This window comes from Cupressus sempervirens, chromosome 5 (genome assembly GCF_028749045.1).
Source record: "Cupressus sempervirens isolate cs-2001-9-10 chromosome 5, ASM2874904v1, whole genome shotgun sequence".
NCBI classification, from domain to species: domain Eukaryota; kingdom Viridiplantae; phylum Streptophyta; class Pinopsida; order Cupressales; family Cupressaceae; genus Cupressus; species Cupressus sempervirens.
Genome location: NC_143122.1, coordinates 196,690,982 through 196,835,160, shown reverse-complemented (window position 1 = coordinate 196,835,160; position 144,179 = coordinate 196,690,982). Strand labels below are relative to the sequence as shown.

General features: G+C 35.2%; 1 protein-coding gene across 2 annotated transcripts; it reads right to left on the bottom strand.

Moving 5' to 3' along the window:
- Positions 1–38,261: 38,261 nt before the first annotated feature.
- LOC149555062 (ABC transporter B family member 13-like) lies at positions 38,262–85,450 on the bottom strand. 2 transcript variants are annotated; one of them, XM_089829093.1, is made up of 11 exons: positions 85,004–85,450; positions 72,952–73,006; positions 72,486–72,661; positions 62,404–62,604; positions 42,168–42,427; positions 41,737–42,050; positions 41,240–41,463; positions 40,767–41,146; positions 40,238–40,668; positions 39,833–40,074; positions 38,262–39,743 (listed from the first exon to the last, which is right to left on the bottom strand). In XM_089829093.1, exons 1-11 carry the CDS (start codon positions 85,322–85,324, stop codon positions 38,526–38,528), a joined length of 3,822 nt encoding a protein of 1,273 aa, XP_089685219.1. In that variant the 5' UTR covers positions 85,325–85,450; the 3' UTR covers positions 38,262–38,525. The 2 variants fall into 2 exon arrangements, with proteins under 2 accessions (XP_089685219.1, XP_089685220.1); XM_089829094.1 differs by lacking the exon at positions 85,004–85,450 and adding an exon at positions 84,662–84,735.
- Positions 85,451–144,179: the final 58,729 nt, after the last annotated feature.

Below are 144,179 nucleotides of genomic sequence, written 5' to 3'. Positions count from 1 at the left end.
GATTGGAATGGTGAGCCCTCACAGTCATTTCAAGATATTAAGACTGTCATAAAAAATGCCCCAGTCCTCAGAACCCCAGATTATACAAAGCCTATGGACATTTTTTCTTTTGCATCCTTTCACACTGTAGCCGCAGTCTTGTTGCAAAAAAAAAGGAAGGATATGAACAACCCATTGCCTTTTTCAGTAAGTCACTAGAACCTACTAAATTGAAACATGAGATGAATGAAAAATAGGCATATTCTTTGGGAAAGGTTGTTAAGGCTTTTAGATGCTACTTGATAGGTGCTACTATCATTGCATTTGTGCCTAGTGCTACTGTCAAATACATATTTTCTTAGCCATAAGTGTTAGGAAGATGTTGTAGATGGATCAATAGGATCCAAGAATTCAATATTGAAATATAGATAACTAAGTTGGTAAGAGGTCAAGGTTTGGCTAAACTCATGGCTGAATCTAATTTGGATGTTAATCAGATGAATGTGGTAGTTGATGACCTCAGATCTGACTTATGTGACATGGATCATTGTGATTGGTATATAAATGTTATCTATTATCTTCAACACATGGAAGCTCCTTCCCATTTGACAGAAAATGAAAAAAGGAATACTAAATTGCAAGCCATCAGATACATAATTGTCAAAGGTAGTCTATGGTGGAGAAATTTTGAGGAAGTGTTACTAAAATGTATTGATCAAGAAAAGGCAAAAGAAGTTTTAAACAAAATGCATGTTGAATTTTTTGAAGGACACTATATGGCTAAGACCATTGCACATAAGGTGATGAGAGCTGGATTTTGGTGGCCCTCCTTTTTCAAGGATTCTCAAATCATGATTAGAAAATATGATGTCTGCCAAAGATTTGCTAGAAAACTAAAATTCTTAGGTAATACTCCACTAAAGCTCGTTGAGGTCCAAGCACCTTTTCAACAATGGGGTATGGATTTCATAGGTGAAATTTCTCCCAAATCTAGCACTGGCTATTCCTAGATCTTAGTTGCTACTAACTATTTTACAAAGTGGGTAGAGGCTATCCCCACAAGGAATGCAACAAGTAAAGTTGTCAACAATTTCTTGCTGAATAACATTATTTCTAGATTTGGTTTTCCTCAAAAAATTGTAACAGATAATGCAATGTGCTTTAGGTATAAAGAATTCAAGAAATTCTGTAACAAATATGGAATCACTAGATCAACATCTTCCCCATATCATCCACAAGGAAATGGACAAGCTGAGTCAACAAATAAAAGTTTGTTGAAAATAATAAAAAGGACATTGGATTATAATAAGAAATCTTGGGATTCTAAATTGCAATTAGCCATATGGGTTGATAGGGTAACTGTGAAGAAAGCTATTGGTGTGGCACCATTTGATTTGGTATATGGAAATTAGGCCAGAATGCCTCAGAACAACTTGATAGGACTCTACAATTACATTTAGTTATATGATGAAGATACTACAGATGAAATGCAAGAAACAATGGATGAACTGGTAGGATTGACAGAAACTAGAAAAGAAGCATCTCTTAAGAACCAAAAGTTGCAACTGCAAGTTAAGACACTCTATGATAAAAGAATGGTAAGCAAGAAGTTTGAAGATGGAGATCTAATCTTAATGTAGAATGCCAGAATGGAGGATAAAGGAAAACATGGTAAATTTGATCCTATCTGGTTAGGCCCTTATTTGATTGAAAATACTTGGGGTGAGGATTCTTATGTTCTTAAAGATCTATCAGACAATATTCTTGAACTACTAGTTCATGGACAGTTCTTGAAGAGGTATTTTTCTTGAAAAATACTTATTTTCTCCATAAACAGTAGCCTAGGTTTCCTTGTACATTCTGTATAATCTTTGTGTCTTCTATAGAGTCCCTATATATTCTTATGTTCTACGTTTTTGCTCTCTCTAAGTTGTCATAGTTTTTAAAGCTTAGGTGTGTGGTATGCTTCTTCTAAAAATTCTAAGCCCTCATTTGAACCTAGAGGATTCAATGTCCCCAGATAGAGTCATTGTTGGTTTGATTTTTGTAAGATATTTTTCTCCATTTTCTAAAAAATTAGAATTGAATTTGTCAAGTGGAGACTAGGGTTTTTGTTTTAATCTTGCAAAATTTTGGTAGCATTTGAATTTTCTTGTCAAAGCCCTAGGTCTTGTTTCCTTTTCAATTTTTTGAGCATGAAAACTTTTTAAATTTGTGAATATTCTCCATCCTTTTCAAAGTTTCCACACCCCAAAGTCTCCCCATTTCTTTTATGTTTCTCACTGCCTGATCCCTAAAAGATCTATGGCAATCACTATCTCACTATGGTGAGTTGCAAGTGTTTTACCCTTAGTGACATAGTGACTACTGCTATGTTGAAGATCGGTTCCATCAAATGAAGGTATGGTGATCAAAGATTATATTACTTTAGAAATATTTGATCACATTTTTATGACAGACCTATCAGAACCTGAAAAGGGGGTTAGAACATTGAAGTACAAAAGGCATCAATAGAAATCTCAACTTTTTCAATCAGTTGCTTTGTCACTATCAAAAAAATTGAGCACTTCACCATTAGTGACATGGCACCTTCACCAAAAGTAATGGTCGGCAGTCACTTTTTAGTTTTCTAATGACCATAAGTTTTCCAAGCTGCGTGATGGACATGCAATTTTATTGTTATGTCAGAAGCATTAATCGGGGTGGTTATGACTTCACTTGTCTTTATGTTTCTGGCCTCAAATTTTGAAAAGTCCCCAGAAGTTGCTATGTCGCTATAGAGAAATTTGCGTTTCTCGTCGTTAGCGACATAGTGCCCATACGAAAAGTAATACTGCGGCAACATTTTAGAGAAAGTGGGTACCAGACAATGCCCCATCAGATATCAGTTATAAATTCTTGGCACATGATGGCATCTAGTGGGATACACATATACACTGAGAAAAGTGATGGCATAGGAGTTCACTATGTCACTATCGGGAAACTTGTTCTTCTCGCCGTTAGCGACATAATGCCTAACTGGGAAATAAACACACTGTGGGACCCAAGCAGTGTGGTGATATGGCCAATTTTTTATAAATATGAATTTATATGCTAGCGGGGCAGGTTTTTCTCATGTCATCAGTAACTAGACCCACAACCTAATTCATGAAACATATGAAAGATTTTGATCGTCAAATCGATCTCAAATCTACGATCGTCATTATCTCACTATGGTGAGTTCCATGAAGGTTATGAATAGTGACATAGCAATGAGGGGCCCTCCATATTTTTGTTAAGTAATGCATCAAATGTCTCCCACGTGATCAATCCAGAATCAATGATGGTCGCTATCTCACTATGGCAAGGTGCTCACTTTTTATGTATAGCGAGATAGCGATTCAACGACATGTGTCCTCAAAATTTTGTGGGTCCAATTCGAAAGTGCCAAAAATGAAGGAAAGGTACACATGGTGAATTATCATTGGGTTGACTACCACCTTTTCAAGAGGAACATGAGTCATCTTTGCTTACATCCCTAGATTGTAGGATTTTTTGAATATCTACGGTGTAAATTTGAATGTAGAAGGTGATGCCACCTTGTGCATTTATAAGAAATGAAAGCTTCATGTGTGAGAAAAAAATAGAGTATAACATAGATGATTTTCTTAATTCCACCTTATACGAATAAAGATCCCAAGCTTCTCTAAGAAAAAGCAGTTATTGAGAAGACCGTACTGAATTTGGTAAGACTATGAAGCAGTTTGTTCACAAAAAGATTGCAGAAATATTGAGAAGAACTAGAGTGGAATTCAAAGTAAGTATTTTCACTATAATCCTTGCACTATTTTAGTTTCTTCAAGAGTTAATCAATTATGGCTCCAAAGCAGAAGGTGTTTTCTGGTCAAGAGAACTATTTGGATAGGAATGTCCACAATGATATGCTTGAACTGCTCCCTCATTCCACCATTGAAACTATAGAAGTTAAAAAGCTAACTTCATTAAACCCTAGGTTGAGAATAATAGATGGGCTGTATGAAAAGGGAAACTGGGTTAGGGATGCAACAACTTCACAAAATGGTCTTGTTTTGTTCAAAAAATGGTTTTTAGAGAGGAACCTTTTTGCCCCCATTGCCAATATTTGGAATTTTGATCTAGGGAAACTAGTGGTTCCCATTGTTTTCATGGACTATGATCTTTTGGAAACTATAGCTAAGAACTATGATCAAGCCCTTAGAGTAGTGAGGAGAGTTGATGGTGAAAACTTGATTACAATCAGCCCAGAGGAAATTAGGGAGGTTTTGAGTTTAGGGCCTGTCACTGATTATCATGTGCCCATTGATTTGAAAGGATTAGAGTGTGAATATATGTCTAAGAAATATGCAGTAGGCAAGGCGTGCTAAGGGCACACATAGGTAAAATTGGAACCCTGCCAGCAATAACAGCATCCTCTAGGGAACCTTTCAAAAGGGAATATTTTAATTCCAAGGCTATAGAAATATATAGATCCTTGTGCAAAGTTTTTGGGAGAGATGAAGAGGAGTTTATGCCTGTGGATTTTATGTATATGATTACTCATATTTCCTCTTTTGGTGTGGATATAATTTTTGGTTTTGCTTCCTACTTAGCTGAGGAGATTCACATTGGACTGATTGCAATTGCTAAGGGCAAGGTGGAACAAACTTTTGGCCATTATTCTCTATTGATGCAAATGTTCTTGTTTAAGGGAGTTACATATTTTGGTAAAGAAATGGAATTAAAAAGAGAAGAGAATGGGGAAGCACTACTAGTTCAATTGTGGACTGCAAATATGACTTGGGATGCAGAGAATGCCAGTTTTGTCAGGTTTGATAGGTATTTCGCTTCAAAGCTGAGATGCCTCTTATTAAGAGATAATCCCAGAATCCCCAAAGCACTAATGGATCTCATTAGGCCTATGCACAATCCAAGTGGTTTGAAAGTTTCACATAATTGGGGAGATGTTATTCCATACTCTATTTCTACTCTATTTAGAGTATATGATTTTAAAGGAAACCCTCATGTACTACCTTACCAAGTTCCTTTGAAGATAGGGGTAGGTGAAATATTGTGGCAGCTAGGAGGAGTGGAGGAAACCCTTCTACTGAAGAGACAACCATACAAGATAAAGATAAAGATGGTGAAAACCCACAAGTGGAGATTAATGTGCAATCATTAAAACAAACTTCATCATTGGCTAATTTGATAGTTACATACATGGAGGATCCAGAATAGTGGCCAAATCAACAACACTAGAGGATGTAATAGAAGTGAACCCACCAAAAGGAATGTTTGATGTATAAGTCTTTCTGTTACTCACAATTTTTTCATTTTATGATAGGTGTATGTAAATATTTCTTGTAAAGGACACCGGTAAATTTCTCTTAGCGTGAAGCTTGTTGCATCTCACACTATATAATTGAGATTCCAAGGCTAGAGAAGGGTCTAATTTTCTAATGCTTAAGTGATATACTTAGTTTTCTTTTGATCCAATGTTTGGAACAAGTTTTATGGTGTATTTTCTTAGTTAGTTCCTGAGAATACATGAATATAGAATGATCTCTATGTTTCTTCCTAAATTCATTCTAAGTTTACTGCAAATGTATACAATTTTCAAAGAAAATGAATACAAATTATGAGTTATCCCCATATCAGTTCTTTCTGAATTTTGTCTCCTTTTAGTTACTTGGTCATCTTTATATTGTATGAGCAAAGGCTTGTGCAATTGAATGCAATCCAGTTAGGTTGTATATTTGTTCACCACTGCTATTAATTCAATGGATTAAGTAAAGGCTTTTGATGAATTTGATAAGGTTGCTACAATAGTAGGAAGGATTTTTGAATGATGAATTCTAATAAGAATTACTAATAATATTTTTTGTAAGGAAAAAAAATAGATATATGGATTTGTGGTAGACTCTGAACCCTAATGGATTAGGCACTGGTCAAATTGATTCAACTTGAAGAGAAATATGTCATAAATGGTCTTCAAATGCAGAATTATAATCAATTTTACTTTTATTTCCTGAAGATCTTCAAAGTTGGCCTGTACTTGTTTGCATGGAATGTTTTAGCTTCAGTTAGCCACTATTGCTGAGAACAAGTGCAAATCTATAGAAAATTTTTGGCCAAATCTATTATATGGGATGTGTTTATAAAATTGTCAAGAATTATGCATGTATTTGAGGACATGAGATGAGAATCAGAATGAAAATAAAATGATTCTCATACAGTGTTTTCCAGTCTTGAATCATCCCTAGGTATACCCACCCTAATTTTGTAGAGCCTAAAGAGTAGAAAACCACCCATGGTTTTGTTGAAGTTGGGTCCAAATGAGTTGTACATATAATTGTTAATAGGAATTGGCTAATCCTTAGATTGTGTGAGTGATATCATTTTGGTATTGAGCATTTTTTTGATTCAATAGTTTTAAAACACCAACACACCTCACAACTACCACACTTAGAAAGGATAGATGACTAGATTGCTTATGGAAAAAGGGTTATGGTCACGCCTCGATGAGGCTCTGCCAATTCTACAAAGGCCTTATGAGGCTCTTATGTAGAGAAATAAGATGGATGAGGCAATGGCCCTCATTGCACTAAATGTTTCAGATGGGTTGTTGTTCTACCTGGATGGTTTGACCACACCTAGGGCTATGTGGAACAAGTTTTCCACCTTTTTTGGCTTAATGAATCAATTAAGGGTTCTATATATAGATCTAGAGTTCACCTCCTTCGTACCTGAATCATTCACTAGCATTGAAGACTTCTTGATCAAGTTTAATTCTCTTCAATCTATTTTAAAAGTTGTTGGAAAGATGAAGTTAGATGATAAGTCTATCTTTTTGATACTCTCAAAGCTTTGAGGTCCTTATCAGATTTTTTCTTCTACCTTCTACTCCTCTATGGATGCACTAGGTGTATGGCATGTTATGTCCTCTTTTGAGATATTTTATGATAGGTTGACTCATGAGTAGTCCAAGCTCACTCAGATGGATTCACTTACAACTTCATAGTCATAGGCATTACTTGACAAGGCACTCTACTAGCCCATGATCTTCTTCTAAGAAGGAGAGCAGAAGACTAAAATCCCTAAATGTTCATATTGTCAAAAGGGACCTCATGATGAGTCACATTATTTTTAGAAGAGATTTGATGGCTATGAGAAAAAAATCTCAGATTTGTAAGCTCTTCTTTAGAAGAGCACTATTTCCTCTCCATCCTCTTCTACCTCACATGGGTTTTCTTTTTAGTATTCTTCCATATCTTTAACATCTAGATAAGATTTCAGATAGGATCATGCATTATGGTCATCCATTGCATCCCCTTCACAAGTCCCTTGGATTCTGGATTCAAGTGCTTCTCACCATGTGGCATCTTCTCAAGGGGTCTTCTCTACTATTGAGGCTTCTCACATTCCTCATATTCTCATGGGGAATAACACTACCCTAATAGTCTTTAGTAGGCATTCAAGAAGGCACATTCAATGATGTATTGTATGTTTTATCTCTGTCTATAAACCTTCTCTTGATTTATCAGATTACACACAGTGGATCAGGGAAGATAGTTGATTTCACTACAGATTTAGTCTTCATTTGGGATAGTGCAATAGGAGACCTTATTTCTAAAGTGATAGTTGATCATACCACCTATCTCTACACCTTCTCACACTTTGGTCCACCATCTCCATTATTGAAGCACAGCTCTTCTCTTTTGTGAGAGTATCATGTGGTGCAATCAGGATGCTTAAACCTTTGTATTGTTCTTGAGATCAGTGTTTTGACTACAACACCACATCCTATTGAGCTCTTTTCTCTTTAGCAAGATTCTTCTTTAGCACTTCGTGACCCTCTAGCTCCATTTATCAAGCCACCAAGTGCACTTTTTGAGGATTTTATAGAGGACATTCATCTCCTCTTTCATGATAGTGTCAACACACCTATCATACCACCTACAATGGGGATTCCCTCTCAAGATCCTCATGTTTTCTCCTTTGAGAATCAGCTAGGCCTTCCAGTTTCACCTCTCATTCAGGGTTTCCTTATTCTATGGGGTTCCCTTGTTCGATCATTTCTATAGGGGTTCCATCATTTTGGGGGGGTATTGGTGTCTCTTCCCTCTCTCATGGGGGGGGCTAGTTATACTTATGGTTTTGAGAGAGTCTCTTGAGCCATTTCTTTTTTTTCTTTTTTCTATCTCATTTTGGAGAGGAGTTTTTTCTACTGGGTTTTCTCCTTTGTCTTCAGTTTACAGAGATTTCCTTATATTGGGTACTTGATCAGGCCTTGTTGTCAGGACCCATTTCCTACTTTCATAGTTGTGCTAGGTTAGCTTACCCCCTACACTTAGCTTAAGCTTTATCTTAGGTGCATTAATAATTAATTCTTTTATTACTTATTACTTTTTCATGCTTAAGCTTTCTCTTAGGTGCATTAATAATTAATTCTTTTATTAATTATTAATGTGCAACCTAGCTTTTTTAGGCTTTAGGGTTTTCTTCAGCTTTATAGGTTGAACCTTGTGATTCTTTTTTTCAAATAACTTGGATCATAATTTTGCTCTCACTTTTTGAGTAATTAATGAGTTATGCCTTTTTCTTCATTCTACCTCTCTTGTAACATGTTATTTGCATGTAGGTATTCTTGGTGTTTTGTGGATTTTTATCTCACAAATCCTACAATTAAAGCTAATACCAAGTTGAAATGGAATGGTAGAGGGATGACAATCACAAAAATTGAAGGCCATGTGATTGAGTTTGTTGTTTAAGTCATTGCTCATAAATTCTACTAGGTGAGCTGACTAGATAGTGTGTTGTGTGTCAATTTAGATTTGGGACACAAAATTGTGAAGAAGGACCATAGCTATGATATGGTTGATCTTCAACTCACCTAATTGGTTGAGAACCTAAAAGAAATAAGGAAAGAAAGAATAGTTCATGTAAGTTTTGCTATCTTACCATTTGCATTTTCTTTTATGTGAAAAATTTATTCCTTTCCATAGGAGATGTTATGTGGGATAAAAGAAGGCCAATAACACAAAAAATTAGTGAATATATCAATCAAATGGGTGAAATTTTTAAAAATATAATGCATGGTTATTTTGAGGATTTTCCAACAGAAGATGAGAAATTGATTTAGAATCCCTAAGTCAGTTGTTGATCAATATTATGATCAAGTGTATTTTTGTTTTGACATAGATTATACTTATGATCAATATGTTATACCAAGAGTCACATGCTTAAGACCTTTTCAATATGAGGTGAAAATTGATGAGGTCTTAGCCGCTATAACTACATTATTGGTTGAAGAGATTGATAAGAATGTTGAAGCATTTAGAACTTATGAGATAGCCAAGGTGAAAATTCTTATGCAAAAAAAGGTTCCAAAATTAGAGAGGAAAAGATTGAAGATGATGAAGAACCTAGAAGGTACATTTGGTGAAACATCATTGATGATCTTAGAAGGGAAAGGAGAGGATATGAGTAGTGAAGAAGATGAAGAAGAAGAATAACAAGAAGATAAATGTAAAGAATTGGTAGTTGTTGATTCCAATGCAACCAAGAATAAAAAAAATTGTTATGGTAGACCCAAAGGTGAAGTAAATTTTGAAAAAGGTTGCTACCAAGCCTACTCCCACACCACCAAGGGTAACAAGATAGAGATCTAGGAAAGCTAACACCCCAATTGCTGAGCCACCAAATATAGGTATAGTAAAGGTCACCGGGCCCATTCAAAGGAAAAGTCCTAAGAAAATGATAATGAATATTGCGGAAGCCAAGGAGAACAAGCCAAAGAAGAAACCAAGAAGAAAGTTGATAGTAGAGCTTGATGATGATGAAGATGAGGCAGAGAAGATAGAATCTGATAATTTGTGCCAATTTAGAGTGGTTACAAACAAGAAGCCTTAAGATATTGATAAAATATTTGAAAATTTGAGGAGTTCAATAGGATTATCATGATTCAATTATATAAAGTAGGATACCTTGAGCATGGTTGGTAAGGAAAAGGTAGAACAGGTTATTGTTGACATGATGGTGAATTTCAAGTACACACCACTTGAACTAGGCCTAAAATTACTTGACGAATTGTATAATAAGATTGATGCTAAATGGGCATTAACAATAGAGATACAAATGAAAGAGGCTACATTAGCCCAAGTAATGCCTTATTTAGGCAAGGAACATGTGTCTATAGCATTAAATATTATTCTAAAAAGTTTGTACCAAAAAGAACCTATATGATTCCAAAAAATAAAATTGAAGAAGTTGTATAGGATAGAAGAAAAACATGGAAGAAATTTTTTGGTCTAATGCCTATTGATGAGGAGAAAATTGATAAAAAAGAGAAGGAAACTAGAGAAATAGAACTTGATAATAAAGAAGACATGTATGATGATGCCAAGCAATTAGTAGAGAATATACATCAAATGGCACAAGAAAGTGAGAAGCAAATTGACACAATCACAATAGAGGATGAACTGATAGAAAATATATCGATAGATGTGACTGAGGCCGAAGAAAAGCTAGAAAAGATTGGAAAGAATGAGAAAGAAATGAAGGAGAAATCTCCTAATCTAAATCCATAAGAAAAGCATTATTGGATCCCAATCCTACCATTGTGCAAATCAAGGAAAACCCAAAGATCAGAGATCAAGAGACATCTCAATAGGTAACTATTAATATCATTGATAAATATACAATTCATGTTGATACAAATAATCAATTACAAACAAAGATAAAAGATGATGTTACTATTGCCAAGCAGTAGAATGTGCTAGAAAAAGAAGGAAAACATGCACAAGAGAGAAGTACAAATGTAAATATTGAAGAAGAGAAGGTAGAAAGGGACCAAGATGATCAAGCAAAGAAATATGCTACTAGTGATGTAAGACTAATAGCCTCAAGACCTCTCATTGAGTGAACAAAGGAGGTAGGATAGTCGAGTAATACTAGTGAACTCAAACCAACAAGGACCTGTGATCCTAAGGAGGCTAGGGCTATACAATCAGTGACTCATAGACTAAGCCTAGAGCTTCAAACACAAGGCTTGTAGCTATCACTATCAAGATCTAGTACCACTAACTCCAAAGGGAAGAGGATCAAGAAGAAGAAGGTGAACTCACCTAGCAAACCTATGACAATTGATGAAGTTATTATGATTCCAAATTGAAACACATATAACTTAACCTATAAAAGATGATAACTCTACATGAGTTATTAGCTAGAAAAACAAAGAAAGAAGAACTAAAGAGAGAGAAATAAGAAAAGCAAGTATTGCATGAGATCAAAGATATTTTACTAGAGACTGTTGATGTGGAAAATCTCAATGCACAAGAACCTATTAAGGAGAAGTTGGTTCAAATTGTTAAAAAGCTAAATGACCCTGACATATATGCTAATTAGAAATTGATGCAATGGTCAGAAAGGAAATTTGAAAGGAAGTGTTTGGAGAAAGTCTCCATAGAAATTATAGTAAGGAAAGTTAATCTTTCAAACCTTGTAAATATTTTGGAAGAAGTTGTTAAGAATGTCCATTCTTTGTATAATAAATTATGTGATGTTACATATTTTACTAAGGAAAATTAGGAGTAAATAGATAAGCTACAAGCTGATTTAAAATTTTAGGAAGTACATTGAGCATAAATGCAAGTTCAAGCTCATTTTATTTTAATAAGTTGACATTTTCCCAAGAAAGGTTGTCCAAGTTGATGGTTGTGGATGGAAAAATAAGGGATAATCTTATCTTAATTCTAAAAATGTTGTTGCCTCACTTGGAGGTTATATGGAGAGAGATATAATCAACTAAGGAGTTAGTACAAAGAGATCCAAATCTTGCTACTATTGATAGCTTGGTAGATCTAGCAGCTATGCTAGAAATTAAGATTCAAGTTTTGAGTTTGTATGAAATAGTTAGGACAATGCTCTAGCAATGATATTTAGATTCACAAACCATTTTTGGACAAGTATGGTTTGACCCCTACCCCCAGTAGCCATAAGTGACAAAGACAAGGGTGGATATAATAGAAGTTTTGATTGACAGAGAGTACATGGCTATACCAAGATCATTTTGATGGACAGAGAGTACATTTATATATTGAGAGAAAAGTCAGTGTGTATTTAATGAATGTCAAGTGTAAGGTATGAAGTCAATTCATAGGGGGAGTAGTTTTGAAATTTGAAGGTTTATAGTTTTGAAGTTTTCTATAGTGATTATATCGATCATGACCAAGTTTTTTTTTCTACTAATGACAAAGGGGAGATTTTCTACTCCCTAAGGCATATTTTCTATTAGTGTCAAACACTTAGTCATTGTCCAGGCAGAGTTGGTTGGTCATCACTATGATCAAGCCATCTTAATATGTTTACTAAATGAATAGAGTGGTGTACTTATTTAGCTAAGACCAAGTAACAATATATGTTGAGTACACACCATTGTCGCTGAGTAAAATAGTTCAAGCTGAGCAATGAAGAATCTGAGTCAAATAGAAGTATAAGCCAAGAAATACAAAAAAAGGTTGAGCCCAGTATGATAAAAGGGAAAGCATATGAAATTAGTTAAGATCAAGCACCAGAACACTATAGAAGTCAAGTAAGATAGTTTTGTATAATTGTTTGTAATGGCACAAAATTGTATGTAAATCATTTTTATCAAGTTGGAAGTATGTTTAGAGGATTAAGGAGAGATTCAAGGAGTTGATTACACATTCATTAAAGAATCATCAATCCCTATCTAATATAATTAACCAATCAAAAAATTGGAAGGACTAAGTGACAAAAGTGATAGATCTAGATCATTCATTTAGACCTAGAAACTATGTGAGATGATAATAAAGGAAGGGTAAACCCTAATTTAATCATGAGAGATGAATTTTCTCAAAGGTACTAAGTAAAGGTAAATCATTGAGATGAGGTAGAGGCAACTAAGAAGTGAATTGCTAAGGAAAGAGATACATTTGATCATAGGAAGTGGTCAAGGAATAGGATAGAGGAGATCTATTATTAGTGTTGTAGTGAATACTGATGGATCAAGTACTAAACATTCTAATAGGTATTTCAAGGTTTAAATCTCTTACAAAGGTAGCTTTAACAGGATTTTCTGAATCTCCTAATAGAATAGTCACTTAGCTATGACGTAAAATCCTTTAACCAAGGTAGGACTTAACATTTTTGTAAGCCTTTCACAAGGAAGACCCCTCATGGGGTAGATCATCATAAGTGATCAAACATCATAGCCTTAATAGGAACAACTTTATTGTTGCAGTAGTGAAGATTTTGTGGGTGTCATCCTCATCATAGTTTTACCTTCACCTTGGAGGGTTTATATGTAACCAATTAATTGTGTCATGTGATATGATTTATTTATGTATTGTGAATGTTATTCATATTAGATCTGATAATTTATTGCAGTAAGCAGTTGATGTGATTTATGGTAATATTGAGATAAGGGTTAATGGTGAAATCTATTAAATATGATTCATTTTTAAAGTGTTAATGTCTTAATAGATCTTAATTCCCTCACCTCCTCTCATTATCTCACTTTCCCTATTATATTCATAGTTTAATAACCTTATCCAACATTACACAATTTGTGTGCAATGTGCAAGTGTCCTTCTTCCTCTTCAAGCTTTTACCTTTGGCTTCCTTGATGCTTGCACTTAGTAAATCTCAAAGAGTAACTTGAGCTATAGAATCTTTCACTATTTTCTTAGCTTCAAGTTATGCATCTTCTAATATTCTTGTTTTCCTTTATCAATACTTTGAATAGTTCCAACTTGCATGGGCAGCACATGAGGCTTCTCTTTAGATTGACTTGGTTTAGTAGCATGTTGTTCTTTTGCCTTCTTTTGTTCTTCTATTTGTTTGGCAGATAGTAGATATAGCAATAAATAATCATACACATAGTTAGGTGTACATGTAGAAAGTGATAGGTCTTCACTTTCTCTTATCTTTGTATATTCCATGTGGCCTTCCCCAATATTTCCCTCACTCTGAGGTCTATGGGTTGGTGCTTCATCACCTATTGTAGATTTAACTTCTTGAGATTTGGTAGAATCTCCTTATATTTGTGTGTTATAATCAACTTCAACATCATTTATTTGTTCATTGACTTGGTCTTTCTCTATATCCCACTATGCATTTTGAGTCTAATGCTAGGTGTCAGTGTCCTTTTTTTCTACATTTGTAACCATTGGTATACTCTTTGCTAGAGAATATAATAAGCCAATAGTTGTGTCTTCTTCCTTCTGTGGTTTTTCTTTAGTCTCTATTGAGGGATATGGTTTGATCTATTCAATTTCTAGTGCATACCCTAGTCTATGAGAAAATATTGGCTTGGTTAATGTAGGCCCTTCATCTTTCATCTCATTTTTAGCCAATACATCTAAATTCTTTGTAGGGTCTTCTTCATGTGCATCTTTTATTGTTATAGTATCATGTACTTCAAATTCTATTTTATGACCAATTTTATTCTTTTTCTTGATTGACTCCACATTTTTATGTAACTCAATATTGGTGATAGTTTTATTAGCCTTCTTGATCTAGAAATTTTTCCTCTGAATGGTTTGAACTTCAGTTTCAATGTCTTACATTCCTCCAAATAGAAGTTTCAAGGCTTTGTGTTTTGGAATGAATATTTTATCATGTACTTTCAATGCTTCTTTTATTTTGAAAATGTGAAAATTGGACATTATTGTGAAAAAAATCTCCCTCATTTTTTTTAATAATCATAGTATATTTCCATATATGTTTGACTTTTCTATATAGATCTCTGGGAAACATGTTTCCAATTTCAATTGGAGCATACTTGAATTTTCCTATCATATCTATAACAAAATCTTCTATTTTTATTTGATCATCTTCATTCATTTTCTCATACTTCATGAAAAAAAAGTTACATGTTCAATGAGAAACAGGATAAGGGAAATAAATCCCATAGAAAAATAGAGGAAGACCTCTTTGAATAATTACTTAACAACTTGGGATATTTTATTCAAGCGACATGATATAGACACATTCTTTCTCTATACTCACCTTGAGTGAGTTCTAGAATGACCTAATGACCGATGTTTACCAAAAACCTCCAAGTATTGATCTAGGCCAATTTATTTCTATATGTTCTAAACCAAATATTGTTGGAAATTTTTGAAGAGTCAAAGACTCAAGATTCTGAATACATTTACCCAATTAGGGTACTCAACTAAGTGATTTTTATAGCATTCATCAATATATGATTTCATGGAAAAAGTATCCTTTGTGTGACTACTCCTTGACTAGTTCCATCACATTTTGTGAGATAATAGTATGATATATCTACTCTTTCTTCTAGAAAATTAGTGTCTAATGTTTTTAAGCTATCTTCCTTTCTACTTGTGAGGTCATGTATCACGAACAATGACCACCTAAAAAGTTTAAATTCTTCAATCATAGGATCAAACTTAGCTTAAGGGATTTCCTCTCCTAAAGAAAAGAGAGAGAGATGTTTTATTGGGGCATTGTCAATCTTGTAATTTTGTTTACATGTGAACATCCCCCCCCACCCCCCACCCCATCTTTGTTGATGAGTTTCGATAGTGATATTCTCTTATTATTTTCTCAACCTATCAAGATTTTTGGCAGGGTTTCTAACTAAAACTTTGTGAGAGCAATAGGATTTGATTATGGCCTCAATTACAAAGATATTACCATGTGTCTGAATTCAAAAATCAAAAGTGTTGACCAAAATTTGAGAACTATTGGGGTTGATCATTGGCACTAAAGAAATGGGTCCACTAATAGCAAGAAGATTTTGGATGACCATATTTTTAATCATGACTCCATCTGAAGAGATTTCAACTTCACCAATGACTAAAAAAAATTTCATTCAATATTTTTGAATATGTGAAATATTTGTGTTAATATTTTCATTCAAAATAAGGATTTATGATTATTAGTAGGTTGGATCTTCAATATTTATTCTTCATAGGCCTTATCCTTATATCATTACCATAATACATACAACACCACATATTTTGATGTTAGTATTTATTGAATGGTTAATTCCAATGTATGAGATCTCTAAATTACACTAGCATGAAGCCACTTTTTGGAGTTTGAGGAGTTGATTGAGTCAGAAATCCTAGATTCAACAAACTAAGGCTTTGATCAATTTCTTCATTATTAGAGTTTAAGATCTTATTAGAAGGTGTATTTGGATGATATTTTCTCTAGATTAATATGTATGGAATGAGGTTGATCAATATTTTATGTATTGTTATAAGATATTGTGAAAAGTCTTCTCCTTTTTCCAATGTCATATTTCAATTTATTCTCAATCTCATATCACATTATAAAAGAGATTAGAATAGAAACTTAAAGATCTTGGTTTCATTATTAATGATTCAACATTTATACACAAATAAATAATTTTCTATAAAATGAAATTGATTAATTCAACTTTCTCCAAAGAAAATTAAAATAGTGGTCATTCAATGACATTGAGAGAATGAAATTACATCCATAATAGCACATAATTGACGATTTCAAGAATCACTATATATAATTACTATTTCCAAAATAAAATTTAAATTGATTAGAAAATAAACATTGAAATCTTTTCTACCCTTCACAAAAAATGGTTTGCATGAGAGAAAACAACATTAATCATTTTCAATTATTCTTTAAACATAAACATGTAACTTATAATGACATTTTAGTTACTAAATAAAAACTATTTAGAGACAAACATTCTATAGAATATATATGAGACTAAGCATTGACAACACGTGGCCCACATGGACCAAAATTAGAAAGCCAAAAATAATTATCAGAGTCTAAAGAATAATTAAACTATAAAGGAAAAAGAAAATTATATTTCAGATTCATTTTTTTTTCTTCTAGTACAAAAATAACTCTCATATATTTTAAATAACTTCTCTTGCATTCTCCAACCAAATACATCAAACCAAAAAGGATATTCTCCTAAGAATAATTAAAATTTAGGCCTAATTAAAGTATAGGTGCATAATCACTTTGTAGAACCATTATGGAAATTGAATCCAATCTCTCTAAATTCTAGTTGTAATGAACTTCCCTTCTCTGCAATAATGATGCTCAAAAAAATCCATTTCCACCTCCCTCAATATAGTAATTGGTTGTGTTGGATACAATTGTTCAATTGTGTGTTGTCTTTGATGTTACACAAATGTCATATTAGTTATCAAAAAAATTCTATAGAGCTCAGTTGGTCAGCAAAGAAAATGACAGTCTACCAAGCTCAGTTGGTCAGCAAAGCAAATTCTAGAGTCTACTAAGCGTTCTTGACAGTTACTCTGTGGAAATAGTTTCTACCGAGCTAACTTAGGAATTGAAGGTTTCTATGGAAAAAGTTAGTATCTACTGCGCTCACAAGGTCAGCAAAGGAAATTCAGTATTTATCGAGTTCACTCGATCACCAAAGGATTTTGTAGAGTTTGCAATGTTCACCGAACTTCAGTTGGTTAACACTAGAAATCATTTCTAGAGCAATGTTTATCGAGTAGGGTTGGTCAATGAAGGATTTCATTGTTTTGGGAAATAAAGTTTAATTATTTCATGTAATGATTGTAGCCAACTGATGTAATGATTATTGGAAATCGTAACTTGTAAATGAGTCTTGACAATTTGTAAGGTATAAATAAAAGGTCAAGTTGTGAATTCTAAAGTATGGATGAGTGTAATGAGCGAGCATGCAAGTGTACTGATTGTGAGAAGAAGAAAGTGTGAGCAAATTTTGAAGAAGGATCAGATATCCTTGAGGAGCTGCAAAATTGTATTCAATCAAAAGAGGATCTGGTAAAGCAGAACAGAGATCTGTATCAGAAAACTCAGTTGCATCTCATTCAGGTCAAGTCATTGTTTCTTTCTCACCATTGTAGTAGTGATTTCTAAATCTCTTAACAAAGTTGGTTTAATAGCCATTTTGTAAATCCTCTAACAAGGTGACAGTTCTATTGAATTGTTCTAAAGTCCTCTAGCAAGGCCACTCCTAGCAAGGTGATTAAATCATTTAACAAGGTCACACCTAATAGTGTGTTTTGTAACCTTTAACAGGGTTGGCTCCTAATAGGGCTCACTTCAAAAGAGTGAAAATTAGTAGCTAGTTACTTGGTGGTTTTTCCCATATTGGGTTTCCACATTAAATCTAGTGTCTTGTGTGTTCATGTTATTTCTTTATGCATGCATGTCAATCACTATGAATGTTTAAGTTCTATTAAAGATAACACACATTGCATCTACTGAGTTACAACATTTTCCTGTGTGGCTTCTGAGTGACAAGAGTAACTCAATTTATAAGACATCTAAGGGATCTATGGATTTGTTTTTGTAGTAACTGATTCACCCCCCCACCCCTCCCCCCCAGTTACTCCATCTATATTTCCAACAATTGGTATCAAAGCATTTGGTGCTTGCAGGAAGGATTTAAAGGATCTAAGCTAAAGATTAGGATGTCTTACAAGAGGGAAATTCCAAGGCTTAACAAGGATAACTTTTCAGCATGGCAAGGTCTCATGAGACTCCATCTGGCTTCCATTGGAGATACAGGATTGAAATACCTAGATCAAGAATATGTAACTCCTTTTGGTACATTATCTATCAATGACATTTCTAAGAAGAAGACTCATAACACCATGATGATAGACATTGCATTAGCCCTAAGCTATGAAGAATTTGATGATATCAAGGACTACAAAACTGCTTTTGAAATGTGGAACAAGCTGAAAGATATCTATGGAAGCGATGACAATGTGAGAAGAGCCAAAGAAAAAATTCTAAGAGGACAATTTGATTAGATGAAGATGAGAGAGGATGAGAACATTGCTAAATATGTTGAAAGAGTCAAAGCAAGTATCAGTGCAATCAAAGCTTCTGGAGGACATATCAAAGAAGAAATAGTTGTAAGTAAAGTTCTTAGAACATTGCTTCCCATTTATGCAATTAGAGTTTCTACAATTCAAGAAAGAAGATGTGAAGAAAATCATAAGATAAATTTAGAGGCCATAGCAAGAAGATTGATTGCATTTGAGCTAGATAACTATGACAACTATGTTCCAGCTTGTAAGAACATTGAATCGGCATTTAAAGCCAAGCTTTCACTCAAAGAAAAGGGAAAAAAGATAAAGGATTCTCAGTCAAAAAGTGAAGAAGAATCAAAACAGAGTTCTGACAGTGATCTTGAGATGGTTGAAGCTCTTCTTGCAAGGAAATATTCTAGAGGCAAAGGAAAATACAAAGGTAAAGTTCCTCTAACCTATTTTTCATGTGAGGAAATTGGTCATATTGCTGCTAGGTGCCCAAACAAGAAAAAAAAGGATGAGAAGAAAGGTCACAAGTGTAATGGCAAGAAAGACTTCAAATCATTCAAGGACAAAGGTAAGAAAACATGTTTCATGGCTAAGGATTCTAAAGATTCTGATAATAGTGAAGATGAAATTGTTTACATTGTTGTGAAAGATGAATCTAATAATGATGAGGAAGATAAGATGTCACTTATCTCTCATGTGAGCAAAAATGATACATAGATCATAGATAGTGGTTACTCTCATCATATGACTGGTGACAAAAAAATTTGAACATTTTGAAGACTATGGTGGTGGTAGTGTGAGGTTTGGTAATAATGAACGTTATTGCATAAAAGGAAGATGAAGAATATCACTAACCAAAGAGCTTGTATGTGATAATGCCTATTCAATTGAAGGACTAAAACATAATCTGTTGAGTGTGGCACAGCTAATCAATATTGGATTCAAGGTGGAATTCATGCATGGAAAGGAAAGACTACTAGATGACAAAGGAAGGCTGATTGGATCAGGCATACAAACAAAAGGTAACTTGTTTTATCTTGAACTTGGTGAATGTTCATGTTTTATTACTCAAGTTGAAGAAAGTTGGTTATGGCACAAAAGGTTATGTCATGTGAATTTTGATAACATGGTGAAGATAAGAAAATTCAAGAAAGTAAGAGCATTCCTAGTACAAAGAAACCTGATGATGATCTATGCAAAGAATTTTTAGAGAAAATGAACAAGGAATTTGAGATGTCAATGTTTGGTGAGATTAAATTCTTTGTTGGTCTTAAAATTCAATAGAGAAAGAATGGTATCTATATTACTCAGTCTAAATACATTAAGGAGATACTCAAGAGGTTTGGTATGGAAGATTGTAGACCAGTTGGAACTCCCAAGTGTACTAGACTAAAGCTTACCAAGGATGATGAATCAAAAGAGGTAGATTAGACCTTATATAGATCAATGATTGGAAAGTTGCAGTATGTAGTTCATACAAGGCCAGATATTGCTCTTGCAGTTGGTATTGTAGCAAGATTTTCAGCAAAACCAAGAGAAAATCACATGATGGCAATCAAGAGGATCTTGAGATACTTGAAAGGCACTGAAGATTATGGATTGTGGTACAAATTTGGAGGTAATCTAGACTTGAAAGCATTTACTGATGTTGATTGGGCAGGAATCATTGATGACAGAAAGAGCACAAGTGGTGGAGCATTCTTTCTTGGAAAGAGGTTGGTTTCTTGGACAAGTAAAAAGAAAAATTGTACATCCCAATCTATAGTAAAAGCGGAGTATGTTGCAGCAGCAATAAACTATTCTAATATTGTTTGGTTCAAACAATTATTGGAAGGCATGAAGGTGGAGATCAAAGAACCAGTTGTTATGTTTTGTGATAATACAAGTGCAATTAACATATCCAAAAATCCAGTGATGCATTCCAAAACCAAGCACATTGCAATAATGTATCACTTTGTCAGAGAATTGGTGTAGGATAAGGAGATCAAATTGGAATATGTCCATACAAAGGAATAGATTGTTGACATATTCACCAAGACATTACCTAAGGATGCATTCTTGTATCTAAGAGGTAAGCTAAGGGTCATTCCCCTATCTGAAGCTCACTAAAATGAAGTTTTAGTAATGCATCAATAGGAACCAAGTTGAATATCTTTTAGTTGATGTAGTATAGTCATGAGAACATTGCATATGAATCAGTACTCAAGGTACATTGTTACTCATTTGGTATGTGTTATCTTTGGCATGTATTGTCAAAGAGGGAGAATGTATTATCATATCTTTCTAAAATTTGAATTTGTTTATGGAAAGTTTTTTGTCTAGAAAATAAGCTATGTAATTCCTTCACAGAAGGAGATTACTACAATAGAGAAGTTTGTGGCAAAAAAAATCTAAGAGGGAGAAATGTTCTATCAGAAAAAGACTTTTTTTCAAATTCATCTACTATGACATGTTGTGTTGCCATCAATTCCAAAGAGGGAGATTGTTGGATACAATTGTTCAATTGTGTGTTGTCTTTGATGTTACACAAATGTCATATCAATTATCAGACAAAGTTTACCGAGCTCAGTTGGTCAGCAAAGCAAATGATAGAATCTACCGAGCTTAGTTGGTCAACAAAGCAAATTCTAGAGTCTACCAAGTGTTCTTGATAGTTACTCTGTGGAAACAGTTTCTACCGAGCTAACTTAGGCATTGAAGGTTTCTATGGAAAAAGTTAGTTTCTACCGAGCTCACAAGGTCAGCAAAGGAAAGTCAGTATTTACCAAGTTCACTCAGTCACCAAAGGATTTTATAGATTTCACAATGTTCACCGAGCTTTAGTTGGTTAACACTAGAAATCATTTCTGGAGAAGTGTTTACTGAGCAGGGTCAGCCAATGAAGGATTTCATTATTTTGGGAAATAAAGTGTAATTGTTTCATGTAATGATTGTAGCCAACTGATGTAATGATTATTGGCAATTGTAACTAGTAAATGAGCCGACTTGACAATTTGTAAGGTATAAATAAAAGGTCAAGTTGTGAATTCTAAGGTATGGATGAGTGTAATGAGCGAGCATGCAAGTGTGTTGATTGTGAGAAGAAAAAAGTGTGAACAAATTTTGAAGAAGGATTAGATATCCTTGAGGAGCTGCAAAGTTGTATTCGATTAGAAGAGGATCTAGTAAAGTAGAACAGAGATATGTATCAGCAAATTCAATTGCATCTCATTCAGGTCAAGTCATTGTTGCTTTCTCACCATTGTAGCAATGATTTCTAAATCTCTTAACAAAGTTGGTCTAACAGCCATTTTATAAATCCTCTAACAAGGTGACAGTTCTATTGAATTGTTCTAAAGTCCTCTAGCAAGGTCACTCCTAGCAGGGTGATTAACTTGTTTAACAAAGTCACACCTAACAATGTGTTTTTTAATCTTTAACAGGGTTGACCCCTAATAGGGCTCACTTTAGAAGAGTAAAAATTAGTAGCTAGTTACTTGGTGGTTTTTCCCATATTGGGTTTCCATGTTAAATTTGGTGTCTCATGTGTTCATGTTATTTCTTTATGCATGCATGTTAATCATTGTGAATGTTTAAGTTCTGCTAAAGATAACACACATTGCATCTACCAAGTTATAGCATTTTCCTGTGTGGCTACCGAGTGACAGTAGTAACTAGATTTATAAGGCATCTAAGGGATTTGTGGATTTTATTTTGTGGTAACTGATTCAACCCCCCCCCCACTCTCCCTCTTAGTTACTCCATCTATATTTCCAACAGGTTGTCTCTAAAATTCATGGATTTGGTATAATTATTACACACCAAACTACTTAACTGTGAAGTGATTTCATGTTATCTATTTTTTTGTCAATTTAATTTTGGTTGATCATGATGAGGAAGAACCATGAAAAAAGAAACAATCCATGTTGATTAAATTCCAGTGCATTACTTCAACATTTAAAAGGCCACAAGGGAATTTTAATAGGCTTCCACCTTTCATATTTCACCATGGTCACTAAATGTTGTTGTCAAAAAATGGCATTATTACCTCCCTTAATTTGTATTACCATATCTTAAAAAGTTCATTTTCTGTCTAATTACCACTAAGAAAGCACACATTAAGATCTTAGTAAGATTATGTTTATGGAGTATGTATAAATATAACAATTAGCAATGCACCACCACCTTGGATGCAAAAATGAGACCTTTAATGTCCTAACAACCTAATGTGACTGATTCACTAGGATCTTTTAATTCTCAAAGCATATCAACCAATTATAGATGATAAAATTTCCATGTATAATGAGAATTTGAGATGACTTCCTAAATTAGTTGATTGGGAAATTAGTTGATAGCCTTGGCCAGAGGGATGAGGGCAGAATTCTGATAGTGGAACTTTAGAGTGGAGTGGGGCTGTGGGATCCTTCAAGTTTCAAAAAATTTAATGAATCTAAAGGATAAGGTGGGTCTTTATGATTGGGTAATTAGAAAATGGGTGAAGTGGACTTGCATTACATGAGTTGCTCTAGTGTTACCAGGGGTTTATTCTACAATAAGACATGGTATGATAATAAAATAGTTTGAAGTTGACTAGGGTATGGAATTGGATAATAATATAAAGTTAAATAGGTAGTATTCATTAATAAAAAGGTATTTTGATCATTTTTATTTCTAAACCAAAGATCTAATCTTCTAATTATCTTGTTTCTAATTTGTCTCACTCTCAATTATATTAGGGGAGAGAACCTTGTAGTCATGAATATGAATTTCACACTTCTCAAAATCATATGTGACGATTTCAAATCGCTCTAAATTTTTAATCTTTTCCATTAAAGCAAGAGACTATAGTTTTTTATTTCTACTTTAGTATTAATTTTCTCTTTGGAAATTGTACAATATCCCTTAAACATATGGTCTTTGAAAATTTATGTATAAAAGTGATATTAAATTTTTTTTATTTCTTTTATCTTATTGGCTATTAATAATTTTACTAGTAGACTTTTTTCTTTCCTTCATCAAATTATTATGAAAAAATATGTCAAGGGCTTGGTGATTTCAGATTGGGCAAATGGCATTCTTCATATGGTACACGTAGCCAACATTTTTGTGTTTTCCTTTTAGATGTCCTTTGGATGAGCTTATAATTAGACAATGTTCAAGATGGCAGTTGACATATGAAGCAGAGCTTTTGCTATCATTTTACATAATTATTAGCTTTTATAATGAAACAATACATTACTTCATGGCAATTATACTTGAAATCTCACTACATCACCACTACAATAGTTATTTTGGTCTCCACTTTTTTCTATAAACTATGGAAAGAACCTTTAGGCCAAGTTTATGCTTGGTATTCTCATCAAGATGTCTAGCGTTTTGGGTTTTTAGTCTCTACCAAGTTTATATATTACCTATTGTCAATGTTTCAAACCAACTATTGTTTAGTGTTTACAAAGGTTATATTAATATCTTAAGTTTCATTATATATACTTTCTATTCTCTATATACTTGTGTATTATGTGTTCGCAAAAGAATTGAGTTTTCTAATCACTTATAACCTTGTGTTACAACTTCTGTTATCATTATCCAAGATATTACATCATTTATTAATCAAATAAACTTTTCTTGGTTAGAGTGTTACATGCTTAATATATAGTCTCATTTTCAATATTGAGGCATGCATATCCTTATGTTTTGGTACTTTTTGATCATTTCTCTCTGTACTTTCTCCATCTTTATTTTTCATAACAGAAGATCTATTAAAAATTCCAACATAGGTTTTTGGTTTACCCTTGGAATTTCAATTATCATTTTTACTAATATTTCCTCCCCTTTCCAGAACTTGTCAAATACCAATTTTGCTAATATTTTCCCTCCTTTTTTTAAGAAATTGTCAAAGAAATGATTCACTACAATTACAATGCTAGCCAAGTTAGGATTGAGGGAAGATTGTTTACCCAATCAGTTCAATTCACAAAGGGGAAATTCAACATTATAAGAAACAATGTCAAAACTAAAGGGATTGATCTATTTCTATTTTGAAATTCAACATAGACTAGTATATTTGAATGTTATATGCAATTAACAATTAAACTTAAAAAACTTCCCTATGTATTATCTTTCTTTATGTATTTTATTTTCTTACTTCTTTATATCTTGGATGTACTCTAGGTTTTCCACACTATCTCTGCATTTAGATTAGTTGATTTTTTTGAACAATTTTGGGTTCTTTGGTGTGTATTTGATCTCATTCAATTGTAGATATACCATGTATTGGGATGTTACTATTCTAGGGTCTTGGTTTACAATTGGAGCTTTACTTATTCTTTTGTGCAATGTTTTATTCTAGTTATTGGTATAATAGAAAAGATAGTGATTGTGGGGTCTCTATTTTTAGCCTAGTTGTTGGTATATGCCATGCATTTGAGAGTGAGAGTGTTCATTCTTGCATGCGTTAGAATGTACTTTTGTTGCTTGAAAATAGATTATTTCTATTTAAGATTCAATACCCATGTGTTGACCAAACCAAACACTTCTTCTTTATTGTGTGTCTAGTATTTAACCTATATTTTGTATCGAAAAAAACTATTAATTGTTATGTTATAGTTTTTCACTTGAGAATCATGATCTAGTTAAAATTTCAAGTCCATTATTATTCTTTATTTTGGAGATCTGATTGTCCTTTGTGCATAAGCCATGTATTTTTAACCCAATATTAGATATTTCTATTTGTAAATGTTTCATTTTCTTAGTTGATTAATTGAAACTTTACTTCTAGATGTTTATGTATACTTATGTCTCAAACTAGTTGTAATTATAGGTCATATATTTTGATCTAGGAAGTCTCTTTAAAAAAATTATTCAGTCAAAATCTAGAATTACTTTATGCAAATTTATTAGATTTTTAAAATTAGTAACAACTAGAAATATAAGAGTCTCAATCTTGAGTTAGTTCAGATTTTCATTTTTTGTTGAAGTGTTGGTATTGGTTGAAACAAGTGATAACTTATTAGTGTTCCAAACAATTGAAATCAATTATATTGCTAACAACAGATAATTGCATGATTGCTAACTTGTTTCAGCCTAGTTCTATATAAACTAAAATACAGGTGCCCCAACGACATTGTTGAATCCTTCTCTATATCCCTCATAGTAGTGATGATTTCAACAATAATACCATCAATTGAAACCAATGAGTCAAAAAATAAATTCCACTTAAACAATGATATTGGTACTATAGAATTGAACACTCAATCAAAATAGTTTTCTCTTTCACTAATAATTTATCAATACAAAACCTATTTTTCCTCCTATTCTATTACTTTAGGCAGGGATTTGAGCTACATGCAACCCATTTTCACAATAGCTTACTTGAAAAGTCTCTTGTTTATAAGTAAGGTTTCAAATCCATATAATCAAATATGTTGGTAGCATGTTTTGGTTGAGGTATCCTAAATGGCCTAAATATAACAAGACCAATAATTATGTACTTAATCAAGCTTTATTGGTGTATTGATGTGGCATGATGTAATTTGTTTCCTTTTATATCCAAGGAAGAAATTTCATTCAATTATCATTACTCATTATCAATACTAAAATCCTTGAAGTCATAACTACTAGTGTTATAATTTAAAAATATTAGGCATTAAAACAACAAAAGAACATGCTCAACTAAGGATAATATCCAATCTACAATCTCATCACATCTTGCACATGGAAACCAAACATCAATGGAAAATGTAGTAAAAAAATTTAAAGACAATGTGAATGATTTAATTATTCCAAGATATTTACAAGAAAAACACAGCTAAAAGAAACTTCATTTTTTATTTCCTTAAAAGGCCAAAAATTTAAGAGCTTGTGAATTGAACCATTCAAGGAAAAATAGATCAATTTTAAGTAATATTTAAATTATTTAAATAAGTTACAATGCTAGAACTTATTTTTCCTCTAAATGGGCAACAAAAGAATGCAAATTCTAAGGATACACTAAATTCTATTATGGGTTTATTACAACCCTCATTTTTTACATTCATTGTAAAAGGACATGTAACTAAAAAATATCATGTATATTATTTGTTAGACCTAAAACAAAAACAAAACAAAAAAAATCATGCAATTTATATATCATTTTTTGTTGAAAAAATTAACACAAGGAATACCAATAAATAATCTATAAAATATACACATATAAATTGTCTCTATTCAAATCTTCTACAAGTCCCAAACTAAAATAAGTCTAGATTTCTTAAACTAAAAAGACATTATCAATCTCCTACTATTTCACTATGAGATGTGTTTTCTATATACAAGATGAGTCACAAAATCATATAAAGCAAAACAAAAACTATTGCCTCAAGCACAAACATTAAAGAACATGTCACACTACGAGCTCTAAGGTATAAAACACATAACACACTAAATCAGCCAATTGAACTTTGAACATACTATGTTTAAACTACAATACATCTATGTTATAGATCCTTCTACATCAATTTGTGTTGATAAACAAACCCTGATTAGAGTCTATCATTTCATACTGGGTTACATGGACTCAATACTGATATGATGTTTAAAAAATAAAAATGAAACTTATATATGAAATAGTTATAAATCAGTATATTCATTCATACATACATACATATAGATCCATGACATGATATATTGTTTATATTTTGATGTATTACACATCTCTCTCTCTCTCTCTCTCTCTCTCTCTCTCTCTCTCTCTCTCTCTCTCTCTCTCTCTCTCTCTCTCTCTCTCTCTCACACACACACACACACACACACACAAATTTCATACTTCTTCACATATATTTATTTCATTTCCACACATGGCTCCACAATATTCCACTCTTATCTCTTATTTTTCCTCTTTATATAGCCTCATTAAACATTTTTCATAATGCATTTTCATCACATCCTTTCATAAAAATGCCTAGTTTCATCATATTCCTGAGAAATTTTATTTTATTCTATAACTTGTTACTCTTGTGTTGGCCTACTGAAGCATTTTAGAGGTTTTTTAAGGATTGTGTAATGGATATATGGGTCTAGAATTACCCAATGACATTTATGGCACCTCAAAACACTTTATGTCTTGCTAACACTATCCCCAGACCTAAAACATTGTCTTATTATCAAGACAACTTATAAAGGTTCTTGTACCCTTTAGAATGTATTTATTTATATGGTGCTTCCTCAATTGAAACTATGTTTATTTTTATGACATGTTTCCATTGTAGTTTCACTCTTATTGTTTACTTCTTTTCAATAGCATCCCCCTTGATGCACTTAGCAACACCCACCTTAGTACAAACTATCTCTAATAAAATATTTTAAAAATATTTTCTATCCATTTTTACATACACATGTATATTTTTATAGGCTTCTAAAAAAATGTGGTCTTTATCCAATTGAATAGACATCTAAAGATAATGAATTAATAAAAACTATGTGTATATTTGTATGGGCTTCCAAACTTCATTTGTATTTCATTTGTGAAGCCTACACAAATAAACATATTTGTATTTCATTGTGTGGTCTTATGTTTAGAAGAATACATATATGTATATTTGTATGGGATTCTAAACTAAGGAGAACATTATGTTTCTTGAATAGATTCAATACTTGTAACATCATCTTTTTTTTCATTTTCAAAAATTTTATTATTTGTCCTCACACTAGGTTCAATAAGTTTTATATAAACTTCTTGTCATCTTCTAAAAACCAATATTATTTCAAGAATATTTTGTTATTATCATCATGACTATTAAGACTTGTAGATTCAAATTATCATTATCTCAAAACTTGGACATTTTATAAAAAGAAGATTTACATCTCACATTTGTAAAATGATTCATAGAAAGAATAATACAAAATATCCCTAGCACATGAGTCATTTTATAATATAGGAATAGACCTTAGGCACTAATTCTCCTTTTGACATTTCACAAGAAATTGATTCAACTGCTTATTTTTTCGTTCCAATTTTAATACAATGTCCTTCTCTAAATATTTTCTTGTCTTCCATCATGCTCATCTTTTATCTCACCTCATTAAGCAAATTAAAATTTTCTTGTAGGTCTTCATTTTGTATTTTAACTTCCTCTAATTATGTTCAAGATTATCATTTTCACATGATAATTTGTATTATTTTTCTTTTTAACTCATTTAACCTTGCTATTGATTTTGAATTAAACACCTTTTAACTTCCATCAATTCTAGTTCAAAAATATCTCTTGCAGACATCAAATTCTAATTGAATATTTTCTATTAATTCATATTACTTAAAATAATTCCAAAAATTTCACTTCTCCATTGTCTACCAATAATTTCTTTTTAAGAGGAAAACCTAGATTGTAGTCTACGTTTGATATTTTGTTGTGTGTATTCTACCTTGGTATGATCAATAAAAAGGATAAAATATATATGCAATAAGTATAAACCAAGTAATAATAAATTAAATTTATTCATATATAAATGTGAGTTTGTTTAATGTATGACATGTATTATTCATCATGATTTATCTATATGTATATATGTGCATGTGTGTGTCTGTGTCTGTGTGTGTCTGTGTGTCTGTGTGTCTGTGTCTGTGTTTGTGTCTGTGTCTGTGTTTTCACACTCTTATCTCCCACTTTCCCCTTTTTATATAGTCTCTTTATGTTTTTTCATAATCCATATCCATTAATAATCACTCTTTATTATCTTAATTTGATGTAGGAGCATCCTAGGGAAGTTAGTGATCTTGTATACAGGGGCTTCAGGCTTGGATTTGTGGAGTTATGGTTTGCATGGTTGGGGTTATGTTCAAGACATATTGGACAATATTTAAATAAGTGCATAGCATGATTGGACTTTTCATCTTGGAGTTAGAGCCATTTTGGTGACTATTGGTCATGTGTTCCAGATTTACTGGCAGACTTTGGAGATTGCATTCGTGAGTTTCAAACCGAGGGAGTTGGCATGTGTGCTCTTGGATTTGGATAGTTGGTTGGCATGTGTTCCTATGTCTAAGTACACGTATTCTTATTTTTTCATATGAGTTAGTTAATCCTTGTAAACTTGGGGTTTGTCCTAAGTATTTAATTTATCTTATGTATTTAATGTTTGTAGCCAAGCCAACTTGTAGCTTGAGGGTGTAAAATTTAATGTGAGTATTTATTTAATGTCTATTATGCTAGGCCAACTTGTGGCTTGGTTTAGTATAAGTAGAGGGTCTTGTGGAGTCTAGAGTCATTGGCATTCATCATGGAGAAGAGGAGTAGCTGAGCTAGAAAAGTTTGAGCAGAGCTAGTAGCTAAGTGTGGGCTTGGAAAACAAGAAAGTTGCTTGGTGGCTTGCGAGCATGAGTTGAGATTCTTCTTGGAGATCTCTACCAAGTTGTGGATCTAGGCTAGTTAGTGGTTTGAATCTTACAAGATCTTGCTGAACTTTTATTGTAATTGTTGATGTATTTGGTCGTAACCTAGAAGGCCTTATAGTCGGGCATGTTGGATGAAAATCTTATTATGAGAATTTTCATTGTGTGGATCTAAATCATTATTTTATTATTTATATTTCATTGTGTGGTTGTTTTTTGGGGGGCTAGGACATCTCCTTTGGGGATTCTCCTTCCTTGCACTGTGTCAGCTGATATCAAAGTGAAGATTTGATCTAGGTGGAGATTATTAGAGTCGAGGTTGGATCTAGTTGATTTGATGCAGAGGGCTTGTGATGATCTTGGAAGATGCCTCCAAGATAATTGGACCCTAGGGCGATTGAAGATCACTATGATGTTGTGGAAGTGAGGATCTTAGAGAAGATTAAAGAAGAATTCATATTTGAGATGGCGTTGATGAAGAATGATATGACCACTAAGATCATAAGTGCTATAGGTGGTGGTGTACCTCGTCATATTTGTACCGAAGATGGTTATGAGGAAGTTGTTGAAGATTTTGAGGTTGCTAGATCGAGTGGTGAAGGTAGAATTGATCGAGTTGAGAGACCTATGGGAAATAGGGTTGGTTGGTTTGATAGATCTGGATCCTAGTTGAAGCTGAAGCATAAGATGAAGGTTTCTAATTTTTTAGGTACTTTGAATCTTGAAGACCTAATTGATTGGATTGGTGAATTGGAAGACTGCTTTAAGTTAGAGGATATTAAAGATCTTCTTAGAGTGAGGTTGGCATGAACTAAGTTGAAATGACATGTTGCTTTATGGTGGAAGGAATTACAATGAGATAGAGAAGAGGAAGGTGAAATGAAGATCACTAAATGGAGATTGATGGTGACTAAGTTGAAGGCTAAGTTCATTCATGTTGATTATGAACTTGAGTTGTTTAAGAAGTTGCAGAATATGAAGTAGAAAGATATGATTGTGAAAGATTATGTAGAGGAGTTTTACAAGTTGACTATACGATATGGGCATAGAGAGTTGTCTAAAGAAGAGGTGGCTAGATATATTAATGGTTTGAGATTCAATATTCAGGATGAGGTTGGTATGTTGAACTTTTCTTCAGATGAGGATGCTTATCAGTATGCTCTGAGGGCAGAAAAGAAGTTAAAGAGGAGGCATCAAAATAATCCTCAAGGGAAGGATAAGTTGGATCACTTGGTGAAGAACAAACAAATTGTTGAAGATGAACCGAAACTTGTTGAATAGAGGAAGAGGATAAACAAAGGTGCATTTAAGGGTACTTTCTACAGATGTGGTGAAGAAGGTCATAGATATTTTGAATGTCATAAGGCTAGTGATAGAAGAACTATTGTGGTGCAAGAGGTTAAGGACTTCATGAATGAACCTGAGCAGGATGGGAAGAATTTTTTGATTCAAAGAGTGTTGCTCGGAAAGAGGATGTTGGAAACTTGTCAAAGGGAAAGACTCATTGTAAGTATGGAGGTAAAATATGTAATGTGATTGTGGATGGTGTTAGTATTGATAACCTAGTTACTGAGGAGATGGTTTAGAAACTTGGTTTGGAGAGGGTAAGACATCCTTTTCCTTATAGGATTGGTTGGTTACAAGATGAACATGCTTTGAAAGTGAGGGAGCAATGTCTTATTGATTCCTAGATTAGGTAGTATAAGGATCAAGTGTTGAGTGATCTTATGGACATGAGAAGTTGTCACATATTACTTGGTAGACCTTGGCAGTATGATTACAAACTTGTGTATGACTGTGTCAAGAATGTGTTTACTGTTGAGAAGGGTGGTAGGAAGCATTCCATAATTCCTTTGCAAAATGAAGAATTTGGTAGGAGGAACCTAAGTTTTGGTAGCCAAGTTGAATTGAGGGGTTTCGGAAGGGTGAGAGATTAGCGTGGAAAGAAGATGTATTGTACATCAAAGACAATTGGAGAAAAAAAGTTGTAGAAGTGGAACAAAGGCAAGAGTGTACAAGTTGATGTGGTAGAGGACATGTATGTGAAGAACCAGTTCAGCGTTTATGTGTTGAACCCTAAAAGATGTTCTTCTATCTATTAATAACATATTTTCTTCACACCTAGGGTGTCTGATGCAAGAGCATCATAGGGATGTATATAGGGGCTTCAGGCTCAGATTTGAGGAGTTGTGGTTCACAAAGTTGGGGTTATGTTCGAGACATATTGGACGACCTTGTCCTAAGTGCGTAGGATGATTGGAGTTATCATCTTGGAGTTAGAGCCATTTTGGTGACTATTGGTTGTGTGTTCATGATTACTGGCAGACTTTGGAGATTGCATTTGTGGGTTTCGATCTGAGAGAGTTGGTGTGTGCACTCTTGGATTTGGATAGTTGGTTGGCATGTGGACCTATGTCTAAGTGTGTGTATTCTTATGTTGTCATATGAGTTAGTTATGCCTTGTAAACTTGGGGCTTGTCCTAAGTATTTAATTTATGTTATGTATTTAATGTTTTTAGCCAAGCCAACTTGTGGCTTGAGGGTGTATTTAATGTGAGTGTTTATTTAATGTCTATTATGCTAGGCTGACTTGTGGCTTGGTTTAGTATAAGTAAAGGGTCTTGTGGAGTCTAGAGTCATTGGCATTCGTCATGGAGAAGAGAAGTAGTTGAGATAGCGAAGCTTGAGAAAAGTTAGTAGCTACATGTGGGCTTGGGAAACAAAAAGGTTGCTTGGTGGCTCACGAGCACAAGTTGAGATTCTTCTTGGAGCTCTCTACCAGGTTGCGGATCTGGGCTAGCTAGTGGTTTGGATCTTATGAGATCTTGTTGAACTTTTATTGTAATTATTGACGTATTTGGCCATAATTCGAAAGGCCATACAGCCGGGCATGTTGGATGAAAATCTTATTATGAGAATTGGCATTGTGTGGATCTAAATCTCCCTATTTTTATTTATATTCCGTTGTGTGGTCGTTTGCTGGGGGCTAGGACATCTCCTTTGGGGATTCTCCTGCCTTGCACTACACCATAATTCCATGAATATGTCTTGTATTATATAACATTTTACCCTTGTATAGTGTATTTAAGCATATTAGAAGTGTTTTAAGGTCATTTTGGTGGTACATAATGGATGTATGGGTCTAGAAGTGACCAAAAAAAAATTGTGATGCATCACATTTCTTTACCTCCTACCAACAAATTGTGTGTGGTTTGGTCCTAATACCTATTCTTTAGTGGTTCATCCCTGAGTATGCCTAAGGTACTACCTAGGTGATTGAATTCCCTATGGGTTGACCAGGCAATACCCTGGGCATGTTCAAAAGTACCCAACATACACATAGCTAGTGGCCTCAGAACAATCATTTGTTAACATTAAAAAGAAGCATTGCTAATAATAAAAACTCTTGCCTAAAAAGATAGATATAGACAAGAAAAAGTATAAAATATCATAGAGGTTTCATGGGATATTTGAATTCTAAGTACAACACTTCATGATATCTCCCAAGTGCTACAAATTACGAGTGTTATAGTTTAAGTCTACAATTGATTAAACTCCTGAGGGTCTAGACAAGTTGAAGGTTTTATGGAAAACCTAATAATTATTTATGATATTCCAATGAGATTTCCAATAACTTCATGTAAGATCCATTTCACCATTTAACCACTCAAAAACATGCATTCAACCTCGACTGAGTTGTATACTCAATGATTATGTATTGGTCATTATATATAAAACAAATTACACAAAACATTTCATCCAAAATATTGTATTTTTCATGATTTTGATTCCCATATAATAGGGAAGTTTGTGGAAATCACAACAATTTACACTACTCAAATGTGCAATTTAGGGTTACCATTTACCTTACACTATTACTAATAATCGTGTCCTTGTAAGGATTGTAACCTTCACTTTTGGATCACAGATGCTTTTGAGACTTGGCTTTCATTTTTTTCATTGTAAATTATGAGTATCACTATTCTTATGGTTTTTATATCCCGTACGTGTATCCATGAAAATAATTAGTGTGGACATGTACCATAAACTTTATATGTAAAATTTGTCATCCATCTCACAAAACCTACAGTATCAAATAACATTGTGTTGGAAATATTGTCAATCATGCTTAAGAAAGATTTCATGAATGGAAAAAATTGACATAAATGGAGATATCATTCTCTTCCAAGTCAAACCTTAATTGTGTAGTAATAATTAATTCAACATGAATCAACTCTTGTCTTTTGATGCCCCTCCTTAATGGATTTTATTTGGGCCAATAAATATTATATTATTGAACCAACCTCTTTTAAAGATTTTATAGAGGCAAATAAATTTTATCTTGTTGTGCCAACCTCCTTGAAGCTAACACCCACCTTAGGAAATGAAATAGAAGAAATAAAAATGTATGCTTGCTTGCTTGGCCAACCTAGTTTGCAGGGGTGTATCCTTTGGTTATTTTATCAAGCAATTGAATGTTTTTTGAGATCTTAAAGCAAGTCTACCATGGATTAAGAGGAGAATTAAAGAACAAATATTGCATAATTGAAAGTGAATTATTGTATATTTGAAGGCAGAATTTAATGGAACATTTCCAGACATAAGAGCAAAATTCAAGAGTGAACTATTGTGTATCTATAAGCATAAGATATTGAAGATTATACACAAGTTTTAAGAAGTTATTTGAGTAGATTTTGGGAGGAGTACCGACTCTGATCTATGTTGTTGGTTCGGATTTAGGTTCTAGATTCAGATTTGAAATTCATTCATTTTTTTTTTGTTGGGGTGGGTTTGAATTCGTTTTGTGTTCGTCTATACAAAAACATATTTTTTAATGTATGTATGTGTATATCTATATCTATATCTATGTGTAGCAACATAAAGTTCATACACCACTATGTTTATAGTAAGGCAACATAGCAAAATACTCCACCATATATATTAATGTTTTAGTCCACATGACATATGTGTTGAGAGTAGAGGAGGATGTTGGCACTTTGAGAGATTGTTCAAGTAGCAGACATGTTGTATTAATTGACATATTTTGTTATTGATGTCAACATATGTTATGAGGTTACAAATAGACTTGAGTTCTGTGTGTTAGTTATTGATCAGTATAGTATGTGTTGTGATTGATGGTTTTGGATATGCAAGCATGATTTTGTGTTCTAGGATGAGTGTAGACATTATATCTATGGTTGTGGCATCTTATGTGATAGCTTGGTTGAGTTACAAAAGATTTAGTAAAGACTAGTAGTAGACCAAGGCGCAGAGAATTATGCCAGAAGTATTTGCAATGTTTTGGTTGTAACTTGATGGCGAGCAAGCATTAATGTTGGTTAGCATAGAAGATGATAGAAGACTTATTGTAGCACATATGTTTGGATTTGTGGATCATTTGGCTATTGTTGGAAGGTTCATTGGCATGTAGTGTGTGACATATTTCTATAACAACCAATTGGGCAGTGTAGTGTGTTGCTTATTATTGACAAGAGTTAAGTACCCATTGTAGCATGCAGGATACTTTATGTAATGATTATATAATTTCTTAAGGAGGCATGTATGTCATAGTGTGGTCTTATGTATTTAATTGTTCATTGGGAAAGTCCTAATAGGTCGACCTAATTGCTTATTTGTGATGGGTATAAAGGAAAGTTATTTTATGCATTTGTAATGTATGTATGGAATGCATAGATGTGAGCCTTCATGCTGGAATATTAGAGCAGAGCCAAAATATTGTGTGTGTGCGTGCGCACCCGTTCATCTTTTATTTTTTACTTACAACATAAAAAGTTGTCATTAGCCTTTCCTTATTTATTTTGTTAATTGCTTGCCTTCTTATCTTTTGTCTTGATTTTTTCTTTTTCAATTTTTAGTTCTTCATTTTATTTTTTATTGTCTTTTTTGTCTTTTTTGTGAATTTGTGTTTCTTTTAGTTTTTGGGGTTGTAATTGTTGTTTAACTTGTCTTTTTGTTTTCTTTCTTTTTCTCTCTTAATTATTAATTATTAACCTTCTTTCTTTTATTTATCATTTATTATAATTAGTCTTTTTTTGTGTGTGGTTTATTTCTTCTCATTCCGTGTGTCTTCTCTTTTCTTCTCTTTATCTTTTGAGTTAGTCCAAAGTTGCAACTCACTTTTTGTTATACATATCTTCCTATCGTTTATCCTGATGATGGATCATAGAGTGGGATCCGAAATGTTGATGCCACAAAATACATACACAATCGAATCCAAAAGCTTATGATAACAATTATGATGGATTGTGGAAACCTGATATCTGTAGTTGAAAGATTGACAAATGTTTTGAGAAGAGGTATGAGTGGAATCTATCATTCCTAGTGGACTTCATTTGGCAAGTAAGTTGCAGATCAGTTAGTTAATGTTTCTTGGATTTCTTATCCTGAAGTAAATAAAAGTGGTTTAAACTTTCATCTTTTGAACAAGTGTGCTAGAGTAGTGTGTTTTTTGCTCTCATTAGCTTCTAACATGGTTGAAACATTTTAACAAGGGTTCAAGGTCCTTGAACAAGGACAACTATACTAAATGCATTGTATTTGACTCGTAATAAGGTCACATCCTTTAGTAGGGAATTTATATATCAATACAATATCTAGTGGGTACCATCCCCATTGGGGTTTTCCCCTCTAATTCCTTGAGAACAAAAACCATTGTGTTATGGTGTTTGGTTTCTTGTTATTGTGCATTATTGCTTTGGTAGTTGGTGATCAGTTTAATAAGTTTGAAATTTATTGCATTTATACACAATTAATTCAGAACCTCCACTCCCCCTAGTTATGAGGTGTGAACTTTACTTCTTAACAATATGTTTAACCTTTTTGGCCTTTTTTGTAGCCTATTTTAGGGTTGGAGGGTTAGATTGACTAAAATAAACCAAACAATAAACAAGTCCAAAAAAAAAATCCAATTTTGGCCAAATTCAGTCCGGGTCCTGCTGCAGATTTGCAAATTCACTATAAAAATAGCAGAATTCATACCAAGTTTGTATGACATAATTTGGGCAGATTTTGAAGGTATGCAGCAGACTTTTGCAAGATAAAGACCAAACGTTTGCAAGAACCAAACCAAACTTTGGGGTTACCAAGGAAGAATTTGGTAATATAGGCTCTGATTTAAGAAGATCAAACAATTATCACTTTGTTCTTTTCGAGGTTGGTGTTCAATTTTAAAGAGATTGGTATCTCTTTTTGAGATGGTGCTCAATTGTGGAGATTTGTGTCTCTTTTTGAGTTGGTGCCCAGTTGTGGAGATTGGTTTCTCTATAGTGTGGTTGCCTATAAATCATCTAAAGGGGAATTGGTGTCTCTTATGGGTTGGTGCCTACAAAGGTTATAAGAAGTTTCTAATAAAAAACAATAATTTGTTGTGGTTTTCTCCTGCAAGAGTTCCCACACAAATAGTATGTTCTAGTGCCTCTACTTGTTCAATCTTGCATTTGTTGTTGACTAAGTTTTAAAATATAGATATTGTGATTACTTCAGTGTTCAAAAAGTAAAGATTAAGTTGTAGATTGGTGCCTACAAAGATTCTACGAGATTTCTAATACAAAAACAAATATTCTGTTGTGGTTTTCTCCTGCAAGAGTTTCCAATATTCTTGTATCTCTACTTGTTCAATCATGCATTTGTGGTTGATTAAAGTTTCGAAAAATTGCTATTGTGATTAATTAAGTGTTGAAAAAGTTATAAAAAATTGTAATTACACTGAATAAGGTAAATGTTGTTAGGTCTGTCATTAGTGAATTTAATTGTGGCATTTGTCTGACCACCATGATGAGGTGACCTCTAACTATACAAGCGAAAGAAGAGTTACATAATAAAATGAAATTATGTTCCCATTTGCAAAACCTGTATTGGTCTGGTCTAGGGGCAAGTGTACAAATTTGGGGCATGAAAAACAAAGTCAACATTTGTACTGAAATTGCTCATAATACAGGGTGCCTGTTTTCTTGTATGGATAATACGTGCATATAATAGAGAGATTCTTTGGTCAATCCTAATGGGGAATACTGCCCCAGTATTCATGTCACCATAGAGAATACATAATTATGGTTAAAAATGAGTGCATCAGACATCCAGGTCATCTTCTATGAAAAGGAATCTATAAGAAATGTTTTTATTTAATTCTTAGATTAGAGAATCTCCACAAAAAATATATGAACCTACAATTCTTGGAAATGGCTACACGGTCCCTTTACATTAAAAGCACTAATTCGAGGAAATGGTCATGATAAAAACCAGCAGAGCAACAACCTTTTAGGATTATTTACAATCTCCAATTTGGACATTCATGCAGCAAAATCTGAAGTGCTTTTTTGCATATCATATGAGGTGACAGTGGATATTAAGCACTAGTAGATCAGCTACTAGATTTCAGATTGTGTCCCTTGCTGTAATCTAACTAATTGAGCATATTCACCATCAGGATTATTAGTAAGCTGCCAATGGGTACCTTGTTCCTTTATCCGTCCACCATGAAGCACTGCAATCATGTTTGCATTTTGAACTGTTGAAAGCCTATGTGCTACTACAATGCTTGTCCGACTCTGCATTAATTGGTTCAATGCAGACTGGACTACACTCTCTGATGCTGTATCCAATGCACTGGTTGCCTCATCCAAAAGAAGTATGGCTGGATTCTTTAAGATTGCCCTTGCAATGGCAACTCTTTGCTTCTGCCCTCCAGATAGTTGCAACCCTCTCTCACCAACATTTGTCTGGTAACCTCCAGGTAGGCCACTGATAAAGTTGTGTGCATTTGCTGATTTTGCAGCTTCTACTATTTCAGCTTCAGAAGCCCCCTCTTTCCCATACCGAATGTTTTCATAGATGGTTGTTGCAAAAAGAGCAGGCTCCTGTTGCACTAGACCAATTTGCTGTCTCAAAGACCTGAGCCTTAGTTTCTTGATATCATTACCATCTATGAGGACTGTCCCTGATATTGGATCATAAAATCTCATTAGAAGGGATACAACTGAACTCTTGCCTGAGCCACTTGGACCTACCAGGGCTAGGCTTGTTCCTGATTGGATTTGCAAACTTAAATCCTCAAGAACAATAGTATCTGGTCGAGAAGGATAGCAAAACTTCACATGACTCAATTCTATGTTGCCCTTGACTTCTGTGATCTCCTCTGCTGTAGGATCCTCAGGTTCTATCTCAGTTCTTCGATCAAGAATTCTAAAAACAGGTTCCAAAGCTTGAGACCCCTTCACAATATCAGGAGCAAGAGCAAGAGTCTCAGCCACACCAAATGCTGTGATGATCAAAATCATAAACGCTTTCATCACTTGTCCAAAGTCAGTTTCATGAGTTTTAACTAGCAAAGATGCATACCAAAATGCAAGGCCATAAGATCCGAATTGGCAAAGCTGGGAAGTGCCATAGCCTAACCCGGCTATTTGACCTCGCAAAAAATTCTTTTTCTTTGGTTCTACCAATTCTTGAGCAAAAAGACCAATAACTCTCTCTTGTGCAGAAAAAGATACAATTGTGCGGATATTGCTCACAGCTTCACCAGCTACCATGCTTGCTTTAGAATATGCACTGTTGAAATCTCCACAAAATCCCTTCATAAAAAGTTGCTGAAATAAAATAAAAGAAGTTATAAGGCAATTGAATCAATCCATTTTCTTTGTCTCTGGACATGGCCAAAACTAAAAATGAGAATTACCTCAGCCACTGAAGCACCAATCAGAAATGGAAATGTTGCAAGGATAACTGATGATATACGCCAATTAAGCATGAATGCAATGACAAATGCAGTCACTGTAAGTGCTACATTCTGCACAATTGTTGACATGCGATCAGCAATAGCACCTCTAACCAACATTGTATCGGTTGCCAAACATGATGTTAAAAGTCCACTTCTATTTTCAGTTGAATCGAACCAACCAATCTCATTACGTAAAATTGCTGCAATTCATGCAAGTAACAAGATTATAAGATCAAAGTATAAATTTGTTTTCCGCGTCAATTAGGTTCTGCACACAACACTTCATGTAAATAAACTCAAACTACTTTGCTCACTTTACTAAATAGTAAATTATAAAGTCAAGATGAATTAACTCATATATACCTGAGAACATCATTTCTCGGATACGTGTAGTGAGTTGCTCCCCCATTAGAGTATAGAAATAGTGCTGCAATAAATATATCAGCACAGTAGCAACTGCTGCTCCACTGAATATAATAGAGATTTTCTCAACTTCATGCTTGATATACAGCTTGTCAGGAGAGTAGAAGGTAGTTAAAACATGAGTAATGGCAAGAGCAAAAAGTGGTGTCTCCACACCTGCCATAATTGCCCCGAGAGTGCCTAGTATGGCAAAAGGCCACTCTGGTACGTTCAGTTTAAGCAGTCGCCAGATTGAAGGCCTCATAAATGATGGTGGTTTTTCACCTACCAATTCCTTGATATCCAAATTTTCTTTTCCAACAGAATCAGATCTAATGCTATTAACTCCAGATCTGAAATTTTGTGATGAAAACAATGATTCAAGGGACTGCCTACAGAACACAATACAAAAAGGTCAGTTATCCAAAGAAAAATTTGTAAACAAAATCGATTAAAATATTCAGAATTAGCAACACCAACAATTGATCACCTGGAATTCCTGCTACTTTCATGTTCTTTCTGCGCAAGATCACTTTCTGTGACTTCTTGCAGCTGCACAAGAGAAAAATATGCCCCATCTTTCCCTTTTGAAATCAATTCCTCGTGTGAACCACTTTCTACAACTTTGCCATTTTGCAACACTGCAATGGTATCGGCATTTCGAATTGTAGAAAGTCTATGAGCCACCACTATTGTGGTCCGGGCTATCATAATGTTTTCAAGAGCTTGCTGAACAATCTGCTCTGATTCTGTATCCAATGCACTTGTTGCTTCATCCAAAAGTAAAACTTTTGGACTCTTAAGCATTGCTCTGGCAATAGCAACCCGTTGCTTCTGCCCTCCAGAAAGTTGTGTTCCTCTCTCACCCACCTGATTTTATGATATTTTAAAATTAGATCTAAACTTGACTAAATACAGCAACTTAAACAGAATAAAGAATTTATGTCTTTCTGGTAATAGCACCTGGGTTTTGTAGCCATTGGGTAGATTTTCTATAAAGGAGTGAGCATTAGCAGCCTTTGCAGCTTCTCTGATCTCCTCCATGCTAGCATTGTCCTTACCGTACAAAATGTTTTCACTTATACTAGTTGCAAATAATGCTGGTTCCTGACTGACCAATCCAATCTGATCCCGTAACCACTTCAGTTGCAGGCTTCTCAAATTGTGCCCATCCAGTAGCACTTCACCTAAATAAATGCAATATGGAAATGGATTTCATAATCTACTTGACTGCTGATTTAAGTGACAAGGAAATTTATTCCTGTTCCTACATGTATTTTTGAGATTCTTTACCATTGAACTAGAATTTGTTTTTAAAATCACAACCATGTGTGAATGTATTTTATTTGCTGGTATACAGAAATTGTGAAATCTCCTCTCAGAATATTCTTAGCAACCAATCATGGTACATAACACATATGGATGTAAATATATGTTTAGAATATACAGTTGTAATTTACCTGAAGAAGGATCATAAAAACGCTCTATTAAGGATATAATTGTGCTTTTCCCCGAACCACTATCTCCAACAATTGCTACTGTCTTTCCAGCAGATACTGAAAGATAAAAATCTTGAAAGATAATATCCGGTCGAGATGGATAACTGAAGCAGACTTTGCGTAATTCGATATGCCCCTCAACGTGTGAAAATGTCTCGCCTTCCAAAAGGTTGTAGCTCATTGCTGGTTTCTGCTTGATCATTTTAAGAATGTTATATGCAGCTGCCTTCCCCTTGCCAAATGCACCCAAGTTTGGAGCCGCTTGACCAAGAGCACTAGAAAAATTGAAAGAGGAGAAAAGAGAGAAGACATAAGTGTCCAAAAATACTGTCTATTGTATTATTATGTTATTCAATGAATTCTGGATTTGAGTCCAAATTTCTAAAGCTTACATTCCACTAATAATGACATTGAAAATGGTTGTGAATGCTTCACCACCACTGGTTTCTCCATGTCTGACAAGGACACCTGCATACCAAAGAAGCAATGCCCATGCACCAAACACTAATCCATATGTAAAGCCTACACCCAATCCTTTCGCAAGACCCCCTTTCTTCCCCAGCTTTATAGTAGTTCCAAGAGCTCTTGAATAAGCTTGAATAACTTTGGTCTCTCCCACAAATGAATACACAGTACGCACTTGAGATATCGCCTGTTCTTGAGGGAAAACCACAGTCACGACAAAGTTGTTTATATTGCAGTAATGCCTTTTCTTTATCAGTTTGATGACAACAATGAGGATTTCTTAAAGAAAATAATAATACAGGGTACCAGAGGAAATAATGTACCAAATTCAAACTTAATATGGTAGCAAATATTTTGTAGATCACAAAAAATGACTTGTTAAACTCATAAATATAAAGAATAGCCCGATGCAGTCACATAAACCAGTGGAAAAGATTATGAATAGAGTAAAAATCACTCCAAAAATTTAATGGAGACTTGTACTGAGGTCACAAGAGATCATAAAATCAGATGAATTAATATACAGTGCAATAATATAAATAGATACTCTTGACCAACTTCCTTTTAAGTGCAAACTGAGATCTAGAGAAATTAATATTCATGAGGGTTTATAACCTCTTGCAAATATTAAATAATGAAGCATCACTAGAGAAATCATACATGACACATTTGAAGTTCAGGTTCTTGCCTAAGCATTAGAAGTCAGGCTTCCCTCCGATTATCTTACCATGATCATTCAATCCATAGATTCAATAGAGTTGAGATGAAATCGACAGAAATAATTGTATGACCACCATGTCTTCATCAAGACCAGTTAAACACCCTTGCACAATTACCAAGACCACGAGTAAAAGAACCTTACATGTTAGTACCAAAATTGGTAGCTCTACAAAGATTTCATGTGCAGTCAAAATTGTAGTCCATAATTATATCATTCAGATGCACATGAAAATAAATACATGATGGTGAGAAATGAATGGAATGAGTTGTTTGGCACCTGGATTTCATCAGAAATCAATTAAGCAAAAGCATACAAGGACGGGTATATTTGATTCCTTGTTTGGAGAAAGGAAAGAGTCTATTATTATATCCAAGCCTTTCATCACTGTTATCGTAAACTGAGTATTAAATAAAAACATTGTTGGGGTTTAGTCATACCCAACTTGATACATTCAATACATGAACGGGTTTGTAAGTCATTGCGTGTGTCAGCCTTGAGGTTCCCTGTTTGAGTGTTTTTGTTGCAATGGCAATGGATGATGAGCCCTTGCTCAGTGATAAAGACAGTACAATTGAGGCATCATAGAGCTTGCACACAAAAAGATATTAAGCTATGTTTGGACATATCCTGATGATGAACATGAGAATGTTGAAAAGGCTCTCAGTTCACTTCCCCTTATTGTAGCAAGTATTCATGGAGTTCCTCCACTTAACTTGCATTTGAAGTCCAGAGAAGGTGATAATAATGCAGGAAAAAGCATTTACAAGCAAATAAGTCCTGTAAGATTTCAATTGTCACACCACTATGGTTCAAGCAAATCAAGCCCATGCAAATTGTCTGCAAATTCAGATGGCCAGTAAGTCCCCACACACAGAAGAATATTATGGCTGGGCAACTGTATTTTATAGATCAGGATCAGATTGCTATTCTGAGTCCTTACAGTGAGAGGATCAAGGAAATTTGCTAATCTGTCCAAGAGAGACTCCAGAATGCAGAAGAGAAAGTTTGAACATCTCCAAATATTAAATTGGGCTTTTGGGTTCTTTAAATAAAATCATCTTCAATAGCCATTGAAGTTCTTTCATCTTTGGTACTGCTAGACACTTGGACTCCAAGAAATTTGGAGTTCAAGAAAATTGTCAAGCCCTTTAAGGACATATCAAAAGCAATCTCTTATTCCTAAGAATATATTTTCTTGGAAAGTGGCAGGACTTTTGATATTGAAATTGAGAATCTAAGGAAAAATGGCTTGTAGTGCCTCTCCCATTTGATCTCTGTAAGTCATCCTGATGGATACAACCTTGATGATCTTGCTTTGTGATTGATCATGATTGGGACCCGTGAATGGTCTACACCCTCGGGGTGATTTGACTTATATTGTTGCATTAGCTGGTTGATTATGCTTATGCCTGCTTTTTGAGATTATGATGTGTTAGATGGTTTCACTGAGGTTTGTGTCAGTGGTTACCAAGATTGGTGTGGTATCATGATGTTATTTTGTGATTACCCTAAGATATGAACAATGGTTGCACTATGTATTATTTGTCCTACTACACTTGACCAGGTTCCTGTAGCAGTATATACTCATGCGTTTGACCATGTTGACTTATGTGTTTTAGTGCCTCTTTATGTTGTTTAACAACTATTATTAATTCCATTATTAAATGCTTAAATAATTAGAAATGATTTATCCATGTTGGATTCATTGGTTTATCATGCTACGGATAAGTACCTTGTATTTTTTATAATTTACACGATTTAATGCATTTATCACTTTGGCTATATTATTATATACAATTGCACTTGATCGTGTTGTTTAATGCGCAGAATTTATATCCCCAACAGTGGCACATGGAGTTAGTGATTTCATACCTAACAAATGTCGTCCCTGTATGGGCAACATAACTTATTTAATTATTTAATTAAACCCTTTGATGATTTAATAAATCCGGATTCATTTGCATTTGTGTCTAGACCCATGAGCATGTTTGTGTATTTAGGAATCCACAGTGGTTGTGGAAGTTATTTTATTAATTGCTTTTAATGGCTTGGAGGGATTTTATTTAATTTATTTAATTTATTTTAATGACCGGCAGCTTTTCCATAGTTGAATTCCATTTAATTAGAATTGCTCGATTTCGTTTGGGTTAAAAAGGGATTTAGTTAAGTGAGCCAATTATTTTCCTATTTTAATGTTTCACTTTTCAAGTGAATATATACCAAAAAGTGAGTTCTTTCTCACTTCTCACTTTTTAAAACTTGATTTTGAAGAGCAAAATCCCAAATCCTCTCAAAGAGGAATTACTATTTTGCTCATTGTGGGAGTTGCAGGTGTGGGATCAGCGCAAGGTTGATCTTGTTGGATCTGGCTTGGGGAGACCTTGATTTGGTGAGACTTTTTGTAGCTTTAGTGGAGCGATTATTTTATTGCGAGCATTCCCATATTTGGCCTTTTGGCTACTATGTTGGGATCTCCCATTTTTATGTTTCAGAGTCTATTTTGGATAGTAGTTTACTAGGAGGCAGAGAACTAGTGTTTCCCTCCATTCCTGTATGTTGACTCTACCCGATTGGGCGAGTACGAGCATTTGATTGCCTCTTGACTTAGGGTTTTGGGTTTTCAGACCGTTATGTTGGCCGTTTTTGCATGCAGACTCCGAACCCAAATTTGATTTTATATTTGGGGTTTTTATACCCAATTGTTAAAAGGGTTTTGGTTTCATTGATTTTCGTCGACGTTGAATTTTGGGCATTTTTTACTTTGCCTCAATTTGTGTGTTGCCCAGTTTTCTTGGGTGTTTCTTAGCACTAATGTTGGTCGTGGAATCAGGTTATCCGTGAGGATTCTAATCCGGCCATAGATGTATTTGCTTGCATTAGGATTCGTGTCGAACCCATAGTCCCAACAATGTGCTTGATTGAGTAATTTTTATACCTAGTGTTTTATTGTTTCTCTTCGAACCCTTGTTTTTTCATGGACACTAAGATTCATCTAGAATCCATACTCCCAGATTTAGGCCGGTTGAGCGAGTTCATGATGTTTGGTGTTTTGTTGCCTTATTGGGATTCGGGTAGAATCTGTACTCCTGGATTTAGGCCGGTTGAGTGAGTTCATGATGCTAGGTGATTTATTGCCTTGTTGGGATTCATGTTGAGTCCATACTCCCAGATATAGGACGGTTGAGTGAGCTTTTATAGTTGTATCAATTGTTGCTTTTCTCATATCCAACCCGTGCATTGGTTTTATGTGATTATATTCGTGAAGTCAGTTGTGCCCACACAATCTTACCCAGAACCATGAATATAATATCATGGATTGTGGAAATCTATTATCGTTAACATATCACGGTACCAGACTGTGGTAGGATTAAACAGCCAGAAGAAAAATAAACAGAATTGTATGAGATGTATAAGCTTGAACTGTTATCACCCTGCCAGTATGAACAGTCGAATGAAGAGAGAATGCCTGAAAGAATCATTAGGAACATCCATCAAAGAAGTTAAGAGGGGGGTCTGTTGGAGTAGAATAGTAGACGGTTATTTTTTGTGTCATAATCTCTCAGAGAATTCCATGTACACCAACCCTGCCCTTCTTCGGAGAGTGCATATGTAGTCTAGAGAGACAAATAGTCAAGGAGTCTAGAACGACAAACAGTCAAGAGAGATCAAACCTTCAAAGTGAAATGTTGTCATACTGTCAACAGCACATAGGGATCCATATCAAATGTACAAACACTTGTCTCCAGTGCATGAAGTTCATGGTGAGGAATGACAATCAATCAAGCATCTAGAGTCAACATAAGGAGACAGGTTTATGGAAGTCAAGACATAATTGACAAGAATGAGGAGGATACTTAGAAAGACAGCCTCCTATAGCACTGATAAGGTCAAGACATAATTGACAAGAATGAGGATACTTAGGAAGACAGCCTCCTGTAGCAATGATAAGGTATCTTTAACATCAGTAACAGTATACAGAGACTGTGGAAGCCTAAGGAAGACAAGGGCCGTCCATATCCCTGCTCAAGAGGACTTTACATGCTGTAGGGCAGTGATAAGATTGCTATTCAAGAAAATGACAATTGGCCTGACAACTGGGTTAAGTCACAATACAATAATGCTAAAACTATAAGCATCATGGAGGGCAGTCATTAGGGACAGTGGTTTCAAAGAGCTTGATATGAGATGGGCCAAGAGAGATCAAATCCTCAGAGATGAATGTTGTCCACTATAAGTTTTAAACTGACGATAAGCGCAGTAAATTTTATGATGAAGTAAAGACATCTTACAACTACAAGAGGCTCAAGTTGATCTTGAAATAGACAAAGTGATATATGTTGACAGTGAAAAAATGAAATATGGCAGATTATGACAGAGAAAAGGAGATGCAATGCCATGTGGAGAGTGACTAGGAGTGTGTATGGTAGAAGGATAGTTCCATGAAGAAGTACCAGCTAAGACACCTCAAACACAGACATGAAGAATGGTTGGTGTTTCGAGGGCAAAGCAAGATACAAACGGAGAATGATAGTGACAGTGTTATGTGAAAAATGAATAGCATAGTATTTTAAAAAATAAAGGACAGTGTTTACTGAGTTCCCAAGATTGATGTGTACAGAGTTGTCCAAACGTGTGAAGATGACAGAGAAGATGAAGTAACCTATAGTCAAAGGAAAGTCAAAGCCTAACCTACAGTCAAAAGAAAGTCAAAGCCGGGTGTATGACAGTCCATGCACTAAGGCTTCAGTCAAGAGTGAGACACAGGTTTCCTTTAGTGGGCGTTGAGCAATGAAATTTAAATGAAGACCTCTAATCTAACTGAAGGCTATAACTCAGTTTCATGACTCTAAAGTGGTATTTTCACAAGAACAAATACTCTCAAGGGTATGGGATATACCAAGGAGCAGTTTTAAGCCCTTTTGCCTCAGCTTCAAGTCATTTAAGTGGTCTTTAATGGCCTACATTGTTTCCATGTGACTCAAGATACTTTCAACTCAAAGTAAGGCTTTTATATATTATAGTCACACATTCTATTAACTTTGGGAAGCCGATAGGGCAGTTTTGAGAGGCTTTGACTCAGTGCAAGCATCAACTAAGCATATTGGGGCAGCTCAATGATTTAGACAGCACGTGGAAAACATCTAGAAGGAGATGGGTGACTTGTCCACATGGTGGAGCAAATTTAGGGGACAGTTTTGACCTTTTTCAAGGTGGTACCAAGCATATAGGAGCTGATTGAGGAGCCACATCAATAAATGGGTCAAACCAGAAGAATTTTCTTCATCTTTCTTCCATTTTGGAGCAGTTCAAAGGCCTCAAAGTAGCAACAAATCATTTGGACGCCCAACCGAATTTGACTCAGCAAGTAATTTAACAAATGTCATTTATTTCTTAGCGCATGCATCTTTCTTGTAACAGGCTGTTGCACTCCATAAAGCAAAGGATTTATGTTCATTTCTAGTACTTTTTGCAGTTTAAACTTCAGACCATACATTGCAACCTGAAACTAGGGTCTTTTGGTTCTTAATATGTATTGTAACTCATTTTTCGGATTTGTACGGCTGTTTTCAACACCTTTTCATTAATAAAATCTAGACTTTTTAACCTTCTAAGAGTTGTAACTTTCACATGTAAGTTTGTTAGAAATGGCTGATGTGATCTTGTGGAAGGTGATCTCTTTTCCTTGATTTATGTTTCATCTTTATTTCCGTAATGCAGAAAGATGGTTAATGTGATCTTGTGGGGATCTCTTCTCCTTGAATTATGTCTCAACTTTATTGCCTTAATGCAGAAAGATGGTTGATGTGATCTTGTGGCGATCGCTTCTCCTTAATTTATGTCTCATCTTTATTTCCTTTATGCAGAAAGATGTGTATTTTGCAAGTTCTAATGTGTATTAACCAATTAAAAATAGAGTTCCAAGCTGTGACAACTTTCCAGCTCCTTAAAGTTGTCCTTGGTACCTTCAACTGAGTAATGGAACATTTATGCAAGGTACATCTGGAATTCTGAGTTGGGCAGTTTTAGTTTGAGAAATTGGTCATATTGTGTGACCAGAACAATGGTGTAAGTTGTTGATGCGAGTTTTGTATCACTTACATAACATATTAGCAATTGAGCATTTGATACGGAGTATCAAACATACAATTCCTCTCTTGAAAAGTTATTGCTCATGGGATATGAGAATAACTCCAATGTTTCTTACTCTTGTGGATACTCAGTTTTATCGATGTGATTTGCTGGTAATCACGTAAGAGGCCTTACGCTATTCATTCGAGGATGACTTGGACCTTGGTGGGATGAAGGTGATGGTGGCTTGGTTTGTGAAATGTGCGAGTGGCAAATAATGTTGATGGTAGTGATGATGGAGGGCGTGTCTGTCGATGATGATGTTGATGGGAAAGTGATGGTTATGGGAGGTGCTCTAACTTGCTTCTCTAAGCTTCGACTACCCAACTACTTACTATTCTATTCCTACTCTTATGAATGGAAGGTTAGCAAATGGACGGGGATCGAACCTAATGAGAGCTGACCAGCGGCCCCACTTCCATAGGTGCAATGATTCAAAGAAATAATAGAGTAGTTTACCACACCAAGCTTCCCAACCAGCCGCTAGGATGCTAGTGGTCTAGTATTGATCCCTATCAAACATTTACCAATGCTACCACACAACTATCCACCTACTTTACTTTCACTTGAACAACTTAAACAACTTCAAATAAAATCTAAGTGGAAGTAGAAAACATGCAATAACACCCAATTTTCTTGATCAACATGCCAATCGCAACAATGAAAAAGAGAGCATTTTGGTATTATCTTCGCAACAATTTCTCCAACACTTTACAAATGAGAGCAAATGGCCTTTTATAGGGGCCGAAAATACAACGGACAGTGGAGATCAAAACAAGATCAACGATCCAAATTGGATCTTCAAAACCCTAATTAGGGTTGCCACCCCATCGGCCAATGAGAAGCTACCACCTTATCAATGGACTAATGAAAAAAGTGGCAACCAATGAGAAGGCACCAAAATGGTGGCCAATCAGAAATAGACATTTGTCCTATTCTAGAAGAAAGGGAAATTGCCACTTGGGCTTACATCAAATGATCTTCTAATATAAATCTTCCCTTTTCTTTCATTTTCTTAGCTAAGGCAATGAACTTAGCTAGCCTTTCATTAACTTCTCCCATAGGAGGATAGAGTGTGTGCTTTGCCCTGAGTTCCGCTAACTTCGCCACGCCACTTGCTGCTTGTAGTATCCTTTCGTGATCCTTCTCATATTCTTTCTCAAATCCAATAAAAGCATTGAGAGAGAAAAGGGTGCCCAAATGCTTTTTCTTGATAGCAACCTTTCCCAACTCATCCAATCTCGAGCCAAAATCTATTTCACTGACATCCTCTTCTCTAATATCCTCAAAATCAAGTGCCACTGTAAGCCTTGATGATCTATTAACTCCTTTTCTTCCCTCGCGTATCCAATTCTGCTTTAGACGCGTGTAATAGGCCTCTTGGTTATCTTGAAATGATTTAGTTGCTTGATCCATCATTACAATTGTCATGCCCTTGTACTGGGGAATGTTAAATGTTTCTTCAATTGCTTGTTCACCAATGCTAGCCAACACTCTCTTCCCTTCATCGAAAATGATGGAATTACTGTTTAGATCAAATCTGGATGCACATTCCATAATTGATTCTGGACAAGGCAATATGGGAGGAAAGGCCACTGCGTGTACAATTCCACTCTTGTAAATCCTTTTTGCCAAGGGGGATTGTCCTTCCTTCAGTCTGTCCCTCATCTGTATCATGTCCACTGTACAAATATTGGTGTCAGTTATTCTCTTCATTTTCAAGAAGAAGGAAGTATTGGGCATCATATCCTCTTTGTCTTTCTTAGTGTTTGCCCGCTTGGGATTCTTACTTGCCCTATCATCCTCCATGCTCGTCGCCCTATCATCCTCCATGCTCGTCGCCCTATTACAGGATGGTAGAGTGGTGGACCAAAAGGCAAGAAGAACCAAGCGGAGCAATCCTTAGACTAGAACGAAAGATGGATGTCGGCTTAAGCACTCCTTGCAACTCTAGATGATGAAAATTCACCTTAACCGATAAACTTACAGCGACTGTTCGGAACCTAGGATATGACTTTCAAGTAGTTCAAATCCTTTTGCAAATAGAAATTTACACTCCTAAAACTATCCAACACTTTCCTTCTATGCAAAAATCAAACTTTCATATGTATCTCTTCTCCCAACAAAATTGCCAAAATCTAGGATAAAAATGCAGTCCTAAGTACAAAAAAAATCAGACCTTCACCATGAATTGCTCAAAAATCAGAATCAGATCTGTCTCAATAAAATGCCAAGAATGGAAGATTTTGCCTTTGTCTCAAATTCGCCCATGCATGAAATCTGAAATCTGCCCAAAATGCTACCTAGGGAACAAATCACAGCCCACAAATGGAGGAGAAAACCACCAAAATATGCAAGAATTTGCCCACAAGAAAAATCGCCAAGGTCTGAAAATGGAGAAATGCAAGCAAAAATTGCCCAAGCATGCAAAAAACTACCCTCCACTAAATTCGCCTCCACAAAATTCGCCCAAGACTGAAAAAAATCTGCCCCTCCACAAAATTCGCCCACATGGAGAGGAAGAAATGATTTGTGAAAATGAAATGGGGAGGAGACTCCCTTTATAGCCAATTTTCTTTCTCCATAAAGCTGGCCTACATGGTCTAGGAGAAAACAAAAAACAAAAATTAAATTCAAGTTAAGGCCCACAATTAAATACTTAACTTAAAAAAAATTAATTTTGCCAAAAGAAAATTGCACTTTTAAATTTACCAATTAGCTCCAATTGCAAAACGAAATTAAATGGCCTTGAGGGTGTTAAATATTTCCATTTAATGAAGGTTTAGTAATTAATACGTCATTAAATTTGGATTTTGGCTAACCAAAAGTCATTTTTTCAATATTAAATTACTAAATTCATTAAAAACTAAAAAGTTTTCAAGGCAAATTAATCCAATTAAAGTCAATTTTTGCAATTTTCTACCAAATCGATTTTGCCAAGCTAAAAATAAAATTAAATTAAATTGAAATTGCATTTAGAACCAAAAAATCGATTTTTTGCAATTTTCCTCATTTCAACAAAATTTAAAAAATTTCACCGAAGAAAAATTTGAGATTTTTCAAAAACTTAAGTCTAAAAAATTTCTCTTTTGAAAATTATCCAAATTTACAGAGTTAAAACCAAATTTTCAAAAGAAAACGTCTAAGTACAAAATTCACAACTTTATCCTGCCAAGTTGAAATTAAATTAGAAAATTATTCGGCCTAAGGACAAAATTGATAGCTCTGGAAAATCAAGTTGAAACCGGGTGAAAATAAATCTAACCTTCTCCCCACTGGCCCTGAAGGTGTCCAAGGCTCAAAATCTTCAAATTTGAAACCTCTGGACCAAAAAATTGCTAAGGCAATCGAAAAAAAGGGGGTCCCCAAAATTTTGGGGCGATGGTGTGAAAACCTCACAACATAAGTCTTGAATCCTTTTTAATGCATCACCTCAATAGTTTTAGTTTTGTTCTAAGAAAGCATTTCCATCCTTTTTCCAACTATGCAGCAGTAGTTATTCTAATCTAGGTTAAGCTCCAAAGGAAGCAACTCTCTCTGGAGGATGGTCTTACCTATCAGAATTTCACACTCTCTATGAAACTATCCCATGTTTCAACAAGTAATTGGGTCGGCCTCTCAACAAGGGTGCCTATTTTGTTGGTGACAGTTATCAAGGCCAGTTAAGCATCTACTTTGTCAAAGCTGGCAATGTTTGCAGGTTGCTCAATAGAGGGGAGATTAAGGAATACAGATGATCAAGCTCCTGAATTTCTAGTGTTTCCTCCAACTGATATATCAATGAAAGGAAAAGCACATAAGGAGCAGCCTAGAGTCACCACAAAGAAAATATACATTTGATCACCAAATTCTAAGTGGCAAAGATCCTAGGGAACCATAACATAAGAGCAATTGAGTTCATTTGACTATGTCACATATTTTCCACAATTTAACCAAGAAAAATTGTGCTCTAATGGCAATGATGGCATGACTATAGAATCAGTGTAAAAGTGTCCAATATTATGAGATTTTGCATATTGTAAGTAGTCCAACCAGGGGAAAGTGTGACAAAGACCACTGATCAGGTAGAAAACAACTTAAGTGGTCACATTTTGGTACTAGAATTGCAATCTAAAAGGGTGCAAGTGCAAGTAATGGTGGTTAAAAAGTGCAACCAGTTGATGAAGGTTAAAATACAAAGTGCAAGTCACACATTCTCAATGGCATTGCCAATTAAAATTGGTGACTCAATTAGCGATTCATCCACAGAACCACAAGTGGGCATAAAAGGATCGATGATAAGTTATCCTTGTACTTTTCACATGGTAATGCCACTTAAGATTGTGATGATGATGGCAACAATGGCAAATAATTGTGCCCACGATCAAACCACATAACAACATGAGGAAAATTGCATTTATCATGTGTTGATGCCACTTGAAAGTGCAACCTAGCTGATTATGACGGTTGAAAAGTGCCAATAGTTGACTAAGTTGTTTGAAGGCTATGTTCCACAATGTTTTGAGGACGGGGACATATAAATTTCAAACTTTATTAATATATTATAACTTTGTATATTTTATATAACTTTTATGACAACATTTATGGTGAAATCAGAAAATGTCTTGTCTCAGACACAAAATAAACCTGCAACCTAAAACTTCGATGTATGCATGAAATGTAGATTCAACTTTGTGCCAGCTTAGAAACATTAGTTAATGTCAAGGACCACTTGGATTTGTTTCCACTTTGCTCTCTTTAGAAGAACATTGACTTTGTGTTGGTTTTTAAAATGTTCCATGTCATTTCAGGGATGGGGGCAGGCGAATGGTAGGGGAGATATTTATGGGATATTTCCTCGGGGGCAGAAATTGGGGACACATCCCCATGTCACATAGCTTAAAATCAATATCAGCACAAAATTGAGGGATTTAAATAATAACAGTAACCAATCATGATAGGCAACGGATAGTTTAGAAAACTTGATTTTCAAGAAATATTGCAACACGTCATTACCATTCATTGTGTAATGTTCCGTACCTACAACTACTTTTGAACAATCCCTTTCCCTTCACAATGTCAGTTAGATGGAGCCAATACGGAGTTCTGGAGGGCAGTATGGTTAGGTGTTTTGACCATAGTACAGGGACAAATGGAGGTCGTACAATACAGCGTAAGGATATTGGTTTGTTGTACGGTGAGGGTGGGAGCAGGTTGTGAGGTGAACAACTTTGGTTTTACAGTGACCAAGTTGGGGTGTGGGCTGTACAGAAGGCAATGTAGTCATACGGGAGATGAACTAAGTGTTGGAAGAAGTGGATGGGATACAGGTAGAGAGGAAGTGCTCAAACATATAATAACGTAGAAATCCAAATTTGTAAGATAGAATCAACAATGGAAATTACACATAACCTTTCAATAAGATTTGCCAAAAAAATGGTGCTTCGATTTGCCAAATTCGAGCAAAGTATTACAGGTGACGGAATAAGGTGAGGGTTGAATCCCACCGAAACCGGAAATAGCCAAGTAGGGAAGGTCTTCCACTTCCAAAATGGCAAACAACAGAGAATGTCAACAGGAATTCGCAGTATAAGACATAATCCAAATTGCATACCTAAAGACTACCTCTAAGTCGTGCTTAAATACCCGTCGAGGAAAACTTTCTAAGGGTGTACAAAGATAGCCAACAGTGACACAAACTACGGAAACAAAATAAAAATAGGTCCGAGATACATTAAATCAATCGGCCCATTACAATCATTTGATAAATGATTTATTTTATAATGGGAACATTACAATCCTCCCGTCCCAGATTTTGCTTGTCCTCAAGCAAATGCAATGTTAGGTATTGGAGAATGTGTTCGCCTTCCCACGTCGAGTCGTCCAATGGCAAGTGTTTCCAATGCACTAGATATTCCTTCACCGTGCAGTTCCACAAAGTCTTCTCATGTACTTCGATGATCTCAGCTCGTTCCAATATGAGCTTTCCTTCTTCATTGAGTGGTGTAAGGTCTGTGGCTACCGTAACGTTCTGCCCTACGGCCTTCTTCAGGCATGAAACATGGAAGACGTTATGAATACGTCTTCCCTCCAAAAGTTCCTGTTCATACATGACTTCACCAACACGACAAACTACACAATAGGGGCCATAAAATCGTGGCTTCAATTTTCCTTTTCCCTTTTCCTTCAATGAGGATTGTCGATATGGCTGGAGCCGGAGATAGACCAAATCCCCTACTTTGAAACTCCTCTCCATTTTGTGTCTGTCGGTGTACATCTTCTGTTGATTTTGTGCCCACTATAGGTTTCCTTCAAGCATCTTAGTATGTCCTATCCCTCCTGAAGCTAGTCCCTCGCCCTTGGTGCGCAACTGCCACCTAGAACTGTGTCAATGAAGGAGAGGGGTTCGTACCTGTACAGAGCTTTGAATGGTGCCATTCCGATGGACATGTGGTATGTGGTATTGTAGCAATATTCCCGTAGATGTAACCATTTGACCCATGCTTGTTATTGTGCTGAGAGATAGTTCCGAAGGTAACCTTCGAGCCATTTGTTCACAATCTTTGTTTGTTCGTCTATCTGTGGGTGGTAACTAGTACTTGGCAATAATTTTGTCCCTGCCATCTGAAAGAGTTCTGTCCAGAAGATACTGATGAACCACCCATCCTGATCACTGACGATGTTTCAAGGTAACCCGTGCAGACGAAAGACTTCTCTAAAAAAAGATCGGCAACTTGTGCGGCCTGAAGATCAGAGGGGATGGCAATGAAATGTGCGTACTTCGTCAATCTGTCAACCAACACGAAAATACAATCCTTTCCATTCACCTTGGGAAGCCCTGTTATGAAATCCATCAATATACTTTCCCACTTATGTTCTGGAATTGGCAGAGGTTGTAGTAACCCAGCAAATAGAGTATGTTCGGATTTGTTCTGTTGGCAGACCGCACACTCTCTTACATACTGCAACACGTCCCCTTGTAGTCCTTTCCATGCAAACCTCTCCCGAAGACTTCTGTAAGTTTTGAGGAAACCCGAGTGTCTTGCCAAGGGTGAGTCGTGTACTTCCTTCAAGATTTTTTGCTTCAATTTGGATTCCAGCACTAAAAATATCTGATTCTTATAGTAGATGATGTCATCCACCACTCTGTACCTATCATCCTGGGTGTTATCATCCATTAGCTCATAGGCAAATGTGTTTTTAGAGTATTCCACCAACAGATGTGCCTTCCAGTCAGCTGAAATCTAGTTTAGTGAGTAGACGGCGGGTTTCCTGGACAAGGCATCTGCAACCACATTCTTCCCTTTTACATATTCAATGTCAAAATCAAAAGCCTGAACCTTGCTTACCCATTTTTGTCGCCTCTCGTTTTAGTCCCGTTGCTCCAAAAAATATCTCAAACTGTTGTGATCCGTACGGATGACAAACTTGGCACCTACCAGATACTGTCAGAACTTGGTCAATGCATGTACAATGGCCAACATCTCTTTGTCGTAGATGGACTACAAGCGTTCTGTCTGCGTAAGCTTCCTACTCTCATAAGTTATGGGGTGTCTATCTTGCATTAGTAATGCACCAATGCCTTCTCCAAACGCGTCGCACTCCAAAATGAATGATCGAGAGAAATCAGGTAATGCAAGTATGGGACAAGTGCTCATTGCCTCCTTCAGCTTATCAAAAGTGAGTTGTGCCTTTTCATTCCACTAGAAAGATTCTTTCCTTGTCAGATCCATTAAGGGTGCACTAAGCTAAGAGAATCCTTTAATGAACCTTCGGTAATAACTACATAATCCGAAAATCCTCGCAAATCCGTGAGTGATTTTGGGGGAGGCTAAACAAGGATAGCCTGAATCTTCTCTTGATGAACTTGAAATCCGTATTTACTAACAACATGCCCCAGGTACAATATTTCTCTCATACCAAATTCACACTTGGATTGCTTGGCGAACAAAGATTGCTCCTCCATGATCCTTAGGACTTCATCCAGATGCTTCAGGTGCTCCTCCCATGTCCTACTATAAATAAGATCATCAAAAAATACCAATAAGTACTTACGCAATTGTTTGTTGAAGATGCAATTCATGCATGATTGAAATGTAGCAGGTGCATTTGTCAATTTGAATGGCATGACCAGAAACTCATAATGCCCGTAGTGACAACAAAAGGCCATCTTTTCTACATCTTCCTCCCTCATGCGGATCTGATGATATCTGGAACAAAGATCTATTTTCGAAAAGTAGACTGCACCATGTAATTCATCTAGCAACTCATCTATCCTTGGAATGGGATATCTATTCTTTATTGTTTTTTTGTTCAACCAGTAGTCCACACACATGCGTTTTGTCCCGTCCTTTTTGACCAATACCACTGACGACACGAAAGGGCTAAAACTGGGACGGATCCATCCTTTCTCTAGCAGTTCTTGAATCATCTTTTCAATCTCATCTTTGAACTTCTTGGGGTGGCAATACGGTGTGGTTATGACCAGTTTGGCTCCTACTTCCAACTCGATTATATGTTCAAACCCTCCATGCAATGGTATGCCGGCAAGAATGTCTATAAAAACTTTATTGTGGTTGCTCAGAATCTTCTAGAGATCATCATCCTAGAGAGGCGTTTGTTGCCCTTTTATAGGTTCTATCAAAACAAAACAATGTGCAGCCCAAGCAACATCATCACGCTGAAAAATTGCCTCCATTCGATGCGCACAAACTTCCTTCGGACCCTGATCAGCCATTCCGCGGAGAACAACCTTATTCCCATGGACAACGAAAGTGGAATCCATCCGTTTAAAACTCTGAGTGTATTCATCAAGTCTCTCCATCCACTGTATGCCCAGAATAACCTCCATATCATCAAGGTCCACTATGAAGAAATCTTCAGTCACCATGTGAATAACTTTGAGAGGATGATGTCGATGATGATGCCATGCTCCGTGCCTTCTTAATAGCCTTCGACAAAGTGGCAGGATTGAACCCTTTTACCCAATCTTTCAAAAGTTCTATCAGTCCATCCATGAAGAGCACTATCCGTCTTCTTTCCAAAATGTCCGTGACCAAAATAGAGAGTTTCTAAAATTTCGCAATGTATTGGTCGACCGATCCAGTTTGTCTCAGCTGTGCCAAATCTTTGAAATTGAGTTCCGGATCTTTACCATCAAATTGCTCTATCAATCTCTCAGTGAATTTTGCGTAAGTAGTTATTTGATCATGCCCCAGTGTGATGGTGTCATGATGCCACCATTCATGCGCAACTCCCTCCAAGTGCAGCGTCACAAATTTGATTGCTTCTTCTTCTAATATAGGATTCAGCTGGAAGTAGGTATCGGCCTTCATTACCCACGCCTGGGCAGATATGGATCCGGATTTGTCAAATGGAGACAGATTTACTTTACTCAACTTTCTTCTAAGATCATCAGTAAAGTATCCTTGATTTCCGCCTCCTGCATATCTCACTCTCATATCCGCGTAATCTTTGTAGGCTATATCCTCCTCAAAATTTGCATTCTTCTAGTCTTCTCTCAGTTGTTCTTGCATCTCTTCAAAGGTTGGTTGTTTCGCTTCGTGTGGCGCCTGAAAGACAGCATGGAAGGTTGAGAGCGTGCCGGTCGAGAGCGTGTTGGATAAGGGTTTGTTTTACTCGACACCGAATCCACACTGTGACCGTTATGTTCTCCAAATATTTTATTGTCTGCCAACTTCTTGAGAGTCTCTTCCATGAGTTGCTAAGTATCGGTGATTTGTGCCTAATTCTTTGCAAGTTCTCTTAGTAGTGCCACAAGTTCGGCAGCTGTTGGTTCTGGTTTGGTAGTCATTCTATCAACGGAATGGGTTCTTTGCTCTTCCGGCTATAAACTCTCACTCACTATTCACAGGCTAGCAAGATCAAAGCACTCTAATACCACTGTAATGTTTCGTAACTGCAACTACTTTCAAACAATCCCTTTCCCTTCACAATGTCAGTTAGATGGAGCCAATACAAAATTCTGGAGGGCAGTACGATTAGGTGTTTTGACCATGGTATAGGCACAAATGGAGGTCGTACAATACAGTGTAAGGATATTAATTTTTCGTATGGTGAGGGTGGAAGCAAGTTGTGAGGTGAACAACTTTGACCGTACAGTGACCAAGTTGGCCATACAGTGCGACGACTAAAGGGTCGTACAAGTATGTATTGTTGGTCGTACGATATGGTATCAAGCGGCAGTATGGTGCCCAATGTCGGTTGTACGGTGGTAGAAGATGAAGGCCAAATGGCCATATGGTGGCAAGAAGATGAAGACCAAATGGTCGTATAGTGGTGAAATGAAGGAGCTGGGGCATGGGTCGTACAGAGGGCAATGTAGTCACACGGGAGATGAACTAAGTGTCAGAAGTGGATGGGGTACGGATAGAGAGGAAGTGCTCAGACAGATAATAACACGGAAACCCAAATTCATAAGATAGAATCAACAATGGAGATTAGAACACATAACCTTTCAATAAGATTTGCCAAAAAAATGGTGCTCCGATTTGCCAAATCTGAGCGAAGTATTACAGGCAACGAAATAGGGCGAGGGTTGAATCCCACCGAAATCGGACATAGCCAAGTAGGGAAGGTCTTCCACTTCCAAAATGACAAACAATAGAGAATCCCAACAGGAATTTGCAATACAAGAAATAATTGAAATTGCATACCTAAAGACTACCTCTAAGCCGTGCTTAAATACCCGTCGGGAAAAACTTTTCGAGGGTGTACAAAGATAGCCGACGGCAACACAAACTACGGAAACAAAATAAAAATGGGTCCGAGATACATTAAATCAATTGGCTCATTACAATAGTTTGATAAATGATTTATTTTATAACGGGAACATTAAACATTGATATAGACACCCAAATTGAAGAAACAGAGAAAATCTTAAACCAAAGGAAACCCTATTTCAGGTTACCAATGTATTTCATTTTCTTTGTGACAAGGATAGAAATCAGAATTGCTTCAAAGTAATGCTTTAAACAATTAGTTTCTTATTACTTTCCTAGAAGATTCTCTCTGAAATCTTATAAATAAGTACCTTGAACACATTGAATATAATGTGAGTTTGATCTAAGCTTTTGCAACTACAAGTCTCATCAAGATTGAAAAGTTGAATTTTTTTGTTGTAGTTGTACAAGTTTGGCAAGGTAAACAATAATAAAAGCTCCTATTTAACATTGTCTAGCATCAATCTTCTATCATGCAGAGTAACTTTGTATGCTTTAGAGTTGATGCTTTCTTTTCAATCTTATTCTTGTCCACTGTTGTTATAAGTGTTGTGTTTCTTGCTAAAATCAATCCAATTATTGATGTATATCCATTGATCTATATTTTAAATCATTAGTGTTTGAATTCATGTTTTAGTTTGGCTGCAAAAACGAAAAATCCTCATAGTGAGATAAGTGTTTTCAGTATTGTGTTCCTGCCTCCAAGATTGAAGTCATGTCTAGATTGTTTTCCAAGCATTTTATTTACATGCAATATTCCCCAAGAATAAATTGTTCAGTGTTAAGTAGCAATCTGGTTCACTTGTTTTCGAAGTAGATTAAATCAAGAAGCTTACTTTGTTAATTTGAGGTGAAGACTTTTCCTCACACATCTCTGTTTTGTGTTGTCAGGGAAGTTGCAAATTACAACCCTATGGAAAACTCCTTGGGTCAACAAGACCAAATGTTAAAACACTCATGAAATACTACCATAAGTATTGCCAAGATCATGCAAGACTATACTTGCATATAATTATCCATGATATGCTTGAAAACAACTGGATTATACATAATAATGGTTTGTAGTACCCTCCCATTGGTCAACAGCCTTACATACAATCATGGCCTCACACTAACAATGTTTCATCTTGCACTCCTCATAAAGGTCAAGTAGTTCATTATAGCTCACACCTGGATTTGATTTATCAAGTGCCTTTGTCTAGAGAGGTAAAACCTCAACCATAGGGTAGGTGTCTTGACCAATAGGATAGAGGCTCAGCCTCCAATACAAAGACAATGAGATAGATCTAGGAAAGGTCAGTTGTGGAGAAGATAAAGGCCATGACTCTGGAATTTATACTCAAATGTTTGATCTGTTTAAATAAACCTGGAAAATTAAACATCTTAAAGAACATAACTGGTCATCTTGTATAAGTAAATTTTTGGCACAAATCTGCTTTCTGTAGCATGTTTTTCATGTATTGCCAACTCAATTGGGATGAAACTAGAGAAACGTGTTACTATCAATTAATAATTTCTACAAATCTCATAGCTTATGCCATTCTACAGTTATAGATACCCTACAAAAAGCCAACTTACATCATGGATAACTCTACACCACCACAGCATTGACTGCAACATTACAAAAACACTTCACGCCTCTAAGCAAGAAATGAAAATGCTTCCTCCAATAAGTTTTCTGAATATATTATATGTAATTTAAACTTAATTTCCTCTCTCGATTCATTTGTGTTTAGAGGTTATTTCTTCTTTTAACCATAACTTTAATTTCACAGCCAAAAACAGGGCAGAAGTTTCTATATTGAAAGGGTTTAGGCATGAAACTGACACTTGATATATATAAAGCTTCCCACAATATTGCAAAATGAATGTTTTCTGTATTCAATTGGTTCAAGCAACGATCAAGATTTGAGCAGATCTGCACAGATGTAGAATGGCTATAAATCTTTTATGATAAATTTTCAGAATATTGACATTGGAAGACTCATATTATGGTGTGTGTAACAAGAATGGATCCGTCCCCATATTTATTGGAATTTTCAATTTCTAATTCCATTTTGTGGTATTGTTGAGATTTATATTCTACATGTGCAAAAGCTATAAAATGTGTCAAAATTAATATACATCATACATGGTTATAAAGTTATCAAGATGTAAGTAGTTCTGCAATCATGAACATGCCCTAGTAAAATTTTCAATCAAGAAAACAATTAACAGTCATTTAGCTGCAGCAATAATTCCATTTCAAGGTATTATAGCACATCCACAGAAAATACAATTGCTTAACAAAGACTGCTACTCTTGTTTTCAACATTTTACAATTTTGCATGATTAAGTTAATTGATGAAAATACGCAGATACATGGTATTTTCTTCCAAAACATAATAAATTAATGTTTGGAGTCCCATTATGGCACTTTAAAAGTTTTATATTATTATTCGATTCTGCACCATTTCCCCTTTTCACATAAGAAATTATGGAACAAAGAAAATTCATACAAAAATGAATGAAATGATGTATAAAACATGTCTATGACAGAATAAGCAGATTTCAGAACAAAGCCTTCAAATTTAAGACAAGGCAGATAATCACCTCTTCTGCCACTTTTCCAGCCTCAGTGTATGCGATTTGGCTTTTTTTTGACAAACCAGTCATGGCTGCGGCATATGCACCCCCAGCTATAGCCATCAAGGGAACAACTGCAACTGTAAGTAGTGTAAGCTTCCATATCGAGGAGAAACCCACTGCAAACCCTGCAATGAATCGAGCTATATAATGCAAAAAATGGCCCATCTGCATCCTCGCAAAATAATAAAAGTCAAAATTCTGTCCATCTTGCTCAAAAAAAAAGTTTTAAGTCTACATTTACTCCATGGGCAGAAGAGCATAATTAATATTGTAGTAGTTTTGCACATCGTTCAAGTTCTTCTATTGAAAAGCATTTTGTAATGACCTTTTGACTTGATCTTATTTGTTGATTAAACAAAGATTTCTGCAACATGGAACAGGCATATAAATCTATAGGGAAGAATAGTTTGATCAATTTTTAGGAGATCTGTGCATCATTCAAGTTCTTATATTGAAAAATAATTGTAACGGCCTTTTGACTTGACCTTATTTGTTGATTAAACAAAAACTTCTGCAACAATGAGCAAGCATATAAATCTGAGTCTGTTTATAACATTATTTTGTAACAGAAAATTGAATTTTATATTATATTCTGCCAAAACAAAGATCTGTATACAGGTTAATCCTATGCAACAAAAGATGAACACGTCAATATTATCAGAAATAACAAGCACAATGATCTCTTATGTTAAAGAACTGGGAAAAACTAATTTGAACATCATGTAGAAGCTTCCAGAGGTCATAACTTTTGTTCGGTGGCTGCTTGAGCCCATTCTTTTCAGAATACCAATGAAAGATAGCTCCATCTCACTATAACCCACTCTATCCTTTTATAGTCCACTTTAAAAAAAAAGATGGGGCGAAATTCATTTAATCTTTCTTCTTTTTTTCTTTTTCTAGAATTTTCACAACTTATATTTCAGTAATAGGATGTGATATTAAACCATAATTAATTATATTGACTCATTCAGTTGTGTAGTAGTTATGGGATACATTTTGGGTCCATATTTACTTGAATGCAAAATTACTAAAATAGAAGTTTTCTAATATAGAATTTTTATATATTCTGAGCCACAAAGCAGGAGAGTGGAAGACTTCTCCCTAAAGCAAAGACTCTTATGTATCTTTTTTCAGTTATCAAAGAACAAGAGGATTTGATATTTTTACTATTTAATAATTATTTTTGGAATTTTGATGCGTTTCTGGATATGTCAAAACAGTGAAATGAAGCTATCATGTTGTCTTTTAAGTTTTAACATTATTTATATTTTTCCTAAAGAAGCCCACATTAATTTCTCAAAGAGATTTTTCGACAGATCAGAAGGCAGGTACCTAGCAAAAGGAAGACTAATCACTATTAATACATGTACATTGTTTCAATTTTCATCAACATTTTTTCGTATGAAGTTTTTACATCCTATCCAGATTTGTACTGGCTGGAAAAGTACAGATAGGAATCACAATTCCTTAAGGATAACCCCAGTTAGGTCACCTAAAGCATCCAGGGCTTCTTGATGGTACTAGAGGATGTAATTCTCATTTTGAATATTTTACCCTTTAAATTTTCCATTATTAGGTATCTGCTTAAATCATTTTCTTTGAAGTAGCTGCGCTTTGGGAATTTAATGACAGAATGCATGTAAGAAATTACATAGGAGTTTGTGTCTGTGTAATTCAGATATATATGTAGACAGCGGGGAAAGATGAATGCATGGATATCCTTTAAAACCCTGCAATGCTGTTTGAAATATTTTAATGGTCCAATGTTGAGGCGTTTCCTGACCTAATCTTTACCTGCCAACCTTGAGATTCTCCCTGACCTTCACATGTTTTCCAGGTTCTAAAGTGAAAATATTTATATATTATGTCAGTGATGTATCTCCTAGATTGTAGGCCTGGATTTCAATGTTGAGCTCTCCCTCCATGGTGTGAGTTAGGGTAAAGAGATTTGCCAGGATATGTTGAAACCATTCAAGTTTTTTATCCAGTATTTTGAATAATATTATAATTGTGAAAGCTATTCATGCGTAGTGGAATTGGTTATAAATATGATCAGAATTTGGCAAGCTTCAACCTAAATATGGGGGTAATAATAAATGTCAAGGGATATCCGTCCACCTATGATAAGATTTATTTATGGTCATAAATTAACCAATTCATTAAATCTGGCAGAATGTCCCTGTCCATGCATCCATTTCATGAGCTATCTAGTGACAGTATAGCTGATTTTATAGTTGAGATACACATTATTTATTACCGTATGCCTTTGGTTGAATTATGAATGCCCAATGACGAGAACAATCCAAATGAGCCATAACATAGATTCTAGTAATAAAAGTATATGTTCTTGAGGTTATGGTGTTAAATTTCAGCATGAAAAGGTAATATAGATTCTACAAACTAGGTATATACCACAAATTCTACAGTGTTGAGTTTCAGCATGAAGAGGTAGCTGATTTCACATTTTATATCACAAGTCCTTAGTCAACAGGAAAGTAACTGACAAAAAAAACCTTATAGAACAACTGCACATTAAAATGTTTTAGATCTGAATGGTAGGACCTTAGATCAAGGGACCATAACAGGGTGAAGTTCCTTAAGAAATCGCTATACCCAACCAAATGACCCTGCTTGACATATAATGATATTCAGATGCACTGAATTTGCTTAACTTGAACACTATGTCGGTAAGGATTGCTTGCTGAAATCTAACTTAACCAATTGTTAAGGAATATATATTGAATTGGTTAATTTCTGGCAAGGATTTGTATAGAATGAAATATTTATTGGAATGTACTGGTGGCCACAGGGAAAGAAAGATCAGGATGAGAAACATTATTTGTGCAAACATTTTATGGAATGTCAAACAAAAGGGAATAATATTTAGCTCAATTTCCATCCACAAAGGAAAGCAGAAAAGGACTACAAAAAGACAATCATTGAGGTCATGTAGAGCTTCTATAGCATTTGTATTATGTATCAATGGAATATCAAAAATTGGATTACAGGCACAACCTGAGATAAAAAAGCCACATGCAACAAAATCATAATTAGGGTCGTACAATCTTACCACACTATAAAACCTTTATTAACCACTAGTAATATAACAACTGTGGTCCTACAAGCTTACCTTCTCCATATCTGGTGATACCCACACTTCAAATCGTATAAGATCTAGCTCCCCTTAAGAAATCCATCAAATCATCTATAGAGAGAAATGAAGTGTGTGCTTTACAGTCATCTTACTTATCACCCTTGAATCTGTACACGTACAACATTGTTCATCCTTTTCTTAAATGCTAACACTGCTATTACACCACACAGGCTTTAAGATTTCCTTTATCAATACCTTGCCACTAATTCCTAAACTTCTCTATTCACCTCTTTTCTTTCCATGGGTGTTGTCCCATCTGCTTCCTTGTTTGGTAAACTAGCATTTTTGCATACTCTTCCGATACCTGCATTCATCAACCTTGTCCATTGTCCTACCTTCCACAGGGTTTGGAATAAAAGCATAACATTCCTTCTCTTTTCTCATATTTTTCAAAAAATTATTTCTAAACTTCCTAAACTTCTCTATTCCTAAACTTCTCTATTCACCTCTTTTCTTTCCATGGGTGTTGTCCCATCTGCTTCCTTGTTTGGTAAACTAGCATTTTTGCATACTCTTCCGATACCTGCATTCATCAACCTTGTCCATTGTCCTACCTTCCACAGGGTTTGGAATAAAAGCATAACATTCCTTCTCTTTTCTCATATTTTTCAAAAAATTATTTCTGGAAACCAAGCACATTCTTGGACTACTGTCCACTTCTTCTTCCCTATCCTCCTATGGGCTCAAAGTGCATCCTTGACAATGGTATGCCTGTTCATGCTTCCATCACATATCTTTTCTATCAAATTGCTGTGATCCCCCCACTAGGAGACTATAAGCATCCACGGGCATTACATCACACATTATTTAATCCTTTTAAGTTTTAACAACCAACCTGAAAATTAGCTAAACACCACTCACCAAAAGTTGATGTCCTTTCTGTAGCCACAAAACCTTGTGAAGGTTGGGATTTTTTATCTTTTTCAATTGACTTTTACTATCATTTCTTAACAGATTAAATTATCTATGCCTCCTCCATCCATGATCCCCTCGCAGAAAACTCCACCTAACTTACACACAATCCTAAATAAGTTTCTTCTGTGCACCAGATCTCACTTCTTCCTTTCTAGTTCTAACAACCCCCTCTTCAACATTAACGAATATCCTCATTCCAATTCTTTTGTATGTTTGGGTGAAGCCTCACTTTCTTCATTTTCTTGTCAATTAGTTGCTTGCATCATTCACTCTTTCATTGCTCTATTGCACCTATGGACACTCAAATGTCCTGTGACCACCTTCTCCACATTTATATCATGCATGAAAATCCTCTTCCTCTTCTCTAATACCCTCTTCCTCCAAAGGAATCTTTGAATCATCAACCATTTGTAATGTAAATATTTCTCCATCTTCAATATCCAGTCAATGGAAAAAAGGATAGAACATTAATGTACTACTTATCTTTGAAATTGCCCTTAAAAATCTTCTCTCTACATCTTCAATTTTCAATTCTTGATCTTATGCTTCCTCCTCAAGTTCACTAACATTTTCTATTTGGACTCCTCACTATTGTGTTTCCTCCATTGCATCCAACCTTGTTGCAGTCCCTCTTCACATTATGCTGTATTAGGAATTGCTGGTTCTCTCTACCTTCTTCAGTGTGTCATGCCTCATTCCAAGATATCTACAACTATGAGCCTTCTTCCTCACTTACAACAACAAACTTTCTTAGACACTCTCTTAACACAACCTAGTAATTACATTGGTACCAGTTGGTGCAGTTTCAAACTACAGGGTTCAATAAGCAAATAACCAACCTAGCCACCGTAAATACACATCAACATACTTCAAATTTGTAGGAAAGAAAAATGACAATACTTTTATTAAAAAAATTGTAGCTTATACATTCACATAAATTGTTTCAACGAATTGGATCTTTTCTATGACAGCGTATACATATATGCATGCATTAAACTAATATTTTACATACACCAATCTTCAACATTAGACTTCACTTGTCCATTGCTTTCTTCCTAAAGCTTTTGTTGGGTCATAAAGTTTCTGCCCACACACCTAGAGAAATCAATTTGCTTTGGGGTCAAGAAAATGACATCCTTAGGGGGGATTGATCAATTCATCAATAGAATGAATGTGATTAGAGGGAATTTGTTGGGAGCAGATAATCCCTTCACTTCAGGCTTGGCTAAACCTAGAAGGGTGCTCTTAGAGGTATTCTTGGATAGTAATTTCATTTAATCACAACTATGAATAAACAAATTGAAAGTGTTGCAGTAGTATCTATTGTATGCTTGGCCCCAAAGGTTTCCACTAGAGAAAGGACTTAACTACCACACACAGAACCTTTATTAAAATGATGTTAACATCATTGCATCATCGTTGCAAAGATGCTAGATGGAGGTATGCAAAACATGATTCCTTAGAACAAGAAATCACTAAAGATGCTTCATGGCAAATCACTAAATCATGAGATGGGTATAAATGACTAATCCTCCTTCTAAGATACTGCTAAAAAATGTTCATTTTGACTGTATAGTGTGTCACAAACTTCTAGGACCAATGCCATGTCCAGCTGGTTACAAAGCCCTGACTTGCCAAGTAAAACAACACATTGAAATAACAGTATAAGATAAACTATACATTTATATTTATTAGAGATATAGCATCAAACAATCAAACATACTTGATGAACCCTTCACAAACTATAAAGCCCATATGTAATAAAGAAGAGACTGTTAAAAAGATAGTAGAGACTTGAAATGTGACTACTTCTAGGACCAATGCCATATCCAGCTGGTTACAAAGCCCTGACTTACCAAGTAAAACAACACATTGAAATAACAGTATAAGATAAACTATACATTTATATTTATTAGAGATATAGCATCAAACAACCAAACATACTTGATGAACCCTTCACAAACTATAAAGCCCATATGTAATAAAGAAGAGACTATTAAAAAGATAGTAGAGACTTGAAATGTGACTACAGTTGTCAAACCTTTATTACAATCAAATCAATGAATGTGAAAAATATGGAGCCTAATACAAGAATATGTCACAATGCATCACATTGAAGCTCCTATGAAGATCTACATTCATTCAAAGAGACATTTGGTTGTAGGCATTGATTAACAATACTATGAGATATTAGCATTGAGAAAGAGGTTTTTGTATCTATTCCTTTTGTATACTGAATATCATTGTACATTGCATGTTTGGGCAGTGGGCTCATCTTGCATACATTTTGTAATTGTAATAACAACTCCTAACAGGGTTGAGGCTTCTAACAAGGCCTAGTCCTCTAACAAGGACGGACACATTATACGGATGTAATAGACTCCTAACAAGGTCAATATCTTTCACAAGATATTTTTGATTAGTGGATCATTTTGTGGGTACCATCCCCACCGGAGTTTTCCCTTGGCCAAGGTTTCCCTAGTTAACAAATAATGGTGTTATGTGTTCCATTGCTTTAAGGTTGTGTCTACTATTCACCTTAATCAGTTTAATTTGTTATGCAAGTTGTAAGGTTGTTAATGATATCCATGGTGGAATACAAATTCACTCCCCACCCCGCCTCCCCTCCCCCGTCCTCTCAGTATTTCCTATTTCTAACAAAAACATGGTCACCCTCATCTTCTACCATTGAATTTGCATGTCAACCCACACCCTTGAGATGAACAATGATTTTAGGCAAGAAAATCCTCTTAGAGTAGTTGTAAGAGTCAAAATCAGGTTATTAATGGCATCCTTCGAAGATCTAGGGAGTGGTTGAGGCAAATAAGAGATAATATTGGGATTCGATGCAAGATTGGATGTTAGGAATGGGCATGGGGATGGGAGACTAGAATTACATTGAAATTCCACAAAAAATAAAGCGGGCAAATGAAGACATCAGAAGAAATGTGCAAAAATATGTGACATTAAAGATCAAGATAGGAGTCTGTATAGAAAATTGAAAGTCTGAAAGTAAACTAGAATGCCAGATAGGAAGAAACAAAGAAAAAAGCGATTGGAACCTTTGTCGATATTCAATGCAGATGTGAAAGTCAAGATGTGACATTGAAATGGAAATCCTAAAGTCCATTGAAATTCTGCAACAAAAGGATAAGCAACAAAAGGTAAAATGATGGGAGAAGTAAAGTTTCATTGCAGGACTACAGGTGAGATCCAAACATGGGGATGAAAGTATTGAGGTCCATCAAAACTCCACAAGGTTGAAAGGATGTCACGATGTAAAGGGAAGAAGTTAGAAATAATTCCAAACTCTGCATGAGGGATTAAAATGGATACAGGAAAACATGGAGCTTGTGAAGGGAAGAGGAGGAAATTTATAGGTCTAGAAGTGCAACAGGAATTTACAAAAAATGGAAATGGTAGGAATTAGGGAAATAATTAGAGAACAAGAGAGACTGAAGTCCGAAGGTAGAGGGGAAACACAAATGAAGTCTGTTAGCCCACAAGTCTGCAAAACACTTAAATGGTAATTTACAAGGAATGTCCAAAGGTCAAAAGTTTGAGAAATTTGGGGATGGACAAGGATTGGAAGAATTCTGGACAACTCCAGCAAGTCACAGGAAGGAAACAAGGAAACAAAGGTCACAGAAATCAGGTACTGAGAAGGACAAAAGGTTGACGAATGGGAAGGAAATGGAAGAAGTTTGGATGAACTATGCAAATTCACAAAAGAGCAACAGAGAATGCAAGGATGCGGACAAGACAGAAGGCTGGGAGGTGAGGTTAAGGAAGTAAAAGTCCAAACGTCTGTCAGAAATGTCTAAACTGATGGAATCAAGGAAATGAAGAGAGGAAAGTATCCAATAGACCTCGCAGAATTTACATACAAGTGTGAGAATTAAGATAAGAGGCTGAACAAAAAGATGTCTTGAAGTCCACCAAAACTCCACAACTCTGCATAAATTGTAGAAAATGACCAAAAAACTTCTAAACTTAGAAATTTCTTGCACTTTTACAACTTCTAACAGTTCCTTCACATGTTCTATGTTTAGCAACTATAAACTATTCTTTTTTTTTATCAGCAGCATGAGTCTAAAACGTTAGCAATCGTTGTCTCCACTCTCTCTCAAACCTGGTCTGCATTAGCCCTCTATATCAAATCCTAATAAGTTGCCCCTTCTCTCTCTCTCTCTCTCTCTCTCTCTCTCTCTAGAATGGAAATATTACTCATGTTCACAGAACAATACAAATATGTATACAGAGCAAAACATAGAATGTACCTTATTACCACAATACCAAGTTGGCGAGGAAATGATTTACTTTATTCATAGTAAAACATCATGAGCATTGAGAATATTTGATGCCCTTACTCTCTCTCTCTCTCTCTCACACACACACAATGTATTTGTTTCTTTCTCCTATTCCTCTATTAATCCTTCACATTCCCATGTTTTGTTCTCTCTATTATCCCCTTCAGATGCCTCCATGTGACCAACTACAATAAAACAACTAGTTTAATCCCTACCAATAATCAATCACTTTGTCCTCTATAATTTTGCCACACATTCTGCGCCAAGTCACAACAGCTGTGATATCTAAAGTAGACAAGCAAAAGGCACAAAGACTCACCACCAGCGAATTGGGAAATTGCGCCATCAAAGTTTATTTAATTGCCACTTAAACTAGCAATGATTTCATGAAATCAACTTGCTCCACAAAAGGCAAAAGAAATCAATCATTCATATGCCAATGCTAGCTCAGTAAAAGACAAGAAGGAACTCCTTTAACTCAGCAATTTACAACTGGTAATTTTTTAGTTTAAAGATTTTCTTTGTGATCTTCAAATTTGTGCAAGGTATTCATGAGGTTCTTGTTACCATTTGATTGTAATCAGATTCAATGAAGGATGCATTTGTAGCTACTTCGTTCTTGATTGAAACAACACTATAATGTATTCTCAAGACAACTCTCAATAATTTAAAGCATAATATATAAATCTTTGTGTAGCACTTCACAAAATAAATCTTGGCCACAAATAATCTACAACAAATGCACAAAAAACTAAACAAAAAAACAGACTCATGAAATGTTTTTCAGTGGTGCAGAATTGCACAAGCTTGACATCTCCAGCATTATCTTTTCAATCAAGCTGAATTCTAAGATGGTAAGTAAAATGAAATCATAATCCAAGGGAGAACTACAGTCAAGGATCGGTATAAAGAATATTCAATAAACCTACTAAGTTCTTTATCATGAATCTAATTGTGCTGTAAATAGCTTGCATCATAAGAAATACAGCACCATTTCTACAATAGAACAAGATGATCTGGGACTGGTGCACTGCACTTATGAGGGAAAATATATAGTGGCATTTACATCACTGTCAGACCCAGAAGGCTAGATTTAAGGACAGATGAATTTGCGCTATATGTCATGATAGATGTTTGTATTGTGCTAGCAAATGTGACCTGAAATATAACACTCATATGCAAGGCTGAGATAGACCTGAGAATATGAAAGTCTTAGCACAAAAGGTGTTGAACAATTATTTTAAGTTAGTCTAGATCTCTTGCAGCTCACCCAAGGCAAAGTCTGATTTTGATGAATTAAATAGGTCCTCTTGTAATAATGCCAAGTAACCAGAGCTTTCTGAACTTATGGAGATCTGTAACAAAAAAACAAGGGATTCTCCATCATTAAGTAGAGGCTTATCTAGCATCAGTGATTTTAGTTTTTGCCATTGGGTTTGAAATCGATTTGCCACAAGAAACAAGGATAAGAATATTGTTAGCATATTTGCTACATAAATGTGAGACCGTCAGATTATTTCATGTTGAAATAAAAAATTAAAGATGCTCTGTTGTTGATTATTTTCTATTTGAGAGTAAAAGTGCAAAGCAAAGTGAAGGCAAGTTTTTAGAACATCAGAAAATAAATCAAACCAATTTTCTGCAAATTTATGATATATAGTATATACCTTGTCACTTATTGTATCTTGTACAACCACTACATCATTAGAAATACAGCTGATAATTTCTCCTGTGCTACCATTTGTATCAAAATAACTAATATCTTGGCTCAATACAGATTTCAAATATTCCATTCTCATGCGAGCTGATTGTCGTTCCCCTGTTTGCATCCAACATGATATCTCTGGAGAAAATAAAACAATTAGTCGAATTGTTTAGCCACTAAATGGTTGCTTATTTATCTGTGCAATAGATCAGCTAAAAGAACAGGAAATCTATAACTGGTACAACAGAAAATAATGTATTCCATTAATACATGTCATTTGCATTCCAAGCATCAACACTATAAAGATGTTAATAAATAGGGTGCCCAAAATCATGAAGTGATTTGCTTTTATACGGTTGCAAAAATATCCAGACCAACAAACCTCAAACCATCTGGAGATGAAATATTTTATCAAGATTGAAACATACCGAGCCATCCTGCTGCCATTATGACAAGTCCCAAATACAAGAAGTGGAGAGCGTTCTGCAAAATTTGTCAAATAAATTAGGATATTGGGCCCAGACTTCAGTTTAATAAAACAATAAGTGTCCTCCCATCATCTCACTAAGAAACACAATATTTAGACTAAAATAATTAAGAATTCAACAGCACACAATCATTTTGCATAAGAATCAGTTTTTTTGTATAGCAGCTGACATCTCAAATATATCCTCCTGAAAAACACCCAGAGATAATTGAGGTGCCTAAATTGGATTTTTCAGTTTGATGTCAAAGGCGCCTAAAGAGTGAAATTTCTTGGCATTATAATTAAGAATCAAGATATGTCACCTAGAGCATGTGTGGTTGTACTAAGTTCATTTTTATTTAACATACTCCATCAAAATTATTTAAAATGTTATAGAGCTAAAAGAAGTATTTAAACAATGCCCAATGAGTGTAATATTCATAAAAATTGCTTACGCTGTATTTCCAATAAAGCAGTACAGTACTGAGAAATGAATTCAGCCATTGAAAATGACCTTTATTGTTTTCAATTGAAATAAAGCTATATTTCCATAGGAATGTTGATAATTGTATATGAATATCTAATACAAAAAGTATTATATGCATCAAATAAGAATTTGATATAAATCAAAATGAATATTATACATGAATATGAATGAGTATGAGACATAGTTTAGTCTATGTTTCATGTGGACATGTCCACTGGCCAATTCCAGCTGTCCAGATATCAGACATAAGTCTGGGGATGCAGGGGCATCTCGAAAATGTCCCCAGGGGCTGTCCCTTAAAAAAAATAAAAAACAGAAACATTTGGACATGCCATGGCAACAGCTGGGAATCATCCCCTAAAGACAAGCCAAGGAGAAGTGACAAATATTAAAACAAAACACACAAATGCAAAAGATTTGTGCCCTCTTTTCCATATTCTACTTTTACTTGTCCTTTATTGCCTTCCAGACCCAAATTTGTCAAGGCTCCTAGGACTATCGACACTTATTTTGCCAGAGCAATTATGGCCATGGAACTTGGAACATGAAAACTGAGAAAAAAAATTGATCGGGTGGGTTAAATACTTGACGATGAACTTCTAAAGGATGTACATGCCATTCATTGATTATGAAGGAATATCAGTCCTATATTAAATTTTCTGGTCCTCCTGTTCTATATTCTCTATAATTCAAAGTAACTAGTGAAGCAACAATTTATCTTATTAAATGAAAATGGCACATGATGTCAAAATTTAATGAAATCTATTAATGATCTCAAAGAAATTATGTATTTTCTGAGAGACCAAAGTTGAAAAACTTGTACTCAACAATCACTTGGCTAGATCAATATTTTTAAAAACTCAGCAAAAAAATCAACAATAGCTCAGACACATTTATTGAACAGTTGAAAATATATAATTTCTTAAAATATTCTTAAAACAAACATATACACCAGATTTGTAGAACGAACTGATTTGAGATTTCCATCATATATAAGTCAAAATAGAGTTAAATGCATACCAATTAGCAATAGCATAAAGTCATAGACCAAAAAACAAGTGCAACATCTGAATAAGATTGAGTTCAACATATCATCGTAGTCCAACTCTACAAAACAACTACAACCTCTTAATACATATTGAGTTCAAGTTTTGGTATCAATGAAAATTAGAAATCATAAATTGTGTCTACAACTAAAGCTCAAATGATATTGTTGCCTTTGGGTGGGTGATGCTGACATAGTTGTAGTATCCTGAACAAGTGTCTCAATAGGTGCCTCAATAGGAGCCTCTACTGAATGACCAAGAATACATTCCTTCTCCTTAAGTGCTGCCAATTATGCATCCCATCCAGCTCCCTCCCACTCCAACTCAACTATGATCAACAATAAAGAATGGATCCACATCCATATCATCATCATCAGGAGCATCAATCCAATTTGCTACATATGGATCAATGTCATCCAGAACAAGTGCTCCATGTGAAGTATGTCTTTACACCTTTTCATGCAAACAAAGGTTGTACTGCACATATACAAGTTCATTCAAGAACTTTTGAGTCAATCTATTGTTCTTTTTTGTGTGAATGGCCTCAGAAGTGCTTCAATTGCACTCACAACCATAAGAACTACAAAGCTATAGTAATATGTTTGTAACAACCTTTTCAAGATTAGATGTTATGACACCATAATCTTCCCACCACAAATCCGCAAGGATAAAAAAATGCCATTTAACTTATAGTAGAGATTTCAATAAAATTAAAGAGTAAAATAAATGGTATAATAAAATTAAACGCGGGTTCTGTTTTATATAGCTGCAAAGTGACTATCCTACATTTGTAATCAAGTTAAGAAAACAATGGCCTTTTGGCCTTCTTCTAGCTTTGTAATTCATCAAGTATCATATCTCAAAAGTGCTCATCAGAAATTAATCTCTGAGTACATATGTCAAGGCCAACCTTGACATCTACATCTACTTGGAAATTATTGGGAGAAAAAGAACTAGGGATTCAAGAAGTAGTAACGTGAATATGCCGAGTTGTCAGTTCCACCTCCAATCTATTATGCACCATATGGGTTCATATCTGATTTTCTTTGATCCATACAAAATTTGGATAACCTCTCACTCTATCCATGACCATCCACCATTCAAAGAACCATCACCAACAGTTTTGACACCTTTATATAGAAAAATTCACAAAACCAACAAATTGTAATATCAAAAAAAAAATAGTAAATCATCAAGAAGTTTGAAAACTTACATTAATGAACTCTGCCATCTTGGTAAATCTAACATCAAGAAAGGATTTTACGAACTTCTCTACTTTAGGCTTCCTAGCATAAGGAGGCTTCCTCGCATAAGGACTCTTCGACCATCTCTCTCTATCACAACCATCTACTTCAAGTTGGAAAATGTAGCTATTATGCTTTGTAAGGTGAGATAATTAGTAGCAATGTGCATGACCCTAATCACATGAGATCCTTATCATTAGTGCACTCTCTCATAAGACTCGGGACCCATGTGTGGCAAATCCTTCCATTGTCATGAACATTCTCCACCCAACTTAGTTTCCCTATGTCCTCAAGGAGCAAGTCAAGACAATGGGTAGTTCAAGGGCTCCAAAATAATATCGAGTGCCTAGCCATTAGAAGTTTGCCATATGCCACATAAGCAATTGCATTATCGGTCTCAATCTGGACCACATCACACATTCCTGCTTCCATCACCACTTCATCCAACATGTGATTCTCACTTGGGCCAGGTATACGAGGATCAAGAATTGTGGGCAGGCATATGTCAAAGTATTTTGTTCCACGTAACACTCTTGATGTTCAACATAGTTTGCAAGGGACTACAAGAAACAAAGAGTTGTTGCATGAGGCAAAGTTATGTGCTAGATTTTGGTACTACAACAATATTCCCTTCGATGCTTTATCTAGTTCGTATTGAGAGCAACTAGTCACTACTAGTCAGTACAATGATTGTGCCATGCGAGAGGTTCAAGGCTCCAAGTCGTTATGAGGATAGTGGGTTGTTGTTGCAAGATGAGGTCCAAAACACTCATCAAATTGTGAAACCTATCTAATGGGTGGATAGATGGTAGGAGAAGGATTCTCGACAACTTTCTAATTGTTTTTGGGGGATAGATAGAATTTTTCATATCAATTACTACCTCTCATCAAGTGAAAATGCAAAGACATTGAGCAACATGTTGGATTTAGTGGTGATAGGAGTGGGAGTGCTACTATCATCTAGATTATGATTGATAATGCAGCTGCATATGTGGCAACTAGCAGATTTTTAATGACATTATTTGGAGCTCTTATGTTGCCCATTGTCTTGACTTTCTCCTTGAGGATGTAGGGAAACTAAGTTGGGTGAAGAATGTGGTTGGAGATGGAAGCAATATCACAAAGTGCATCTACAACCACACATGAGTCTTGAGTCTTATGAGAGAGCACACTAATAAAAAGGATCTTGTGCAATCAGGGATCACATGCTTTGCTACTAATTTCTCACTTTGCAAAGCAAATTAGCTACATTGCCCAACCTGAAAGGAATGTTTGTGAGTGAGAGATGGTTGGAAAGTCCTTATGCTAAGAAGCCTAAAGCAAAAAAGGTCATGAATCCCATTTTTTATGCTAGATTTGCTGAGATGATGGAGGAGTTTCAAACTTTGATTAATGATTTATTATTTAATTTTCTGATATTACAATTCACTGATTTTGTTAATTTTTTTATATCCAGACATCAAAACCATTGGTGAGGGTTTTGCAAATGGCGAATGGGGATAAAAACCCTAAGGGTATTTATATGAGGTCGTGATGATGCAAGAGCATCTTGGGTCAGTGAGCAATCTTAAATCAACCAAAAACATTTGTTGTTTTTCAGTACCAGTCTATTGTTCAGGGAGTAGTCGTTGCTGCTTGTAGTTTCCAGTTGTGCACAGTTGACATCTTGTTGAGGAGCTACTTTGACTCCTCATCCTAAGAGCGCATAACTCAATGTTCCTTGTGCTTCAAGTTCTTTGCAATTTTCTCCGATCTCTATTTCCTACAATCTTATCCAGCGTGGCGTGTTATCTCTTTTGGCACGATTTCCTATGATAAGGTGGAATCTTGTGCAATCAAGAGCCAACTCCTTAATCATGTTTGGACCTATCTTTAAGTGTGCATGAACAATTGATGCCCATTGCTTGGGTTATGGTTTACTTCTCCAAGGCACGACTTATGTTGTAATTAAATGCCTGATTGGCCGACTTGTGGTCTAGCTGGCTATATACAAACTTGGATTAAGATGTAGAAATGGAGAATAGAAGATAAGTAGATTGATAGATTGGTGGGAAGACGATCATCAATAGAATAAAGTCTCAAGATTGCGAGTTTAAAGCTCTAAGGTTATAATTCATTTTACAGCCGCAACCCGAAGGGCCTCACAGCCAGGCATGTTGGATGTATATTTTATCATGAGAGTTGTGCAATCAATTAGTAAATCTATGAAGTTGTCTCTTTGCTGCAATTTTGTGTTTTTCTTCCATGTGTACTCTTGGTAAGTTGTTAGGTGATTGGATCCTAAGTTGCCGGTTCAGATTCTAGTACGGATGCAGGTTCGATATTATTTGATATATTTTTGGGGTTGGGTTCGGATTCGTTTTGGGTTCGTCCATACCAAAACGTATCTTTTTGAAAAAATATGTGTGTGTGTGTGTGTTTAAGTCCACAAACCACTTTGCTAACAGTAAAGCAACATAAGAAAATACTTTGCCAATAGTGGCATGTTGTGATGGTTAAGTTGTTGTGTTGTTATCCTTGCCATCAAGGATCAAATCTCATGGGGATGAGGTCCCCCGTTTGTGGCCTCACTGGTTCATAGCTCCAGGTCAAAGCGTTTACCCCTCTTTAAAAAATTAAAAAAAACATAAGAAAATACACCACCATATCTATGTTTCAATATAATAGGATACTAATTACATAATTTAGCCATACATACAACACCATACACTTGCTTGGTCGCATGCATGGGACATATTTCCATATCAAGGGATAGTTTGAGAATGAAAGGAATCATCAAAAGATATGTGCAGTTATTTGATTTTTTTAATATTGGCTAGAGGATTTCTAACCAAGTTAGATCAAAAGTTGAGATTCAGATTTGAAGCCCTGGATTCAAAGAAGATATCATAGTTTTTAAAAGATTTTCCTCTATAATCATCAATTTGGACTTCACCAATTGTCAATTTTGATTTCCTCTATAAGCAAGTTTTCCTTTTCACTCACAAATGCATAAATGACATATAAACCATATTTTTTGGCCTTTTTAGTGGTCACTTTGAGGGTTGGGAGGATCAAATAAACCAAATTAGGCAAAAAAACACTTTAAAAAAGTAAAAACAATTTGTGTTGACACCAAATTAAGCTTGGGTTTGGCTGTTGGGCAGCAAACTCTTCAAAATTCGCTCTAAATTCTGCCCAGATTCCTCTAACAGAATTTGCAGCGAATCTGTGGCTCTCAAGGAGAATTTGTCGAGAATTTGACAAGGACCAGACTTTAGGCAGAATTGAACCAGACTTTGAGGGTTGCTGGAGAGAATCTGGTAACTTAGATTGGATCTGGTCTTTGACTGGCTTCCTTTTTCCTACCAGCCTTGCATCACAGGAATAGGGACAAAAAGGCCATTTAACACTTGAATGGGTCAAACAAGACCATGTATGAACCTATAGGGCACGTAATTGATCGAAGGAGAAACTGACAACTCCACCATCATATTCATGTTGTTGCCTACTTCTTGAACCACAAGTTTTCCTTCACCACAAGTTTTCCTTCTCCAATACTTTCAGAGTAGATGCAGAGGTCAAAGTTGGCCTCAACACATATTTGGAGATTAGTTGATGATGAGAACCTTTGAAACTTGATACTTGATGAGTTACAAAGCTACGAGAAGGTTGCAGGGCAATTGTTTCCTTCACTAGATTGCAAACATAGGAGATCCACCCTGCAGCTAGATAAAAAGAACATGTGTTTAATTTTACTATACCACTTATTTCACTCTTTAATTTCATTGAAATCTTTATTTAGTTATAAATGGCAAATTCTCCTTACAGATTTTTTGTGGGAAGATTATGGCGCTACAACTCCTAACCTTCAAATGGTTGCCATTTGCATATTGTAGCCTTGTCATGCTTTTGGTTGTGAGCACAACTAGAATGAATTCTAGTCCATTCATACAAAATAGCACAATAGATAGATTCAGAAGTGCTTGAATGACCATGCGTATGTGTGGTACAACCTTCAATTGTATAAAATGAAGTTGCAAGGGCAAGCTTCCCATGTAATAGTTAACTTGGATGGCATTGATCCATATGCAGCAAATTGGATTGTTTCTTTTGATGGTGATGATATGGATTTGGATTCATTCTTTACTAGTGATCACCTAGCTGACTTGGAGAGGAAGACAGTTCAATGGGATGTAGAAGTGGTAGCACATGAGGAGAAACACAAGCTTGGTCATCTAGTAGAGATAGTGCTATCACTATGGATGAGGCACTTTGCTGGGGATGTTACAACTACTTTTGCACCATCCATTCAACAACCATCTTGAGTTTAAGTCGTGTTGTGGGGTTTTCACACCATCACACCATTGCAAATGGGGACCCCCTCTTTTCGCTTTAGCAAGTAGGAGTCGTTGTCATAGGTGGTTTTAGTTGGCAACATTTTCAAGTCTTCGAGTCTGAGGGTGAGTTTGAGCAATTTCGGCCTGCTAAGAAATAATATTTGTCCAGGGTTTGTGCAAGGGTTTTGATGTCCATTTGAGGTATTTCTATAGCCCAAGTCGTATTGGAAGGATAGGGTTTTAGTCTAAGTGAGAAAGGTTTACATGCTTGGGAGATGGGAGAAGGATTGTGAGCAAACTTGGAAAGTGATAACCCTGTGGAAATCCTCTAACTCCAAGATTTCCACCAGCTATAATTTAAATCTCAAGATTTTGCCTAAGGACAAAGGGATGTGGTGCAAAATTGGTTGCGAGGGATCCTTACTAAGCCAGCAAATTGATTGATGCTATGTTAAAATGATGAAGAGAAGGAAGAATGGTAATTTTCCTAAGGATAACTATTGCAATTACAAACTCGGTAGAAATTCTCAGACCAAAGGATTTGAAGGTCTTCATCCATCAGTAAGAAAAAAGATCAAGGCAATACCATCCTCATCCTATTCTAAAGTATAATCTAGCAACGCACATAGAAAGTGAAGATTAAATGTCCATGCACAGTAAAAGAAACAGAGGAAGGTGAAATTTCAAATGCTAAATAGTGGCAATGTATCAGAATCAATAAAAGAGATGCAAAGAACATGCTCTAAATGATGAAAGAGTTGAAGGACAATAAAGAAAATAATGAGCTATAGTGTACTAAGTGCAAAATTGAGGATGCACAAAAAGTAACCATCCTCGAAAGATGTTTTATGAGATTTGCCAAGTTATGGGTCATTCAATAAAAAAGTGCCCATACAATTTGAAGACTAGGAGTACACAAGTACTCTTTACATAACAATGCAGCCCACTCCATTGAAGCCACAAAATGCATCTCTAAGTGGTTATCAAAATCAAAGAGGGCGAAATCATATACAATATAACCGCAAAGGAGGGTCTATCATACAATGTCGACAATATAGCAAACAAAAGCATTTTGCAAAAGACCAAGAATTTGAAAACTAGGAGTATACAAGTACTCTTTACATAACAATGTGGCCCACACCATTGAAGCCACAAAATGCATCTCTAAATAGTTATCAAAATCAAAGAGGACAAAATCAAATACAATATGACCCAAGAGGAGGGTCTATCATATAGTGTTGACAATGTAGCAAACAGAGGCACTTTGAAAGAGACAACCAGAACAATCAAGACAAGGTAAAATTATTGTGTAGATTGTGTGGTCTTGGAGACCATGAGGACACCAGAAATCTGAAGAAAAAGGTTTGCATCAACCCAGTGACATTGACAAGAAAAACAAAGTTCTATTTATTACTCCCACGGTCCACCCAAGCAAAGAAGGCTATGTACCCAAACCCACACAAAAAAAGAAAGGTTCTATGAAGCAAGGGATTGGATAACATAGGCTACCACTCAAATAAAAATTCAAGTATGATAACAAGTCAATTACAAAGAAATAACTTGAAACTATTGCACAGAGTAAAGTAGTGGATTTACTACAAAGTATTCTTGAACACCAAAATTTTGTTGTATCGTCAAAGAAGGATATTCACAGTAAGGCCATATTGGAATCTAGTGACAATGAAATCAACAATGAGACCTCCATTGTTAGAGACCCAAGTGATTGATCCACTATTACTGGTAGTTAACAAGGAAAAGAAACCAATGTTTGTGATAATGGAGATCTTTGGAAGGAATCTCATTGATGCAATTCTTGTTGGTTCATCTAGTGTGAATGTACTTCCAAAAGACACTTGGAGAAGTTTGGCAAGCCAACCATTCGGCAACAACTTTTCAACTAGTGGGTGTAGATCAACAAGTAGTTTAGATGCTTGGAGTTTTAGTAGAACAATAGGTAATTATTGGAACCCAAACATTTTTGTTGACCTTTGTGGTTATCTAATTAAGGAAAAGGTTTAAGATGGATTATTGGGTTGGCGTTGACTAGTAGTAACTAGTGTTGATCACAACTTGTGTTCAGTGGAAAAATGGAAGTGCACAATAGAATAGGTAAACAGAGGGTCTCCACTTTACACTAACATTCAATACAAGAGAAAGAGGGGTCAAATTAAGATATGAAAAGAGGTCTAGACCAGAGTAACGAGAATCGCGCTGAAATCGCGTGAATCGCCGATTCAGCGATCAGATTCATGCACCCCGATCTTGATGAATGCTTAAGATGCTTGAAGAATGCCTTATGAATGCGTCTATGCTTGCTCTTGATTGCTTGTAGAATGATGATGGATGCTTTGTGGATGCTTGATTGATTAAAATGAAGAGCCTAAGCCTCCTTATTTACTAGTTTTCGGGATTGAAAACAGGCAAGAGTAAACAATTGGCAAACCCAAGGCACTTTGGGCCTCATAATCATTTCCTTGGGGAAGACATTGACCTAGGTCAACCTATTAAGGGTGGTCCCAGAGGCCTCAGAGAAGATGCAGAAAGAAGCAAGAAAACTGAAGCTATTGAAAGATATGGCCAAAAAGGTGATAAAATAGCACCTAAGGGACCATGCCAAAAGATGAGAGATGATCTAGAAATGTGGGGAAGATTGGAAAGAAGAAAGAAAGAGAGAGACCAGAACCATGCTAAGGAGGGCTAAAAGGTCTCAAAATGAAGTGTGTCCATTTTTAAGATGGTACATTTAGCCCCCACTTTAGCGGGAGTATGAGCCAAGTCATACTCTTGGTAAAGGAAGAAAGAGAAGAGACGAGGAGACAATGTCACAGCAAGATAGAAAATCACAAAGTTCAAGGACATAAGCCCCCAAACCTAGGATCCTAACTCCATTCCCATGCATAAGAGCACGAAAGCAAAGGAAAAGAGAAATAAAGGAAAAGAAAAATAAACTAAGTTAAAAGACACAAAAAGGGGGTTAGTGCTAAAATCCAAATCAACTAGTGAAAGAGACCTCAACTGAAGAAATTTTTAACCCACCACAACTTGGATACTTATTTGTATCATGTATGCCAACATATATGCATAGATTACAAATACGAGACTAACTAAATAACTCACAACTTTGAATTTCTTTTTATTTTATTCCATATTTTCCATTTTCAGGCATTGAATATAGTAACAATTTCATTTCTCCTTGCCTTCATCTTTCTAAATTGATTTCTTCATAACCTTTTGCCTCTACCACACACTGCCAACATTCTAAAAACAGAAGTTGTGATTTTCATGCTTATCTACTAAATCCAGGGCCCAACAAAAAAGTCAAATAAACAGATTTGTCTAAAAATAGAAATTTTGGTATCTAAACTCCCTTGAAACTTTTGGTCTTCAATATTGGACCCTTCAAACTGACCAGTTTATGTTTGAAAGACAATTCCATCTTCCTACATAGGATGCAAAGCACCAGCTAACTTCCTAAATGAGAAGCGAATTGTCCATCTACCCTCCCACAATATACTCATGGCGTCTATCTCCAGTGTAACAGCAACCCAAAACAAACTGCACAGCAGTTCCGTCACATCCCTCACATGAAGCATTTGGCCTTGACATTTTCACAAAAATCTCAACGAACTCCAAGCAAGATGAATGACAAAACATGAGCTGAATTTGTTTTAATGAACCTGAAAAGGTCTGATTAAGAACTCTACATATCTTTGAATGCTTTTATCGAGAAATTTGCTTTAAAAATGAGCTCTTTAGAGCATTTTAAGTTAAATAACTTGTTTTTGTTCATGCACCTTAATGTATGCAGTTTAGAAGAGTGGCCTGGGTCCTAGAATAAATGGGTTAAACGAAACCAATCCAACTGTGCACCTGTGTGTGTGTATATTAAAATTTCTTATAACAAAAGAGAGAGTGGGGGAGGGAGAGGTGAAATAATTTTCTAGGCCAAGAACAAGCCAGCTGTTAATGTGGCCTATAAGACCCTGCCTATGAAAACACTATAGTATCTATCTATATATAGAGAGAGAGAGAGAGGCGGGGGAGGGGGGCGGGGGGAGAAAGAGGGAGAGATTCGCAGAGGAGGCAAACATATTATTCATGTGTATGCACTGAATATAATAATAACCAGAGCAGGAGCAGAAGAACACGAATGTAAAATCTTAGGACAGACTCACAGAGCACCATTGTAAATATAAATGCCCAGAAGTGAACAGATTACGCGCGTACGCAATGAACCTAACTACAGCGAGAGGGGAAAGAGGAACAGGAATGAAACATCTTCGAATAAAGCACCATTGTGAAGCTAACTTCTCTCAGTTTGCCGACACACAAAGCAATTTGTAGCGGAGCAGCACAGATCAACCATACAAAGGATTACAATGGATACCAACAAATCTGTACTGAATATATTTATAGCGAGAGCAGGAATGCAAGGTCTCGGGGCGGAGCACCATTTTGCATGTATATAGAAATTCCCACAAGTGGAGAACACATTACAGCAGGTCTATGCACCGGATATAATTAGAGAGAAAGCAGAAGTAGAAGGACACGAATGCAACGTCTTAGGACAAAGCACCTTTTCTGAAGCAAACTGTTCTCATCTTGCTGGCATACAAAACAACTTCTAGTGCAATGCCACAAAGCAACCACCCAAAGGATCGCAATATATTCTGTATAGCTACCCACATAGATACCAACAAGTCTCCAATTTCAAGACTGGGGCCCTTCCGAGCACTTCACATGAACATATAAGACACAAAAGACAGGCCCATAACTACGATTCCCCGTAAAAGGAAAAAGCACATCCATATAATCAAATTACAGTAACTGCCATCTCTGATGCTGCAAGCTAAATAGAGCAATACATTATTCACTAAGAAGCACCAACAGTTGCTGAGAATATTGAAATTTTCCATACCTTTCCAACTAAAGATGCCATAGTGATGGGATCATTGGGGTGTGCACCAAAGGCATCAATGAGCTTTCCAAAGAATATGAAAAAGACAGGAACGGCTGCCCCGTGCACAAATGCTCCCACCGTCCCCAATACCATTAACATATAGTCCAGTAAATCAGCAAATGAAAACAGCTGATACAAGGCCACACTTCCAACTGAACCATTCTCATTTTTACACTTTTCATCCTTGTCTTCAACTTTTCCGCTATCCATTTCGACCTCCATGGTGCCCACATTGTTGTCAGCCATTGTTTTGTCAGTAGAAACTTCAGCAGCTTCCATTTGCTACAGCAGGGGACTCTGAATATGCTTCTGGTGTAGTGGGTTTAAGCTACATTCACCATGGTGTTCCGAGCTCCAATGTGGAACGTGTGAGATGTCTGAGCATGTGAGGAATCCATTATTTAATTGCCTTGAAGCTCCCAGTCCATGTGTCCAGACAGATTGACAATGATGCTTTACTGTTTTTTGTTTTAAGCCCCATATAGTTTATATATCCTTCATTGTCATTACTTACAAATCTAACGGACAGACAAGATTCCATTGTTAGCCAACTCTAAAGCATCCTAGAGAATAATTGTGGAACCTCAACACTTCACCGTTTTTTTTCTCTTTCTCGGTCTTTACCAAACGTTGACAGAATGCGACTGATTTCCTCACTGCCATTACAGTTGTATGCCAACAATTCTTGCAGTACTTTTGTTTCTTCATAATGTGATATAACCATCAAATCATATTATGTACTGATAAGACCTTTTCAACGGGTGGCTAAACAAATCATTCAGTTACAACGTAACTATAGGAATGCTTGTTATTGTTATTATTATTATTATTAATTTGATTTACATAATATTTTTAAATCCATTAGCAGATAAAATATAAATATATTTGAATTTGAATCTAAACAAAATCAGAGAAAATTAAATATACAAAGATTTTTATTATTATTGAGATTGATAGTTTTAAATTAAAATCAATAATCAACAAAAGGTCAAAAGCTAGATGTCTTCAAGGTTTCTTCAATTTTGCATCAGCAAACCAAATGAAATGAAAGATTTCAATGACATTCACGAGGACTAAAAACAAAACCAACTTTAATTTGTCTTCATATTTTTTCCTATATCAAACCTTCTATGTAAATTTTGAGAAGTTGATCATCTACAAATTTCTTTCTTTCTCAAATACCCTGTACATGTTGAGAAGTTGGTCATCTACAAATTTCTTTCTTTCTCAAATAGCAAGCACATGATTGCAATAGTCAATGTCTTTATGTGTTGAGTATTGTTATTATCACAAGATGAGCATTCCATGGTGAAGCCTCATTTTGTTTCTAGAACTCTCTTGTTGCAAAATATGGGTTCTTCCTTCCCAAGTTTCCTTGAGTGTCTTTTACCTATCAATTTCACACCTAAGATGATGTGATCTTGTCTTTTATTTCTCAACTTATAGTATTGCTTCTCATTTAGTAGCAAAGTCACCTTTTAGCATCCTTGTATTCTCTTTGTTATGTGAGTCTCTCGCCGGACTTATAATAGAAGTCAATCCTGAGATATTTGTATTCTTCATTAGACATCATCCCTCTCTTTTATCTCCACCACATATGGAATGCATCATCAAAGTGTTAAATGGTCTTTGTCTTCTCATCTAGAATGAGTTTACAAAAACAAATTATGTACTTGGAATTAGCATCTTCGTAATAGAGAAACTAATGTAATTAAATGTTTCTATTATATATATATATATATATATGGGTGCTACCCCTCTATAGCATCTTGTGAATTTTTAAAATGATACTTTTTTTATGAGTACAAATATGTCTAATGTGTTTATCTTATAAAAGTGGAGATAGATGTTTTATTTTTATTTTTATTTTAAATTACTATTTTACTACTTAGCATAAATATTTATGTAAGATTTTTTATACTATAATTTGAATTGAATTATCAATTGTATATTTAACCGTATAATTATTTTGGAAACATTATCTATTATTTTATTTCTTAAATTACATAGTTATTTACTATTTGAGATGTGTTGAAATGAGATCCTAGCCTAGAGACATATACTATGATTGAAATTAATATCGTTTATTGGAGAAAATAGCCAGCAATATCCAACTTCAATCTTAAGGAAGTGTTGGATGTTATGTGTGATTAAATCATTTTTTTGCATTTGATTTGATTTGATATGAATAAGAAAACTACTAGTTAAAATGGTAGAAAACTAAGAATATTCAACATAACAAACAAATATATAAGTGAAAGACAACCCAAAAGTACAAATCTAGAAATGAGATTCAAAGAAGAATTTGCCATTGAAATCGAAGCATAAAATTGATGGGCTAGAGATAGGTAGTGGAAACCTATAAGTGCATTCATCAAATGAGGTTTCAAATCTCAAATCAAGAGATTGTATAAATCACTTCTTCCATAATTTAGTCAAAAAACATTGAGTTGTGCAACTGATCAAATTAATCATAGGGTTTCCATCTATTTGAAATATGAAATCATATGTTTAAGTCAACTTTGTATAATAATGTCACTTTCATTAGCTATACCCATAACCTACATAGAAAGAGGGAAAATATTGTGATGTATAGATATTTGCCTAAGTCAAATGTCATTTTGGTATTTCCACCTCAACTACAACTATGGTGATGAAAAATAGAGCTTACCCCTAGTAGGAGAAAGAATAAATTAAACATAAGATGTTTTATTGAAATTATATTATCTTAGGATTGATATGGTGGTGATCCAATGCTCTTTAGTCAAGTCCTCCAAGTGTTGATGCAATAACATTTAATAAGTCATAACAAAATCCATCATGAAATCATACTTAAAAATAAGTTGTTATAGCTTGAAACTCCTTGTACTCAAACATGTTCTTAAGGAACCAAGAACATTTAAATTATAACTTTTGTATTGGAATTTTAAAATGATAAATAATTGTCTAAAATCTAGGGTTCTTAAGGTATTTTTACATTTAGGTAAACTTCCTATGGTCATATCAAAATATCAAAACCACATCACAAGTGGCAAGAATTGACACTTTGAAATACTCAAACTTGGGCCCATTTTCAAGAGAGTTTTCCTAAATGAAAGGAAATTGTAAAGTGTATACACTTGGGACATAGGATTAAGCTATCACATGAGCATATGATGATAGTTTGGATCAGATAAAAATCAAAATATGTTGAAAATGGCCTATAAGGAAGTACATTAAAGCAAGGGCCCAAAATAAGTGTGAGATTATAAAGGGATAATTTAAGCCACTACATTCAAGCCCTAATTTAGCAAGCATATGAAGTCATACTCATACTTACGATTAAGTAGAGATGAAGAGATAGAGTAGTTGAGAGAAGTACAAGGTAGAGACAAGATGAAACTAAGTTGAGGGATGATCAAGCCCCCAAGAATAAGATCTTATAAATCCATGCAAAATTCTTCAAATATACATAAAGAAAATAAATTAGTATTGAGATTCCAAGATGGATTCTCGAGTTTCTTATGGGGTTGGTCCTTTGTCTATTGGTAGTCTTGGATCCTTTTAGAAGGAGGATGAGACTATTATTTCTGGTCAAGGTGTTAAATCTAGTATTCTTGGTGTAGATTTTGGTCGACGTAAATGTAGTGGTTTTGGTGTTGAGACCGCTAATTCTAGACAAGGTAAGATGACTTGTGCTACGATTATTGGATCTGGTCAGTGTTTATCTACTGGCTTTGGTAATATTTCTTCTTTTGGTTCTAGTATTAGCACTTTTGGCTCTGGTGATTATTCTTTTGCTGCTATTGGAATTGGTAATCAGACTGCTAGCATTAATTCCAATCTGATGGAAGAAGTGATGACAACTAGTCCTTGTCAAAAGCTGGATGAGTTTCCCTCTATTTTGGATTCTCAAATTTGGTAGTCTAAGGTTGTGATGGTGAAGGAGGGGTGGATGCATGTTATAAGGAAAGGATCTAAAAAGGCCCTTCCTCAATTTGATATGAATTTATGCTCCCACAAAAAGGGAGTGAAAGGGAATTCTTAGTCCCCTTGTTGGTTGGCCGGTTAAGAGTTCTTATTGGTTTCTTTTCTGGATTTTTTTGTTAGTGCTGCTAGACATGTAATGTTTTTCTGTTGCAGCATGCTTCTATTTTTAGATCTTACTTGGGGTATCTAGTCCCTATATAACCTTTTTTTTGGATCCCTTTGGGATGTTTGAGCTTTCTTTGAATATATTTTGGGTCTATGATGTAAAGGGGTTTCAAGTCCCCTCAAAACCTATTTTTACCGTAATCTAAAACAAATTAGTATTGATATACTATCAAGCAATAGGTTCCAAGTCAACTAGTTGAAGAGACCTCGGTATCAAAAATGTCTTAACTACTAATATCATTCTTGGAATGTTATTTCAAGAGCATAAGTAGACTTATATAAACAAACAAGAGCATACATTGATTGATGAGATAATATGTGAATTCCACAATCCCATAAGGTGTATTATGTTGGGTGATTCATGTAGTTCACTAATCAATTGCACTAGCAATCCATATTATACTAGTAACCAATTCCTCATGAAGTATAAGTAATGATCAACTATAAAACCATGTTATCATGAATAAAAAATGCCTAATGAAGCATGTAATATGTTCAAAAATGGGTCAAGCTATAAAGTTATGTTATGCTAAATGATAAACACAAAGATTAATTGAGTGATGCATATTGATAACAAGAACTTAAAGAGGGTTATGTAGTACAATACCACCACTTAATAACTCTAGATACAGAAAAAGCAGTAAAAAGGTTGGACAAATCAACTACAGAGGTTACACCTAAAAGACCATAAAATGAACTAATTGTTGAAGTTCTAAGCAATGTCTTTACACAATACAATAACCCCATATTCAAAGAGCAATTCCATTCCAAGGAACAAGTATTATAAGTAGACCTTCCAATGTGCTTCCTAAAAGGATGTTAAAACATGATCCTAAGAAGCTAATGAGGCAAAAAGAAGAACTAAAGGACAAATTTACCACTGGAACGCCAGACATGCCTCCTTTGGGAGAAAAGATAGATAAACAACAAAGAGCCCACTTTTTATTAAGATATCCCACAATGTAAGTGAATATGTCGACTCATATATAGGCAATTGATAATATACCACAACTATCTATAACACCTATTATAGATGCATCATGTATGACTATCACAATTGTGCCAAGTGCACCACTTGAACCAAACAAGAAAAGTCTTATTGATATTTCACTTGTATCATGAAGATAACAACAAGTCAACATGATATTCCAAGGAAAAAAATTGAAGATACAAGAGTATAAGATTCACAATTTTAAAGTTGTAGGACTAAATAAACAACCCTAAATTCCACATACACAACAACATCAAGTGGTCCAATGATCTCACCCTATACACAACACCCACTAAAAGTAAAACAAGTATATTAATGAAAATTATAGAAACAAGAAGTTCATATCAATGACAATTGAAGGAACAAGAAGAATATGAATGCAATTTGAAGGAACAAGAAGAATATGAATTGCAATTGAAGGAACAAGAAGAATATGAGAAAAAATTGAAGGAACAAGAAGAATATGAGCAACAATTGAAGAAACAAGAAGAATATGAACAAAAATTGAGAAAGAAATAGGTATATCAATGACAATTATAGAAATAAAAAGAATATCAACAATAATTGAGAAGAAACAACAATCATATCAATGAGAATTGCAAAAACAAGAAGAGTTTCACTAAAAAAAATGAAACAAGCATATTAACAACAAAATCACATAAAAAACAAGTGTATCAACAATCAAATTGTAACAATAATTTACACAAGCTCTACAATCTGTACCATAATATCATGAACAAAAGCCTACACAATATTGACACCTTACATATACAAGAATTCAACAACAAATGAAGGCACCTCAAAAATATCCAATATAATACATGGCATAATATCCACCTTTACGAATGTAATGGAAATCTCCAAAATAACAAACAAGTTATCTTCAAAATGCTAATATAGAAACACTTGAAGATACATCTACCAAGCTATTAGATACAAAAAATGAGGAAGGTTCATGACATAATCAAGGGGAATAGTTTACAAGAAAAGAGGAAATCCCAAAATGAATGAAATATTTATTGATTTGTCACCTAATGTTGAGATGATGAAATTGTTGGAAGAATCAATGGTTCTGATGGCTTTGCACTCGACAATTGTATAAGAGCTTTGTATTTTCTTTCTCTTTTGGTGCCTTGTTCTCTTTTGCCAACTTTGTGCCTTTGACATTTGCTATCTTCACTTTAGTCTGAGACATGAGCATATAAGTGAATTGTGGAAACACAATTATAGCCTTGTCTTGTTGCTCAACACTTTTATCCTCAGTAATTGATGTAACCTCAAAGTTATTTGTCTTTGCACTGTCAATCCTTGGATAATCTACAATTTGTAACAAAAATGGATTGGTGCTAGGTAGATATGTATCGGGCTCAACATTTTTCAGGTCTTCTTCTATTAACACATTATGATCATGTAGTGATGAAACATGAATATCTTCAATGGTGACATCTTGTTGTTCACACCCTTCTACTAGTTGCTTGATTTTCTTAGCAAGTTTGGCAACTTTTGGTGTATCATCTTCTTCCTCTTCTTTGACCTCTCCACCTCTTTCCTCTTCTTCCTTATCTCCTTTATTAGTTGATGGATTGAGAAACTCAAATGCTTCTTCCATATATTTATGCTTTCTTGTTTGATGAAGCGTGCTCCCCTTAATACCATAAACCATGATAGAAACAAAGAAACAACAAGAACAAAATATGGACTTCTTATTTGTGCTGCAAATGCAAAATTATAGAATTCATAAGTACAATATGCTAATCCACATGGGCACCTTCATTACAGTAATTTGCAGCAAGATTAAGTTGCAAACTACCACCCAAAGCTGTTCTAGACAATGTTTGGGCCTTTCTTGAATAGGCAATTTTATGCCGCCTGGGAAGGTTCTAGACATTGAAACTTAATACCTAGGGTTGATAAACCTAACAATACATAAAGAGTCAGCCAAATACATCTTTGACAATTATTTTAGATATTTTGGGTAGCCCAACTTCAAAAGATTGTAACTATCGAACCGTTGCTCTGATTGGCTGTTATAACCACTTTTCGAAAATGCCAACTCCTGATCTACAAGCTTTAAATTGAGCAAGCATCCTTCTGTCGAGTTTTCGGACCTCATCTGGGCAGTCTAAGGCCTCCAACAGTGAGCTTGAAGATTTTTCTACAAATTTTTCCACCGAAAATCCACAATAACTTCTCTAATACTTAAGTTGGAGCAATGAGATTTTTATGGTAGGCTTACAACTCTAAAATGAACCTTCATGTAGAAAATAAGAACATTCTAAGCTCATATGACAAACTTACTAAAAATAGCAAGATCCCATAAATAGTAACCACCATGTCTACTAGTCCTTATTAAAATATAAAAGACTGAAAAGAAAATATTTTTGGGTGATGCAAGATTGCTCTTACACCCAGGATGCTCCTGCATCATATTTCAACATCATAAGATTTATTCATCAAAACTTTGTATGCCCTTTCTTTTGGCATGAATTTCTTCACAAAATATTTTAGGGCAATAAACATATGTATCTTCCCTAAATAAAGCATTGTTTGTGCTAAAGTGGTCTCCCTTATCTGTCTCTCAATAGATAATGCCCACCTCCACTTAGCATCAACCTTATTGTATAAATTCTCTAGAATGCCTTTTTCTAACTCTATAGGTGTAGTTTTAAATTGTATCATCATTTCTATCAGAGATTTTTCAAGTTTTTCTTGATCTTCTTTATTTAAGGAATCAAAATTGATGTCTTTGAATACTATCAAGCTTGTTAGTTCAATAATTTCTTAACATACCTTATCTACAATTATAGGAGGTGGTATCGGCACAATTTGAAATTTGCTCATATTGTCAAACTCAGTATCTTCATCATCTTCTTCCTCCTCTGCTACAATTGATTTTCTCTTCACCCTCTTAGGAATGGTCCACTGAGGTGAATTGCCATGTTTTCTCTTTTTTGGATTTTATTTTATTTTGATAGTTGGGGGTTGGGTTGTTTCTAATCTCATTGTCATTTTTCATTTAGGCTCCTCAGGTGTAGCCTGAGATCAACTTTTACTTTGGGATCAACAATTATCAATTTCTTATGCTTTGTTGCTTTAGGCTCGGCAATCGCTAGCTCTTTTCTTTTTCCTTCCTTAGAAATAGCTAATTATTTTGATCCTTCCCCTTCTTCACCATCCTTGTCCTTAAGACTTCCCTTTTTCATTTTCTTGTCTATCTTTGGCTCACTTGACTCTACATTCATTTGATCCTTCACTATATCATATGTGTCGAATGGCTCGACATTTACATCAACATCTTCTAACAAAAGTGTACTCACTGCTAATGTGACTTCATCAACATTAACTTTATAAGGCATCAACCTTAACCATGCAATTCTAGGTATTATTGCATGTGCATACACAAAATATGTGTCTACCATTAAGCATATCTCATCAAAATATTTATCTATAATAGATTTGGGAATCCTCATTCGATTTCTCATTTTATTTTTGAATTCCTCAAAATAGTTATCCAAAATTGCTTAAAAAATTTCTCCCAACTGACTTGTCAAGTCATTTATCTATTCCATAGCTAGCATGTTTCTATCCATACTATTATGTCGACTATAGGAAAAAAAATTTGTACGTAGAAAAATATATAAATTAACAAAGATCCAAACTTTCATGTTGTGTTCTTTGCTTTCCTTATTGCTCCCAGATTCTCTATCAGTTGTTGCAGTTGCAGCTTGGCAAGATCATAGATTCACAAGTATGATCCTTTTTTGCATGAATCGTTGTTCAGTCTACTAGACTTGAAGAATTTGTGTGCAATCACTCATAAGATCATCAATCCCATCAATTGATATCCCTCAACCATTCTACTTTTCTTTGATTGATTTCTCAATTTCATTTTGTGTTGTGCTCCTTATGCTCTTTGGTCTATCCAAGGTAGGGTATCCAGTAACTCAGCGTATTATGGCCTTGTAAATTTTGATTGGTCCTCCTTATATCCATACCTTCATGTCATGAACACTTCTTAGGACAATCTTTATCCACTCAACTTTGAAAACTTTAGGAAAACCTAGGGCACACTTAAGCCCTTTCTTAGCAATAATTTTGTATTCATCCCTTAGTATTCCATTGTTATATAGCTTCTCATAAGCTACTCTTATCTCAAAATCTTTAGTTTCTCCTATTTTTCACAAATAACAGGATCTCATATTCCAAGCAGTCAAAACCTTGGGTGGAATTGATGACAGGACACCAATATCATGTTCACTCTCCTCAAAATTCACATTGTTCCCAAAATTTGGTGGAGGACACTGGTCATTCCTCACAATTTGAGCATTGCTCTCTTTCAACATTTCACTTGTTGATGCCATTTCAATCTAGGGTTTATGAAAAAAAACTCTTCTATGATAATCTTTGAAAATAATTAACTCGGCACTGAAAGTAACACTTAATGACTTTATCAAATTCATTAATGCTTCACTGTAATTCACTTGCTTTGTTGCTAAATTCACCTTGATCTCCTTTGAATCACTTGTGAACTCTAAAATCACTTGGTGAATAAAAATGAATCCCCAAATTTGATAAATAACTTCAATTCACCATTTAGGTTTACAATAAATGTATTTATACTTGGTGGATGTATGATAGTTGTCTTAGTCTCCATGCTTACCTACAAACACTCAGTTCTCATTACCTTACTTGGCCAATACCAATTCATTTGGTCTACACATAAGTTCTTGGTCTATACTACAATGCTTGGTCAATATAGACTGTATTACTGGTGCCCAATACTTCATGTTGTAATTGATTCTCTTTCACTTTTCTTTCTATAAATCTTTTCTCAATGCATCTTTTCTTATGCAGATATGAACTTTTAGCATATTATATATTAGGAACTGATGTAAGATATGTCATTCAAGATGCAATTCCTACATACCTTCTTTATTTAGTTAGTTGTGATGGGAACACTTGATCCATTAGATTGGGTGATCTCAACTTCGCTTGCTCCACTGCTTCCAGCTTTCACTATCTCTTTCCATTTTTTCTTTACCCTAGCCTTTTCTTTTCCTTTTCTATTTCTATTTTTTGGTGTAGGTACTTTGGTTTTGCAGTTTCTACTAACATGTCCAACTTTAAGACAACTAAAACAAATTAGTTCTCCATTCAACCACTTCTAGTAATTTCCTCTGAAATGATTATTCATGCAAGTATCTAGAATGTGCTCATACTCTCCACAATAATGATAATATACCATGTATTGTAATCCTAATTGTGAGAGTTACCTTTTCTTGGTTCATGTGCTTGTTTTTTAGATGTCCAGTTAAATTTTATCTTGAATCTACACTCATGAGCTCTATTTTCATATTTCTAACAATTATAGCAATGTCCTTCAAATCTAGGTGTTGTGGGTGAATCATTTTTCTTTGATCTGCATTCATATGCTTGTTGTCCTACCTTGTTTCAGTTAAAGTAATTATTAATAGACTTAGGTTTAGAAGTTTGCATACCATTCTTGTTTCTATAGATGTTGGTTGTGTATCCAAGTTTACCACAATGATAACATTTAGGCTTGCCTTTGGATTTTACATTTCTTTATTCTCCATGCTTTGATGATTCTCCTTCTTCAATAGATGAAAAGTGCTTCTTGCATCCTAGACCAAAAGTATCTCTTGTTGATCTCATCAGTTCTTCAAAATATTTGACAAATTCACTTGGTATGTTCATTCTTTCTAGAAGTTCCTTTTTAGTCGTTAACTCATTTCTCAATTGTTCATTTTGTGACCTTAAACTTGTGATCTCCATGCCTTGCCTATTTACTTCCTAAGTTTCAGTTATCAACTGATTCATCATATCTAGTTGATTGTTTCTGAACTTCTATACTTCAAATTACATCGGTCATTTTGGGTGTCAATCTCTGGGTCCTGGTCTTTCTTCAAGTCCGGTTGCCAATTGTCTTTTATCTTCTTCAACCATGATTTTTTCTTCTTTAGCTTTCTTCTTTTCTCTGTCGCTTCACATAGTCTTACTGATTGGGTTTCTTATTCTCTCGAGTCATTTTACCTCTTTTCTCATAACATTGTTCTTCTCTGGTAGTTATGCTATTGCTTCATCATTATCACCAGTTTTTCTATTGTCAAGTAGTCCTTCTGTATCAATTTCCTTGTATAATGTATCATTTTGCTGAATTGACATCTATTTCCTTTTTCTCAATGATTTTCTTAACTCTTCTCTTGCTTCTTCAAGTTGTTTCAATATGATATGGATTTCAATCATCTGGTTCTCAATGATTTATCCCATCTTGTATTCCTCTATCTCCAAGATATGATCCTCTCAAGTTGTTAGACTTCCTCCAAGAGGACTGGCATTATGATACCGATTGTTGGAAGGATTTAATGGGAAACAATATACTAAGACACGGGGGGTGGGGTGTGTGAATCAGGATCTTAAACTTTTACTTGCAAAAAAAATTATTGATTTCACACCTAATTCATCTCATATCTTAGATATAACATTAAAACTGTAATGTTGAAATTAAAACATAACATCCATGAAAAGTTTCAACACATTACAAAAATGATTTGGTTACCTAGAAACACTTCAATGAGAAGGTAAAAATCGGGTGGGGATGAAACCCACAAATCTTCATTGTTGCAACAATAAAGTTAACATTTTAGGGTTGCAATGTTCATCATAATGAATGATCTACCCTATGAAGGGTCTCCCCTATTAAAATCTTTAAGAATGTTAGGTCTTACCCTATTAAATGATTTTACACTTACAATCAAGGACTTTGTTAAGAGATTCTAAATAGATCTATTAGGATCACTCTGTTAAGAGATTTATCCTAACTCAATCTATTAAAAATTATTTAGTACTTGACCCTTAGTTTTCTTTTAAAGCTAATTTTGGATCTCCATTGTTTAATGTCTCAATCTAATCTCTTAATTTGATATCTCTATTTTGTCCTTCACTGCTTAGATTTCTCTATGTGATCTCCTTTCAGACTTAGCCTTTCTTTCTTTGTTTTGTCCTTGTTCACTCCTTCACTTGTGCATTCACCCATTCATTACTTCTCTCATACATCCATACTTCATAATAATGATCCTAGGGTTAGATCCCTCATTAAATGGATAATCTTTGAAAGCTTTGGATCATAATAAATGGTTCACAATTAATTCCTTTTTCTGTTTCCCTTCTAATTTTCTAATTGGTTGATCTTCTTTCCTTGGGATCATTACCTTCTATAATGACACACCAACTCCATTTTAACTATCTCTACAATCATTAAATATTGTATAAAAGTCAGCAAAAAATGGTTTACATAGGTGTCTATGCAATCAAAAACTCATATGATAAAACTGGTTTGTTCGACATCTAAATGTTTTGATGCTCAGTCATAACTAACATGCATGGTGACACTCAACTTCTATACACTTGATCCATTATGTGCACTCCGCAAAAACTGTCTTGCAATTTACTAGGTCTCAATGTATAAGCTCAGCTTCTATATGTGCTCGGTCTCAACTAGGGTGCTTGACAATCTCTGACTTTCTTGACATATGATTCAAAATAAACAAGTCCTTGTGTACTCGGCCTCTACTAGATTACTCGATCACATTGATGATTGTTCAACCTTACCTAGTAAATGGCTAAGTGTTTGTACACTAATATGTGACTTAGGTGTAGAGATCAACAACAATAGGTTAAAATATTGACATAGCAAGTTAAGGTATTGATTGTAAGGTCAATGCGAGAAATCACTAAATACAGAGTATGATTAATGTCCTAATCCATTTGAAAAGAACTTGTAAATGCCTCTATTTCCAATAAATTTTGAAGTACCAAGGCTTGAGAAGTTTAGAGGGAAAGGGAATATTATTGATCATATTAGAGAGTTTTTTTTGATGAATAGTCCCTTGTCTATTAATAAAATATTTAAGTAACATTCTTCACAAAAAAGGGTTAGGGGGATACAAGATTGCCCCACGAGAGATCACATGGCACTAAGACTAGAAAGATAAACACTATTCATAAAAAATAAAAACCCTTAGGCTGCAAGATCAATGCTAGCCGAGGGAGGAGGATCATGGTGACTATCATAACCTAAAACATCTTTAGGGTTAACAGGTGGGTCTAGTAAAGGCTACCCATCTTTAGTAGCTACATCTTTCTCTTTTTCCTCCTCAACCCTAGGAGGTAAAATTTTCAAGGCCAAGTGAGGGAATGACCATTTTGATGAAGTATCCTTAGGTCACCCATGAAGGGTGGAACAACCAACAAGAAAAAAGGAATAACAAGAGCACCCAGGGACTAGCTAGAGCCATAATGCAATGGAGAAGTTAAATGGTGATGCCAACTACCATTCTCATCTCTAGGAGAGAAACATAGAGCCTTGGACCGAGGATTCTGAGAGTGGACAGCTTAAAAATCACACACTAAGGTTTGATTCTTAGGGTAAAAGTGTTAAATAGTCATAGTTGACTTTTTTTCCAAGCTTAATTTCTTCCTTAGTGTGTGATTTTTAAGGATGGTCATCTGAGAGTGGCAGGAGGAAGTACTATGACCTTGATAGTGGCTATCAGACAAAATGTGGTCAATAGATATAGAATATGGTGACATTCTAGCTACTTTACAAGGGACATTTCCCCAGTGGTTGAGAAAATCCTATGGGTAGGCCACCTTATTGGCCTTTACTTGAATTTACATCATTACATTATTACATATACAAGATTTAGTGTACATAGAAAAATTTATATCAAGAAAGTTGCGGTGAAAAGAACAATATTTCTATCTTTCCAAATCGTAAATAGAATCTCCATCCTGAAAGCATGCCAAATCTAAGTGTATTTTTGGAGGATTCTAGGTGAACCACCCAAAAAAATCATATGCCAAGAAAAAGGATTGGGCTTAAAAGAGCTAAATTGATCATGAATCTAGAGAAAATATTATTCAGCTTTGGGAAAAACCTAGAAAGTATGAAGGAATGTCTCTAGTTTCCCACAAAAGGGACACTAAGGATCCTAAACTCCAAGATTCTTGAGTCGAGGACCTAGGGAAAAGCCTTGGAAAAGAACACACACAAAAAGGTGTGCAATTTTTGGCTCAATGATGGCGATCCAAATAGTGTAAAATTTATATCTCTAGTTTTGTTGAGAAGACCATAGGTGCCGACATAGTACCAACCATAGGAAAGTGTGGCACCAACCAAAGGTATCCCATATTGAGCTTTTAGTTAGAAAGATAAGTGCATGGATATTATTTCTAGTCCTTCCACCATAATTTAATAGGCTGAATACCCAACTTGGGAAGCATGTGTGGAGGCAAGGAAGATGCTAATAAGTCAAATGTTTGCTGATCTAGGTGAGACAAATGAAACTAGACCTACATTTCATCCCATGTTTTGAGGCTTGTGGTAGCCCTAGAGAAAATATCTTTAGTTGTCCTAATACAACATTAAAAAAACATGGTGCACTGACACCCTGAACCTTAGCAAGTGGAACCATTTGAACAACAAAGAGGGGAGACCACCAAATGCTATGATGGTTCATAGAAATCCCATCCTTGAAACCATCCCCAGCCCAATGAATCAATGGATTAATGACTTCCTAGGCTTTCCAAATGCTTTTAATAACAAAAGTTCCCTAGATTTGCACTAGTTCAAGAGTGATAATAAGGGTCTAAAATCCAATCCACTTCCAAGCCAATCTATTGATTAGGAAACTAGAAGAAATGCAATGCCTGAGAAGAATTTTCTAGGCCTCATCTCTAGTGAGGACATGAATGACCCACTTGACACATAAGGCGATGGCTTTCTTTTGAGTGGAAAGAAGGCCAAGGCCTCCAAACTCCTTGGGAAAACAAAAATACTTCTAAATGACTATGAAATCCATAATGATCATTTCTTAAAGCCTAGAGGAAATCCCTAAGAAGTTTCTCCAGCTTTATGTAAGAGGCCTTGGAAGGAGCTCAATAGGAATAATAGTAAACATAGGTTGTTGATCTCAGATTGGTTTTGACAAGTGAGTGTCAACACACTTAAGTAATTTACTTAGTTTATGCTAAACTAGTAATACTTGTTGAGCACAACATGTAAATATTAGACCATGTCGAGTTACAATGAGTTTTGAACCACTCATGTGCTGAGTCACTCAAGTGCCGAGTAGATAGACCATGCTGAGTGATTCAAGAGCTAAGTAAATAGTGGATGCAAAGAAATGCAGGTGCCGAGTCACAGTATAAAGATCAGTGTATGCCGAGCATCGAAGACTTCATATGTTGAGTGACACAATTTTGACATGTTTGTTTGTAATGACACAAACAACTATGTAAACCATTTTTTAGCTGACTTAAGATTGTATTTTGATATTTTAGAGATAAGGACAAATCTCTAATTGGATTCCCTATGCAATTATATCCAGCCAATCAGAAAAAGGGAAGGATTAAGTGGCAAAAAGGATGAATCTTAGCCATAGATTTATACCTAACCCTAAGCCACCAAAGTCTTCTTAAGGAGGACGAAACCCTAAATTATACATTATGAATGTGTAAGGAATTGAAGGAGTGAAGAAGATAGTTCGCATGTAGAGCATTCAAGGTGACTTAAAGTTATGAAGAAAGAGTGAATTGTAGAATAAGTTAGAGATGAACATAGGATAGAGAAAAGGATATAACATTGAGACATCTGATTGAGAAGGATCAAGAAGACATTTTTTAGAAGTGATCTATTATTAGGCAAGCTAGTGCCAACCACAAAATCTATGCTAAGACATTTTAACAGGTGATTTCAGTCAAATCTCTTAACAAAGTAGTCCTAATAGGCTATATGAAATCCTTTAACAGGGTGCTTACTTAGTTGTAAGTTGAAGTCCTCTAACAAGGCACACTTTTAACAAGGTGTTGAAATCCTTTAACAAGGTGTTGGTACCCAGTATGGGCAAGGTTTTAAAATTTTAAAATTATGTTTTCGAACCTCTTTGAACCAAGGTTAAAAGTAGTTTGAAGTGGTTCGAATTAATTGGAACAAGTTCAATGTTTCTTTGTTCCAAAATGGTTCATCTTGCAGGTTCATCAGTTGTCAAGGTTGAAATTTAGTTTCTAGTTCCCAGTCTAAGCTCAAGTTCAGTGGTTAAAGTATACAAGCAAAGTTCAAATTCATGGTTCAAAATGTAGAATCATTGATTCGAAAAGGTCCATAATTCAATAGTTCAAGGTTCAAAGATGTAAATGTTGAAGCAAAGTTTAGATCTAAATTTTAAGTATGAAATGGGAGCATGAATTCAAATCTCATATGAAGAAGGAGACAACAGGTGTTTGTTGGTATGTTTTCCCACATGCTTTCACAAAAATTAGGTGTCCATGGAGTGGCACACAATCCCCAAAGCCAAATGGTGTAAAATTCAAAGATTCAAGTTCAAACCTCATCAATCATGTTGGGCATCTTCATTCTTGCAAATGGTATCATGTCATGTTGATGGTATTTGATCTCTCCACTTCCATATCTGACAGTGACAAGTCTCAATTCATTGAGCATACTCTTTTTTCCTGATTCCATAAATACCAAAGACTCAATAGATCAACATATGAGCTTTTGTTCTAGTGTGATGAATGCACACTATTCAAATTATATAGAGACCTATATAAACCGAGGCATAGAAATATCAAGGTCACAAAATTAATTGATTTGCATATGGTGGAGAGTTCTCTAGAAACTCCACATAAACATACAAACCCACGTTGTGATTGGGGCTTCAAATGAATATCTATATGATATGAATCATCATTTGCTAAGGAGAATCCTCATGAACTAAATCTCCAACTAGCAAGGGTATATGCATGACAATAAGCAATCCTCATACCCAAAGAATGATCACTACAAGATGGGCAGAGTCGGATCATACGCTTTTGAATTCCAATTTCAATTGCTAACATTTTGCGATATTCTCCAAAATGTCTGAGCACAGTGTCTCTTTCTCAAAGCCAAATACACTAGCAGATGTCATGAGCATTTGAGGGACCTGAGGATCATATTTAAAAGAGTAGATCCACTTGCTAAAAATTATGTCCCTAGAAACCTATGATATAACACCATCAGTGAATATTTTTTTCTCCTAAGTCTGCCATCTATTCAACACAGTGGTGGTGTATAAAAGGGGAAAATCAAAATGGAGGTCATGGGCATAGCCTCCTACTCTCAGTTGGATATGCAAAAGCACATGTAAGAATTCTAATTATTTGACAAATGTCTTTGTACACAGAAGGAGGATTTCGCACCCAAAAACAAGTGTCTCTGGTTTTCTAAGGTGGATTATCAATGAGGATGGCCATGGGGATATATCTCCATCACCAAAACTTCTTGAAGTCGATGCTTCAAGAACTATGCAAATGAGATTTCTATCATTTAAACATGTGATGAAACACAGTCATGTGAAACATTTGATTGATTAGCATGATGAAACAATAGTCTTGCCAGTCGGAGGAGTCCTTGTATCTCTGTCCAAGGAATGATGCTCAAGCCCAAATGAACACGTCCATTCTCACAGATGAAAGCTCAAACCCAAGATATGAAGGTGACAGGTGATAATAATAAACTATATGAAAATGTTTGATGCAGACTGTTGGACTCAAATTATGAACCAAATATGGTCAGCATGATCGAATTAAGAAACCCATTGGTATGCATGGTATGTGTTTGAGTTGCCAAGACAAACAAAAATGCATATTATATTGTTAAATCTTCTATAATTCTCCAAAATTGAGAGTATGCATGTTCTATAATGATAGTGGCCGAATTAGCTGAAGTAAAGATGATGTAAAGTAATCGAGTCTTTAAATAATGAAACCCGATCACTTCCCATGTTCAGGTACCCGAATATTTGAAATCAAGTTTATTGGCCTGACGAAAAGTCATAAAGGGATGGGTGAACATAGGTTAAGAAAAATGTTATAGAAAGATCGCAGGACCCCACGTGGATGAGTGATATCATGGGGGTAAATAATACCATGATTGGTCTTTATAACATCAAGATACTGACAGTGGCAATGACAATTAGAGCTCTACAGGAAACATGGATCAAACTGCTTGATGGTTGATGTCATAGAAGTAGTTTCCACAAAAACTACTTGAAAAAATGCTCAAGCTTGATAAGAATATGGAGTTTCTCTTTCAACACCAAGAAAGAGATATGCGATGGAATGGGCATGTGCAAGAATCATGTAATCCATGGCGAATTTGAAGAGATTGATAATGTCTGCATTTCCTAACACAATGTCCACAATAAAAAGATTTGCACCAAGAGACATGGATCAGGAATATAATTCCTTTGTAGTCAACCCAATTTCTTAATTTTTCTTCTGACTCAATATGCAGCCTATTAAGGAGGGAAATGATCAGAGTTTTATTGATCTCTTTATAATGACTCCCATGATACTTTCTAATGACAATGAGTATGGCTAGTAGACATATGATATATATGGCCTCACCATTGTTGTTGTCTATGATGTGGAGATCACATAGGGAATGACTTAGTGTTATGATCACAAGTGCTCGTGAGTAAAGTTTGGGAAAAAGAAAACAAATCATAATGTTTTATTAAATACCCTCGACACTTTACTATTCCAAAAAGCAATAGGATGTGTAATTTTATATTAAAATGATACGAAGATAGGAAGATAAGGGCACCCTCAGATTCAGTTTTGTAATTGAAATGTTATGGGAAAAGGAAAGATATAAATAGGTCAGCCAAAGACAAATAGAGGGTTCCACTTTTTCTTCTCGAGACTGCAGACTGTGTGCTACAGCAAGGGGGAATTCTTTTTTAAAGATTTGTTCCATTTCCTATGAGAAAGAGAGGGCATAATTTATTTCTGAACTGTGTGTTGAAAAAGGGGGAAATCTTGTTTTAAAATGTAATGCAGGGAAGGAGTTTCAGTTTTCTTTAATGGTGACTTTAATTGAAAATGTGTAATAAGGTCTTTTTATATTTTATGCTTTAGGGAAAGGAGGTTTGGAAGTTGATTGCATATCAAAATCTAGAGTTTGAGCAGTCATCTTTCCACTGATTGTGATCTTTGTATCACTTTTAGTTTTCTCTAAAATGTGGTTTAATGTCACTGTTTCTTGTATTTTTTTTATTGCAAAGTATCTTTAAAGCTTCATTTCTTCACTTTCTCAAGAGAATGGAAATTTTTTTTCTTGATTTCGTGCTCTTTATAATGCAACATCTAGGAAAATAGACTTTGTGTTATTTGTTGTTCTTTTCTTTTTAGTCATTTAGTTTTCGCATCTATTTTGTGTTTACGAGTAGATGTTTGTAAACCTTTTGTGCTTTCTATTAAAAGCATCCGTATTTAATTCATTGAAAATCATGTATGGGGAGATGTACTCGATAAAATTTAGAGGAAGGTTATCAATCCAATGATAACCTATCCAACTGTTAGTGTTGATTCAATCTTCCTATCTGGACATTTAGAGTTAATTTTTGTTTATTTCTTTAGAAGACAATCTATTCACTAACACAAGGTGAGACCTAATAGTCTTTGTAAGCCTTTAATAGGGTAGACCTTTCACAGGGTAGATCATGTTTCATGGTCAAAACATTGTAACCTTCATTGGATACACTTTATTACTACAGTAGTGAAGATTTGTGGGTGTCATCCCCACCCCAGTTTTACCTTCTCACTTGGAGGGTTTTTGGATAATCATATATGATGTTATGTGTGTGAATGCTTACATGTTTACATGCTTATGTACATGCTTTACATGTTATTTCAATTTACTCATTGAATGCATGTGATAAATGTGTGGTGAAAGTTTTATGGGTCCAAGTTTAAACTACTAATTCACCACCCCCCCCTCCAGAAGTTTACCTTTCCTATTGTAATTCCAACATAGGTAGCCTCCAAAACTTTCAAGCATATCTAGAATTTACTAGCCAAAGAAGAAGGCTTGATAATCTATTAATCAAGCTTCTTCTTGATCTTGGAAAGAATAACATTGCAAAGCTCCACAAGGGAAGCTTGAAAAGAATAAGGAATGACGAGAAAGTAAAAGACCTCTTCATGTTGGATCCATTTACATTCATACTATGAAAACCTGGCATGTCCAAAAGGAAAGATGATATGTAGCAAAGAGACTTATGCCATTGAATAGTCAAACTAGAGGCTAGAGAAAAAGTGTCAAGGCATTACAGAGCACTAGAGACATAATCCTCATCATCAATGAGAGTGAGAAAGGAATCATATGTGAAGTACACATTGACAATCTGGGTAGGTGACTCAAGCAGGGAAATACCTCTGATAAGGCCAAAAGAGATGAAATTGGTAAGCAAGTTGCCCAAACCCTTCTATAGTAAAAACATAAAGGGCCAAAGCTAAAGATTAACACTAGAAGATGGATCTAGAAAAGCCAAAAGCTTCAGATTGTCTACCATTAAAGGTGATAGAAGAAGAAGCAACCCCAAAGAGAATTTGGGCCAATTGGATAAAAATGGGATGAAACCCAAGAGCCTGAAGCATTGCCAAAATGAAGGGCGATTCAATACAATCCCAAGGTTTTGTGAAGTTAATTTTGAGGAAGATTTCTTATTGTTTAGACTTGTGAGCTCGATCCATACTTTCCTAGACTGCAATAATATTGTCCAAGATATATAAAGAAATTTGCTTAGGGCACACAACCAAAGGAAAAACATGGCAAATTTTGAGAGCTAAGGCCTCAGAAATGACTTGTAGGAGACATTCAACAAAGTGATAGGTCTCCAATTGCATATGTCCTCAGGGTCCTCAACATTAGGCATGAACTTGATGTTCCCCTTTTATATAACACTTCCTAGAGACTTGGTTTTCAAGCTAGACTATATGTCGGTTATGACCAATGGATTCCTATAGATTTTTGTAAAACTCACATAGAAAACCATCACACCTAGGATCCTTATCACTCACTATAGAAAATAAAACTTCTTTAAGGTTACTGATGGTGAGAATTTTATCGTAGAAAGCACATTGCTCAACCACAAGCTGGTTTGGAGTAATAGCAATGCAATCCTTCAAAGCTTGGTCTTTGGCAATTGAATTTCCCTATGCTGTGAACGCCTTCTCATAATTTCAAATAAAAGCTTGAAGAGTGTCAGGAAGTTCAAAGAGAATTAGTTGACCTTTCTTGATTCTTTTGATCCCCGTAGAGGTATTGCGAGCTTTAAGAGAAAATGCATTGCAAGCTTGGTTTCATACTTCAAGCTTGTAAAGGTGAGCCTTGATATGGTCTCCCTTAGTAGCATAATTGTTTGCAACTTTCTTTTGATGGTAGAAATGAGGAAGCCACGATTATAGTTCTATATCAAATAGAACTACAAATTTTGTAGAACTATTAAACATCCACTTTGCTTTTGGGTAAAATGGTTTTCATGCCCTCATTCTAGTGCCACTTATATTGAGTGGTCATTTGGGATGATGCAAACAACATAAATTATCACAGATCTCTCTCTTGAAAAGATGATTAGTGATTAACTCCAAGGTTCCAAATGATTGTTTTTCAACCTGTTGGGTAGCTCAATCGAAGATAAATATAAATGTTCGCAAGGAGGCATTTACTAGTATTTGTCAATTATGCACAACTTTGAGGAAACATAATGACAAAACCAATGTATTTTTATATTTTTCCATTTTATGATGATTGCAATTTCTAATCAATACAACTATATGAATTCCTATTTTAACCGCATGTTTGAAAAAAAACTAACAAAGATAGAGTAATGCAAGATTAAAGAAAATTATTGGAAGGGAAATTCCTAAAGGAAATAAGCCAAAGAAATAACATGTCTATAAATTAAATTATCAAAAGGAACTAGTAGGAAACCATTAAAACTAGGAGCAAAGTTTCCTCAACTTCACTGATGCAATCGTCAGTGGAAACTTAGAAAATTAACTAAAAGATGTTTCATGATTCAACAAATCATACAACCATGGAAAGTATGCACACATGAGACAAAATGCTATGCATGAACAATAGTGATTGTTTCTCCAATTCATCACAATAGTGGAATTAGATCACACAATTTTCATAACACAATAAAACCAATAGACCCATTACTATTCATGAATGTAAATTCATAAAAAATAACACACTCCAAAAATACTTACTATAGTCAAAATGAGAGCAATGATAGTGTTTATTATTGCATCAAAATATTGGCCTAGTGTACATATCACATCCGTGTATTTATAAGAAACCATCTCCTTGGTTTGTGTTAGAAGTGAGAGCTCTTCTAATGCAAATAGTTTGCTAAAACTAATAAATTAAAGCTAATTATATACAAATTGACTCTCTAAATGGTGCTAAGTAGGTCTCCATCCTTTTTTATATCAATTAATGGGTGCATGCACCTTTATATGATTAAAAAATTAAAAGAAGAAGAAGATAAGAAGAGAGAAGGCATGAGATGGTCTTGAAGTCACTGGAGCTTCAAAAAATGCAGGCTCAATCTTCTCTAAATATTTTTAGGAGTTAAAATGTCATCAAAATGCACTTTTGGTGCATGAAATACTAAAAAAATAGAACTTGTAGTTAACTATCAGTGCACCTTTATGTTTGACACACCCTGTGAGAAGTGCACCTCTATCTTTGGTGCACCTTATGAAAATCATAGCTTTTTGAAAAGTGCACCTCTGAGTAACAAGACCAAAATTGACATAATTTTTCTAAGTACACAATTTTCAAAAGTGAATTTTTTTTTCTAAGTCCACAATTTTCCAAAAGTGACAAGATTTTTTCTATGTCCACAACTTTCAATTTTCAACATTTGGGTCTTGTTGACCTTCAACCAAAATGATGTTTGGATGTTCCCCTTTGGAATTTCTTGTGGTAAAGGTGATTTATTGAACATATGATAGTTGTAAAGCTTCATACTTTTCTCTCACTTCTTTTTGGAAATCATGAACTTCTTTCCTTACTTCTCCAAAATCATCTAGCTTAGCATCCAACTCCCTTAGGGTCTCCTTTTATAAACTACAATTGGAGCAATTGATATATTTTCATTGATGCCAAGCCTGTTGGTAAGACATAGTCTCAAACCACTAGAGATACATTTTCCTAATAGTGTAGAGTGTCATATAATTTGATTGATGAAGAGGACATGAAAATAAGAGATCATGAGATGGCCTAGTGAAATGTTGAGTTGAAATGTGTTACGTATCATGGAAATGCAATGGACACTTGATAAGTTAGTCCTTGACAAGATAATATGTTGTTCAGTGAAGACATGAGGTATAGATTAAAGTTACATGAAGCTAAGAGTTGAAACAAGTCAAAAGGATAAGATTGACTGAGTATTAGTATTACACAGTCAATGAAGGAGTAGAAATAAAGATTAAGGAATTTATGTAGAAGCCGAACAAAATAGTTCAAGCCGAGTCACTACAACATTTGGGGTCAAATTGCAATGATAATTTGTGACAGTGGTGTAATTTGTGGTCATTTTCATGTTTTTTTATGAAATTTTCCTTGATGTCATCACAATACCAATGTCTACGTTGTAATTGCGATGCCCATGTAGGCATAAAACAAATAAAAGAAACACGGCAATCATTTTCCATTTGTTTTGATTTTGGAGAACTGTGCGCAAAAGAGGTGGAGAGCTGTGAACGTTGTCGTAGCTCTTGTGATCGATGCATTTGTTTGTTATGCCCTCATGATCTTTATATTTCATTACCATGCCCTTGCTCTGTGATTTCATTGTCATGTTGTTCCCTTGCTCTGCAGTTTTCTTCAAGAGATAAAAGAGGTGTGTACGTAAATGTTTTTTTTCTTTTCCTTGTAAACATGTATGTCTTTATATTTCCTTCTAAACATGGATCTCTTTATATATTTAGAGGGATCTTTTTCAAGGTGCTTTTTACATATATGATCCAACTACATACATATTCCAGAATCCAAATAATAAAACAATAAAACTCACTCAACCTGTGCTAAGTGAGTTACCTCAAAATCCTACACAAAAATAATGCAGACCACAAAAAATGGGCTAAGTTTGCAAGAAATTTTACATAAACATATCATAGCAAGTATTTTTAGAAAGAAACAAGTCATAACCAGTTAAATGGGTCTAGTTGTTATTTAGTTGGATTGATTGATATATATATATATATATATATATATATATATATATATATATATATATATATATATATATATATATATATATATATATAAAATTGGGTTATGGCTTTTGCAAGGTAATGAGCCTGATGATTATGCATATGTGCTTGGTGCATTTTGTCCCTATGATATATCTATGTATTTCATTGACGTGCCCTTGCTCTGTGATTTTGGTTCCATGCCCTTGCTCGGTGATTTTGTTGCCATGTCATGCCCTTGCTCTATGATTTCATTGATGTGTTGTGTACTTGCTCTGCACTTTCTTTGCCATGTCCTACCTCTACAATTTTCTTCAAGTTTATGTATATGTTGGTTTCTTTTCCTTCTAAATAGGTATCTCTTTATATATCCTTTTGAACATGTATATCTAGAGATCTTTTTTAAGGTGCTTATTACATCTTAGCTACACAACAAAAAAATTGATCTAGCTACATACATATTCTAGGATCCAAATAGTATAAAAATAAAACTCACTCAACCTGTGCTAAGTGACTTACCTCAAGATCCTCCACAAACATAATGCAGACTTGAAAAATGGGCAGAGTTTGCAAGAAATTTTACACAAACATATCATAGTAGATATTTTTAGAAAGAAACTAGCCACAACCAGTTAAATGGATCTAGTTGTTGATTAGCTGGGTTGATTACAAATTCTTGTAGAATTGTCATTAGATTAGGTACAATAAAATGAACAATCAGTTGTTCCTAGCTAGAAGGATCAAATAAAGTTTTCCAAGGTGATAAAATTGTATAGGCAAGGAATTGAAGAATAACTTTAATGAAGAGTTGAGTGTAAGAAGTTAAAGAAGCAAGTTCTGCTTCTATATAAATGTCATAATCACTAGGCTCAATCCCTTGCAGAAGCCTCTAACGCAATGATATTACGTCTAAACCATGTAAAGGATGTTGAAGTGGTTTCCAACCTTGAAACACACTTATAAGCATTTGATACTTGGGATCATTGTAGGGAGACTATGGCAATATTTGAAACACTCTTATAAGCATTTGATATTTGGACTATAAATTCTCAAAGATACTTGCAAGTGATTCCAATTTCATAGTACCTACCACAACACTTTCCTAGATTCTATCTAGTGGCTCCCATAATATCCTCTATGTTATCTAGTTGTTTCTATCGTGCAATCTCTTTCTAAAGCCACTCCTTCTCATTCTCTTTCTAAAGATGCTCCTTCTCGTTTGCTCTCATGCCTTAAATTTTGATTATCAAACTTCTGAATATCTGACTCTACCTTATCCAAAATCAACTTCATAGTATGTTGTAACTTTGATATAGGTGTTTGATCATTGATAGCCTTCATTTCAACATTCAAGTTTTCAATATTGGTCAACACCCTCACTTGCAGACCTCTAATGTCAAGCACTTTTTGTACTATTTCAACACCATGTTCTTACTTCTGAGCTAACTGTTCTTCAGATGCATTTTCTTGTAAAACATTAATTTTGTTGAACAATTGTAAACTCCTAGAAAGTGCATTAATGTTTTCATGTATGTATATATATATATATATATATATATATATATATATATGTATGTATGTATGTATGTATGTATGTATGTATGTATGTATGTATGTATGTATGTATGTATGTATGTATGTATGTATGTATGTATGCATGCATGCATGTATATATACAGAGAGATCTTGTAAATTGTGGATTATGGATTATAAACCAAAAAGAAAAGAAAACACGACATTAATCATTCCCCATTTGTTTTGATTGATTGTGGAGAGATGTGCACAAAAGAGGGTGGAAAGCTCCAAACAAGGGTGGAGAGCTTTGAACATTGGTGGAGATCTGTGGAGATCTAAGATTTTATTGTCATTCCCTTGTTATCTTCGTGCCCTTGCTCTATGATTTTCTTCAAGGGGAGAAGAGGTACCTATATAGATGTTCTTTTATTTTCCTTCTAAACATGTATCACTTGTTCATATATAATAGCTTTCCTCAGATTCAAGGATAACTGATTATGATGATTGTATGCATATGTGTTGTTGGAAATATTCAAGATATGACAGGTTACTGAGAGGGGAGGGGTTAATTAGTAACCTCAAAACTTTTAAATAATTCAACACTTTAACCATATATACTATTCACCATTCATTCATCTAATCTACTACATATACAAGAGATCAAAAATTTATAACACATGTACATAGTGATTTGGTAACCCAGAAACCTTCCAAATAGAAAGTAAAACTGGGGTGAGGATGATACCCACAAAACTTCATTACTGTAGTATGAAGTTAGCCTTTTAAGGCTTACATTGACCACTTCTGGTGATTTTCCCTGTTAGGAGCACAAAGGACTGCTAGGTCCACCTTGTTAGAGGATTTACAAACATACAATGAAGTATGCACTCTGTTAGGAGATTTATACAAAGACTGTTAAGTCTACCCCGTTAAAGGATTTACAAAATTAATTCACCTATTAGGATGAGACAGATGATCTACTTACAACTTGTTTGCTAATTAGATCCTTGAAGTATAGATCACCTCTTGCGACTGATGAATCTTTATTGCTCCTTGTAGACCTTGCTGAATACTCTGCTCTGCTGCTGATTCACTTTCATTCTTTTCAAAACATTACATGTCTATCTTGATACTCTCATGCATACATTGTAAATGATATAATACATTACATATATACCATTCCAATAATTACAATTGCAAGGTCGGCCAAAACACAAGTGAACAAAATCTTACTTAGTCGGCCAAATAGTAGAAAACTTGAGTTCTTCAAGCGGACTTGGTAACTTTTTGATACTCGGCATCCATTGTATTACTTGGCATCGTCATGCACTTGGTAGAAGTAGAGGCTTGGTCCATACTAATCACACAATGTAGCTTGGAACTCTTTAACCATTGGAGACTCGGTAGATATAGTATCACTTGGTAAAAACTAAATCCTTCATTTACCTTGCTTTCACTCAGTAAGCACTACACTTTCATTACTCGATAAACACTGGGCTTCCATCACTCGGTAAACACTATGAAGCTCGGTGAACACTATATGCTCGGTAGATATTGCTGGGCTACACACCCACTCGATAGCTTCATGAATGCTCGGTATGAACTTCTTGACTGCACACTCACTCGGTAGCTTCAAGAATGCTCGGTATGAACTACTTAAGTGATGAACCTACAAGGTAACCACTGAATGCTTGGTATACACTATAGACTGAGTGATGAACTCGATAATCATTCAAAATTGAGTAAGTGTTGTCACTAATGACAAATACAATATAATGCCAACAATCTCCCCCTTTGGCATTAGTGACAAAACACGTATAAGCCAAAACATTTGTACATAACCTGAGTCAATGAATTTTGGTTTTTCAAAATTGATCTTTGTAGAACTGCTGCATATACATTTCTATATATCTTCTTGATGACTTATAATGTATATATAAAGATACTTATGTACACATGCTAACTCTATTGAGTGCTAACTCCCCCTTTCACTTATAGTGATAACTCTCACTAATTATGTTGAATCTCTCCCCCTTTTTGACAATAATGCCAAAGGACTACATATATAGTTTATATGACTACACTAAAGTGAGATAGAAAATCTTGATGTACCTTAAGGATGGTGGCAAAAGTACTATCCCAAGTCTGCTACAAAATTTGACAGGTGGAGAGAGCAATTTGAACTTTTGCTGATAATTGGATCATGTGATCAGCCACTAAGAAGTTCTGATCTTGGACCAATGTTTTGCAATGAGAAATATGTTTCTGCATAGTGTCCATGATAGGAAGGATCATGTTCTAGATGTCTATTCATGAGTGTAGACTGGATCCTTGCTTCCTCTCTCAATAGTTTTGTCTGTACATCTGCCAAATAATTGATTTTGGTGTGATGGGAGGTTGTGGAGGAAGAGTACACCTTTAACTTGGATGCACTTGATTGCATATCAGTGTCAATTTTATTTAGCTTATCCTTTATTTCTTTAGTAAAACCAGAAACATCACATAGTTTGGCAAAAAGCGATGCTACATTATTAAAAGAATTTTCAAAATTACCCAAAAATGTTGACAATTCAACTTGCTTGATTGTTATCTTGTCAGCAATATGCTCTAGCATCTTTTTATCAAATTTCCTTTCAGCTTTTTCAATTAGTTTCTCTTGTCTGGAAGAATCTTCATTAAATTTTTGTACTGCCTCTTCTAACTGAATCAAAATGTGTTGAGTAGAATCTACTTCAACACCCATAGCATCTATAATTATATCCTTAGCATTTTCAATTATTCTATATTCCTTATCCCTTTCTGATCTTAACTATTTCTATGTAGCTTTCATCTCTATGAGTTGACTAGCTAACCTAATCTCTTCAATGGTAGCATTGTCATAGTCAATCTTTGGAATCATTATTTCTGTGTCTAAGTCAATGTCTTCTCCGATTTCCTTTCCAGTGATCAAAAGTTTTAATGGATGTTTTTTTTTGACTTTTGTGATGATTGGTTTGACCTTAGGAACGGACATAATAGTGGAGATAGAAGGGCTATCAATGAAAAATGGGATAGGATTCAAGGATTGAAGAACAATAGAAGTACTAACCAGATAAAAAACTAAAACACTTCCCAAAAATGGTATCACACTCGGTAGAGTACCCATAGTAGTATCTGAATTGATTGGAGTCGAAGTGGATACATATAATGCTGATGAGAACAAAACTGTAGAACTTACTAGAATTGATGGAGACAAAATTGTAGAACTTATTGTTACACTCACTGATGGTGAAGGAGCTAAGGAGGTTGAATTAGTGGCTGAAGAAGTGACAGACAACTCGGTAGATGAAGTGCTTGGCACATCTGTTTCAGATACCTTAAGCTGGGAGGTGGCTGGTGAAGATTGAGCTATGGTGGAGACTATTGTGCTCAAAATTTCACTTATAGAAGTTGTCTCCATAGTAGGTTTAACTATCTTTGGTGGAGAGCGAGGAAGGGATGCAATAACTTCTGCTGCAATTTTTACTGGATCTTCTTCATCTTTTTCTTCCTCAAGTGCTTCTTCCTCCTTGTCTTCTTCCTCTTTTTCTTCCATTAGTGCATGTAGCTCTCCTAGAGTAACTGTGATGGACGGAGTGCTATCAAAATCATCATTGTCACTGCTATCATCATCCTTGATTTCAACAGGATCATCACTAGGCTTTTGCAGATGATAGATGTTCTTCCACATGTTTTTTGCATCTCTTACAACATGTTCAATGTCCTTAATTAAAATCAAACATGTGTGAAATCAAATCATCATTTTACCTTCATTATTCTTCATTGCTGCCTTTATTTCTACTTCAGTAAGATTCGGTAGAAGATTCTTCAGGGATTGCTCATATATGTCCTTGGCCGTTTGGGTGGCTAATTCTCATCTTGGTTGCAATCTCTCCAACAGCTCTTTGGAGATTTGAGGGGCAAGCTAGTCTAGACAGTATTTCCATTTCCCCATCTTATTGAGTACCAGTTCCTCAATCTGCATTTTCTCTGCATCAATCCTTGTTTCAAATTTCAATGCCTTGAAATTTGTGATGCCAGCTCCCTCTTTCAATTTTTTTAGTCTTTCCTCAAATGTGAGTGGAGACCTGACAAGTACAGTTTCCTGCTTGCCTTGTTTGGTTCTTCTAAAGAATACTGCAGTAGGCTACTTTTTAGGTTTGGTGATAATCACCTTCCCTTTCTTCTTTGGTAGTTCCTCTTCTTTTTCAGATTCAAGTTTTTCACCTTCTTCTTCTTCTTCTTCTTTTTCATCCTCACCTTTTCCTTCAATAAGCATAAGAGGGCCGGTTGCAGTTTTCAACTTTGCTATCTTTCTCTTGTCTTTGCTTATAGCTTGGGGTAGCTTGATTTCAAGCTCAATTCTAGTCTTGGCTTCATCATAAGTGCCAAAGTTAGGAAGCTTAGAATCTATAAGTTCATTTACCAGTGCTTGAATAATGTCCTTGGCTTCATCAATATTCACCTCATAAGGAAGAGGTTTCACCCATGCAACTCGGGGTCTAACTACCTGAATGTGTACTCTATCACAGTCAACCATGAAGCATACATCATCTTTGTAATCTTCAATCAATTTTGGTGGAATTCGGAACCTATTATTCATTCTTTCCTTAAAATCTTCAAAATAATTATCCATAACCTTCTCAAAGTTTTCACCCATGTCAGCAATAAACTCATTAATATGATATAAAATTGGAATATCTTTTCTCCATACAACTAAGCCCATTGATGGAAAGAATTTTGAATATAGAAAAATAAACAAATTAACAGGGAACCAAATTTGTAGGGATTATTCTTTGAAGTCCTTATGCTGTCCATATTCTTGTTCAATTGTTTCAACAACAATTCTAACAAGTCAAATTCAAGATTTTTCTTCACAATTTTGAATGCCAAATCAACAGCCTCACAAGGCACACTATTCAAATGATTGGAACTATAAATTTTGTGGGCAATGGCATGAATGCCAAACCTTAATTCAACATCAGATACAGTGCTGATCTTCAAACCTCTACCATCCCATTCAGCGAGGGTTTTCTTCTGTAATCTTATGAATCATCTTCTTGGTGATTAACACTAGATGCTCTAACCATAGTTGCCCATTGTGAACACGACTAAGTATGTACCTGATCCACTTAATTTGGAAACTTCTTGGCATATGCGAGATATGGGTTAACCCTTTGGTCTCTAGATGCTTATGCTCAAGTTTCAAAGAGCCATCAACACTCATTTCTCCTAGGGCATTGCCCATCTCTAGGTTTCCAATCTCTTGAATAGAACATTTGAAATGTGTACAGATGTCATTTATGAGAAGTACCTTTGGTGGAGTTTGCGATTGAGCTCCATTGGGGTCGAGTGATTCTGCAATTGTTGGAACTAGCTTGAAATTTGGCACCTTCCAATCCACACCTTTAACTAGCATTTCTAAACCTCTTTTTGCCTTGGTGCTACTACTACTCTCAGATGCCATCGCTACTCGGTAGGTGTAAGAAAATTTTGAACAAATTTTTCGCTTGAAAATTGCTTGAAATCACTTGGAATTTGCTTTGAAATTGCTGGAAATTTCTTAGCTCTATAATTGCAGTGAAGAATGAAATCAAATTCTGCCATTTTGACCAATTTTTTTCCATAAATGCTTGGTACGAAGGTAGCTGAGATAACATAGTTCTTGACAGGCTATCATTCACTTGCTCGATAGATGCTTACAACTCAGTGATCGAACAAAACTTTAGTTACTCCCAACCTAGCTCGGTTGAGTCTGTGACTGACCTTGCTCGGCATGACATAATTTCTTGACCCTTTGTATCTGAAATACTAATTGGATCATTTACTTTATTTCATTTTGGAGCTGCTTGAGATATTACTAGAAGATGTAGTTCCATATCTTTGTTTATGCATCTTAACTAGAGATGGTGGAGTCACTCACTTCTTGAGTGACTTTGCCATCATTTGAACTATCTTGTTCAGTAAATTTAGGAATCCACTGTTGCCTCATTTGCTTTCGAATGTTATCAGCTTTAGCTTTCTTTTCATCTTCAACTCTTCCTATGTTCATGCATTTTTTAGATATATGACCAAGTTTTTTGCATGTATAGCATCTTACAGAAGCGTCCTTCTTCCTTAGGTGATGTCTTGCACAATTTATACCGATATGTCCATATTCTCCACAATAATGACATCTGCACCAGGTATTGTAGTCCCATCCAAATATTGCTTTAACAAGTTTTTCAGCTAGATTGAATGATTTGGATCTACATTGGAATGCGTTGTGACCATGCTTCTTGCATTTGTGAAAATTTCCTTCAAATTTTGGTTTCTCCTTGCATTCATTAGCTTTATGAAAATGCTGACTACAATTATAGTATTTACCATTGAATTTACCTTTTCCATTGCTCCAACACTTGTTTGATGTGTGGCTAACTTACCACAGTGATTGCAGGTAGATCTTTGATTCCTTTGGGCACCTTGTTTGGAGGTTTCACCTTCTTCCTTATAACCAAGACCAGCTTTACCTTTTTGTCTATGAAGATTCTGCTCACTTTGTTGATTTAATTGAGTCATATTTGCTTGAGATTTCATTATCCTTTTATTGATTTGCTTTTCAGTGATTAAGTCATTTTCCAAACTTTCATTGATTTGTCTTTCAGATCTTAAGTCGCTTTGTAAGCTTTCATTGATTTGTCTTTCAGAAATTAAATCATTTCTCAGGCTTTCATTTTGAGATCTTAAATTCATAATTTCTTAATTTGCATTAGATAGTTGATCTATAAGATCTTAATGCTGAAGGGATTGATTATTTCATATCTCTAAGTCTTCATTTGCCTTGCTTCTCTATTTCAAAACTTCACATAGCTTGATTGATTGGATTTCTTGTTCTATTTTAAGTTTTCTTACTTCTTCCTGCAGAGAGCCATTCTTTGCTAGGAGTTCCTTGATTGCCTCATTAGCTTCATTTGAACTGCTTGATGGTAAAAGGTCTTCAATCTTTTCTTCAACATACTGATGGTCATTCATTTTTCTTGCAAGTTCCTTCCTTCTCTTCAGGGATTGAGAAAGATGCTCCTTTGCTTCTTTGAGTTGAGCCATGGCCATTTCCAGATCTAGCTTTTCATTTTCAATAACTTTGTCAAGTCTGAATATCTCCATTGTCCTTGATCTTTGCTCAAGCTATCAAACTTTATCTTGAGAACCAAAAAAGCTCTAATACCAATTGTTGGAAATATTCAAGATATGATAGGTTACTGAGAGGGGAGGGGTGAATCAGTAACCTCAAAACTTTTAAATAATTTAGCACTTTAATCATATATACTATTCACCATTCATTCATCTAATCTACTACATATATGAGAGATCAAACATTTATAACACTTGTACACAGTGATTTGGTAACCCAGAAACCTTCCAAATAGAAAGTAAAACTGGGGTGTGGATGATACCCATGAAACTTCGTTACTATGTAGTATGAAGTTAGCCTGTTAAGGCTTACATTGACCACTTTTGGTGATCTGCCCTATTAGGAGCACAAAGAACTGCTAGGTCCACCTTGTTAGAGGATTTACAAACATACAATGAAGTATGCACTCTGTTAGAAGATTTATACAAAGACTATTAAGTCTACCCTATTAAAGAATTTATAAAATTGATTCACCTGTTAGGATGATATATTTGATCTACTTACAACTTGATTGCTAATTAGATCCTTGAAGTATAGATCACCTCTTGTGACTAATGAATCTTTACTGCTCCTTGTAGACCTTGTTGAATACTTTGCTCTGCTACTGATTCACTTTCATTCTTCTCAAAACATTACATGTCCATCTTGATACTCTCATGCATACATTGTAAATGATATAATACATTACATATATACCATTCCAATAATTACAATTGCAAGGTTGGCCAAAACACAAGTGAACAAAATATTACTTCGTCGGCCAAATAGTAGAAAACTCGAGTTCTTCAAGCTGACTTGGTAACCTTCTGATACTCGGCATCCATTGTATTACTTGGCATCATCATGCACTTGCTAGAAGTAGAGACTTAGTCCATACTAATCACACAACGTAGCTTGGAACTCGGTGACCATTGGAGACTCGGTAGATATAGTATCATTCGGTAAAAACTGAATCCTTCATTTACCTTGCTTTCACTCGGTAAGCACTACACTTTCATTACTTAGTAAACACTGGACTTCCATCACTTGATAAACACTATGAAGCTTAGTGAACACTACATGCTTGGTAGATACTGTTGGGCTACACACCCACTCGGTAGCTTCATGAATGCTCGGTATGAACTGCTTGACTACACACTCACTTGGTAGCTTCTGGAATGCTCGGTATGAACTACTTAAATGATGAACCTACAAGGTAACCACTGAATGCTCAGTATACACTGTAGACTGAGTGATGAATTTGGTAATCATTCAAAATTGAATAAGTGTTGTCACTAATGACAAATACAATATAATGCCAACAATGTGCATGTATGTATGTAAATCAGTTCACTATGTGAATTACTTTACATGCATATATACACACTTGCATAGTACTTGTGCTAAATTAAATTAATCATTCATGTCTTGAATTCACACAAGAAATTATCCTTGCATTCAATCGAATTTATTCATACCAAACTAAGTGTACAGAAATCTCTACTTACAGATTATATTATCTCTTAGTGATTGAGTAAAGATCTCGTGCATAATATCATCTAGGTAATGATCAGATGCATTCAGATTAATTCATAGTTGGATCGAGTAGATGATCCATTTATGTTACTTCATATTTGTTTTATTGAACATTTTTTTTAACATAATCAGTAATACTAGAATTTTTTGGATACAATTGTTAATTGTGTATTGTCTTTGATGTTACACAAATGTCATATCAGCCATCAGACAGTGTCTACCGAGCTCAGATGGTTAGCAAAGAAATTTATAGTGACTACCGAGCATTCCTGAACATTACACAAAAAGTTGGCTTTTATCGAGCTCACTCGGTAAGCAAAGGAAAGTTAGCTTTTACCGAGCTCACTCGGTAAGCAAATGAAAGTTAGCTTTTATCGAGCTCACTTGGTAAGCAAAGGAAAGTTAGCTTTTACCGAGCTCACTCGGTAAACAAAGGAAGGTCAGTATTTATGGAATTAACTTGGTCTCCGAAGGAAGTTGCAAGGTTTGCAGTGTTTACCGAGCTTCACTTGGTTAACACGGGGAAACCATTTTGAAGCAATGGTTACCGAGCTGGGTCAAGCAACAAAGAATTTTATTATTCTAAAGAATTAACTTTAATTGTTTTGTGCAGCTGACTGATTTATGTTTTTTCAATTGTTGTAAACTTGTAATTGAGCCGACTTGACAATCTGTAAGGTATATATGAAAGGTCAAGTTGTGAATTTAAATGTAAGTATGTAGAAGTGTGTGGATACATAAAAGTGCAAATGTATGAATAAGCAAATACATGAGCGAATGTTGAGGAAGAATTTGTCATCCCTATGAAGCTGCAAAGTTGCATTCGATCAGTGAGGATTTAATGAAGCAAAATAGAGATCTGTATTCAGCAAAGATAAGTTGCATATATCTCAGATCACTTCATTGTTGCTTTCTAATCATTGTAACAGTGATTCAAAATCTCTTAACAGAGTTGGTTTGACAGCCATTTTGTAAATCCTCTAACAAGGTGACAATTCAGTTGAATTGTTTTAAAGACCTCTGACAAGGCCACTTCTAACAAGGTGATCAAATCCTCTAACAGGGTCACACCTAACAGTGTGTTTTGTAACCTTTAACAGGGTTGACTCCTAATAGGGCTCACTTCAGAAGAGTGAAAATTGGTAACTAGTTACTTGGTGGTTTTTCCCAAAATTGGATTTCCACATTAAATCTGGTGTCTCTTGTGTTCATGTTATTTCTTTATGCATACATGTTAATCATTTTAAATGCTTAATAAAGTTAATAGAATATCTATCTAGTTTCAACATTTATTTGTGTGGTTACCGAGTGTCAACAACAACTGTATTTTAAGACATCTAAGGATCTGTAGAAATTTTTTTATGGTAACTGATTCACCCCTCCCCTCTCAGTTACTCCATCTCTATTTCCAACAATTGGTATCAGAGCTTTTGGTGCTTGTAAGATAAGATTTCAAAGATCTAAGCCAAAGATCAGGATGTCTTACAAAAGAAAAATCCCAAGACTTAACAGAAATAACTTCTTAGCATGACAATGACTGATGAGACTTCACCTAGCATCCATTGGTGATATAGGACTGAAGTACCTTGATGAAAAATATGCAGAACCAGCTGGTACACTATCTTTCAATGATATTGTTGAAAAGAAGACTCACAACATTATGATGATAGATATAGCATCTGCTTTGAGTTATGAAGAATTTGATGATATCAAGGACTACAAATCTACCTTTGAAATGTGGGAAAAGCTGAAAGAGATCTATGGAGGAGATGATAATGTTAGAAGAGCCAAAGCAGAAAGTCTGAGAGGACAATTTGATCAAATGAGGATGAGAGAGGATGAAAACATTGCAAAATATGTTGAAAGAGTTAAAGCATGTGTCAGTGCAATCAAAGCTTCTGGAGGAGATATTGGTGAAGAGACAATTATAAGTAAAGTTCTCAGAACTCTACTTCCCATTTATGCAATCAAAGTTTTTGCAATTTAGGAAAGAAGATGTGAAGCAAATCATAAGATAAATCTAGAGGCTATAGTTGGAAGATTGACTGCATTTGAACTAGATAACTTTGATAACTATATTCCAGCTTCCAAGAACATTGAATTAGCATTTGAAGCCAAAATTTCACTCAAGGAGAAAGGTAAAAAGAAATCTCAATCAAAAAGTGAAGATGAATCAAACCAAAGTTCAGATAGTGATCTTGAAGTAATTGAAGCCCTTCTAGCAAGGAAATATTCTAGAGGCAAAGGAAAATACAAAGGTAAAGTACCCCTAATCTGTTTTTCATGTGAAGAAGTTGGTCATATTGCTGCTAGATGTCCAAACAAGAAGAATAAAGATGAAAAGAAAGATCAAAAATGGAATGGCAAGAAAGATTTCAAATCATTCAAGGACAAAGGTAAGAAAACATGTTTTATGACTAAAGATTCTAATGACTCTAATGATGAAGAAGAAGATGAGATTGTCTATATTGCTGTAAAAGATGAATCTAATAATGATGAAGAAATGGCACTCATTTCTCATATGAGAAAAAATGATACATGGATCATAGATAGTGGTTGTTCTCATCACATGATTGGCGACAAAACTAAGTTTGAATACTTTGAAGACTATGATGGTGGCAGTGTAAGATTTGGTAACAATGAACCTTGTTGTATAAAAGGAAGAGGAAGAATCCCTCTAACCAAAGAACTTATATGTGATAATGCCTATTGGGTAGAAGGACTAAAGCATAATCTGTTAAGTGTGGCATAGCTACTCAATAATGGAATCAAAGTAGAATTCATGCATGGTAAAACAAGACTGTTGGATGGGAAAGGAAAGCTGATTGGATTAGGCACTCAAACTAAAGGTAACTTGTTCTATCTTGAACTAGGTGAATGTTCATGTTTCATTGCTCAAGTTGAAGAAAGTTGGTTATGGCATAAAAGGTTGTGTCATGTAAACTTTGATAATCTGGTAAAGATAAGCAAATTCAGAAAAGTAAAAGGCATTCTCAACATAAAGAAACCTGAGGTCGGTCTATGCAAAAATTGTCAAATTGGAAAGATAGGAAAGACTAGTTTTAAAAGTAAAAAATATCAGTCTGAAGACATATTAGAAATTGTGCATACTGATTTATGTGGACCCATTGGAATTGAAAGCTATACTGGAGAAAAGTTCTTCATTCTTTTTGTTGATGATTACTCAAGAATGATGACAGTAATGTATCTAAGAAATAAATCAAAAGCATTTGAAAAGTGCAAATGGTATTTGGCCAGAGTAGAAAAGGAAACAGGAAAAAGATTAAATGTTTGAGGTCAAAAAGAGGTGGAGAATTCATTTCACATGAATTCAATAACTTTTGCATTGAAAGAGGAATCAAAAGATAGGTATCAACACCTGGAACACCCCAACAGAATGGAATAGCTGAAAGAAGAAACAGATCCATCATGGATTGTGCAAGAACATTAATGATTGAAAAGAGCATTGCTATCAAATACTGGAAGGAAGCAATCAACACTGCAGTCTATACCTTGAATCAGTACAGCTGAAGAAAGACTCATTCAAAACCCCATATGAGTTATGGTATGGCTATAAACCTAATGTAAGTTATCTTAAAGTATTTGGAAGTAAATGTTACATTTTGAAAGAATCTAGAAAAGGAAAATTTGATGTAAAAGGTGATGAAGGTATATTCCTTGGATACTCATGCACAAGTAAGGCATATAGATGTTTGAACTTGTCTACTCATAAAGTCATAGAAAGTGCACATGTGAAAGTTGACGAGTTTGCAGAAAGGACTGAAGAAGAAAGCAAAAGGGAACCAGAAGATTATAAAAGGTTTGTCTTCAGTGAACCTAATACAGTACCAGTTACATCAGAGAATCAAGAAACTTCTACTCCCGAGTCATCTGTAACCAAGTTACAGGAAGTTCAAACCGAGCCATGGCAAACTGAGTTAAATTCAGTATCTACCGAGCAAGTATTTACCGAGAAAACATCTACCGAGCAAATATCTACCGAGCTAAAGATAATAATGAAATCAATTTAGTGAAATGCAAGAAGATTATAAAAGGTTTGTCTTCAGTGAACCTGATACAGTACCAGTTACATCAGAGAATCAAGAAACTTCTACTCCCGAGTCATCTGTAACCAAGTTACAGGAAGTTCAAACCGAGCCATAGCAAACCGAGTTAAATTCAGTATCTACCGAGCAAGTATTTATCGAGAAAACATCTACCGAGAAAATATCTACCAAGCTAAAGATAATAATGAAATCAATTCAGTGAAATGCAAGAAGATTATAAAAGGTTTGTCTTCAGTGAACCTGATACAGTACCAGTTACATCAGAGAATCAAGAAACTTCTACTCCTGAGTCATCTGTAACCAAGTTACAGGAAGTTCAAACCGAGCCATAGCAAACCGAGTTAAATTCAGTATCTACCAAGCAAGTATTTATCGAGCAAACATCTACCAAGCAAATATCTACTGAGCTAGAATAGAAAGAGCCTAAAGTTGAAATGCAAAAAGATAATAATGAAATCAATTCAAAAGGAAATGAACCTGTATTATCTAAGTATGTCAGGAGACATCATTCAGCAGATCAGATCATTGGAGATAAATCTGAAGGAACCATGACAAGAAATAAGCTGAAAGGTAGTTGTTTACTTGCTGATTTTGAACCTAGGAATATCAAAGATGCATTGGAAAATGATAGTTGGATTGAGGCTATGAATGAAGAGATAGAGAAAATAGACAAAAACAAGACATGGACTCTTGTACCCAGACCTAAAGACAAAAATGTGATTGGAACTAAGTGGGTATTCAAAAACAAGTTGGATGAAGATGGTAAGGTATCAAGAAACAAAGCTAGACTAGTATTCAAAAGATATGCTCAAGAAGAAGGAATAGACTATGGAGAAATGTTTTCTCCTATTGCAAGATTGGAAGGAGTTAGAACCTTACTAGTATATGCTACTCACAAGGGTTTCAAAGTTTATCAGATGGATGTCAAATCAGCATTCCTCAATGGTATACTGGATGAAGAGGTTTACATTGAACAACCTGAAGGTTTTGTTAATCCAGATAAGAAGAACATGGTCTACAAATTACACAAGGCATTGTACAGTCTGAAACAAGCCCCTAGAGCATGGTATGAAAGATTGCATAAATATCTTATTCAGATTAGTTTTCAAAGAACTAATGATAACAGTAGCTTGTATATTAAAAAAGGACCAGATAATAAGATTGTCTTGGCAGAAATATTTGTAGATGATATTGTTTTCATAGGGAATGATGATCTGTGCAAAGAATTCTCAGAAAAAATGAACAAGAAATTTGAAATGTCTATGTTTGGTGAGATCAAATTCTTTGTTGGTCTTCAAATTCAACAGAATAAAAATGGTATCTACATTACTCAATCAAAGTACATCAAGGAGATATTTAAAAATTTTTGGAATGGAAGATTGTAAACCAGTTGGGACTCTTATGTGTACTAGATTAAAACTTACTAGGGAAGATGAATCAAACATTGTAAAGATCTATGATTGGAAAGTTGAAGTATGTAGTTCATACTAGACCAGATATTGCCCTTGCAGTTGGTATTGTAGCAAGATTTTTAGCAAAACCAAGAGAAAACCACTTGATGGCAATCAAAAGAATAATGAGATATTTGAAAGGAACTGAAAAGTATGGTTTATGGTATAAGTTTGGAGGAAATTTGGATTTGAAAGTATTTATTGATGCTGATTGGGGAGGAAACCTTGATGACAGAAAAAGTACAAGTGGAGGTGCATTCTTTCTTGGAAAAAGGTTGGTTTCTTGGACAAGCAAAAAGCAAAATTGTACATCTCAATCAACAGCAGAGGCAAAGTATGTTGCTGCAGTAGTAAACTGTTCTAACATTGTTTGGTTTAAACAATTGTTGGAAGGCATGAAGATGGAAATCAAAGAACCAGTTATTATGTTCTATGATAATACAAGTGCAATCAACATATCTAAGAATCCAATGATGCATTCCAAAACCAAGCACATTGCAATAAAATATCATTTTGTCAGAGAATTGGTGCAAGATAAGGAGGTCAGATTGGAATATGTTCATACAAAGGACCAAATTGCTGACATATTCACAAAACCATTACCTAAGGATGCATTCTTGTATCTAAGAGGTAAGTTAGGGGTCACTCCCCTATCCGAAGTTCACTAAAATAAAGTTTTAGTGATGCATCAACTCATACCAGATTGAAGATCTATCAGTTGATGCAGCATAATCAGGAAACATTGCATATGAATCAGTACTAAAGGTACACTGAAATTCATTTGAGTTTGAGTTGTCTTTGGCATGTGTTGTCAAAGAGGGAGAGTTTACTACTGTCATATCTCTCTGAAATTTGTTCAAAAGAGTTTTCTATGCAATTTCTTCACAGAAGGAGATTACTGTAAGAGGGAGAGTTTTCTATCTTAGAGGGAGAATTATTATATTGACATGTTGTGTTGCCATACAAGTGAAAGACTTGTTTTCAAATTTCATTTATGCTATGACATGTTGTCTTGCCATCAATGCCAAAGAGGGAGATTGTTGGATACAATTGTTAATTGTGTATTATCTTTGATGTTACACAAATGTCATATCAGCCATCAGACAGTGTCTACTAAGCTCAGATGGTTAGCAAAGTAATTTATAGTGACTACCAAGCATTCCTGAACATTACACAGAAAGTTAGCTTTTACCGAGCTCACTCGGTAAGCAAAGGAAAGTTAGCTTTTACTGAGCTCACTCGGTAAGCAAAGGAAAGTTAGCTTTTATAGAGCTCACTTGGTAAACAAAGGAAGGTCAATATTTATGGAATTAACTCGATCTCCGAAGGAAGTTGGAAGGTTTGCAGTGTTTACCGAGTTTCACTTGGTTAACACAGGGAAACCATTTTGAAGCAGTGGTTACCGAGCTGGGTCAGGTAGCAAAGAATTTTATGATTCTAAAGAATTAAGTTTAATTGTTTTGTGCAGCCGACTAATTTATGTTTTTTCAGTTGTTGTAAACTTGTAATTGAGCCGACTTGACAATCTGTAAGGAATATATGAAAGGTCAAGTTGTGAATTCAAATGTAAGTATGTAGAAGTGTGTGGATGCATAAAAGTGCGAATGTATGAATAAGAAAATACATGAGCGAATGTTGAGGAAGAATTTGTCATCCCTATGAAGCTACAAAGTTGCATTCGATCAGTGAGGATTTAATGAAGTAGAATAGAGATCTATATTCAGCAAAGATAAGTTGTATATATCTCAGATCACTTCATTGTTGCTTTCTAATCATTGTAACAGTGATTCAAAATCTCTTAACAGAGTTGGTTTGACAACCATTTTGTAAATCCTCTAACAAGGTGACAATTTAGTTGAATTGTTTTAAAGACCCCTGACAAGGCCACTTCTAACAAGGTGATCAAATCCTCTAACAGGGTCACACCTAACAGTGTGTTTTGTAACCTTTAACAGGGTTGGCTCCTAACAGGGCTCACTTCAGAAGAGTGAAAATTGGTAACTAGTTACTTGGTGGTTTTTCCCAAAATTGGGTTTTCACGTTAAATTTGGTGTCTCTTGTGTTCATTTTATTTCTTTATGCATGCATGATAATCACTTTAAATGCTTAATAAAGTTAATAGAATATCTATCTAGTTTCAACATTTATTTGTGTGGTTACCGAGTGTCAGTAGCAGCTGTATTTTAAGACATCTAAGGATCTGTAGGAAAATTTTTGTGGTAACTGATTCACCCCTCCCCTCTCAGTTACTCCATCTCTATTTCCAACAAGAATTATACATCTGCAACTAGTACTCTTGTTTATTTTATTTTATCATATACATTTAAGACTATTATTTTTCTTAAAATTAGACTGTATATTTGTTATCACTAAAATACAAATATAGATCTCTGATATTTATCTTTTTAATTTCAAGATCTTCATATTTAACGTGAAGATTTTTCACTACTAGATAGTGGAATAGCCATAATGTGGAGCCACATAGCTCATGGCTTTTTACACCAAACTATATATTTTTATTATATTTTTGTCCTTCAAAAATATTATAGGTGAATGTTCTTCTGATTTTCTATATATTTAATAATTTGTCACTTGTCGTTTGAGGTAATTTTCTATTATGAGATAGAGACATCTATTATAAGGATGGACATGCCAATTTTGATCATTCTACTTTCAAAGCTGATTCACTTATCAAATTAATGAAACTACTTGCAATTAACACCCTTATTTTCTACAACTTGCCTGATCAACCATTCACACAAACAAATCATCCCATATCCATAAAAAAAATCTAATATTTTGTAAGTCTCTCTCATCTAAAGACCCAATGTACATGGAGCCATTATCATCATGAGTAGAGTCACTCTCCTCGAACGAATTCAATCAAAACTATTCATACCAAACTAAGTATGTAGAAATCTATACTTACAAATTATATTATCTCTTGGTGATTGAGTAAAGATCAAATACAGTTTTCCAAGGTGATAAAATTGAATATGCAGATGCATGTATGAATGTATGTAACTCTGAATCTTGTTGTCACGCCCTTGTGATCTTTGTATATGTATGTTTGTATGTATGTATATGCATATATGTATATGTATTTATGTGCATATATACATGTATACACACATATGTGTTGGAATTACTATAGGAAAAGTAAACTCTAAGAGTGGGGGAGGGGGTTGAATCACTCCTTCAAACTTTTGCCCATAAAAATCATTCACCTCACATCCATCTCACAATTGAACAAGAAACTAAAACACCATATTATGCATGTACATATAAAGCATGTAAATAAGTAAAAATTCACACATATATGACACAAGATATGATTACCTGGAAACCCTCCAATGAGAAGGTAAATCTGGGGTGGGGATGACACTCAGAAATCTTCACTATTGTAGTAATAAAGTGTATCTAATGAAGATTACAATGTTTGATCATGAAACATGATCTACCCTATAAAAGGTCTGCCTGATTAAAGGCTTACAAAGACTGTTAGGGCTCACCTTGTTAACAGATTTTAACACCCTGTTAGAAGTGTGCCTAAATAGAGGACTTCAACTCATCATCAAGTAAGCACCTTGTTAGAGGATTTCAACATAGCCTATTAGGACTACTCTATTAAGAGATTTAACTGATTTATCTGTTAGAATGTCTCAGCAATGATCCTTTGGTTAGCACTCTATTGCTTGATATCATATCACTCTATGCTGATGTGTACTTAATCCTTTCTAATCAGATGTATCTTTGTTGTCCTCTGATTCCTTTCCTCTTTTCTCCTTTAACTGTTTTTGTAATGTAACTCAATTCATAACACCTTAACCACCATGAATGCTCTATTTTTGCATGCAAACTCTCTTCAATTCTCCTTAAGCATTTGTTAAAAAGTTTAGGGTATGTCTTCCTTAAGAAGACCTAGCTAACTTAGTGTTAGCTATGAATCAATGGTAGTGATTCAGTCATATTGCTGCTTAAACCTTCCTTTTTTTGATTGGATGCATGTAATGCATAGGGATTCACAATTAAGATTCATCCTTATAAAAAAAGATCATAAAAAAATCCTTAAGTCAACTCAAAAATGGTTTACATAGTAGTTTGTGCCAATACAAACAACTATTACTTGACATCTTAAGTCTCTAGTGCTTGGTACTAACTATAACTTCAATGCTGTCACTTAACATCTGAATGACTCGGCATGTATTGTTTACTTGACACTTGAATCACTCGACACATACTATCTGCTCGACATCTAAGTAACTTAGCACTTGAGTGGCTCGACACTCATTGTTTACTCAACATGCTCTATCTTATATGTTATGGTTGGTATATATTACTTGTTCGGCATGAACTAAGTAAATGAATTCTAACGACTTAAGTGTATAGACACTCACTTGTCAAAACCAATCTGAGATCAACAATCTCCCCCTTTGACATGAGTGTCAAAAACACTTGGCCATGCATTAATGATCTTATCCTTACAAGCATAACTTAGATATCTAATATCTATTTTGCTTCAATACAAAATTTTGCAACACATAACTTATTAGTCATACTGTTGTCACTTAGGTTTGCACCCTTGTCTAAAGCCTATACATGAGGACAACCTAGTGAAACATGGAAACAACCTCCAAGCTGTGGGACTCGAACTATGAGGTTGAGTTTCCAAAGAAGGCTGGCTTCCTCTTACTATCAAGATGCACCTAACTACTCTTGGAGAGGAAAAGGGAGAAGGAGAGCATGAAAGAAAATCTACCTAATCTAATCTAAAGAGGTGATGCAACAAAATAGAGTGTTCGGACCAAACTCTGCCCATATATGCACTATTGAACCAGAATAAAACTAAGGATATACACATCTAGACTTTCTTTAATCTAATAATCACATGCAAATCAGAAGACCAAGATGAATGACACAAGGACAAAGAGATTCACTTATATTAACATTCATAGGCCAAGGAGATACAGTCATGCAGATTATAGATCTCTACAAAACACCAGTAAGAGGCAAATAATTTTTTCACTTTCATACCAATGGCTGAAGGAGATAAGACAAAAAATCATGTAGTTTAGAGGCACAGGGGAATTTACACTGAGAATCTACAGAGCAGTAACAGAGAAAATAGAGAAAGGTCGACCCTTACAAAATTCATAAAATTTTGCCTTTATAGCTCAAGCATAATTGGGGTGTCCTTCAACTGTAATTACTTCGCAACAACCTGCCATTAAGTCTTGGAGAGAACAATCAGGGAGAAAATTTGATCCAGATACGGATCCAGATGCAATGATATCTGATCTTCTGTGTCAAATAATGCCTTGAGAGGATAGAAACGGTGCCATTGATTGTCCTGATTAGGTAGATGGATCGACTAGGGGCGGTGGAGTGTTTTTCTGCATTCAACATTCATTCTAGGTTGGTTGGGATTGATTACAGAGATTAAATTGCATAAAAAATCTTGACTTTCTTCATTCCTGAGCACCTAAATCAGCAGGCTCAGCAAGTCAACTAAACTCTACATTTAAAATGGGTTATGTGGACTAATAACCTCTTTCCTTTCTACCACCTCACAAGGTCTTTTTGAGTTGACCACCCCTTTCATTACTAACTATGCCATCTTCTCAAACTCCAACTGCGACGGTCACATTAACTGCCAGTGCGTCTAACTGTTATTGCCTGCATCGCACCCACTAGGACATGTGTCACTGAGGTGCTATGTCGCTATGGTAAAATAATGTGCAAGTTTATATAGTGAGATAGTGCCAACTGTTGATCTTCCTTGATCCGACGATTGTGAAGACTTGACGTATTATTGCACTCTAACTTTAAAACTTTTGGGCCCATGAAACACTTGGCAACCACCTGGCACAACCTGGCATCCCCATTTTGGCAAGACCTGGCCCCACTGATCCACGTGGCACAATGGCGCTATGTTGCTATGGGTAATATCCTCGCAGCTTTCCATAGCGAGATAACACCTACCGTCGATTTCCTTAGATCTGACGATCGTGAAGACTCGCTGTATTACTACACTTTGCCCTTAAAACTTTTGGGCCCACGAACCAACTCAGCACACCTGGCATCCAACTCAGCCCAATCTAGTACCATCCCTATGGTTTCATAAAACTCGACCCCACCCTGCCATGTGTCACCGAGGCACTATGTCGCTATGGGTAATATCCTCGCAGCTTTCCATAGCGAGATAGCGCCCACCGTCGATTTCTTTAGATTTGACAGTGAGCAAGATGGATCCGACCTATCAGTATACCAACCAATAGAAACTAGCCACGTGCTAACTTGACTGACAAATCCCATCACTAATATTTGATGGGGCATGCTTGGGACCCACCTTCCTTCTGATGTCACCACAGTAACACTTTTCGATTGGGCATTGTGTCACTAATGGTGAGGAACATAGATTTTTTGATAGTGCCATAGTGCCCCCCGTTGATCTATCAAAACTCGATGCTGGAGAAATAGCAAGGAAAGGGAGGACCCACCTGACACGTGGCCAAAAGACACTATGTCACTATGGGTAATATCCTTGGAACTTTCCATAGGGAGATAGCACCAACCGTTGATCATTCTCGATCCAACGATGGCAACTTGCGAGCTCGAGGAAACATTAAAATGTATAGGGAAGAAAAATTGTAAGGTTATCATAAGGTATTTCGTGTCCCTTTTGAATATTTGGATATTTAAAACCTATGAACATTACTACATTGAATTCAAATGTGGTGATTTTGGCGGGAAGGCAAAAATGACCAACAAATTTGGTGACTCAGAGGGGACATAAGCCATCTATGCATAGACTAGTGTCCTCATGCATCCATTGGGCTACATAGTCAAAAGATGTGGATCCTGTGTATACTGTGAAACCCTAACCCTACCTCTGAGAGGAAAACCCTGAAACCCCTGTCTCTACAATTGGAACCAGAGACGAAACTTTCTTTTTGCAACCACAAAACTTCGAGAAAACTAGCTATCTCATAGAGAGATAGTTGTGCTCGTGCACTTCTTGGAAAATAGGAGAGCTGAAAAAAGAACTACTCTACTTATATACATGAAACCTTCAACCTTCATCAGAAGCATGGTTTGAGATAAATCCCATTGACTGGGATGGGCAAAATTTCACCACTAGGCCTGCTTAACTAAAAAGCTTTGGCCTGTTTGCAACTGATAATCAGATAGGGGCCACTCCACAATGCATCAAACTTTGAGTGTCTTTTTAGTTTTGCCTTATCTGCATCCCATTTCAAAACCAAATCTCCTTCCCTGAAGATTCTGACCCTAGCCTTCCTGTCAAAACTCTTTTTTACCTGCTCCTGGTGTGTCTCTAGGGTCTGCATGGCTTTAATTCTCCTCTCTTCTAGCTCCATCAGCTCTGCCATTCTTACTGTCATGGCATCATCTTCAATCAACTCCAGCTGATGAGCTAGCTCTAGGGATGGGAACTCTAATGAAATTGGAAGCCTTGCTTCTCTGCCAAAGACTAACACAAATGGTGAATTCTCTATTGACCTTTTAAGCATTATTCTATCAGCCCATAGTGTAGTCTTCAATTTTTTATGCCAACACCTTTGGTTATCTTCTATTGTCCTTTTCATGATTTTGATCAGGTTCTTGTTGGACGACTCAGCCAAACCATTACCCTAAGGATAGTAATTTGATGATGTGATCAAGTAAATGTTGTGGTCAACTACCCATGCACAAATTTGAGCTCCAATAAAAGACTTTGCATTATCTGAAATAATGGTTGAAGTGGCACCCAACCTGGTCCCAATTCCATCAAGGAACTCAACAACTGAAGATTCAGTGGCATCTTTCAATGCGACTACCTCTATCCATCTGGTGAAGTAATCTGTAGTAGCTAAAATCCATTTGTGACTTGAAATAGAAGGAGGATTGATAGGGCCTATGAAATCGAATCCCCATTGGGAAAAAGGCTGGTCCACTTGAATAGGATAAAGGGGAAGAGCTGCAAGTCTTTGTTTGCCAGAGAAGAAGGCACATTTTTCACACTTCCTCACACACTTATGACAAACATGAAACAGAGATGGCCAGTAATAACCAACCCTCATGATCTTCATTGTAGTTGTCCTTGCTGAGAAGTGGCCACCATCAGGACCATCATGAAGTTCTTTGATCATTCTTTTAGCTTGGTCTGTATCAAGACATCTTAATAGGGCTCCATTAAAATCTTTTCTAAATAGGACATCGTCAACTATGACATAAGGAATTGACTATAATCTATACTATCTCCTTTTAGTTCTATCTAATCCTTGAGGGTATCCATTGCCTAATAAGAAATTCATCATATCATCCATCGATCACTATTTCTTACCTCTTGTTACTTTGTCAATATCATAGCAGCTTCCTCATCAAGTTCCTAAGATGATAACATTTGTTTACACAACCCCCTCCCTCTTACTAGATTGGTAATCTGAATGTCAATATCATCATCCATCACTTTAGTAATCCAGCTAGCTCTTTTCTCACTAATATCTTTGCTCAAAAGGAAATCCTTCACACTAGCATGGGGTGCTAACAAATGAATCTTATTATGAGATAGAAGGTGTCTAAATTTCTTTAAAGCTCTGATGACTGCAAGGGCTTGCTTCTGTACATAGCTGTATTTATCTTCATATTCTTTAAGCCCTTCACTAAAGAAGGCTATGGGCTACTCATCACCTTTATCATTTCTTTGAGTCAGGACAATAGAAATTCTTGACTCACCACCTAGGGTATAAAAGATGAAATCTTTCTCAAAATTTGGATTCATGAGCATAGGGGATGAGGCTATGGCTATCTTGATCTCCTCAAAACTTTCCTTCCCTTCCTTGGTCCATGCAAAGACCATACCTTTCTTGAGCATAGCTATAAGAGGTTTCACCATGGTAGCAAGATTAGGGATAAATCTTCTCACAAAATTTATCCTGCCTAGGAAACTTTGCAGCCCTTTCTTGTGTTTAGGAAGAGGGAGGGAAAGTATTGCTTTTGTCCTCTCTAGATCAATGGTTAAGCCATCCTCAAATACAATATGTCCTAATAATTTTCCTTGGTTAGTAGCAAAGACACACTTTCTTGGGTTAAGGGAAACCCCAAACTCTCTGCATCTTAAGAATACCTATCTTAGATGATCAAAATGATCCTCTGCATTCTTAGAATACACTGTAATATCATCAAGGTAAACTAAGACAAACTTGTCAATCAATCTTTTGAAGGCCATCTCCATTGCCTTCTGAAATGTAGCACCTGCATTGGTTAGCCCAAATGGCATCTTACAATGAGCATAGGTACCCCATTTAGTGGTAAATGCAGTCTTGTATCTATCAAACTCTTTAACCAGAACTTGATTGTAGCCAGAAAATCCATCAAGAAATGAAAATCTCTTTGAACCACTGACCTTGGACAAAATTTGCTCCATAGAAGGAAGGGGATGGTGATCTTTAAGGGAAGCTTGGTTAAGGTCCCTAAAGTCCACACAAAATCTAATTTCTTTGTTCTTCTTCCTAATAGGGACAAGGTTTGCTGCCCATGATGAGTTTTTGATGGGAAAAATTATATTGGCCTCAATCAACTTGGATAGCTCTTTTCTCATTAGGGGTTCAATCTTTGGATTCACTGGCCTCTATTTTTGTCTTACTGGTTTTACATCATTAATTAAATCTTTGTTATGCTAAAACAACCTTGGGTCAAAGCCCTTTAAGTCATCATATGGCCAAGAAAATAAATCATTAAACTCTTGACACAGATGAATACAATTTTCTTGTTTGATTTCAGAACATACCTTACCTATGTTCAAGGACCTTCCATAAGTAACCATGACTGGAGTGTAGTCACCTTCATCAATAGCTAGGTTCATGGCCCTACCTCTTGTTTGATCATTAGGATTAAAAACACTCTCTAAGGTAATGAGACCCTTAGGCAATTTGTTAGAGCTAAGGTTAATGATTTGGTCACCATATTGATCCTACAGTCTCAACTAGTTCCTGCCTGAAAACTCCACTTCATTCTACAAGAAGCTCACAATTTTCTCATCAGACTCAAACACTTTCCAATGGATGTTGTTATCAGGGATGGCAGGCCTTACTACCACTTTGATTTTTTGTTTCTTCTCCTCCTCAAAATTCCCTAGCACATTATAAGATACACCTATTGTTGCAAGTCTATCAGCATGTTTGTTTTCTTTTCTAGGGATGCTTTGAATATTAAATGCATTGAAACCTCCAAGAAAATCCCATACCCTATTTTTATAAGACTTGAGCAAATCATTCTTGGTGGTATTCTGATTTCTCACTTGATTAACCACCAACTCACTATCTCCATACACCCTTAAGGCTTGAATTCCTCTTTTTTGAGCAAGTAGGAGACCTTGAATCAAGGATTCATACTCGGCTACATTATTAGTGCAACTGAATTGGAGCATAAAGGAGAAGTAGTACCTTACTTGTGCAAGAGAAATTAACATCACACTAGCCCCTGATCCATTTTTATTCCTTGATCCATCAAAGCACATACTCTATATCCCACTCATATATTCTTTAGTACCCACAAGATTGGGAACTAGAGCATCTTTCTCTAATATACAATATGCACTGAGACCTGTCTCAAGGTTTTCTAACATAGGGTCAAATTGATATGCATTAGCCCACTCATCCAAGAAAAAATTAGGTATCTCTGCTAGGGAAGTGGTAGGCTCATTCACTATGTCATTCTCATCCATCTCTAGAATAGGGCATGTTGATGAGATTAGGGGTGTAGGGTTCAATATGGTGGAGGGCTTGAGGCTCTACTCTGATTGAAGCATTGGCTCCATATCTCATCTTGAAAGACATATATGACCAATCAGAATATATGAAACCACCTATTTGGGTACTGAAGTCTCTTGACAGATAGATGACAAAATATGGCTTGACCTCAGCAACAGAGATATCTTGGGTTACAGTACAACCAAGGCATGCATGTAAGGATATCTCCACATTCCTAAGGATCCCTACAGTCTTGACAGTACTACCATCCAACTATAATACATCCCTAATAATGGGCTCATATTTCATTCCCAAAGCATTAGAAACATACTTAGGCATCATTGAACTGCTAGCCCCTGAATCAATCATGAAATTATGGACTAATTTTCCCCCTATAATTAGAGAAACATAAAATTGAGGAGGTCTAACCTTTTTACTTGTTTCTACCTCCCTTAATGGTTGTACTAGGCTTGTGGAACTTTCCATGCTGAGTGTCTGATCCTTTGGTTCAATTCTTTCCAATTCTTGCTGCAGCAACCTCTTTTGCATGGGTATAGTAGCAACAACATCCCACATGGAGATATTCACATTTGTCTTCTTCATTTGCTCTACCACACTGAATGACATAGTAGGTGTTTTGGTAGAACCCTTGGGAGCTGCAATTGTATGAGGTTGAGATGGAATAATCTGAGGATCACTTACATCCTTTTTGCCATGATTTTGCCTTGGCTACTGAAAGGTCCTCGATTGATTATTTGCTGCTTGCTCATGAGATATCGCATTTGAAGTTGAGGCCTGATTGGGAGGAGGAGGGACAAAATCTTCCATAGCTCTTCTTTTGCTTCTAGTGTTATGAGCAATGGAATCCTAGTTTACATTACAATGCTCCTCCATCTGATGGTTCATAAAAGAGCAATCACCCTGTCTTTGCATATCTGAGGCATCCTTAAATTGTCCTTCTTGGTATGATTGTTTTGCTGCAGGTTCTTGGACTATCAAAGCCATAAAAGATTTAGCCTTTTGACACATACAATAGGCATAGGAGTAGTTACAAGAGGGACAAAAATCTTGATCTTGAGCCATATTGTTTTGAGGGACTATGGCCCTACTTTGGTTTACATTTGAGGTTGAAGCATGGCCACCCTGCCTACTCTAATCAAAAGAATTGTTCCAATGATTAGGATTTGGAGGTATACCACTGCTTGGAGTTTGATATTGCAATTGATGAGGCTTACTACCTTGAGCTTGTTGTCTTTCTAAAGTTACCACCTTGTTGCTTACTTTCTACATCATAGAGGAGTCATCCTCTAGCTTCTTCCCATAATATTGCAATCTTTTCTCTAGGTTCTTTTCTCTTTTATCCATATTTTGCATCAGGGATTGCATCATCTCTTTGATTTCATCTATTCCATTTGAGGATGTGGAAGCTTGAGGGACTATAGTAAGGGATTGTGATGTAGAAGTTGTGGGAAGAGGAGCCATTGCTAGTTGATGATTTGGAACATTAGGGAAAAAAGGCATAGGAGGCCTTGGAGCTAGCTTACCTCCTTTTATTAGGATGTTCTCTAATTTTATTGCTATGTCATAAGCATTAGGCAAGGTATCTCCTCCCATAGTTTGGATTGTAGTGGTAATATCACTATTAAAAGCTCTAAGGTAATGCAAGAAGGCATTACCAGGGGTAGGCTTCATTGAAGTAGGTATTCTATCCCATGTCTTTTGAAATCTATAATTAAAATTAGTCATACATTCATGGGGGGCTCTTTTTATAGTAGTCAACTGCTCTAAAAGTGACAAATAGTCACTTTTATCCTCAAAATTTTTGCACAATCCTACTCCAAATCCATCCCAATCTGTTATAGAACCATGAGCTAAACCTCTATACCATTGTTGTAGTGCCTGCCCCTAGTTCACATTTTGTTATCGTTGCTGAACTCTTTTAGGGCTAGTTTTTATGTTGATGGTTAGCAGCATTGTTTTGAGATTAACATATATTGTGCTATGGATTCAGTTTATTATGTGATGAGATTACTTAGACTCTACATTTCATGCATGTATGATGATTATTTTCAGTGTTTACAGTTATTAATGATGATTAGTAAGATGGTTTATTATCATATGTGTTTTATTATGGATACTTACCCCATACTTGCATGTGTATGGTGTGCGTGTTTGCTTTGCGTATTTGCTTTTGTATGGCGTGTCTGATGTGGTTAAGGAAGGGAGTCGTAGTCACCTGCTAGTCGGGATCTACACGATACACCACTTCCTGCCATTGCCTGTTTAGTTTAGTATATATTGTGCTTGTACATGCATGGTTTTTATGCAGGTTGCAGGTACCGGGTATCGACTTCCCTGAATTGTCAGGATGAGCGTACCCTATCACATTATCTCAATGATAAGAGAGGGGAGATAAATTCTCAAGTCCAAATCCCAACCTCTTAAGCCATTTGTTCTAATTGGAAAATTACGAAAAGTATCCGAGTTGAGTACCCTCCGAATATGTCGGATGACATAATTCATGATATAAACCCTTGGTTTGATTTTGTATGTATTTTGCCTATGATGGGTTTTCATATTTTTACCTTGTGAGTCTTTGATGTATTATCTATTAATTACGCCTAATTAAAAGATTTAATTAATGGTTTAATTAAATGGAAAATTAATATGATATTTTAATATTTATTTTATTTAATTAATTGGGAAATTAATTAAATAAAATAATTAAATTTGAAGATAAAAGTTAAAAGTTTAAATTTGGAATGTGACAATATTTATTTTAATAATAATATATTTGGAGTTCATTTTTAAATAAATGACTAAATAATATTATTATTAAAGCTAATAAATATTTTAGCAATTAAGTTTTGGTAAATGAAATTTAAAAGTGGAAAATATATTTTAAATTATTAAAAGATTCTAAATTTCATGTGATTAAAATATAAATATATTAAGATTGCAAAGTGGAATTATTAAAGTTTGTGCATGAGATTTAATAAATGAATAAATTAAATTGGGAAGAGTAAATTAATTATTATATTAATTAATATGCATTATTTTATTATTTGCTCACATAGGAGTTGGCAAATTCTCGAGAGTTGTCATGTAGACAACACTGGAGTTTGCACTCTAAGAATGCATAAGTTGTCTACACTTAGAAGTTAGCATTTTTATTTGAGCACATGGTGTCTACAACCTTAAGACTTATCTAGAAGGTTGGAGAAGGCTCATGCTTGGTTGTCATGCTTATCTTCTAGTTGTTTCTAGAGACACTCTAGATGCTTCTTAGAGGCCTTTAAATTGAGGCTCTCCTAGTGTGTTTGGACAAGCAAAAAAGAAAGCTTAAATGGAAGTTGAATGGAAGCTACAAGCCACAAGCTTAAAGAAAAGCTGAAGGAGAAGCTGAATGGAAGTTACAAGTTACAAGCTCATATTCTTCTTCATGCTCATATATTTTCTATATGCTTATATGCTTCTTCTAGCACTTCTAGTCACTTGGAGAATTCTCGGTTAGCTTGGATCTTGGAAGGAATGCGAATAATGGAGAAGGAAAGGATTTTCTATGGACTTCTAAGGCATGGTGGATTAGCATCAGTGTCCAGGTGCACTCGTGATAATCTCACACTCTATTTGTACTATTTCTCTTCTTGTCTTCATCATGTCTATTGTATGTGTCTGAATACTCTTGTGTTAGAATCTACAATTAAATTAGAATCTAGATATTTCATTTGCTTAAGAAGAAAACATTAGAAAACCCTAGGTCCAATTAAAGAGACATTAGATCTAAACGGGTTTGGGTTCGAATTTGAATCAGATTGAGAAAGATGATTTATAGTCAAACCTATTGGATGAATTAATATGTTATTCTTAATTCGTTATCATTTATTAATGTTTGTTGGGACTAACAAACTATTAGTAAATGATGGTTTAAATAGTTATCAATAAATTCGATTAGATTTAATCTAGTGGGGATTATTTAATGATTTAAGTTTTGTAAAGATAATAATTTTTGGAGTAGAATTATAATTGATATTAATAAATTGACATTCATTGAGTTGTTAATATAATTATATGCGATAAAGTTTTAACTTGAAATAATTATCATGACAAATGTGGTCATTATGGATAAGATTCCAAATTAATTTGTTATTATTATAAGTATTATTGAAATATTCATATTTGTGTATTGGATTGAAGTTGACTTTGATGTACAAACTATTGTTAGTCAACTAATACTCATTGGGATGATAGTTTGGTTGTGAAATTATTAATTAAATCAATTAATCAAAGTTAATTGGATTTAATTAATAATTAAGTTATGTAATGGAGATTTAATTGATATAAATCTTGTAGCGAGATTGTAAATTATCCATATTGAAGTTGATAAGTCTTATGACTTGAATTGTGATTTTAGATATTATATGGTTGTCAATGATGATAACGATTAAATTAAAAGACTCAAACTTTAGTAACCCTTAATTAAGATTCTAATTGAAGGCTATTAGAATGATAATAGGTCATGGATGGTGTACCTATGTTAATTGATGGATTTAATTGATCATTCTGATTAAGTTAAGATATCTTATTTGAAGAATGATAGTTTGGTTCTCTTATAATTTAACGATTAATGATCCTTGATTTATGTTGAAGTAACATTATAGGAAAGTTAATCAATTAGAATATGGATCATAGTTAAATAAAGAGAACAAGTTGATTAAAGGAAAATTTAATTAAAGGTCAATGATGATCAGTTTAGTGAATATTTATTCTTAAGTTATTCTTAGGATAATGCTATCGGGGAACAATTGGGTTGACTTGTAGGTCAAATGATGAAACTTAGACACTTGAGTATACTTGAAAATGGAAACTTAAACTCTACACTTAACTCAACTATGAGATTATAGCAAAACCAAAACATGTGTCTGCATCGTGTATTCTATATGCTTCTTGTTTTGGATTTTGGGTTGACTAGTGTTGACCAGTCCTAGGTTGTTACCAGTGGCTCGGGGGTTATGAGATGTGTTGGCATGTTGATCTTATTTGGTCTCGATCTTTATAAGCCCAACTGTGGTAATGTGATCATATGCTCTATGAAATATTTGTATTTGTTCATCAGTCTTCACGTGTGAAGCTGAGATGTATATGTATCTGAGATACTTGAGCTAATCATTTTTGAGTCATCGATCCGTTATCCTTGGTTTGTTTTCTAGTGACCATGATGGGACTATGATGTGGATTTATTCTTGATGATGTCATGTTGTGACATGTTTGACTCAACCATTTTGGAGTCTTCGATCAGTATGATTTTGAGATATTTGATCAGTATGATTATTTCGAGATTATCTTGGTTGCTTGTTGAGAACCAATGGATGTGATGATTTATTTTGGTTATTGAGAACCAATGGATACTTATGATTATCAGTGATGCCTTCAGTTGCCAATAGATAACTATTGTGGTCATGATTTTCTATGGATGTTGCTCATGGAGATTTGATGCATATTTGATGATTCTTATCTTGGAGATTTGATGATTCTTATTATGGATATTTGATGTTTATATTGTGGATATTTGATGATTCTTTTTATGGATTATCTTTTGGATTTCTTTACAGTCACTTGTACAGGACTGTGGTGATTTATGATTCCATGAGCATTAGGGTAGGTTATCTACTTGTAGTGTCAGGAAGTGGCTTGCAATGGGGGCTGGGGCCCTAAGTGGCTGCCAGGGTAACTCATTGTAAGTTTGGTTAATAAGTGATAACATTTACACACTAAATGGGGATTAAATGAACCTAAAAAGATAATAGTTTTGGATGTTCTCGTCCATGCCTTGAGCGCTTGTATAGGCTAGGATGGGAGTAGTGAGATGCATGGTGCGACCTTGCATTCCATAGTATGCCTCGTCAGTATGAGAGGATACTAGTGGCCGCATGAGATCTGTATGGACCCGTGGAGTTTAGCTAACTGCCAGGGTAACTTGTATGAGATAAATGCGATGACACTTTCCCGCTTGCATAGTAGGTTTCCTACATGTCATTGTGTGCCTCTGGGAATTAGATGTCAGTTTTGTGTGTGTTGGAACCTTTGAGTTAGTATACTTTTAGGATTCCTGGACTTAAGAGATTTATGCTTTGTGGTTATGATATCCTATTTTGGACTTGAGATTATCTCCTCAGCACGGTGGGAGTGGACCACTTAGGTTCCACGCGGTCGGGTGGTAGTGTTTTATCACTCTTATCATTTGAGATCCGTTGGAGACACCGTGACTGGAGTATTATTGGTTGGTATTTATCTTCATTCTGTTCTTGGATCATTATGGTAGATGATATACCTTATGATGGATGTATTTATTGGTATGTTTCTTATATTGATGATTTGCATATGTTAGATGATGTTATCCTATGCTTTACTTTGCATGTTAGTAGGATGTTTTTAGGAGTGACATTCCTACTATGTTATAGCTGATGATCTCTTCGATGCTTTGGAATGTTACGAATGGAGGGATGGCTAGGATCCATGATGGTCTAATGATGCTATTTACGGTTGGGAGGAACCGTGCACTTAGTTATTTATGTTTGTGATATATGGTTATCTTTTATAATGGATGTTTATATCCTTATGATGATGATGTATCATGTATGGTTATGGTTTCATTATGTTATTACATCATGGATTAATATTGGATGATGTACTTTATTTACATGGATGTTTTCTCTTTTAAGCTTTTTCATACCTTGTAACATGTACAGTGGATGATTGAGCAATTTAAAGTAATTACTAAATGTATACTTGTTTATGGTTTAATAACATTGGATGTATCATTGTTATTTCATTGTTAAGGGTGTGATGTTAGATGGATAGTTAAGATTAGAAGTAATTCAACGTTAAGGGATCTTTAAAGAATGTAATTTTTATGTATGTTATGTTTACTTTCAGTTGGATGTTACTATTGCTTCTACTATCATGTGAATGTTGTGAATGGTTTATAATTTATGTCTTAAAAAAAAAATTGTTTGGCAAACTTAGTGCAATTCTTTGGATCTCTTGGCGGGGCATTACAATTGTAGTGCTTCTCCTTTCAAGGATGATGCTAGGAGCCTAACTGCAACATCATCCTTTGTAATACCATGGATATTGTAGACATTTGCAACCTCTTGAATGTGTTCTGAGGGAGAGATAGAAGTTTCACCAGTAAACTTTGGTATACTTTTGAGGGCAGCTACTGGTATGTCATGTCTTTGGGCTAATAAGAGAGGGCTCCCACCATTAAAGGTGGAAAAATTATGAGCTCTAGGCAACACCATATAGACAAGTGATCTATTGATATGTATTGATGGCAGTCTAGGTTGAGATCTAAAAGTAGGAGGAGTAAAGATAGATCTTGTAGGTGTATTTTTTACTATTGCACTCCTAACTGGTGATAAAGATATTCTAGTCTTCCTTCTTCTAGGGTTTGACAATGAAAGCTCTTGATACTGAAATTTACCTCTAGAAGATGCCCTTGTTTCAACTCTGGACATGAATCACTGCAACTTTGGTCTAGAACCAGATATGTATTTGAAGCTTAGAGTCGCCAAGTATTTTGAAGAATGGGCCTCTTGAAGGCTTAAACATTAAAGCCAATACTATCTCCTTGGTATTGATCTTGAAATCTTCCCTTTTGACACTAGTAGGCTTGAATTTTTTTGAAAAGTTGTCCCATCGGGCGTGCCAAAAACTATTGTCACTTAGGTTTGCACCCTTTTCCAAAGCCTATGCATGAGGACAACCTAGTGAAACATGGAAACAACCTCCAAGCTATGGGACTTGAACTGTGAGGTTGAGTCTCCAAAGAAGGCCAGCTTCCTCTTACTATTAGGATGCACCTAACTACTCTTGGAGAGGAAACGGGAGAAGGAGAGCATGAAAGAAAATCTACCTAATCTAATCTAAAGAGATGATGTACCAAAATAGAGTGTTTGGACCAAACTCTGCCCATATATGCACTATTGAACCAGAATGAAACTAAGGATATACACATCTAGACTTGATTTAATCTAATAATCACATACAGATCAGAAGACCAAGATGAATGACACAAGGAAAGAGAGATTCACTTATATTATCATTCATAGGCCAAGGAGATATAGTCATGCAGATCATAGATCTCTACAAAACACAGTAAGAGGCAAATAATTCTTCCACTTTCATACCAATGGCTAAAGGAGATAAGACAAAAAATCATGTAGTTTATAGGCACAGGGGAATTTACACTGAGAATCTGTAGAGTAGTAACAGAGAAAACAGAGAAAGGTTGACCCTTACAAAATTCATAAAATTTTTCCTTTATAGCTCAGGCATAACTAGTGTGTCCTCCAACTATAATTACTTTGCAACAACCTGCCATTAAGTCCTGCAGAGAACAA

Bases quoted from the DNA above. Each gene is read 5' to 3' on its own strand.
- LOC149555062 (XM_089829093.1), bottom strand. From the start codon at position 85,324: ATGGAAGCTGCTGAAGTTTCTACTGACAAAACAATGGCTGACAACAAT. The intron at 42,428-62,403 runs GTGATTATCTGC...CCTCAAGAACAG, and splicing joins CTGGAAAAGTGGCAGAAGAG to GCGATATCTCAAGTGCGTAC. The intron at 42,051-42,167 runs GTAAGCTTTAGA...CAATTTTTCTAG, and splicing joins AATGTCATTATTAGTGGAAT to TGCTCTTGGTCAAGCGGCTC.